The following is a 125,000-nucleotide window of genomic DNA, read 5'->3' on the forward strand; positions in this document are numbered from 1 at the left end:
CGGAATGAGCTTGCGTCAAGATTTTTTTCTTGTAATATACTTGTTACGGAATGAGCTCTTGTCAATTTATTGTTTGGATTTATTAAGTTCCGCAATTCCTGAAAACAACACAGATTCGAGGATACTTGGTGACGCATGGATAAATTATAACTGATGCTCACTCGGTCATTGTCGATTAAATAAACGTACGTCGAATATTATATGAACGAGATAACAAATTATAACTAAACAAATTTAAACTAAATATTTCTTAAACAAATTCGTAAAAATCATGTATATCAATTCATGCTTATGCAAAAAGTGAGGATGACAAAAACTAAGATGATCAGGATGATCGAAAAAACCATGACGATAGGGTTATTACTTTGTTTTATTCACAACCAGTAGACATTGATATTTTTAAGCGAAAGATATCTGTAACGCGACTGGGGAGTGATGATGTTAACAAATATGTCTAGCTCCACTTCAACCTAGGACGTCACCAAATTACTTGGGTCCTGTGCTACCATCAACACATGCGTCGGAATTGCGATCTTAATAGATCAATGAAGAACAACACCAAACTTTTGTATAACAAATTGTATTGTACACCAATATTACAGCAAGTAAGGCAGAAAAAATGGAGAAGTCCCTTTACACATTTTCTTACCCTATATTTATACTAGATAACAGCCTAACATAGTTAGGCTTCTATTAGGAATCCGTTCGGCTCCAAATAATAGGGCTTCTTGCTACCTAACAAGATTAAGCCACCATTAGGTGGGGTGTTGCTAAAACGCGGAACGGAAAACGGAACGGAACGGACAGCGGAAAATATCATATCACCTTTATCGCTTAAAAATGGTATAGACTGGCCAGAAACGATTTACTTTGTATCATTTATTCATATCTCTAATGAATGATTATCAACATGTTGCTGTCTTATTGATATTCATATGAATGTCTATCAAATATAGCATTGTATTCAATTGGCTTTAGTTGAGTACGAAACGGTAAAAATCAAATGTATACGAATTATGAAGTATTAGCATAATTAAACGAGTAAATTAGCTATAAATTTTTACTTATTTTTCTTATATGGTATTGCTGGCATATCAGCATAACGTACGTAGTTAATGAAAGCGTTTCATGTGTTTTATGAGTATTTTTATATTTCAAATATGTTGTATATATACTTACATCAACATTGAATTTACGGTGTTCTATACGATCTTTAATCACACAGACGATAAAGTATCATTGATTTGAAAAAAAAATCCCCGTACGACTGACGACATTTAAAATTAAAAGTACATTAAACACTAAAATACACAGTACTTAGTGATACTAGTATTTTTAGCAATGCAATTTTGTTTACGTTTACATTACGTGGCAGTTGTTCATTCCTGCAGCTATATACATATGATCCGAATAGACAGCCCTAGACTTTGCCAGCTGGTTACATTTTCCGATTATAAATTGGGACTATAGTCTGTCGATCCCAAAATATTCATGCAGCACATCTGGACGATTAAAAAAAAATACACATAGCTGTAAAAGATGCAATTGAAATAGATCAAACGGGAAATATCCGATAAAATTTCACTGACACATCATTTTTTAATAGGAAAAATTCACAGGATCGAAAACAGATTTCTTACGGAGATTTATAATGAAAAATGTTGACATCTTTTCTCTATTTGGAAGTCATTAAGAAGACCTTGCACAATTTTTCAACGTTATCATCTGGGTCTTTTGAAATGCAAAACCCCGTAGACTTCTTAATTTTTAGTCGTGTATTTAAAACAGCTGATGAGCTAAATAGGACGTTTTAGAGAAGGAATAATGAAAGTTTTTCATACTTCTGAAAGAAAATCGCTTGAACCCTGAAGTATATATAAATATCGAGTTATATTCAGCAAAATGAGAATCGAGGATATTTTAGGACAGAATATAGTGTCAATGCATGTAATGTTAATTTTGAGGAAATATTGCAAAAGAACAAACGATTATAAAAATTTTAAAAAACCCTGTATACGCCGATTCACAGCACCATGATATTTAGCAGTCACAAAGTCAAGTCTCTGATCTCTCGGCAGCATTTCCTTCCCAGTTCGTCAGTCAAGTCCATCTGTCTCACTGGATCGCTCATGTTACTCTCTAGCATATTCGATTAATTCACTTTACAAGTAGGTAAAGAAGTTCGCCCAGTCTATTTAATGGGGTTTGATGAATCTTGAAGTCGAAATTTCATGGTTTCGTTTCACTGTTCAAATGTCAGTAGGTGAAATTCTTCTCGCTGTTATAATATATATATATTGTTATCGTTTCAACCACGTCTAAGACGTCTGTCGCTGAACCAGGCTCCTAGCGCTGCACATCTTCAGTTGGATCATGGTCCACGGCCTCGTCCTCCTCGATCATTTCTGCTTCCAACGGCCGCCTCTCCATATTATCACTGGAATCCTCCGAAACTTTTCCATTTACTTTCTCTTCACCACAAATCCCCTCAAATAGGGTGTCATTTCAGGTTCCATCCAGGATATCAAAATCCAATGTTTCCTGCTCATCTTCTGTAACATCAACTTGGACAATGTCTTCCATTCTTCCTTCTTTTTCTGATACTAGCGGACATTGATATTCTCCATGTCCATCATTCTTTTCTCTTGGTATGCCCTAACTTTAGCATTGTTGTTCCAACTTCCTCTGAGTTTTATAATCGAAGTTTTGGCCAATTTCTTTGCATCGTCGTGTTTCTTATCGTGAAATCTTTTGAGATGTGACACTAGATATTCTAATCTAAATGTATATATTCCACAGTTTTCCAAATGGCACTTTCTGACTTTCACGATGTTCTTGTGTCTTTGATTCTCATGTCGTTTCAGGTTCTTCACGCTCGCCAAGATTTTTGCGCAATGTCTACATATTACTGACTCCTGATCGTCCATCCTTAAGTTCTCTATGTATTAATCTTTCAGTTTTTCTGGTTTTTATTGATCCTTCCAAATCTCTATCAATAACGATTGCAGATTTTGTACCCGATCTCAATTCGGCATCCTTACCCGATCGTAATTCGGCGTCCTTACGCGATCGTAATTCGGCGCCCGACTCCGATTCTGTGTCTGACGTAGATCCTGGTTCAGTATCTTCACGTTCTTCTCTATCTTGATTGTCAGTATTTTTAAAAAAAACTCTAAATTTGGTAGTTCTGTTAGCAATTTTTCTCCTAAAATCCTCCATTAAACCAATTAATTTTCTTTTCCCTTTGTATAATCAAATTATCTCCGTGGACAACAACTCCAGGTAAGCTATTATGCTCGATTTTGTAGAGTACCTCACTAATCTTCTTGTTATTACCCAAGGGCCATTCCAATTCCTACATATTTTCTGTTTTCTCCCTGGCGTATCTATTTTCTGGATTCTCCAAACTAATTGACCTATTTCATTGTTGATTAATTGTAATATCTCGAATTATGTTGTGTACCTGTTACCATACTTGTATTTGTTTCATGTGTAGTGTGCATGTGTAGTTCTAGATAAATTCTGGCACGTATCAACATGGTGTCAGCGGTGAAAACTCATCTATACACTCTCGAACACTGGTATATATATATGATTTCTTATGCACAAGTTTGTATTTTTTCTAAAATTCTGCTAAAATCAACACTCCACGTGCGACTATCGTGAAGGTATGGCGCCCCCCTGAGGAGAATGCTGAAGCGCCAGTAATTGTGCTTTGATAAATCGAAACATACGTTTACCGTTTGAATTAAACATTCTCTCTGTTAATGTATCGGAAAACTATGACATGGAAGCGTCAGATTGAAATATACCTCATAGCAAGCGACACAGCGAAATTTCCCGAGGAAATTCAAACTGCAACAATTATCAACTGGTGGTGAGCGACTTCTGAAAATTTATGATCACTTTGAATGGGCACATGGCAAAGATAAGAACCACCCTCAAGATGTTTTTAGAAAGATTGAACAATATTGTAATCCTCGTAAAAACGAAGTGGCTGAATCACATAAATTTTGGAGAAATCACTTATGATCTACATAAAATCTAAACAGTAAAATATGTTAAAGTGTATTTTGTTCTGTGCAGGGAGGTTGGTTTTAGAAATATGAGGAGAGTCCATTCATAAAAGTATGAATTTAAAGGCATAGCTTCTTGCTGCATTTTAGATGTTGATATGCAATGTTTCTTTAATCAGATTGAAGGCTTACAATCAGAGAAAAAATGGTCAAGATGATGTTCAGGCACAATTGATGAAAGAGCTGACTTCATTCGAAGCACACCTTTTAATGACTCCGGAATTTGTTGAGATACGAGGAAAGGTTTGTAAATGATAATTATCTCCATTAGAAAATGCACTTAAAAATAATATTTTCGTATTTTGTCTATCCCGATAAAAATAGAATATAAATACCAAAAAGAAGCCTACGTACAGCGATGACATCAACCATGTTTGTTGCAATTCTTTTGGCTACTCAGTGTAGAACAATAAGTCAATGATTTAAGTCCATGAGTTTCTATTTTAGGTTGGAAGATGTGTTCCAGTTATTTTACCTCTGGAAACGCGCCAGGCTTTATATATAAGTTTTATTGCAAGCAAGATAGTCCGAAAGGCATGTTCCATTCCAGTTGAATCTCCATACCTTTTTGGTAGCAAAAGTAAGTGCAGAGTTTGTATGTTTATAGATCAGTTATACATAAAATGGGGGATTCAGATAATTCATAGCTTGACTGCCTGTGAACAGTAAATTATGCTATCCTCTCCACTGAATTCAATAATTCGTGAAATAATCCTTTACCTTATTAGAATAAATTAATTGCAGCAAATTGTCTTCAATTTAATTCAAAACTGCATGTTTTGCAGTTATTTAATAGGAGTAGCAAACTATTAGCTGCCAAAAGATTTCCAGAAACTTTTTATTTTTGCAGTTTTCTGTCGGTACTGGTAAATATCTAGCTAACAAATTTTAAGTTGCCATAAGACGACCAAAAACAGTTCTTATCCTTTTCATACAATAGCAGAAACAAACATAGCCAAAGGTTTGCCAGATTCTTGACAATTTCATGCTGGCTGGACAGTATTAAATTGAAAGATTTAAATATTATAAATAGGTTACCAGTTATACAATTTTTGGCAATAAGCTAAAAAATAATCTTAAATGGCTAGATGTATTTTATTTCTCCATTGATTTTTATTGCAGCTGGAGGTGTATTTAGGGGGTATGATGCCATATCAATTGTTGCTCAAGAGGCTGGGCTGTCAAGTCCAAGCCTTATTCGTACAAGTAATATGAGGAAATATATGGCCACCATGGTTCAGGTAAAAATCAATATCCTTTCCATACTCTTTAATCTGTGGTTGGTTTGACAAATTGTTGTTTTATAAATGGTCAAATATATTGAAAACAGTTCACTTTCTCACTGGTAAACCATAATTATATTTCTTTGTTGCTTATGTCAAGATGCATCAAGATCATTCACACCCCTTAATCATATATTTTCTTTTTTCTCATGCCATTGCAAGGGTAGATTTGCAATGCACGCTAGTAAACTGTATTACCATGTTATGTTTTACACTACAAGTACATACTTTTATGAACAGGCTCTTGATACCAGTGAAGCTGAGAGGAGTTGGATCATACAACACCTAGGGCATAGTATGGATGTGCATTTACACCATTACAGACAAACATCTGATGTACTAGAAAGAACAGAAGTAGCAAAGATTTTGTTGATTGAAGATTTTGGAATAGTGCCCCATTATGTGGGAAGAAAACTTTCCGATATTCAGTTGGATGGTAAGTTATTTTGATTTTGATGTTGATGTCATAGCATGCACCAGACAGAACGCGTCAGATGTAATTATAGCTACAAATTGGAAAGTCATTTTTAGTCTTAATTAGACAATACACAAATTTTTAAGGGTGTTTTGATTAGTTCTTTTGCAAAGCAAGTCCAATCCTACCTTCACACACTTTGACTTGGTGTACATTCCTAAACGAAATAGATTTCATTTGGCTGCATACTTTTCTGCACCTCATTTTAGCTAGCATTATACTTTTCCATTTTCAAAGATTTTGAAATTAAGAGAAATACAAAATTTAGTTAATTTCAGCTGTTACTACCTTTTTACAAACAATATTTTTATGATGATCCAAATGAATATAAGACACTATTGGATCAAATTGGGATGTACTGTATCATTCTTGTGTAACGGAATGTTACGTAGATTTACGTACAAGATTTACACTTGCACAAATCTTGAATTTTCAAAACATTTTCAGATATCATTTTAACTGGTGAAAGTACATCTGATGTGGGTTCTCAAGAAAAGCCAGTATTTGAACAGCAGCAAGACGATGACAGCGTTATTCCAGAGTTAAATGTGAATCCCATGAATAGTGATGATGAAGATGGATGTAAGTTTAGATAAACTATATACATGTATACGATTCATTATACGCAGCATGGATATCATTATATGGATCATGGTATACAAGTAATAATAAATGTGTGCTCAGGAAATTAAAACAAAGGAGAAATCACTTATGATGTATGGAAATACGAAGTAAAAATGCTGATGAAGGATTCTGGTTATACTAGAGAACAGAAAGACTTTGCTATAAGAAGATCCTTAACTGGACCTGCAATAAGGATGATAATGTAACAGGGATTAGATAAGTCACTATTGGAGATACTGGCTCCGGGATCATGAAACTCCTAAATTTTAGTGCAATTTTGTCTTAGATCTAAGATTAAGACTTAGTTAAGATTGCTTACGTAAGTGGATCATAAAACAATCCAAGATAAAACTTAGATAAGATTTGTCTTAGCTTAGACCTCATAGCAAGTCCCGCGATTTTTCGACCGAATTGTTAGAAGTGGAACTCTTCTTCGTTCGAAGATTCCTATCGTCTGCATCGTAAACATTATAATAATCATGATCATGGATAGCATTAGCGATAATGATAAAGCAAAACGACAGCGGAAGATGAACTGGGACCCAAAGGAGGAGGTGTCCAAGCGGGAACAGTTGTTGTTCGGGAAGCTGGACGGGCCAGGAAGAACCACGACCGAGAAGGCATACGATTTATTGAATATGTAAGATTTGTTTCCTTCTCATCATGCCTATCGCAATATGTTGGATAATCACAACATTATAAAATCATACTAATAAGATGCTTCAAGCAAATATTAGTATAGTTTTAACTGGATAACATGACAGTTATACAGACGTGTTTACACACTTTCACAAGGGGAAATAACTTCAAAAGCAAGTCAACAAATGGAAAAGCCTAGACTATAGATAGAAATACATATATCGCTTTTTTACCTGACCAAACTCAAATAATTTCACAACTCGTCAATTTTCATGCCATTCATATAAAGATATATGCATAAGTATATAGTTGTAACACTTCAATCAGAAGATTTGCAACCCCAAACGATATTTTTTCAAGGATTTTAAAATTAAGATTTATAAAGTAAACTTTTCTTTTCAACAGACTTTGCCATAATTTTTAATTCAGATATTATAGTTTCTCATCATTGTGTTAAATCATTTAAGATTTGTTTATAATTTGACATGTATATTTTTTATACATACATAAAGACTGTAAATTAATTGATGAAACCGAATGTGAATAAAGAATGAATAAATTAGGGCCCCTTATTTTGGGATATGGATTGATATGATTTGCATAAATATATTTTCTTCATAAAATTGCAGTAAAATATTGTGTATAATTTTTAGATAAATTAATTGCTCTTTTTTCTTAGCGGAAATGTCAATTCTCAAAGAACAGAAATTAAAAAAAGTACAGAACATCAAGCAGAAAGATAAAATACTAGTATATCTTGCTAAATTTAATTGAAAGTTTTATTTAAATTATTTATACAGTATATAGCTTACAAAAAATAATGATTAATTTATATCAAATAATCAAAACATAACTTAGGTAGGTTTATTTTATATTGTTTTAAAAAACTAAATTGCATCAACGTTGATGAACTTAATTGCAGCAAATGAAAAAAAGAAGCGCCATTTTGCATCCAAGAAGCCCTACTCTCCCAACCTAAGTGAACAACTTTTGTTGGATAACTTGAAGGCAGATCAAGTTTATGCTCTTCCATGTGGAATAGACACTGCAAGTGGTAAATATATATAATTGATTATACATGCATTAGATTCATAACTATGTTTAATTTGTTAATACACCAATCAAGAATCCTTAGGATTCCTTTGTTTCTTTTGTTAACAAATCATTCTGTCACATTCAAGCCATTCAGATAACAACTTAAACCGTTCATTTTTGTATTTTTCTTTCAAAATGTTTTGTTTTATAATTTCTGCTCTTCTAATCGGACACATATCAGCGGTATGTGATTTTTGTCAGCCTAGTGCTTTAGGTTCGCTTTGCAGTGGTGAAATTGTTTGTCCGACACAGACTCAAGTTGTAACTGTACAGTGTTATATGAAACAAAGTTTTTCCAGTGAACCCATCGGACAGTTATTAATTCAGGGTTCATGTGCTTCCATTGAAAATTATGTACATTTTTGTTTGGAGAATAACATTCGGGAAATTGTGATGCTGGACACAGATTCACCCGTCCTACACTGTTCAGGTAATCTTTTGTTAACAAATCATTCTGTCACATGCGCGGATCAAGGATTTTTTTTTCCGGGGGGGGGGGGGGGGGTGGGTGGGTCCAAATGATAATTGTGTTTGCCAGGGGGGTGGGGGCGAGGCATATTTGCGATAAATTTACTATGTGATTTTAATAATTTTTCAATTTCCATTTCTTTTTATGGGGTGGGGATTGCCTCATATAAATCCATCCTCTCTATCTATCTTTTCTACCTTTCTCTTAACATTAGAAGTACCGTCTTGTTGGAAAACTCCGCCTCCTGTCAGTTTTACATACTTTAAACCAATCGCTACCTTGTAAAATAACACTGATGACAAAGAAAAAAAAAGAAAGCCTAGACACTTCATAGGTGGGCTGGCATAGAAGACGGCAGATATTCAAATGCTGAAATTTTGCATTTAAAACTTTTCCCGAACTTTTTTTCGGGCCTCTCGTGCGTTACCCTTAAGTCAATGACATTCGGAACACGGGAAGAGTTATCGTTCTTGGCATAGATGTCGCTGTGCAGCTAACTTCCGTAGCTTCTACTTGGAACGTTTCAAAATATCGTGGTCGCGAGTGACAAATGTTTATTAATTGGATAGATTACGGTTCAGCGTGCTAATTTATTTAAGTTTTCAGATAGAAGGATATGTGTGGAAGTGAGAAAAATAGATGACACCAAAGGTATAGCGATTTTTGATATAGTAATCGTTTGAATTTCCCAGGTGGTACCTCAATGTAAACAAACGGGAGTTGCTTACCTTCTCTCTTTATATATATAGGGGAAACGAGTGTGATTATAAAATGCTACCAAGTCGTGATATTTCTTTTATTTTTCGCCTGGAGACATATATAAGGGGTTGTTAATGATAATTAATAAAAGAAATTAAAAAAAAAATTTTGAAAAAAAAATATAAAAAAAAGGGGGGGGGGGGGGTAGTGCACGGTCCAGTCCACAAGCACCTGTGGTGCGAATGTAAAACTTGTTGAGTTGTGAAGTCAGTTTGGATGATAATAGAAAGAAGAAATTGGGCGTTCTTCCGTCCATCTGAAGTTGACACCCAATGTTGTGATACCTTTAATAAGATAGGCGCCTAGCGATTGGTTGAGAGGACAGTATTTGTTCATCAGTTTATTAATAAAAATTAGTGCCGCTTGTAAACAATGTGGCCGGTTAGCGTTAGCTAAGAAATGAACAGGCCCGGTCAAACTCTGGTCGCCAGCGGCTATTTGAAGGTGTTGGAATGTCACTGGGTTAACTGAGGCGCATTCTCTATTATTCAAGTGAATCGGGAACTAGAATGAGAGAGTTATTCTTCGTGGATCTTGAACAGGTTGCTGATACATGTAAATATGCAATCACAGATTTTCAATGAAATTTGAGGAAAAAGGATAGACAACAAATAATTTAATTCGTATAAAATCGGGTAATGAATATTTGTGGGTTTTAATGATTGTGTGTTCATCTTATGCTATCCCAGTTGTGGATTAAAACAACAACAAGACACAAACATGCAGCTCAAGCTTTCTTTTTTTACATTCGACAGACAGGACATGGTGAAATTTCTAATCTAAGAATTAAGAGTTGTCGGTATTAAGCCGTTAAAAAAAATTGTTTAACATTTTTAAATCTGTTTTCAAGTTGAACTGACAGAAAATATAGGTTTTTAAATACGTTTCTTCCTTCTTTCGATTTGGTTCGTCTTAGGAATTGAAAGTAGGAATCTCTTTCTGCACTGAGGGTCACAGAATGACATTGGAGACTCAGAAGCCGTTAACTTGATATCTTTGTTAAAAATTCGTCTTTGATCTTTGGAGCATTGCTGCAGAAGAGGGTAAGAATGAAGTAACGCATTTTTAATTCGTTAAAAAACGGTCCAATTACGCGTAAGCTGGAAGTAGGCGAAAGGATAGAGGAAATATGTCCCTTGAATAAGATTATTGAAAGGTTTCTGCGCTTACCGTAGTTAAGGGTCAAAAGGACAATGTCACTCTTTCAGCGGATATGACTGCTTCGTAAGCCCAGGAGTCTCTCCGGCAAGACAGCGTTCACTATTTCTAAATGACCTATCTAAAGTTCCATAATATAAAAAAAGCTCATAAAAGCACCTGAATTTCTATAAATAAGCATTTTTATAACTTATTAATATACCCCCTCTATATAAAATATTCTTTTCATTTATAGAAATTCAGAGGCCTGTAGTTTTAGATTTCAGATTAAGTGTCAGAGCTTAAAAGAACGGCAACTTTCATAATTTGCCCGGATACGATCTGATATTTAAAAGCAGCTAAAACCGACATCTTGCAAGGTATGCATTTTGTGCACGTGATAACATTATTTAATTACCAATTAGTAATCCAAAATAGAAATACATTTTGGTCGCCAGGAACTCAATGTTTTCTACCAAACGAATCTCTGAATTCGAAGTGGTATAGAATAGTTCTTTTTTCATCTCGATTAAGGCCTTCTCAAAGAACTCTCGCCTCGGACCCCCGAGATCCTGGGCCAGTTCTCCAAGGAAGGTTACCTCCAATGGGAACCTCAAATTCTTTTGGTGGCATAATTCCTCAATCGAATATCGGAGACAAGACTTCCTAAACACATATAAATGGGAGGTGTCCCCCTCTATCGGCTCATCTTCCCACTGGACGTCTGAAGGTCGTCCAGCAAGAAACACTCTTGTGTATTGATTAAGTACCGCCACAGGCTCCTTTGTATTACCCTTACAAATTATATTATACAAATATATTTACATTTATTACTGTATTTGCCTATGATAATACTGTGTATCGATTTTGTACTATAGAGTCCAATAAATTCAAACGACGTATAGTTTGGGCACAAGCGGGGTTTGCTTTTTTATATTCAAATATTTGATCGTACAATTGCTGAAAAATGATATATAAATATAAGTAATAAGGAATCATTCGTTGAATAATCTGAGGTATTATTTCGGGCGGGATGTGATGAAATCTATCATAGAGACCGTCGGGCTATATTGAATTTGAACACGCCCCGACCGAAATTATCGCCTCATATTACTCAATGAATGATTCTTTATTTCTTAAATAAAATATAAATTTCATTATAGTAGTTATGCGCTAACAGGATGTCTATGAGTTGAGAGAGAGAGAGACTTACAATTTTCCCAAGGCCATTTTAACCAATTTTTCTGCATTCTCATCTGATTTTTGTGATTAAATTTTTCCATCTGTTGTCAGTTGCAATTGTTCTTCATTGCTGTCGTTTGAATTGCCTCTGAATAAAATGCATGTAGTTAGAGTGAAACCCATTGTGACTCTTACGTGTTTTTGACCGTCTCATTGCATTTTAATAAATAATTGGGTCTATCTTTTTCCAGTTCCTCCACAGCGATTTCAATGATGTTGTTGTTCCCTGATAACAGAGGTTGAAGTCTGTCATCAGGGTTCAGGAATTTGTCGGCGTTTATGAGAATCGGCATTTTGTTCCCTTGCCTAAATGGTGATTCATGTAGATAATCTATCAAGTTCTATAAGACATAACATCGAAACGTTTAATTTAAAATAATGCAGTGAGGGTGCATTGATAATCTTTGGTGCTTTCTATTTACATAACTAACCTGGAAACCTTTTTTTAATTAAGATTACTAAAACAAAGATCTCTCCATATGAACTGGAATAATTGATCACTTTCAGATGAATATTGAGTGTTTCAAATTCTTACAATATACGTAAAGTTGACTAATTACAGTAGGTGTCGTCCCTAGACTTGAGCACTTTGTATTCCAGCCACCGTCTGTGTTTTTTACAGCAAGTACGCTCTGCTATCATTGTATAATCATCTTTAAAATATTTTATTTTAAACTAGTTTTAGAAATACCTGGACACGAGATTCAAACGGAAAGAAGTGTCTGATTATGTGAACGGGAATGTTACAGGTGTTTACAATGACTCATCATGAGTCACGCGCTTCAAGGGGACCCCTTCTAGCAGGTGCGGGTATTGCGCAATGTCCTCCCCAGAGGCAATATAATATAGCACTTTTCTTCAGCTGAATGAGCATTGATTTCTATGATGTATGGATAATTTTGAATATGTTGCCATATTACTTACTCTAAACTTTCTTTGCCTTGCCCTTGAACTTTTTGTCTCAATTTAGCATTGACGATTTTTGTCAAAAAGACGCCCACGTGACCCTAAAAAGTCACCTGACCGTCAAATTTAGACATGGTCAAGTAAAGGTGACCCATATCTTTACAAAAACATACAAAACAGTGTTGAACTATTCATTATGCAGAAATGAATAGACAAAAGCAAAACGACCTCCTTTTACTGCTGTTTAAAAGCAAAATGTTGCCTTAACCGTCTTGCGTTTGATCAAATTCACAGTACACTGGAAGATGAGAATTGTTTATTTAGAGCAGTGTCCCATGCAATTAGCGATTCGGAAGAAAATCACCAGATTCTCAGAATGAAAACCATCAAACATGCTCAGAAAAATTCTGAAAAGTTTATAGTCATTTTAAGAGAGGGTTACAGCTCAGTTAACGAGTATATAAAGAACACGAAAATGGACAAAATTGGTACATGGACAACAGAATTTGAAATTTTGGCCCTGTCCCATCTCCTGTCTTGCGATATTTAAACTCACATTAACGAAAATTCTCAATGGCTAAAATTTTCCGGTTATGTTATCGGTCAAGACAAGTCACTTATTACAGGGACTATTTTGTTACAGCACCAGCACGAAAGACATTTACAAAAAACTAGCTGTTATAAATAGATAATTATAAATAATAGGGCATAGTTTATTAGACTATATCTTGTTAATTTTTTTTTTAATCGTCAAAGACAAACACCTCGGCGAACGGGTATACACAGGGTGCTCGGCCAACGGGTATACACAGGGTGTTACGCAACTTCGAATCTTACAGGATTGCGTAATCGCACGGGCACTATACACGGCCGTCTGGGATGTCGCGCATCCCCCCTTTTGAAGTTACCCACAGGCTGTTTCGCCGAGAGTCCCCTTCTCTTTGAAGTGATGCCGTTTGCGGCGACAGACTGTCTAGCTATCTAGAAGTACCCGGATTCTGACCACGCACGTGCAGCCCTGGTTACTTCTATTCTAGCTTCAGACAGAGAAAGATGCAAGTGGTTTTTGTTTTAGTTTTTAGTTGTAGTTTAGCTCAGCCATGTAGGCGAGGAGAAGATGTTGTTACGTGTTTTAGATTTGTTAGGAGGGAGTTTGAAGGCACTAGGATTATGAAAATTGCCGATGTGAATGCCCCACGACTAGATCTGACAGAGTTTGAAGATTTGGAACAACTACAGATAGTCAAGTCCAGGCTGTCCTGCAACGCCATAGAGAGAAATCAAGGGACGATAGTCATTCTTGGCTCTAAAGAATGCTCACATGTAAGTTATAATTATGCCTACATGTTCACGTAGATAGTCAGTTAAAAATAAAAAAAAGTGTTTGTTAACATTCATATTTACTTTATTTATTTTAGGATGTAACTACCGAAGAAACAACGAGCACTCTGACCAGCACGCTGACCAGCCTGACGAGAGACGTCTTATCGAACGGCACATGTAAATAAAAAATTTTTTTTAGTACGCGTCTAGGAGACTTTGACAACGATGGCTGAAAAATTATGATTTTTTTCCCCATTTAAAAACGAGATAGATACTTTGAATGTAAATGATACAATATTCAGAATGTATTATTTTAACTTTTAGATGTTAAGCTGATTGTCCTATACGGAGTGATTTCCGCCATTTTTATTTTGACGGCCGTGATTTGTATTGCCCTTGCGCTATGGAGGAAATGTAGGGGGCGCACCCACGCCATAGCCGATGCCGAATCCCTCGTGTACTTCGATATGAGTGACTTTAAAGTCGAATAAATTGTATATATTTTTTTTATAGTGGTGACTATTTTGATTTGCATTCTGGAATGGATTTTCCGGGAGGAAGAGGTAATCCAACGGGAGGAAGCAGCAATTCAGCCACGGCAAGTGCAGATTCCCCCGCCACCAGTCCCCCGTAGATCCAACCGTACCAGGAGACACCCCCGAATCGCTTATCGTATTGACTTGTGAATAAAGCGGACTGTGTGTGATGTAAATAAAAGTATGTTGTTATTGTTGTTTGAACTACATTGATATACTTTGAATTAAATTGTTATAACTGATTATCATCGTCTTTCTTTTCCTACTGGTACAAAGTTGAATCAGGTGTTACTAAAAGTTCATTACATAACCAAGATCATTGAGGCACCATGAGTACGATGCATAAGAGCAGTCGTCGATATGTTGGAACTAGTTGATAAGAGAAAAAAAAATGTTGAGTAATTAGTCTTACGTATCAAGTATCATGAAGTATTCAAACCTGTCAGCGAGGAACAATAAGTTAACAAAATGTCTGAATTTCAGACCAAAATGTTGTTGATATGTTGAAACATGTTTATGACCGAATCATGTTAGAATTATTCTTACGTAAAAAGTTTCACGAGGTAATCAAACAAGATCAATGAGGAACAATAAGAGCAAACGAAATATTATATCAGAGTTAACAAAATGTCTAAATTACATGCTGAAATGAGGGGCGATGGAAATGAGTTTGAACACGACTTTATCTCTTAATAAAATAAAAGGTTGCGAAATTTTTATGTAAATAATGAAGTAAGATATAGGTATATATAAAGTCGACTATTTCATCAAAAATACTGACATTCTGTATTCAACACAGCCATGGCCGTAACTCTGTTCAGCTGCGAATTGGGAGAAGGGTGAGTTTTGAGCATTATAAAAGACGAGGCGGAGTATTTTAAAGATCTCCGGATTGTTGAAAACGACGATCAGCCGTCCAGGAAAGGCCAGCGCCTAACACCGAGCCGTTGGAAGAACCTAATCAACAACATTGAAGACATAGAAAAAGGAAGTAGAGAGTATGAAAAATAAAGAGGACGTCGACTACCGACTTCACTTGGGAGGTAACATATTTGTTTCAATTAAAACACCGTACTGGTGCTTGAACCTCTGGGTTGTAGGGATAGTGCTGATTAAATAGAAATATGGCGGACAGTGCCTATTTACGAGCAATGTTCCGCTTTAAGATATTGTGAAAGCATTTTGAAAGGGTTCAAGGGGAGGGAGTTTTATCAATTAATAGAGTTATCTTCCCTTCTTCATATTTAGTAACTAATCATTCAATATAAATCAAATGTAAATAAGGTGACATACTATTTATCGAAATAAACAAAAAATCAAGTGAAATTTATCAAAAATTTCTTTCCCTAAATTGTTAACACCTCTATTCAATAAATCAAAACTTATCACAGTTTACAATTTGAATTATTTTCATGCGCGGATCTAGAGGGGGGGGGGGGGGGTCGGGGGGGTCCCGCCCCCCCCCCCCCCCCCGGAAAATGAAATTTATTAAATTTACACAGTAAAATTATCGCGAAAATATGCCTCGGACCCCCCCTGGCAAACACAATTATCCTTCGGACCCTCCCCTGGAAAAATTTTCTGGATCCGCGATGAGCTATCCATCCTAGTGAAGGATCATTTATGGAAGATGGAGGGACACCTCATGCAAACAATATTCCCATTGGGTGAATTTTCACCCAACATGATGCTGAAAGCTATCATCAGAGGAAGGAATATTGTTGAGATGTAAGTTGTAAAAATTCAAAAAACTCAATTAAGTCATCTTTCAGTATTACAATTGTTGAAATACACATAAGTTCTGACAGTTTTAAAAGACTACTAATCCAAAATACTATCTATCACAGTATTTTTATTAACCCACCTTTGTAAAAAGTCACTTACAGTAAACCAAGCTTATAATCAATGCTTAAAAATAAGTAATTATCAATAGGGTAAAGTAAATTATCCATATATTTAAGCAAATTTTGAGGTCCTTGGTACTTTGATATAAACATCTTCTACAGTATTTTATATGCTTTTTATAGATATATCGAACTTGATACACTGGTAATCTAATGAAAATCTTTACAACTCTTTGCTTGATTGACATCAAAATTTATACATAACTCCTACAAAGTAAAAATCCCTTCTTTGTTTAGAGGTCACATATCTTAATGTGTTAATGAATTGAATTTGTATTAACATAGGAGTGTCATTTACTTTAGATATTGAAAACATTTTGCTTGATGTAGATCAAACTTGATAAAACAGTAACTCGTATAAAGTACTTGTTCCTGATCTTAAGGACAAGGTCATGTTTAAACCATTTTTATGCCCTCGCCCTATGCCTATCAGCCCTTTCTGTAATTCTGTCATTCCATCATTCACTTTCTGATCATTACCTCAACAACCCTTGGGCACATTCAACTCAAATTTAATATATTGCGGTGTCATATTAACATACAGGTTGTGTTCTAATATCGTTCTGGTCCGATGATTTTTCACAGAGTTATGCTTCTTAAACTTGAAATTTAGAAATTCACATTCTGATCATTATCTCAACAACAGTTGCACTCATTCAACTCAAATTTAATGTATGGATGACAGATGTGTCGCAGAAATATACAGATTGAGTTCAAATTTAGTTTCGGGCCGATGGTTTTTGACAGAGTTATGTCCTTGAACTTTCAAAAGAATGAGAAAAAAATGACCATTTTTCACTTCCCACTCATTTTAAAGGATATTTCATATGTGGGTTTTTTTCACTAAAAAATACAGGTTGCGTTCAAATTTTTCCAATCCAATGATTTTTGACACCTATACCTTGAACATTGAAAAAAAAGGGAAATTCTTTGTTTCCACTTTAACATTTGAAGGGGTGCTTATATAAAACTGATAATTCATATGTAAGTCATTTTCTAGAAAATACAGTTCAACTTTGAATGTGGTTCCGGTTCAATGACTTGACAGAGTTATGCGTCTTGAACTTTGAAAAAAATGACAAACTCTCGGTTTCCGCTCTCTACCTTTTGAAGGAATGCATATCTAAAGCGGATATTTCATATGGGGGTTATTTAATAGAAAATACAGGTTGAGTTTGAAATCGGTTCTAGTCTGATATGCCTCTTGAACTTAAGAAAATTAAGTAATTCTCAGGGATACTAACTTCTTTTAGAATCAAACAAATAGTTCCATTTAAAGTTTTGGCTGCTTGCGGGGGCATTTGTGGCGTTACAACACATCTAGTTTCAACATACAAATTATTGTCAACTCACTCTTTTAAGAATCCTTTGCTTCATTCCCATTTAAGGTGATGTATGGGAAGTCTATAATTAAAAGTACATTTTAACTCCTTATTTAAAAGGTTACAACATCATTATACTTGTACATTTATTTATAAAAAAAACATACTTAAGATAAATTCTAATTGTCTACTTCTTTTCCTTCTATTGATAGATCATCAATTGAACTTGCTGAAGAGGAATAAATTGTCATGACGGATTAAAAGTTTGCTCTCCTCAAGACATACTTTGACGGACTATGGTCAAGATTTTTTTATTTTTTTTTCTAATTTCTAGTTTTCATTTCAACTACGAAATGTTCAGCTACCATTACACTTTTCAAAGAAGACTGGTTCTTTCATTTTGATTTTGAAATTTTTAAGTAAGCACTAAAATCTTTGGTCAATTTTTTGTGAAATACAAATTGCCTTTGCCCTTTCTCTGTTAAGGCTAGAATACCTAATGTTCAGCTACCATCAATCATAATTTTAGATATTTTGTGAATTTCTTGGTTGTTTTTTTTTTGTGAAATACAAATTCCTGTTGCCTTTGTTAAGGCTAGAATAACTAATGTTCAGCTACCATTAAGCTTTTCAAAGAAAACAGGTTCTTCGTTTGAATTTGCTCTCCAGAAGACATAATTTGATGGACTATGGTCAAGATGTTTTTTTGTTTTCTTATTTCTTGTTATAATTTTAATTTTGAAATGTTTAAGTAAGCAGTGCTTAAAATCATATTTTCAGATATTTTGTGAATTTTTTGTGAAATACAAATTGCCTTTGACTTTTTTGTGGAATACAAATTGCCTTTGCCTTTACTCTGTCAAGGCTAGAATTAATAACTAATGTTCAACTACCATTAATCATATTATTAGATATTTTGTGAATTTCTTGCGGGGTTTTGTGAAATATGAATTCTTGTTAAGGCTAGAATAACTAATGTTCAGCTACCATTTAACTTTTGAAAGAAAACTGGTTCTTCATTCGGGTTTGCTCTCCTGAAGACATAATTTGATGGACTATGGTCAAAATGTTTTTTTTTGTTTTTCAATTTCTTGTTTTCATTTCAATTTCGAAATGTTTAAGTAAGCAGTGCTTAAAATCATATCTTAGATATTTTGTGAATTTTTTGTGAAATACAAATTGCCTTTGACTTTTTTGTGGAATACAAATTGCCTTTGCCTTTACTCTGTTAAGGCTAGAATAACTAATGTTCAGCTACCATTAATCATATTTACAGATATTTTGTGAATTTCTGGGGGGGGGGGGGGGGTTGTGAAATACAAATTCTTGTAGACTTTACTTTGTTAAGGCTAGAATAACTAATGTTTACCTACCATTAAACATTTAAAAGAAAACTGGTTCTTTGTTCGGATTTGGTCTCCTGAAGACATAATTTGATGGACTATGGTCAAGATGGTTTTTTTGTTTTCTAATTTCTTGTTTTCATTTCAATTTCGAAATGTTTAAGTAAGCAGTGCTTAAAATCATATTTTCAGATATTTTGTGAATTTTTTGTGAAATACAAATTGCCTGTGGCTTTTTTGTGAAATACAAATTGCCTTTGGCTTTTTTGTGAAATACAAATTGCCTTTGCCTTTACTCTGTTTAGGCTACAATAATTAATGTTCAGCTACCATTAATCTTAATTTTAGATATTTTGTGAATTTCTGGGGTTTTTTTGTGAAATACAAATTCCCGTTGCCTTTACTTTGTTAAGGCTAGAATAACTAATGTTCAGCTGCCATCAAACTTTTGAAAGAAAAACTGGTTCTTTGTTCGATTTGTTGGAGTCTGTAAAAATCAAATTTGTACTGTACTACACAAAACAGTGCAAAATGGAATGCTTCACACATTTTTACCTATCCTGGCCGGAAGGAAACAAAAACATTAATTTTCAACTTTTTTGTTTTGAAAATTGTTTATTATTCAATAGAGACGCTTTAATTACTTTGTTTTAAAATCGATGCACGCATTCTCGAGATTTTTGGGCTCCAAAGTACTGAAGCGAGAGACCGCGTAGCTCAGTCGTTAGAGTGGTTGACTTGTGTCCAGGCGACCGGGGTTCACTATCCGAGTGCCGAATGTTATTTTTTCTTTAATTCTGTTTTGATTTAATACGATTTCATCTTTGAAATCATGAACTTTAAATATTTATGGTTTTAATTTTATCAGAAATTTCAATAAAAGCGCCTTTTGTCCAGCAAAATGATAGTATCTCCAGGCGTTTTCTTTACATTTTGTCAAAGTTCATTTTCAGTCGTCCATTTCCTGTCCCGCAACAAAAAGCTTGTCGCATCGAGATCTCTAAAACGATAAAGACTTGAACATCCAGACTTTATAGTATGATAGACCGTGTTTAAACTATTTTGTTTTGTTCGTCGTAACTTCCGGTCGTCACCGGAAGCTCTTCAAAAATAATTTTTTAAGCATTAAATATTCTTTACATAGAATTGAAATATATATAAATATTTACATATGTCATCTATCCGATGTTAAATAAACAACAACACACTTCTTCCGGTGAGATATCTCAATTATCTCGGGTAGCTTTATAAAACCAAATTTTTGTACCCTAGATATCTTAGAAACTGTAAGTGATCAAGACACGAAACTTACATGGATGATAGACATTTGATTGAACATGTGTTTAAACGGTTTCATTTTGTCGACCATCGCTTCCGGTACACACCGGAAGAGTTCAAACAAATTATAAGCTGTTTATCAGTTTAACTGTATTCCTTTGATAATTTCAGTTAGCTCTATAAACAATCATGTACGATGGGCAAGTATACAATCAATATTAAATTCAATTTTCATTGAGCACTTCCGTTTGTCCGTTTCCTATCCCGAGACAAAAAAACCTTATTTTGCCGAGATCTCAAAAACGGTAACGACTTGAACAACCAAACTTTCTGAAAGACCTATGTATGTAATGTGGCTAGTGAATAAATGTACATTAGGTGTCCAAAAATTATGTATTCATTTATAGTTTCGGCATAATGAGTATAGATTAAAATGATTTGAAAAAATGAATTGTTTAATGATTGTCTTCTTACTAATCGAAAGTCAACACTAAAAAATCATTTTTATTATAGGTGGTGTACTTTTTCCTTTTTGTGTATGTCTACAGATACAAGTCTTTTGTCTGTCTTAGATTAAGAAAAACCTCCGAAGTTAAACACGAAAATATACACAGGACCGAGTGACTGGGACAAGGTGTGAAAACTGACCACCTGTGGGGGATTAAACAGATGTAAATACCGATCGGCGAAATACAATGTTAAAACAAAATGACTGATTTTCACTTTTAATAAAAAAAAATTCATTACGGCAGGGTCCATGGGGGTTATAATTATTTAAAATCTTAAGTTTATAATTATTTACAAAGAACTACATACATGATTAATTAATCTCTCTCTCCTTCTCTCTCTCACACACACACACACACACACACACACACACACACACACACACACACAATACAAATGTAGTTTATAGCAACCTGGTGCATTCTTCTCTATGTACTTAATGTTAATACTATAAACATCATTATAAAAATCAATATCAAGTACCTAGGATGAGTAATAATCCCCTGTTGACCGGTTGCACCCGATGTGTATTTAAAAGTGCCAAAGATGGAACTTTCAAATTTTCAGCGATTTACGATTGTATCTTTAAAACGATCGATTTTCTGTTTTAATTTTATGAAAATTATTAATCACAATGATAGCGCTATTTGTCCAGTATAAATATACATGTACTGTGGTTTCATTAATATTCAAGGGTATCAATGTTTGTGGTTAAAGTGAAAATCACAGTTTCAAGGATACGTAAATTCGTGGCCAATGACACTATCAATACAAACAGTTAGTAGAAATTGCACTTCAGTGAATATTTATTTTCATGGATAAACTTAACAACGAAATCCACGAAAATTGGTATTCAACGAATATTGATGAAACCACAGTATGTCTATTTAAACTTTTTGATCGTCACTTCCGGTCCCGAGATATATGTATCAAAGATTTCATGTTTTTGTTTGATCACGAATTTTTTCAAAAAATTTCAATTAGAAAGTTAAAAATTTCACTGATGATTATTACTCTTTATCCGCAGTGCCCTTCACACTCCGAAAGTCCATCGTAACTTCCGGTCGTCATTGAAAGAAACAAAATTCAATTTTTTTTCACCTTTTCTTGTTTTAAAATATTTTTTCAGTCATGTTACCATACAGACCCTATAATGAATGGAGAATATGTATTTTTGTTCTAAAATCTATCCACGTTAGAGTGTAACACTTTTGTCCGGACGACCCAGGTTCAATCTCCGAGTGCCGACTCTTTTTTTTTCCCTTAATTTTGTTTCGATTGAAAATATGATCTCTAAAATTGTGGATTTTACTAATTTCCGTTTGAATTTTATCATAAATCACAGTAATAGCGCCCTGTTGTAGAATTAAGATATGTCTGTTGAAATCTTTAGAGAGGCTTACTAGAATTTTAGAAGGTGTTGAGAAATAAAAGAATCTATCTCGACGGCCTTTTTAAGGTCCATTCAAACGGAAGACCTCTCGTTGCTCGCAACGAGATTGCATCTAGTTTATTATTATTATTAGTTTAAACAAGATATGTTTGTGAAATACTTATGCCCCCCCCCCCCCCCCTGAAAACATCCAGAAAGAAAATGAACTGCAAATATTTGGAATTTTGTGAAGTCCAAGGGGCTTAACTCTTTCAAAAATTGCTCTATCAACTCATACCAAAACCAAACTTGACCTAGATATTATTTAGATAAACCTAGATCTTCCAAATTTCATATCAACATGTGCAAGAAAACAAATTAAAGCTCATTACTAAACTTAGTGGAAAAGCGTAAATTCCAAAGGACATTTAAAACTAATGTCTCTGTACGTCAATAAATTCCCGCGGGGAGCGAAGATATCTTTAAGCGAATCTGCGTTAAAAAAAACTATTTTTTGTTATTTTTTATAATTACTGTTTTTCACATTAAACGTAATGTTAAATTCATTTAAATCTTGTGCTTTTTACTTGCACATTTCACCAGCCACTTGGTCATTCACTGGTTGAAACTGAAACACAGTGTTTGTCGCACCACAGTATCCGTCTACCGGATATGCCCCCACACGCTTTTCGCGACCGGTGTTCATTTTGTGTTGTATCTGGACACCCAACGCATGCGCAACCCAATTAAACCAGTTATATTGGGCCATATATTCCTCTCTCACAACCGGGCGAAAATTGTTTTCCTGAAGCCGTCTCACAAACGCACCGGTAGACATTTCCTGGTCTAAAGCCACAGGTAGAGTGCATTGGCGTCATATCAAACAACGTTTTCTTTGCTTTAGCATGTCGGTGAAAAATTATGGAGGGTCCGCCAATAATGTTGTTTTTACACTATAAAACAAGTCCTTGTCCTCTTCTCCAAACAAGGAAAACGAAGTTCCGGTTCTCGCGCTTGCGTTGAACAACGTGTGCCGTGCAATTCCCGGCACGACATGGCTGATTTAAAGGTGTCGATTTTTTACTGAAAATAGAAGTTTTGTAATTTTGTCGCTGCAGAGACGAACGGTTAGACATCTAAATTATGATACCATATTAAAAAGTCTCGCAGACAGGTAATTTTCTCTCGCTCCCAGACGTCCTTACAGAAGTCGTATTCCTCTTCAGTAATGTGTTACAAAGAGCTATAAAATGCTTTGTGCGGTGGAAGAGCGCCTTCCTCTAATCGTGAAAAGTCGTCCATATATTCATAAGGGAAAAAGTCCTTTGCTTCCGGTATCCCGTATGCTTTAAGAAATTGACTGTTAGACGCACAAGGAGCTAGCAAATTGGTGATATCCATAAATCGTAATGAATCATTGCTAGGTACTGTAGACGTATTTTTTTCCACGGGGTCATCATTCCGCGGAATCACAATATCAATTTAATCCGCGGGTAAAAATTTACGCAGATTCCTTGAATGAAAAAAAAATCATTTGAATAATTATTATAGAATTTAGTTCTGAGCGATTTTCAAATTGTAAGAACTGTTCACACTGTGAACAGTAATTATTGGTTGTGCACTGGTTGGTAGTCATTAGTTAGCCGTCAAGATGTTACGACGCTGGCTAAAATCGTCTTGTGAAACACCACATGATGAATATTTACCAATTTATGGGTTCACATGTCCTTTAAATTATGAGTTGATCAGTTTTTGTCCCCCGCCGCAACGCGGTACGGGGACATAGAAATGCCGGGCGTCCGTCCATGCGTCTGTGCGTCCGTGTGTCCATGCGTCCGTGTGTCCGTCCGTCACACTTTTTTGTAAGCGCTCTCATGCCTACAAATTTTGACAGATTTTCATTAAATTTATACCAAATGTTTATACCACTAATACTTTGGTCAAGTTCGAAAATCAGCATTGGTCGATACTTTTTGTTGGAGTTATAGGACTTTGATCACAATAATGACTCTGTTTTATCCAAAAATTGACCTTGTAAGCGCTCTCATACCTACAAATTTTGACGGATTTTCATAAAATTTATACCAAATGTTTATACTACTATTACCTTGGTCAAGTTCGAAAATCAGCATTGGTTGATACTTTGTTTTGGAGTTATGGAACTTTGTGACGGATTTATCACTTTTTTGTAAGCGCTCTCATGCCTACAAATTTTGACGGATTTTCATTAAATTTATACCAAATGTTTATACCACTATTATCTTGGTCAAGTTCGAAAATTAGCATTGATCGATACTTTTTGTTGGAGTTATGGGACTTTGTGACCTTGTAAGCGCTCTCATGCCTACAAATTTTGACGGATTTTTATTAAATTTATACCAAATGTTTATACCGCTAATACTTTGGTCAAGTTCTTTTAGATTGTAGTATTTTGGATATATTTGCGACAGGAAAAATAGAAAAACAAATGGGTGGTTGGGGTAAAAAAATGTTCCTCCCAACCTCCCCACACATTTAATTCTGGAACAGCCCTGAATGTTTGAAAATATTCCAATATACAGTATACTAGTATACTGCTTGACCGGCGGGGGACCCTGGAATTCTATTCTTGTATCAATTAAAAGTCAGAGCACAAAGGGATCTAAAAATTGCAGTAAAAACACGGGTCTTAGTTTGTAGTAAAAGGGGAAGACTACACCCATAAAGTGCATGAAATTTTTTTTACATGCATTTGTATCCAACAGAAGGTAATGAAACCGACAGTAAGAAAATAAAAAGTGTATTGCTTTATTTTCTGTAATTTTTTTAAAAATTTTGTTGGTTCTCCAGAAAACCTCAAATTTAGAAAATACATATAAATTTTCTGCTGAATATTTTTTATGAATATAAAACGGAATTGTGTTCTTATATAATAAAGAAAAAAATCATAAATAAAGTTTGTAAATTTTTTATTTAAATCCAGAAAATGTGAAACTGAGACATTTGAAAATAAATTTTAAGGAAACTGCTGCATGAAATTCCACAAAAATCTAAAAATACAAAGAACATACTTAAATGTTTATGAATCACACAAAAAATTGAATCAAATTGAATTTTTTAAAGAAAATATCAAATTATTACAAAAAATCTGGAAAAAAACATCCTATTAAAGAGTTATCTTTCTTAATTTTTACCTTGTCCCAAACACATTGGTACCTAATTGAGTACACATTTTCAAACACAAAATTGTTATAAAGAAAACAGTGAATTTTAATAAATAAATGTGTAATATCTAATAATGCATGAAAAGGAAACAAAGAGACACATTTAATTGAAGTAAGAGTGTTCTGGTGATCAAACTATATGCAAAATGGAATATATGTAAAGATATTTAATTTGCTATTATTATAAGAAAAATTAATATATTTATTTAATTATAGTGGAAATTAAGCTCATTTGAAGCAGATGCATTAAACAGAAAAATTAGTTATCTGTAATTAAAAATATGCAGCACATTTATGACAAATACACAAACCAGAAATTAAACACACAAAGCATGATAAATGAAGCACATTTAGGACAAACACACAAAGCAATTAAGTAAGTAGAAACCAGAAATAGCGGACACCACAAAAAGCAGAAAGAGTTGAAGATCAATCACATAAATATTACAAAAAAACATTTTAAAAAATACATTTACCTTTTTCATCTCACAATACAAACCTTCCAGACCTTTCAATTAATACTTACATTACCTGTCATGCTTCAACTTATTATTCATCTGTTCTAATAGATATTAAAATGCAATTAAGATTATAAAAAAACAATAAAAAAAACTGGAGCAACTCTGATGGTGTTGTAAGAATAAAAACAATGTAAAATAAGTTAATAGTATATAAAAAACATAACAAAATTCCTGTGAAAACAAAAACAACTCATTTTGAAAAATGATTGATGATCTTTAAAAAACAGATTTTGTTTTGGTAACTCTTACAACACCATCAGAATTGGTCTCACTAAGTATATTTTCAATACCCTCCGGTCCTCCTCTTTCATAGGCAATTTTCAGATGTTCATATGATAGACCAGATTGTGCTATTTTTTTTAACATGTAATTGGAAACAGAGTTTGATAGAGGTTGCAAATACACTATGTTATCATTTGTCTTTGATTTATATTGAATAGAAGATAATACAAAATCTACACTAAAACTGTGCTTTAACAAAACATCACAACTTATGTTCAAATGTAAAACTAATGACTTTAAAGCCTTAACATCCTCAAGAGCTAAGTGGGCATCAAATGACTTTGACATACAGTCCTTAACTAAGGCTTCCAGTTTGTAACATTTCCTACCTGGAATAGCTTCTTTAAAAACAAACAAACTGTCAACAAATCCTTCAAATGGCAAAGAGCATGGAATTTTAATACAATTTTTCAATAAAAAAATTAAGTCAAATGCTCGTCCATTATGACAAACCAGTAATGGCTTTTGAAACTGTTTTAGCCACTCGGCTAATTCCTCCATACACTTCTCCACTGAACTCTATTGTGGACAAACATCTCCCCATTGTTAACATACATCCCAGTTACAGCAGTTGCACCTGGTGTAATTGCTAAGTTGGGAAAAACATACCTGTTGAAAATTTCTTCTCCAGCAACACAGGCCAACTGGGTAATGTCACAAGAAGTGCCTAACATGTAAAAATTGAAAGAAATAAAACTATGTTTTACATACAATGATTTCCTTTTTAAGGTCTTCCGTTTCCAACGGAAGACCTTATAGTGATTGTAATGTTTCTTATTAAGGTCTTCCGTTTCCAACGGAAGACCTTATAGTGATTGTAATGTTTCTTTTTATTATTATTATTATTATTATTATTTTTTTCCCCGATTTTCTCAGAGATGACTGGATAGATTTTCTTGAAATTTTCAGGAATAATAGAGAATGATAAAGTGTAGGAATGATTTTTTCATTTTTTTAAAAATCATTTCCGGTCGTCCGTTTCCTGTCCCGCAATGAAAAAGCTTGTCACCTCGAGACCTCAAATATGGTAAAGACTTGATCAACCAATTTTTGTAGGATGATAGACCTGTGTATGTAGATGTGTTTAAACACTTTTGTTTTGTTCGTCGTAACTTCCTGTCGTCACTGGAAGCACTTCAAAAATAGTTATTATACGCATTAAATTCATTTTCCGTAAATTAAATAAATAAGTATAATTCTATACATAACTTATCTTTGCAATGTTAAATCAACAAAAAAATTCTACTTCCGGTGAGATATCTCAATCATCTCAGGAAGCCTTTTTAAAACACATTTTGTACCCGCGAGATCTCAGAAACTATAAGTGATCAAGACACGGAACTTTCGTGGATGATAGACATTTGATTGATGATGTGTTTAACTGGTTTCATTTTGTCTTCCGTCACTTCCGGTCCACACCGGAAGAGTTCAAACAAATCGAGCTGTTTATCAGTTTAACTGTGTTTCTTTGACATTTTTAGCTAGATAAATGAAATATAACGTACAAAAGGCAAGTATACAAGAAACGTTTAATACAATTTACATTGAGCACTTCCGCATGTCCGTTTCCTGTCCCGAGACAAAAAACCTTATTTCGACGAGATCTCAAAAACGGTGACGACTTGAACAACCAAACTTTGTGGGATGATAGACCTATGTATGAACATGTGTTAACACTGTTTTGTTTTGTTCGGCGTAACTTCCGGTCGTCACCGGAAGCACTTCAAAAATTTTGTTTTCTTCATATTTTATTCATTTTACATAAAATGAAAATATCAGTATATAATCTTACATATGTCATCTATATAATGTTAAATTAGCAAATAAATTTTACTTCCGGTGAGATATCTCAAATATGTCTGTGTAGCTTTCCATTTTACACATTTGATTTCCGTGAGATTTTTGTCACTGTAAGTGATTGAGATTATTCACAATATTTATCATATCCACTTTTTTTTCTATGTGAGAGAAGCAATGTCTTACAGTTAAATTGATACATGTATATCAAAACGGAAGACCTTTTTGTTGCTTTTGCAACAAGTGTCTAGTTATTATTATTAAGGTCTTCCGTTTCCAACGGAAGACCTTATAGTGATTGTTAGGTTTTTTCTTTCTTTCTTATTATTATTATTTTTTTCCCCTTTTTGTATCGTAAATATCTCAGAGATGTCTGAATAGATATTCCTAAAATTTTTAGTGATGGTTGAAATTAAAAAGATCTAGAAGTCTTTGATTTGAGTTTTGCTAAATTCACTTCCGTTCGTCCGTTTCCTGCCCCGCGACGAAAAGCTTGTCACCTCCAGATCTAAAAAATGGTAAAGACTTGAACATCCAAACTTTGTGGGAGAATAGACCTATAGATGTAGATGTGTTTAAACTATTTTGTTTTGTTCGTCGTAACTTCCGGTCGTCACCGGAAATCTTCGAAAAATATTTTTTTTGCGTATTTAAATTCTTTTCCATAAAATAAATATATACATATAAATCTATGCAAATTTTATCTATGCGATGTCACATCAACAAAAAAATTTTACTTCCGGTGAGATATCTCAATTATCTCAGGTAGCTTTTTTTAAACACATTTTGTACCCGCGAGATCTTATAAACTATAAGTGATCAAGACACGAAACTTTTCTGGATGATAGATATTTGATTGAAGATATGTTTAACCGGTTTCATTTTGTCTTCCGTCACTTCCGGTCCACATCGGAAAAGTTCAAACAAATCGAGCTATTCATCGGTTTAACTTTTTTTCTTTGATATTTTGAGTAAGATATATAAAAAAAATGTACAAAAGGCAAGTATACAAGAAATATTTAATGCAATTTACATTGAACACTTCCGTTTGTCCGTTTCCTGTCCCGAGACAAATAACCTTATTTCGACAAGATCACAAAAAAAGTAAGGACTAGAACAGCTAAACTTTGTGGGATGAAAGACCTATGTATGTACATGTGTTAACACTATTTTGTTTTATCCGGCGTAACTTCCGGTCGTCACAGGAAGTACACCTTATTTTGATTTTTTTTAAAAATATGTTGGTTATTTAGCATTGAAGTAACATTTTAGCAATAAAAACACAAAAGGTCATCTACACATGGTAAAAAAACAAAAAATAAGTTCTACTTCCGGTGAGACATCTCAAATATCTCAGGTAGCCTTCTTTTTAAAAAACAAACTACCCACAAGATCTCAGAGACTGTAAGAGATCAAGACACAAAACTTGCATGGATAATGGACAATTGAATGAACATGTGTTTAGCAGGTTCCATTTGGTCGTATGTCACTTCCGGTTCTCACTCAAAGTGTTCTTAAAGTGTTCTTAATAAAAGGGTTTTTTTTAACTTTAGAATTTTTTTAACATTATACTCACTGTGATGAACAATAACGTATCATAGGTAATGTACTGAAATACGTATTTTCAGTTTCTTAATCACTTCCGTTCGTTCGTTTCCGGTCCCTAGACAAAAACCTTTTCTCAACGATATATTATAACTAACAAAATCTTGAACATCCAAACTTTGAGGAAAGACAAAACAATGTATGAAGATATGTTTACTATGTTCTGTATGATCCGGCGTAACTTCCGGTCGTCACAGAAAGTACTCAAAAATGACGTTTTGTCTTTTTGCTTTGTTTATTTCTTGGGAATTCCTTTACAGTATAAATTATATCCATTTTCTGTTTTCAAGAATATTGAAATGGATCTTTTGTACAGATTAATACATGAGGAACGGAAGACCTTTTTGTTGCTATAGCAACAAGAGTCTAGTTATTATTATTTTTTTTTTTCCTTTTTTTGTCCACAAGATTTCTCAGAGATGGCTGGATGGATTTTCTTGCAATTTTCAGGACTAACAGAAAATTATAATATCTCCAGGCGTTTTTTTCATTTTGTCAAAATCTACTTCCTGTCGTCCGTTTCCTGTCCCGCGACAAAAAGCTATGGACAATGAGATCTCAGAAACGATAAAGACTTAAACCTCCAAACTTTGAGGGATGATAGACCTATAGTTGTAGATGTGTTTAAACTATTTTGTTTTGTCCGTCGTAACTTCCGGTCGTCACCGGAAGCACTTCAAAAATTATGTTTTTACGCATTTAATATATTTTACGGAGAATTGAAATATAAGTATAAATGCTTACAAATTGCATCTTTCTGATGTTAACTCAACATAAAAATTCTACTTCCGGTGAGATATCTCAAATATCTCATGTAGCCTTTTTTAAAACAAAAGTTTGAACCCCGATATCTCAGAAACTGTAAGTGATCAAGACACGAAACTTACAGGGATGATAGACATTTGATAGAAGATGTGTTTAACCGTTTTTATTTTGTCGACCGTCACTTCCGGTCCACACAGGAAGAGTTCAAACAAATCAAGTTTTTTAAAAGTTTAACCAGATTTCTAAGAGATGGCTGGATGGATTTTCTTGAAATTTTTAGGACTGATAAAGAACGAAAACATCTCCAGGAGATTTTCTCATTTTTTCAAAATTTTACTTCCTGTCGTCCGTTTCCTGTCCCGCGACAAAAAGCTATGGACAATGAGATCTCAGAAACGATAAAGACTTAAACCTCCAAACTTTGAGGGATGATAGACCTATAGTTGTAGATGTGTTTAAACTATTTTGTTTTGTTCGTCGTAACTTCCGGTCGTCACCGGAAGCACTTCAAAAATTATGTTTTTACGCATTTAATATATTTTACGGAGAATTGAAATATAAGTATAAATGCTTACATATGTCATCTTTCCGATGTTAACTAAACATAAAAAATCTACTTCCGGTGAGATATCTCAATATCTCATGTAGCCATTTATACAAACAAATGTTTGAACCTCGAGATCTCATAAACTGTAAGTGATCAAGACACGAAACTGACATGGATGATAGACACTTGATAGAAGATGTGTTTAACCGTTTTAATTCTGTGAACCGTCACTTCCGGTCCACAAAGGAAGAGTTCAAACAAATCAAGTTTTTTAAAAGTTTAACTAGATTTTTCAGAGATGGCTGGATAGATTTTCTTATTATTTTTAGGACTGATAGAGAACGATAATATCTCTAGGCGTTTATTTCATTTTTTTTTCAAAATTCACATCATGTCGTCCGTTTGCTGTCTCGCGGCAAAAAGCTATGGCCAATGAGATCTCAGAAACGATAAAGACTTGAACCTCCAAACTTTGAGGGATAATAGACCTATAGTTGTAGATGTGTTTAAATTATTTTGTTGTGTTCGTCGTAACTTCCGGTCGTCACCGGAAGCACCTCACAAATTATTTTATTTTTCTTTCTTTATTCATTTTACATGTACATGGAAAGAATATATGAGTATACACTCTCAGATATGTCATCTGTATAATGTTAAATTAGCAAATAAATTTAACTTCCGCTGAGATATCTCAAATATCTCTAATTAGCTTTCCTTTTTACAAATTTGATGCCCGCGAGATTTTAGTCTATGTAAGTGATTGAGACATAAAGCTTTAATATATGATAGACATTTGATTGAAGATGTGTTTAACGGGTTATATTTTGTCAACCATCAGTTCCGATTACCACTGGAAGGATTCAAACAAATCAGGTTTTTAACAAGTTTGAATGACTTTATGGGGCGTTTCATCTAGTCTGATAAACAGTGATACACGCTAAGCAAATGTACAAGAAATATCAGCTTTTGTGCTTGTAAATCACTTCCGTTCGTCCACTTCCGGTCCCAAGGCAATAAATAGACAACCAAAACTTCGTTGAATTATAAGGGAGTTTCAGCTTTATGCTTAAAATAAATAAGAGAAAGAATAATGAGCTTGAATAAGATTTTTACTGGTATATTTAACCTATGTAAACAAAAAAAAGGCACGAGCCTTGTTTACGTGACAAAGAATTATACCCTGTATCTTGCCTATAATTCTTCTACTGATTCTCAAATTCCATTTGATCATTAAAAATGTATTCTTAAAGCATTGTAAATAATAAAAACAGAAATTGAATATAACCAAAATCGTGACCATGCCCCTCGGTTTTTATCTGACCGTTTACTTAGCTTGGTAAACTGTATAGTACACTAGGTATATGAATGAACAAGAGATACAAACTTTTATTTTCAATGAGCAGTTCCGGTTCCTCGCGCTCTCCTGACTGATATATCTCAACTCTGCTTGCAGGGCATAAAGAAAACAAAAACAAATCAAGAATAAATAAATAACCAATTTTATTCAGCAATACACAATTTATTGATTATATGACATTATTGTTAAAAAATAAATTGGGCAATTCTGTATGAAAAAAAATCCAACATTAGGTTTTACATACGTTTAGAGGTAGAAATTCTTAAAACATAAAAAATAAATGAAACCAATGAAAAAAATATCATGCTGACATTGTTAATCTAACAACTGAATATGTCGTGAAGTTTTTCAAAAAATAAACTTGCATATTTTGAAATTTTATACCTTTTCTTATAGTGTTATATGATTATTTCAAAGAGATGGGTTACGTGTTTTAATGGGCCTGGTAAGTGACACTGTCTTTATCAATGAACAATGTCCACAGACGTGGACAAGCAATCATTATGGACAAAAATGCAATTTCATGGGTGATCTCATTTTAAAAAGATTCAATGTCCAAGACGGTGACGGTATAGTCATTGTAAATTGTGTGTAAGAGTGATTCAAAATGTTCTTGCACATTTGTGTCCCATGAATAGAGAATTCCACAACAATACACATCAACTAACAAAGTAATCAGTGATGGAGTTTGTTTTCCTTCCTGTGAGTTTTCCAAGTGACAAATGATAACTTGTCAATGAATATCTCTTTCATATTTTCCCTTTCATCAATTTCAATTATATTTCTTTCATGGGCATGTATATTTTGATTTAAATCCTGAAAATGTGATAGATGCAATAACTTGGGACAAACTATGGATGATGTTTAAATATAACATATGCAAGGCATAATGTTTCATATACAGTAATCTACAGTATTTTGAACCATTGCATGAATTTATACACATAAATTGTCAATGAAGAATACTACTACATGTACATGTACAATGACAATGTTATAGATTATTAAATTCAAATATCACAAAATGTTAGGCACTTCTCTTGTTCAAGTAAATAATTTTTTTCTACATATTCTAACATTTCATAATATAATTAAACAAAGCAATAAGAGAAGGGATAAACACAATTTCCTTAAAATATCATAATGATAATGATCCAATAGTATGTTATTTCTTCAATTTCATCAATAAGAAAATGTGGACACATATCTAGTTATATCTTTTCTTCAAATCACATCTTATAAAATCACATCACATTATTTTGTCTCAATAAGAGGGAATAACAAGCTAACTGTAGATGCAATGACGTACAAGGAATATTGTGTCCTATTTCACACACAATTAAGGTAGGGAGAGAAGTATCAGGAAAATAAATGAAATACAAGAGGCCCGTGGGCTACATCGCACACCTGAGCAACATTAAGCATGATAAAATCAGCTTAATAGAGTCAATACATGTGGACAATGTGGGTATATTACATGTAGATCCTGTATAAGTAAAAGTCTGTCTCCCAATATTCTTGTGATCCAGTCCCTGATGATTTTAGAGTCATAGCATGTTGAGCATTGCAGTTCTCATAAAGATCCTAAACAATTGTTTATCAACGGGATATAAACCTACAACACACTCTGAACCTCTTGTAAGGCCCAAGAATTGTCCAGGGGCTAACAATTTTGAAGAATCAGCAATATATGTCAAAATGCTTGCATACATGCAAACCATACACGATAACATTTCAGTTTTTGTGAATAAATGTTTTCCTTTGTACAACTAGATCCCCAATGCAGCCCCACCCTCCTCCTCAAAATTTGATTTTAACAAATTTAAATCCACACTATCTGAAGTTGCTTTTGCTTAAGTTACCGCTTTTCTAGGCAAATGGTGTTTTTTTTGGAAGATTTTAAGATTTTTTGTTATATATTCATACGTAAAAATTTGCCCTCCCCAAATGGTTTTTTTTAGAAGATACTTCCACACAAGTTTCAACTTTCCTGGGCAAATGGTCCTTGAGAAAATGATTTTTAAAGAATTACTCTATATATTCCTATGTAAAATTCGACCCCCCCCCCCACCATTGTGACCCCACCAACCTCCAGGGGTCATGATTTTCACAACCTTAAATCTACACTACCTGAAAATGCTTCCACAAAAGCTTCAGCTTTCCTGGCTAAATGGTTCTTGAAAAGAAGAATTTTAAATTTAATCTATATATTCATATGTAAAATTCGACCCCGCCCCCATTCTGGCCCCACCCTACCCCCGGTGGTCATGATTTTCACAACTTTGAATCTTTACTACCTAAGGATGCTTCCACGCAAGTTTCAGCTTTGTGGACAAATGGTTCTTAAGAAGATTTTTAAAGATTTAATCTATATGTTCCTATGTAAAGTTCGACCCCGCCCCCATTGTGGCCCCACCCTACACCCGGTGGTCATGATTTTTAGAACTTTGAATCTTCACTACCTGAGAATGCTTCCACAAAAGATTCAGCTTTCCTGGCCAAATGTTTCTTGAAAAGAAGATTTTAAAAGATTTATGAAAAATTATCAATAATACCTAATTATCTCCCCTTGTAAAAGGGTGTGATCCTTAATTTTCACAACTTTGAATTCCCTTTGCCTAAGGGTGCATTGTGCCAAGTTTGGTTGAAATTTGCCGAGCAGTTTTTGAGAATATGTTGAAAATGTGTAAAGTTAACAGACAGACAGACGGACGAACGACAGACAAAATGTGATCAGAATAGCTCCCTTGAGCTTTCAGCTCAGGTGAGCTAAAAATTATTCAAATGTGTCTTTGGTTAAAGTTGGAGGGAGCATAATGCCCCTCTCCTACTGCACTCTGCACATATCTTCACAAAACCACCATATTCTTTGTAATTCTTGGTCCATTAAGTGGTACTATCTGCAGTTAATTACTGATTACTGAAAAAAAGGAAATAAGCATTAATTTTATTCTTCACAAGAAATTGAGCATTTATTCAAATAATTGAAGAGGTTGACTTTAGTTTTCATTCCACATGTTTTTGCACATTCTAGTAAACTACAATGTTATTATACCTTTCATGAATATTTTTTTCAACATGATTTTTAAAATTGATAACAATAAACAAAATACAGATAATACAGTAGAATTTAGTATTTCTTTTAAAAATGCGAGTTAGTAAATGATGTTAATTATGACATATTAGTATTTGAGAAAAATTGCTATAAAATAATTTTTTAATTAACTTTGAAGTGTGTAAAATTACGATTTCCTATACATATTTATAGGTAAATATACCTGTATTTTGAAATGGTCTCCAAAAAAAAAATTCAGTTATTCGAGAAAAGTTTCTACGTAATGCTTTAATGAAAATTTTGTGAATGACCTAAAGATGGTGTTAATTACATATGGTTGAAAAATAAAGAGTTTTGCTATTTTAGTTTTCATGCAGAAAAAAACCCAAAACGCCCTCCTTAAATGAACCATTACATATTTACTAATTTTCAAAAAACTTCAGATTAGGTAAAAGCATATGCATCAGTTAAGCATATGTTGTCTTTGAAATGAGACAGGCGAACACTGAGTGTACAATTCCTATAGCTTTAGATAAATAAACATAGGTAATCATAGATTACTAAGCTCACCGAGACGGAGCATCACCCTTATGAGACATCACCTACATAAGACCACCTTTATCATTTTATATGAAAATCATACTTTATGATCTTGGATATTCATGGATTCTGTTTTGATATTGTATTGAATGACACTGAAACATATTTGATACATTATATGATATTATATCATATAATACAATATAATTTGATTCCAACATTGTATCTTATCAAATGATACAATATCATGTGATAAAGTAAAATATTATAAAATACATTATTATATTATACATATTGTATCATATGACACAATAATATATATTACAAAATCATATAATACAATTTCATGTGATATGATAATATATCATAAAAACCAATATCATATCATACAATATCGTATGATACAATATTATATAATATTACAATATCATATAATACAATTTCATGTGATATAATTCTATATTACTGAAACCAATATCATATTATACAATATTGTATGATACAATATAATAGAATATACAATATTGTAACATAGGATACAATATAATATTTTGCAATATCTTATGTAATTGTATCATGTGATAAAATAATAAATTAAAAATACAATATAATATTATACAATATTGTATCATAATATACAATACTATACATAACAATATCATGATACAATATCATAAAATAAAAAAAATGATACAATATCATATCGTATCGTATAACTTTTATAATATAACATATGATATCATATTGTATCATATCAAACAATATTGTTTCATATCATACAAAACTTTATCATAGAAATCATGTTATATCATTTATCAACAAACACATCTATCTATCGTGCTGGTTTGAGTGAGGTAGGAGATTTCTTTAGCATCCTTGATAATGGAGATCAGGCTCTGCATCTGAAGCAACCTCTGCATTTAATTTATAATAAAGTTAAATCAACTATGCAAGCTATCATCTATAAAACATGTGACCTGTTCCAAAAAACTAAACCTCATCCAGCATCCGAAACCTATGGCTCAGATTCAGCATTCAAGCCCATCAGGTGCATTGGTATCATAAGACGCATCATCCATGCAAGTTTGGTGAAGTTTGGACCAGTAATAACTAAGATATCATCATCAGAGGGCACTAGCAATTAAAACCTTAACTTCCTCCAGCATCCGCAACCTATGGCTCAGATTCAGCATCTATGCCTGTCAGGTGCATCTGTATCATAAGACACACCATCCATTCAAGTTTGGTGAAGTTAGGACCTGTAATAACTAAGATTTATTTTTTAGCATCCTTGATAATGGAGATCAAGCTCTGCATCTGAAGCTACCTCTGCAATTCATTCATATTACAGTTAAATCAACTATGCAAGTTTGAAATAGTACTATCATCTATTAAACATGTGACCTGTTCCTAAAAACTTAACTTTATCCAGCATCCGAAACCAGACTCAGCATTCAAGCCTGTCAGGTGCATCAGTATCATAAGACACACCATCCATGGAAGTCTGGTGAAGTAAGGACAAGTAATAACTAAGATATCATCATCAGAGGGCACCTATTTCAAAAACTTTATTTAACCAGCTCTTAAAACCTTAACCTCCTCCAGCATCCGAAACCTATTGCTCAGATTCAGCATTCAAGCTTGTCAGGTGCATCAGTATCATAAGACGCACCATCCATACAAGTTTAGTGAAGTTAGGACCAGTAGTAACTAAGATATAATCATCAGAGGGCACCTGCAACAAAAACTTTAACCAGCTCTTAAAACCTTAACCTCTTCCAGCATCCGAAACCTATTGCTCAGATTCAGCATTGAAGCTTGTCAGGTGCATCAGTATCATAAGACGCATCATCCATACAAGTTTGGTGAAGTTAGGACCAGTAGTTACTTAGATATTGCTATCAATGGGCACCCGCAACAAAAACTTTAACCTGGTCCAAAAACCTTAACCTCCTCCAGCATCCGAAACCTATAGCTTAGATTCAGCACTCAAGCCTGTCTGGTGCATCAGTATCATAAGGCACACCATCCATGCAAGTTTGGTGAAGTACGGACCAGCAGTAACTTAGATATTGCTATCAAAGGGCACCTGCAACAAAAACTTTAACCTGGTCCAACAACCTTAAACTCCTCCAGCATCTAAAATTTAGGACCCAGATTAAGCATCCAAGTCTTTCAATTCCATAAGTAGGTCCAGATGCATCATCCATGCAAGTTTGGTGAAGATAGGACAAGTAATAGCTTGGATACAGGACCTGCAACAAAAACTTTAACCAGGTCCGGACGCCGACGCCGACGCCGACGCCGACGCCGACGCCGACGCCGAGGGTATAGCATAAGCTCTCCTTGACTTCGTCTCGGTGAGCTAAAAATCATAATAAATTTCTGAATTTAGTATTCAGAGTAAAATTTTCATTTGTAAATTTATGACATTATGCCAAACAAAATATTTCCAAAGAAAATTTTTCTATTTAGGATGATGTTCACTCAAATTGAAAAAAAAAATCCACTGATGTTATGAAAAACCATCTATCGTATGGTATAGACTTTTGATTGTACCCATGTTTGATCCAATTTTAGAAACAAACAATTGAATGATGATAGTACAAAAACATTTATAGTATTAAACATCTTATATTGACCTTATTCTGTTGGCATAAAGTTTATATGAGGTCAATGATCAAAATTTTGAGATATAGTGGTGTTTTTTTGTTTTAAAGCATTTTTCAATATTTTAACAGTTCGAGCCATACAATTATTGGAATGAATAAGTGAGATAAATCCAACAGAAAATAACCAAAATTATGTGGATTAAAATATAAAATCATAACTTTTAATATTAAAGCACTGCCGACAATGATTTAGCGGAAAACAAAATATGCAAAATTTAGTCTGAATTTCCTGTGTTTTGCTAAGCATTTTTTGTTTGAGGCTAATTTCATAATGTTGTAAATATATCGAATGTTATATCAATAATAATTCATTTCATAGATACGTTTTAAGTTTAGACCAATTTTCACTCATGACAATGAACTTTATAACAATTTGAGAACTCAAATCCTGAATAAACAACATCCTTAACAAATTATTTTATTAATTAAAAAATATATAGCATGGTATTCTTGGCCTTTGAACTCTAGTAATAAAGATCCTGGTTGAATATCATATTTTTTAATGCTACGCAGTAAATACTATAACCACTATGCAAACACAACTACTGATGAATAATGACATTTGAATCATGGTTTTCTTATAAAACACTAGTAATTGGATTAAAGTACTTCTTGAAAAGATACAAGTTTTTTGTGCATCATTTTTTGATTAACCACAAAGTGTATATTTTTATGCTAGCTTTTGGTAATATGGAGCAACAATTTACTCATGTGGAAGTATTCTGTTTTGAGTAAATGGTCCTTTTTGTCCACATTGGTGTATGAATGGTATTTCAACAGCAAATTATTTTATTCTACTGTTTTACAATTTTTGCAAATTTATATAAAAGAAAATATTTTTATCATGGAGATTATTTGCTGCACTATAGGTATATAATTGGCTCATTTCGTTCGCCCACATTCTTAGTTTCTTTTTTTTATTGACAACTGAAGAAGGATTTCTTTAGAGTATTAACCTCAGATTTCTTTACTAAAATATTGAAATACTGAATGCATTTAAGAAGATGTATATATATGTTGTACTACAGATATGTAATACATACAGAGAAAACAACCTTTCCAACCTTTCCAATTAAATGACTAATCTTCTACATATTGCAAATACAGTTTCTTAACACTCCAGCAATTTGAAATGTAAACCAATTACTATCTAAAATTTTGTGGCATTATTACCTTCAAATTGTAGATATTTTTCAGCTCTTCACTTATGTACATTTCAGGTACTTTAAGTACATTTCACGCACTGTCAGGATTTCTGTAGGCATTGAATGTTGATGCGATTCTAGCCATGTCTCAGTAAAGATCTGTCAAAACAAAAATGTAAAAGATATATATATATATATAAGTGATACATAACCATCGTAAACACATAATCCAATTATCACGAATTCAGCACTGCACTCTTCTACTTGAAAAATCACTTTACACAGATAATAAATAAGTTATCTTAACAACGTAAGGTCATATTTCACTATAGGAATTAAGTATGAAAAATTCTTTCAAATTGAAAAGGCAACATATTTTTTAATATTAAAGAAGAGCTTATCTTGTGAAAACTATGATTACCAAATAAAGAATGTAACTAATAATATATCAATTAAATTCAGTTTTCATCAGACTCAACTGAAAATAATCCTTGTTTAAAATAGTGTGAACTCAAAATCAATCTGAATCTTTTTTATTTAGTTCTCACATGAATTTCAATAGCTTCATGATAACTGAAATAAAATGACACTTTGTGTACACAGGTTTTTAGAGGGTCAGTTACGTATACATGATCTAATATTGTTCCACCCTCTGTTGTGTAAAAATGCACCATTTGCATAAATCCCACTGATTCTAAAAAACTCTGTATGGGTCCTTGCATTCTGGCATCTTCATTCATGTCACCTATAATAATCAAGTTCAAATAACGTCTCTTATAAAAATCCACCACTTTTTGTAACCTGTCAAGAAAATTGTTTACAGGTAGCAAACTTGGCCGGTAGAGTGTAAGGATTGCAATGTCCTCCTGGTGTATTTCTACAGTTATTCCCTCTATGTTCTTGTATTCCAAAGCATTGATCAAGATTCTCTCCGTTGTTTTCTTTTTGTACACTCCAACCCCACCACCTTTTGCTTTCCTCAGTCTTGTCATCAGATCTTCACTATCATCATAACACTGGTTTCGTACAACATGGTGGAATTCAAAGCCTGAAATTTCAATATCTTGAACATCCTCCTCTTCTTTCAACCATGTTTCTGTTAAACAAACAAAATCAGCTTTCATTAATCTGTTGTCAAAATTTATCTCCTGAAAGTGTCCTCTCAAACTCTGAACATTGAACAAAAGAATTGTTTTGTAATTTCCGCATTTTCTTACATTGCATATCCAGTCTTCATCTAAAATGTATTTCTCCATACTATTAAGAGCTAATTTCACATCTAAATCAGCATATATTTTTCTCTGCAAGACACTTTCATCATCGGTCTCAATGAACAGACCATCTTTTGAAGTTACACGACTGATTGCTACATATGCTTGCCCAGGAGAAAAAGTGTGATCTAAATTGACAACAACACTCTTGGTAGTCATACCTTGGACTTTATGTGCTGTACATGCCCATGAGAGTTTCAGTGGAAATTGATGTCTAACAACATTCTTTACATTTTTCTCATTTATCTCTTCTTCCACTCTTTTAATTGGGACCACATTCCCATTGGGTGTCATCTTCCCCTGGATTTTACCAACACTTGCACTATCAAAGATGACTTCAACTACATCTACTGTATTTACAGGCTGTTTGCTTTTAAACACAAAATTTGAAATATATCCCATTGCACCATTTACTAGTCCATCCTCAACACTAACATTTCGCGTAAGCATTACTCTTGCATTTACGGCTAAAAGTAAAAAAGCAGAGAGGCCATCAGCGCGGGTACTAGTCAACGGTTTATCACGTAAAATTAATTTTCCTGTTGTCTTGTCTTTCTGATGATCATCCGCTTGCACTTCTATTAACTGTTCACAGTTACTATGTAACATTTTGAGATTGTATTCATTTGCTTCTTTGTTTGTAGAATAAACATGTAGAACATCATCTGGTCCTTCTCTAATGCATTCCTGAAGTGTTGCCAAAGCTTCCTCTGAAATAAGTTCTTCAGACGTTCTAATGCGTAATGAATTCAAAACTGTTGCAAATGCTTTATCCTCTCTTTGCCGCATAATTTCATCCAACTCTACAATTTTAAAAAAATCCAGCCAGTAATCTATTGGATATGAACCATTTTCTTTATACAACCTCTCATCTTTTCGTTGTTTCACTGGAGGAAGTTGATAAAAATCTCCGACTGCTATCACAGATACACCACCAAAGGGTTTTTTTTACATTTTTTGATTTGGACAAGTCGTTCATGAATGTAAAACAGTAGTCTTTTGTACACCATGGAAACCTCATCGATGACTAAAATCTGCAAATACTCTAATCTTGTTCTTATTCCACATAAACTTTGTTCCTTTAAGGGTTGATATGGAATTGGTAAAGCTTTTGTTAAAGAAAAAACATGATGAATGGTATTTCCTCCAATATTAAATGCAGCTGTTCCTGTAAAAGCTGTCAGAATCACAGATATTGCATTTGGAGAAGGCAAAGTTTTTTCAAAGAGACGAGATGCTTCATAGTGTATTGTCTTTATCAGATGGCTTTTTCCTGTCCCTGCTCCTCCAGTTATAAAAATGTGCATAGGCTCTACATTCTCTCCAGACATTTTCTTAATACACCACTCATGAACAGCATAAAATATCTGCTTTTGTCTCTCATTCGAACTGCGCAATAAGGGAAGCATCTCTTTTCTAGTGTTCTGAGTTTCTCTCAGATGATAAATAATGTCGCCGGAACCACTACTTTCCACTTCATGTGTGATTTCTAATTCTGTAGTCTCCTGTTCTTTTGATTTTTCGTTCAAACATTCTCTTCGATTTAATTCTGATTCTGGACATAAATTTGCCCATGCATCTTCTGGTTCACCGAGCAATTCTAAAGCATCCTGTGCATTTTCAATATCATCCTCATTTTTTGAGAAGTAATTATGATTGCTATCCACAATGCTTTTGACTCTTTCTAAATCTTTGTTTGAATTCACTTTGACATATCCATGCTCATAAAAACTCTGGTACAGTTCAAATCCAGGTGGTTTCAACTGATTCAGATTCCAGTATGGAAGAAAAAGTTGTAGGCGACACTGATAAAATTTTTCAGGTGCATTGTCACGACTAAATCTTGGGTATCGAATAACAGCGGGTTTCCCTCTGCTTCTCTTTTGAATGTAACCCTTTCCATTTCTCAATTCATATACACCTTCTTTTTTGCCCTTTGGAATCTCAGATTTACTAAGTACTCTGTATTCTGAACAGAATTCAGCAAGACACATTTTTTGGAAAACACTTAACTGAGGTCGATTTTCATACCTTTCCACAATATTTGTCATCCATAAACTATTTTCTTCATCATCATCACCATCATTATCATTGTCCACAATCACATCATTTTCACCAATTTTGACTTTCTTGTCTTTTGTTATTTGTCGAAGAGGCTTACTCAGTCGAGTTGGATTTTCTCCTACAGGAATGAAGTTGACTTTCCTTGAACTCTCCTTCATTTTAAGATTGCACACCCTGTAAACTGCTTCCTGTGCACTAACTTCTCTGTGATTAAGATAAGCTGATCCTACTCTCTTGATGGTGTCGTGTGCACTCAAATTTCCCTCGGCTGCTTCTATTTTAGTTTGCTTTAGTAACATTCCCATTTCCCTTTCAGATTTTGAAATATATGATATAATATAAACTATGCAGCTGAAAGGGTCCAATACATACTGTATGTCCATGTTTGCATCCCAGCTTTTGAGTAGGCATGGATTGTATTGATTTGTCCACATTTCTATTGGATTTCGTTTCAAAATACAGGTGGTTTTAGAGGCCAATATTCTATGTGCTTTTTCATATAAATCCTGTGATAGATATATGTTTCTGAATATTTCCTCTGTTGTTCTACATATGTTAGCATCATTAGTTATTTCATTCCACACCTTCAACAAAATCTCCTTTGCCTGCGGACAACTTAATTCATTACCTGAATCATCCTCCAAATTTTGTTCCAGTTGTCTTGAAATGAATGTACGCTCAGATGGTGGTCTTGGAAAATTGAACCTACACTCTGTTCCTTTTTTTCTACATGATTTTGAGTGACTTTTGCTATGTTGTTGCACATCCAGCACAGTTTGTCTAAGTTCTTGCTCAGTGTCTTCTGATGGTAGAGCACATGTGATATGCCTATCAATAAATTGACAAATACTCTCCTCACTGTCTTCATCTAATTTGGGGGCATTCTCAACCCAGTACAAGCAATGCATATGCGGTGAACCTCTCTGCTGAAACTCAACTCTTACAAAATAATCTAAAATATGTCCAATGGGTTCTGCTGGGGACATTATTACATTTTTCTGGAAAATATGGAACCTATGTTCAAACATCCTTCCAACTGTAACAGGATTGTTTCTCAAAATTTCACTTTTCTCAGTCCAATCTAAATCAGAGGGATTTCTGTTGTCATTCATTTGTAGCATAATTGAGCTCAGTATTTCATTCCACCTGAATTCTGCGGCAGAAAAGGAACAGAACCATGTTGGAATTCCAAGTTGTCGAAGCATAGCAAAAAGATCTTTTTGTGCAGTTGACCAATATGCAGGTGTTCCTCTTATTGGTTGCATAAATCGCAGGGCTTCATCACTCCTGAGCAGTTTTGCAAGTACAACAGGATTTTGTAACATTTCTGTAGTGACTGGTATCCCTCCATCAAGTTTAGACACAGATTTGCGAATTGAAATTTGTGTTTTCTCAATGACCTGATTCAATTCAGATAAGTATTGACAAAAGAAAATGTAATTTGTATCCTTTGCAAACCTATTATCTGCATTCATCAACCTGTTGTTAAAATATCGAGAAAGTGTTATCCTCACATCTCGACTTTCATTCCATGAATATTTTCCAGATGGAAATAAGTGAGGAAACGTCTTCGCTTCATTGCCCTCCTCTTGCAGCATTCTTACTGGATTTTGTCCTTCACCTGGAGCTATATTATAAACATCGTCAAAGTAGTGATCCAAGACTTCTTGTGCAATATCAACAGGTTGTAAACAAGTATCTGTAGCAACTTCTTCAATTTCATTGATCTGTTCTTTAACTATTTCTTCATTGTCAAATACTTCCGGCTGGCTGAACAACGTATTTTGGTCATTATCTTTCTCCCAATTTGTATTGATTTCAACATCATGATACCACTGATTGTTTTCTTTCAGATAATTGAGAGCTATTCTAATGTGACTAGGGTTAACAAACTGATATTCATAATATCCCTTGTAGGACAACTTTCGCTTCAGCTTAACTCGTAACAAAAGATTTTCATTTCCATCCAAAGGCAAACTGCTTGTTTTCTTTATGTTTGATGGCACACATACAACAGGTCCATGTACATTTTGTTGGCCACCTTTTGGAAGCATTGTCACTTTCATGAAAGGTATATGTAGAGCAATAAGATGCTGTTCTAGAGTATTTAAGCTATTAAGCTCTGGTGGAATATCTTCCAAACACATTTTGTTAAAAGCTGCTTCAGCAGGAACATTTCCACTGAGAAGTTTTCTATGGCATGTAAAACAAATCCAGGTGCGTGATTTTGGACAATTCTCAACACATGCAGATGTACAGCTATGAACATATTTCTTATCAATGCACAAATTTGCAACCTGAGCTGCTTTAATACTTTTTTCATACATTTCAAGTGAACATCCTTGTATCTGGTTTTCAAACAGAAGGCGATGACAGCAGCAGCATGTGTATTCCGGTCCATGTCTAATGCTAATTTTGAATGATCTCACCACTTCATCAGTATTTTCAAGCATTTTGTGCAGTGCTTTTCTTTTTTTTTTGCACAGAAGCTTTTTTCTGTATCTTTGTTTCTAGATTGGAATGATATTTAACTTTATTAGCTATTTTAACATTTTGTTTATGCTGTTTATCTGTTTTATATTTCTGTACGCTTCTTTGTTTGACTTCCTCTTTGAATGATTGATCTGTTTTATATTTCTGTGAGCTTTTTTGTTTGACTTCCTCTTTGAATGATTGATCTGTTTTATATTTCTGTGTGCTTCTTTGTTTGACTTCCTCTTTGAATGATTGATCTGTTTTATATTTCTGTGTGCTTCTTTGTTTGACTTCCTCTTTGAATGATTGATCTGTTTTATATTTCTGTGTGCTTCTTTGTTTAACTTCCTCTTTGAATGATTGATCTGTTTTATATTTCTGTCTGCTTCTTTCTTTGACTTCTTCTCTGTGTAGCTGGTTTGTTTCATACTTTTTTTTACTTCTTTCTTTCATCTTTTCTTTGTGAAGCTGGTTTGTTTTATATCGTTGAACACCTATTTGTATTAAATTTTCACGATAGTGTTCATCATCTCTGTATCTTTTCTTTGAATCTACAATGCATTTTCTTTTGAATTCTAAGTCCGTCTTGTACTTCATGTTTTGCTTGTTCAATTTAGTTTCTTTAGCACTAACTTCTGACTTTCGAGTTTTGTATCTTTCATTTTGAAATGAAACAGATTCTCGTTGTTGTCTCTTTCGGTTTCTATCTACAAAATTCCTATTGTTTTCTTTCAAACCTGATAGTTTCTGTGATGTTGTTACTGACACATTTTCTTCCAAAGTAACAGATGTAACAACATTATAATGATTCTGATTCTTATGATCCAAATAAATGCCTCCCAATGATGTCATGTTTTCCTCTGAATCTACCATTAATCCAGAAAAAGTAATCCATTTATTCTCCGAGTATGTGTGAATTTCAATTTTCAGTAAATGGGACAATGCAAGAATCTCTATTTCAGTTGCCCATTTTCCATCCATGCTCATGCCTGACGAGGAAATGTGGTTCTCTATAGAAGTTTGACCTGGCCTTAAGAATGATGTGAAAAGCAAGCGATTTTCCAACAGATGATGACATACTGCTAAACGTATCGTGTGATGATACTCTTGCTTTCCTGTTAAACAGAACGAGATTGCTCTGAAGAAACAATTTCCATCTGGCTCAACTGGTACAGTGGTCATAGGCACTGTTATCTTCTGTCCATACTGATGTTGATTTTCACATTTCTGCATTGAATATGGTATCCTTAAGATTTCACAATGTGTTTTCTTTTGATCATTAGAAAGAGGTAAAAATCTAATCTGATGCTGCTCACTCCCAACAAATTGTACCTCATCAGCATCTTTTAAACCAGTACAACTAATATTGCATTGAATCTCTGCAGATTTGTTCATTTCATGTTCTTCGTCAATGATTTGCAATTGTTTCTTAATACCTTCTTCTAATGAAAACCGTTTCATTGAGCATTGCACTCCAGTTATTTCACATTCAACTGCTTGAGAGTAACCCATTGACATAGCTAGAGACAGGATATGATTGCATGCATCTTGTACTGATTCATACAATACTCGTGTACTTTTACCATTTACACTTTGAAATCCTGCAGATGACCTTGAGTGGGAATCAAATGTAAAAAATCTATGGTGGCATTTCCCAATCAAAAATGTATTTCCGCCAAAACACACAAAACAGCCATCATTGTCATCAAGGGCTATTTGAAGTGCCTCTAATACCTGATAGGCATTGAAGTCATCATAATTCAGTACTACATCTGCCAAGTTAATCAGACTCGGTAAAGACTCGTTTGCTTTAAACTCAAAAATCCTACCAAAGCATTCAAAAAACTGAGGCAATTCATTTACTAAAAGGTATCTGTTAGAAATTGTTGAACTACACTGTAGATAGGAATACATCTCATCTCCTGTTGCCAATATTTTGTTCATATCTCCAGATTGCCATTGCTCACAATTCTTTAATTTATGATATGCCAATGCTGTTAAAGAATTTGCTACACACTGAGTTCCAGCATTTTCACCAAACATTGGATCACCCTGATGAAATGAACCTTGCACAGACAAATTGAAATTTTTTGAATATTTATCATCTTTTATTCTACCAGTAACTTGTGTACTACTAACTTTTCTATCACTATTCACATCGTTTTCATTCATACATGTAATCCCATTTTTTTTTACTTCAAACTTATTTCCTTTTGCGTCATTTGTTTCACCTCTACCAATACATCCAAAATATTCCTCCACAGGTATATCTGTAGCATTTCTGTCACATATTTCTGATTTCACTGAATATATCTTTGATTTCTCTGTATATGTCTTTGATTTTTTTGTATACTTCTTTGGTTCTTCAATATTTTTCTTAGTTTTCTCTATATCGCCTTTGTATTCTTTTGTATTGACTTTGTTTTCCTCTATGTCGTCTTTGTGTTTCTTAAAGTTGCCTTTGTTTTTCTTTATATTGCCTTTGTTTTCTTTTATATTGCCTTTGTTTTTCTTTATATTGCCTTTGTTTTCCGTTATATTGTCTTTGTTATATTCCTCTACGTGCCTTTCATCTTTTTTTAATGCCCTGCTGACCTCTTCCTCCCTGGAAGGTATCAGCTGCGCCTGACCTGCTGAACCTGACATCATCCAGATGTCTGATTCAGGTACTCTCGGTGGAGTACAAACCCACGCTGGGGAGTCAGGGGATGCTACCTTGTCCTTTGGGACAATCAGACGACTTCCCCGAGGAGGTGACAACCTCGGGGCTGAGTGCATTCTCTCACAAGGAGAGGCCTGCACCCTGGCCATGGGTTTTTCCTTAACAGGAGGTAACCCAATCGAACCTTGGCCAGGAGAACCCAAGTCAGCAGGAGACTCTGACCTAATCTCATCTTGAGGGATGTCATCCTGTTTTTGTTGCCTTCTCATTGACTTCCGCTTCTCTCTCTCCTTTCTACCAGTCAATGACTTTCTCTTTGGCATCTTTAATATCAAAAATATTAATAATAATAACAAAAATTCAAACACATTAATAACAGTTAATATGCATTATGGCATAGCTACAACAATTATTTGACAAAATTTAGTGTCCAATTAAGAATTAACACATTCTTAAGTTTTTTACCTAAATAAGTGATTAAAGACCTATGGGATATAAAATCACAAACACAGAATTTCTTATAGTTTCTAACTCCCAGAAAATAACATTGAAATTGTAAAATCTGTGAGGGGTGCCTCTTGCGATTTTTGCAGATATAAATTTCTGGCGTTTAAGGTTGGTCGCAGGTTTAAAATTTTGCTCCCTCTATGCAGGGTATCGGCAATAATGTGCATTACTGTTGTAAAACACAAATGCAAAGTAAAATGTTCAAATATATAGGCTAATCATGTAATCTTTTTACAAAAAAAAAACACTTATCATAAAAATTATTTTTAGTGAAATGAATCATTAGAATAATTTTTTCGTTTCTATTGTAGAGTCAATATTTAAAATTAAAAATATAATTTGCAAAATAAAAACATATGCGCGATCCTCTCATGTTCTGTGCCAGTGGAATTTGGGTACCTTTTATCTATTACTAATAAAACTAGAGGTACTGTGAGCAAGCTCACAATTGATACCCCCCGCTAAGAAAAATCATAACTCATGTATTTTTTCTATTATAGAAAATATTGAATGAATCTATTTCATCATCCATTTTCTATAAATAACAACTGCTCTATTTTTTAAAACTGTTAATGCTTATACGAGTACACAAACCAATTTCTATTCTTTAAATTCCATTTTAGTTCAAGTTAACTGTTAATGCATGAGGACATTTGCATCCTTATGTTAACAAACATGACTCGAATCAAACGAAATTCCACATGTCAAGCAGCCACTTAATATAAACATTTTGAATTATTGGTATACTGAGTCCGATTTTTTTTTAACAATGACCTTGAACTTCCTCAATTGACCTTGGGTCAAGGTCATGACAAACCCTTAGCTTATAAGCAATCTTTGTGTGAACTGAGAACTTCCAATGTTTCTCCATAAGAAAGATAAGGACCGGACAAGAATTTTGCACTTTTTTCTGCTATTGACCTTGACCTTGTCCAAATGAACTTGGGTCAAGGTCATGACACACCCTTAGGTCATAAGCAATCTTTGTGTGAAGTAAGAACTTCCAATGTTTCTCCATTTTGTTTTGTTCGTCGTAACTTCCGGTCGTCACCGGAAGCACTTCAAAAATTATGTTTTTACGCATTTTATTTGTTTAACACTGAAATGATATAAAGGTATAAACGCTTTCATATGTCATCTATCCGATGATTGATAAACAAAAAAAATTACTTCCGGTGAGATATCTCAAATATCTCAGGTAGTCTTTTTAAAACAAATATTATGACAGCGAAGTCTCATAAACTGTAAGTGACCAAGACACAAAACTTACACGGATGATAGACATTTGATAGAAGATGTGTTTAACCGTTTTTATTTTGTCGACCGTCACTTCCGGTCCACACCGGAAGAGTTCAAACAATTCATGTTGTTTAAGAGATTTACTGCTTCTGTTTGACAAAGTAAGACAAATTGATAGTCAATTAAGTCCTGTTGTCTAATGGTTATGAAATACTGAGAGAAGCAATGTCTTACAGTTAAATTGATACATGTATATCAAAACGGAAGACCTTTTTGTTGCTTTTGCAACAAGAGTCTAGTTTAATTCATATTTTTTTATGTTACTTCGTTATTAAAAGAATTTGCAATTCATTCCATATTCAATATTTTTATTTGTCAATTGTAATACAAAGAAAGTTTATTACCCAAGCCAGTGGTCTCTAAATCAAAATAAATAAATGTATTTCCTCCTTCGTCAACTAGTCTTGGTGTTGGTGGTAGAGTTGCATCGGGTATTTCTTCAATAGAGTCTGCTGAGGGGTTAAGATCAACACCTGATTTGTACGTCGCCCCTTCCTTTATTTCAGCTGTTAATACCTGTTTTATACAATGAATAATTTATTTAGTACATCGATATGTGCATGTCTAAGAAAAAATACATTCTGTCCCGAATAAATAATTGTGCTTTTGAAATACATGTAAATTGAAAACACATTATTATGTTTACCTGTTTTGCTGTTGAGGACTTGAGTTCATACCGTCGCTTTTTGTAAGCAATGCTGGACTTCACCTTCTGGTTGTATTTTCTTGTGTTGCTTGCTCGTTCAAGGAAATACTGTGTGTTTTTCCCTGGAGACAATAACATGTTTTCGTAGACCTGCAAAAACAATAATAACATAATTCGGCCTATGTAATATATACTTTTATTTTATGAAAAAAGTTTTAATAATATAAATTACTTGTATATTGATGCAATGAAAATTTAGGCAAAATGCTATTTTATGAATATTCACATACATAAACATAACTGCAAACAAATCAACAAACCTTAGAAAGGGCATCATGACCAATGTTTTTCTGCAACACAGCTGCTGTCACTCTAAAAGCAGTTGACTCAGATCCACCATAAAAACGGTTTTTTGATGCTTTGATGCAACGATGTTGTTAAAACTTGCATTGGCCTGCGTGCTCCCCATGTTCAACAGGCGATCCACATTTTTAAAGAAATATTCAAATACTTTCTGTAGATCTGTCAAAATACCATTTCCTTGAAGATATTTCCCGTACGGCAAATTTTTCGGTTTGTATCCTTCTGGTTGCTTCACAAAGCTACAAAAATACAATACAAAATTTATGGGTTGTCAAAATTTATATATACCATAACAGTCTGACAATATTTAATTTACTGGTATTTATTTTCTTACCCGCACCAGTCTCCACATTTGGAATGGTCCCCTGTCACATGAAATGGAATAGCTCTTAGATTGTTTTCTTAGGATTGCCTGTCCGAGTTGCCTTTAACTGCATACGTAAAACATTTCGTCAGGTGATTTATAGCCTTCGGGCCTAGAGTGGGGTACTTTTTTTCTTTTCTCAATTCAAATAACCTGCTGGTGAAATTCTTCTTTGTATGATTAAAATCACAATGTTTCTCCAGGTTTTCATCAAAAGCAGCTTTCGCTCTAAAAAAACAAATGAATTAAAACTTTTTATAAAAAATTATATGCTAAACACAAATTTTAATAAATTGTTTACAAATGCTTCATACTAAAGTACCTTGAAATGGTTGTTGAATCGTTGTCCATTATTAGCTTTTTTACATGAAATCCTCTTTGTTTGAGGTCCTGTAACATCTATAATGAATAAAACCCATTAAATTAAGGCCTTTAATTTATAAAAAAAAAAAACACCACCTAATACAAACTTACTATATTTTATGCAAACTGATGCAAAAATATTGCACTGTCTACAGTATAAATAATAAACATTTGTGGATTACCTCTATTGCCATATCAGACTCCATAGCTTTTGAAGATTTCTCCCAGTTTTTGCGGCAATCATGATCCTTAGGAACCCTGTCTACAGCTCTGTCACAGAATCTACAAATCCTGCATCTGTATGAGTATGACAGGACTTTTCCAGTGTTAATTCCAATCATACTTCCGTGTCCTTATAATAACAAAATGTAAATCAATATTTTCAAGTATGATAACATTAGCATAAGTATAGATTTAAATTTTTATAGATTATAAATAAAATTACCTGTGTGGCTGGCATAATTTCTACCACTTCCTCGTGTCTGCCAGCCAGCATCAAAGCTTACAGTTTCGACGCTATCAGGACTTGCACACCTGTTATTTAAAGATTTATCACCATTGTTTTTTGTTTTTAAGTATTTCACCAAAAAAAAAAAAATCAAATATTTTACAATATATTTTTATTTACCTACCTGCTCTTTTCTCCCAGAAGTGCTTCACAACAAGACTCATAAGCAACTTCTTCAAATGCAATCCCTGCTTCTCTTTCTCTTCTTCAATGTAGTTTTGGTAACAGATGGCAAATTTAATGCCCCAAGAAGAGAGTTCATTGTGGTTTCTCCAATGCCACAAAAAAGCATAGCTATAAAAATGATTTATCAAAGAAGAAAAAACATAATGTTGTTTTAAACAAAATGTCAAATATGTCTTATAAAAAATTAATTTACCTGCACCTAATTTGGAGTTTACATCCCAAACATTAGGACCATGTCTCGTTCCAGTAGGTATTAATGTAACTTTTTCACAGTGCTCACATTCCATGTGAAGTAAGCTTCCTGTATAAACATTTAAAATCAAAAAAAATTAAATACATGTATTGATTATAAAATCAAATTTCAAAACATTATAAATATTTAATATATATTTGCTATATATCAAAATTACGCGTAAATGTACATTTTTATATGAAAGCTTTACATTTGTCAACATTATTTGTGTATATATTTATATACTACCTAGTCCATATCTGGTGTCTCCAATGCAAGAGGACAACTGTAGAGGTTTTTTGCAATAATGACAACCTCTTTCCAGACCTTAAATTATTATTTCAAGATCAATGATATACGTCCTTGCAAATGATAGAAATTTCCACCTGTATATTAAAAAAATACATAAATACATAAGTATCAATTGTACTGATATATATCAATGTACATGTATTAACTGTTGTGCTTTATACAAAATATGCATTCAAACTCAACCTGTATTTCCTTCGTCTTCATTATCATCATCCTCTGAGATGACATATTCTGTCTCATCATCTTTCTGGTCTGCTTGGACATCATTGCTCGAACCTTTCAAAATATTTTAGCATATATATACAGCATATTAACTCTTTAAATTTAATAACACATTAAAATGTGTTAATTTTTCTTCTATTGTCCCTATACAAATGAATATTATGATAAAAATCTTATGCAAATTTACACATACATGGTTTTACCATACACTTATAAGAGTGGTCATAATGTACAGCATAATCCTCCGGATCCACCGGATCCATCATATCTTCTTTTACACATTTTCCACTGCTATTGCTGCCTATAAATTTTCCATAAAAACATTTATATAATAATCATACATGTAATATGTATATATGTAAATGAAAAATGTTCGTGCATAAAAATAGTTTATAATTTTTTTCTTGGTACAAAACAGTATTCGTTGTATACTAGTACTCGGATTATTAACTAATAGAACAAATAAAAAAAGAACAATTTATATAGCTTGTCTTTATTTATTCATCTATCCAATTATCTTTTAAGAAGGCTACTATCCGCGCCCCTTCAGTCCAGAATAAAATTAGGAATGTGAATTCAATATATAGAGAAGAGATGGTGATTATTTTTATAATTCAAAAATTCCATACTTACATTTATAATCTGCCCCGTATGTATGGTCGTGTACTGCAACTGACATGATGAGTATACAAGCGATCTTCAAACTTCACAACCGGCTTTTCGCAAAAACAGCTGATAATCAATGTAGTTTAAAAGCTTTTGATACGCATATATTTTTATCCCACTGTGTAAGCGTTTACGTAATTTTATACTTTTTTTAAACTCCTCTATTAAAGAGTTCCAAAAATACGGTGTATGGTTATTTTGTTCCATTACAAAACAAGCCAATCCGGAACAAGATGGCGGTTCAACCGGCAGTCAGACATATTGGTTACGGTGTAGACTTCCCCCTTAAACAATTTGGAATAAAAGGTATACAATATCACACACAATAGCCGATTTCCGGGATGCTCTGTTTTACCGTATTGGTTTTTATTTTACGCACCGCGGTCACGTGACGATGCTGATTTGTTAGGCATGTTGTCATAATTGTGGACAATTTGTGTAATGGCTAAACCAAATATTTCCAAGTACTGGTGTGTTGTCCCAGGTTGTACGTCAGACGGACGTAAAAAGCGGAACCTGGAAAAGTATCCTGCTATGGAAGGAGTCGATTTTTTCCCGTTTCCAACCCGCTTAAAGAACAATAAAATTAGAAAGCGGTGGATCTCTCAGGTACATTGTTTTTGCAAAAGCAAGCCATGGTACTTAATTTTTGACGTATATATAAAATTCCAATCAGTTATTTTGCAAATCTTAATCAGAAAATAAAGTCGGTTATTCTAGATTTTAAGAATGTAAACATGACAGACTGTCAATCCGAATTTTCTCCATAAACCATTTATATGAATACAAATATTTTACTGATTTACTAGATTAATAGAGAGAATTTTGAACCAAAAAGACATCACCGGGTGTGTTCTAATCATTTTGTTGATGGAAGACCTACTGAGTGTAACCCAATCCCAACATTGTTTCCAAGAAATAATTTCATGCGCCCTTTGAAGGAGAGACCACAGAATGCTGTAGAAAAAAGAAACATCACTTCTGCTCGACTTGATCAACTTCAGGATGATAATACAACTGAGACTGAACTTTTCAATGCACCACCAGTTGCAGCAGAAGTTATTGTAACTGCAGTTATGGAAGGTAAAATCAAAAATAAATGTCTCGGATCTTTTGATACCCATGTAGTTGACCAGTTGCAGTAAAACTTTACTTATATATATTCTGGAGTGTGACCAGTTCTCGCCGAGGACCATTCTCGCCAGTGCATTGTTACGTCATTTTATCAACACAAAATTATATACGAAAAATGAGGTACCGGTAACAATGCACTGGCAAGAAATGGTACTCGGCAAGAACTGGTCGCGCACCAGTATAGTTGATGTTTTACAATGCACATATAACTCAGGTTTATGGTATTGTATTGTTTGTCTCTTTCTTATTGTTAAAGGTGAAAACACAGTTTCTCATGTTCGATCCAGAAAATTGCCAGGAATAGCAGCAAAGTCCAGTAAGGCTCATTTATAAAATTTTGTAATGATAAATAATAATACTGCAATTATTTAAATTACGAAGGTTTTAAAGTTAAACATAGATGCAAAAGTATATGCAAATCGCTCTTTTCACTAAATTTATATCATTGTAGGTGTTGTGAATCATGATCATTCATACATGTCTGAAGAAAAAAGCTGGGAAAGACCTGAACCTGTTGACATGTCCACACAAACAGATCTCACAGGAGAGGGCATTGAACTCTTGCAGCGGCAAACCAGAGAGATGAAAGCAAAACTATCTGACAAAGAAGCATTGTTGCGAGACTGTTTTTTAGAAAATGTCATCAAGTCCGATGTTTCAGTGAAACATTACACAGGGTTACCCAGTAAACCTATTTTGGATGGATTGTTTTCATCAATAGAAGCAGATAAATGCAAACTCAAATACTGGTCAGGAAAAAAATCTGTCGGTGATATGAAGTATGAAGAGGAAGGTAAAAAACCAGGACCCAAACGGAAGCTCAGTCCCTATGAGGAATTCATTTTAACTCTTGTTAGACTAAGACTTGGAATAGTAGGATTTGTTCTTGCAGATTTATTTGGTGTTTCAAAGACCCGGGTATCCCAAATTTTTACTACCTGGATATCATATATGCACGATGTTTTCAGTCCACTTATTAAATGGCAGTCTAGAGAAAAAAATATCAAATACATGCCAAAATCATTTAAGAAATCGTTCCCTAGGACTTGTGCTATTATAGACTGCACAGAATTTTTTGTTCAGAGGCCAAAAACTCCTACTTGTCAGTCAGCAACCTACAGCTCTTACAAACATCATAACACTTTCAAGTGTTTAGTAAGCATTACCCCTTCAGGTGCATTTAACTATATTTCAGACTTGTGGTCTGGAAATGTATCAGATAGGTATATTACCGAGAATAGTTCCTTTTTAGATAATATAGAGCCATTCGATGAAGTTATGGCTGATCGTGGCTTTAACATTGGGGACCTTTTGACCTTGAGAAGAGCTACTCTAAACATTCCTCCCTTTACTCACAAGTGTCCTTGGGGTAAAGGAAAACGTTTGAATGCTAGCGAAGTAAGGAAAACTAGAAAAATAGCAAATTTAAGAATTCATGTAGAAAGGGCAATACAAAGACTAAAGTGTTTCAAACTACTCTCAAATATTATTCCATTGAAATTAAAACCTATTTGTAATCAAATGCTAAAAGTTGCTGCATTTTTCTGCAATATTGACAAACCTCTTGTGAAAAATTAGATGTATCACCTGTGTATAAAGTGCATAATTATGATGCTTATAACTTATTGTAAGTTTTTGTATTTAGGTATTTGCATGTGCCTGGTCACTACTGGTTATCATGGTATTGATAATTTAGTCACTACTGGTTATCATTGTATTGATAATTTAGTCAAACAGCGATGTTGTTTATGTCTGAACTTGTATTACATTTTTAAATTTACTTTATCTATATTAAAAGCTGAAATTAAATAATGCGCTGTCTGCATGGTCAGTGTGACAACTTGTTTAGAGAGTGGCACATTTTCTATTTCTTTGGAAGAGAAGTTTAAAGTATTGATTTTTCTTGGAAAATTTTAAGAGTATTGTATATTCATGATAAAAAGCTATTAAATTGTCATGCTGATTGGTTTTAATATTTTTCAATGATTTGAATTGTGATAAATTTGAGCATTTTTGTAAAAGTGCACAAGTATTAAAACAAAATTAAATGATAAAACAAAATACAAGTTATTGTGTTTTAATATTTCATTTGTAATTTTTTTTAAGAGCAGGAATTACATATTTGTTGAAGAAGAAATTTGATTTTGATACAATCATTTCAAATAAGGTATTGTCAAAAGAAATTCTGTCGACAGATATTCCTTTCTGTGTGTAAAAGACAAAGTCACACCATTTTCTGTCACACACACCAAGCTGGGTCTGAATTTGGTAATACCAAGATGTGTTTGTTTTCAACTTAACATTGTTGTTGTCGTCCATATAAACAAAATAATTTTTGTCCCTTGTAGCAACTTCATCTGGAGATAAGTCTTTGTGTGTATATGTGCACTTAATCTCTAGAAGTCCATTCCCGCAGCATTTGCATTGCACAAGTCCATCTGGCGAGGCACCCATGTATGGATATTGCTTGGACACATGTAATCCACTTTCAACAATATGGGCTTTTATGTGCTCTTTTTTATAATTTTCCTGGTATAGAAGTCGAGCGATTGCTTCATGCTCTTTTCCATATTTAATTGCAGGAGTTGAAAGGGGCACAGAGCTGGAGTTCATGATTTTTTTTACAATATAATTATCTTCTTTGTTTGAATCTCTAAAGTGACACACAGAAAATGCAAGAGAGGCAGTGATTCTGCCTTCACGATATTTGAATTACTCAGTACAATTTCCTTGACCTTTTGTTAATACTTCAATTTTACTAATTAAATTTATATCGCATTTGCTTTTCAAAAAGGTAAGAAAATCTGTATTAACTTTCTCTCTTATAAATTCACTCATATAGTTTGTCATATTTGGTGGCTGCTCATCCTTTATTTCTTCATCACTGTCATCTGAGGGAGGCTCAAGAACATGAAGCAGTAAAGAATCTGATCCTTTACACAATCTATACAAATGACATTCTACATCTCGCAAGGATTGTTCATGAACTTTAGAAGAGTGGAAAGCTGCAGAAGTAGGTGCAATGCACGGATTATTTTTATTGTATCTAACATCAAGGTCATCAATTTTTGTGGGAACTGACACTTTTCTAGGTATGTCCCATATGCACGGGCGATCTGTTCCTACTTGTGTGTTCCTGTCCATATGGCGAGTGCAAAAATCAGCAAAGGAAAACAGTAAAGCTGTGCAGTGTTTACACGTTCCATCATCCCTAAAAATGATTAAATCTGAATTGTAAAGTGTGTATATTTGCTAATACATCTATACTGATTTACAAAACAATGAAAAGTGCTCCTAGATAAAACATCACAATACATTTGGAAAATATTTACACTATCAAGCATGTAGCAGGACAGGCCCCCTTAAATTGTCATTAGTGCCCCCCCCCCCCCCCACTTTGAAAACAATGAGCAATACATGATACATGTCGCAAATGTAGATCCTGAATGCACAAATCCAGAATATTTTTCTGGGGGGGAGGGGGGTCTGACGGTTATTTGAGTTTGTCGGTTACGGGGGGTGGGGGGGGGGGTCCAAGGCATATTTTTGGTGAGTATATAATGTAATTTTTAAAAAATTTAAAGAAAGAAAAGAATTTTGCAGAGGGGGAAGGGGGGTCTGGACCCCCCCCCCCCCCCCAAGATCCGCGCATGTCTTATAAGTTTCCCACTAATTTTAAAGGCAAATTCAGTGTAAACATTACTAAATGAATACGTGTTGATGAATATTATGTTTTATTTACATAATTTTGTAATGCATTAAACTTTTTATTCAGTACTGAGTGATAAACACTTACGCAACACAAGCACATCCAGCAGAAATTACTTGGCCATCCTTTTTCTGTAATATCCATGTAATATACGGTTTCTCGCTTAAAGTTGTTTCCCTAACACATGTGGCCGAAACGTAATTATAATCTGAGTTTGGAATGTTGTACATCTGCACATTACTAATGTGTCCATCTTTGTACAGTTTATAGCCGTTGTCTTGTCTGTAATTCTTTAATCTGTTATCTGACCAGGCAGAAGATCGCAGCAAATATATCAACACATCGCATATTTCCAGACAAGGAAGTTCTTTAAGATTCTTTGTAAAGCGACTTATAATAGTCGTTATATCTGGGGCGACAATTTCTTCTCCATCAAGACTCCGTATGGTGCGCCGTTTCAAGTTCATGACTTTGTAGTCGTCTTTCGCGACAATGATCGGTAACTGAAGTTCTAGTGCGACTTGAGCCAACCTGACTAACGTGAACTTTCTATATTCATTACAACTGATTCCCCTTTCTCTCAAAAAAATGCGTAATTCTGGGACGGTTTTTGCACCGATGTGATGATGCTGATCTGCCATTTTTTATGCCTAACAAATGATCACGTGACAGCAACTTTTCTACCTCCGCAGTAAAGACGATAAGATCTCGGAAATCGGCTATTGTTTACGCCGTCTGCACCGGATTCCATATAGTCCCGTGAATCCATTAATGGCTTTTTAAAGAAATCTTTCAACCGTGTACTACGCGGGGGTGTTAAGGAAGCATATGGATTCTGAGTTACATGTAATTTCGTGATATCACAAATCTTAGTTATTATGTACATATTCAATTATCAAAGCAACGAAACGTAGACCAAAAGCAAATAAAAATACTGAAGTCAATTTTTTTTTCAGAAATTAGTTTGTATTACGTAGATTTATACATTGATGACGTCATGACTAAAAGTTGAATGTCGTGTGAATTTGATCGGAAAGCATTGTAAACATATTCAAAACATAACTAATCTAAGAACTCTAATAAAATATTGTGGTGTGATTTATTGAGAATGGGACATAAGAATACTAGGATAGATGTTAGTTGCATCAATCATTCGCTAAAAGGTATGTAAATTTGCTTTTATTTCTCGGCCAGGCTTTCCTCTGTCGTTGTTTATGATATAAAAATCCGACTAGAACAACACTTACCCCGCATATATTGAACTTTGAATTTTATATGTATCGTTAGTTTGATCAATGCTTAAAATGAAAAATGCTGCTAGAATCCCATGCTGTGTGTTGTTTTGATGCAACTTGCCGTTTTCCGTACAAACTTTATAAAAGTTGGGAAGGTTTTACGAGAACTGGATGAATAACTATTGAATTAAGAAAAACATTGGATTCTAGCAGCAGTTTTGATTAAACTGAGATGTTTTGCCTTCACTTGGTTTATTTATTTTATTTTGTAAACCGCGGGGTAGTGTTGTTCTATCTCATTTTATGTTAAGGAATATACGTAAGCTATTTATAGTTGTCACGTGATAATGCACCAATGTGGCAGTAATGTACTACCCGATTTTTTTGCACTTACATCTATTTCAAAGGATAATACTAAGTTTTTGATCGTATTCAAAATAGTTATTTAATTTCACGATTTTGAATATAACAGTCAAATTAAGACGCTAAATTGCCCATATGCTTCCTTAACACCCCCGCGTAAGGTAAGACTAGGGATGAGGCGATAGGTTTAAAACTCATTTTTCTGTTTGGTTTAAAAAAACCTATACGCAGCAGTGATCCCCATTAATCTGTCATATCCGTATTTAATGTATACTACCCTGGTATTCATTGACGAATCCATCTGATCTAACGTATGAAGAGATGGTGTCATTGACACATGTTAAAATCTGTTTACACACCAGTAAGCTTCATCATTGAAACATATGACCTTTTTTTTTTACACTCAAAGGTTTCCTTTAAATATTCCTAAATGAAAACAAAACAAGAAAGTTTTTTTTTCAAAATGTTGTGATCTATTTCAAATGTAATAATCACAACACATATCCCTGGTCAACTGAAAAAGAAAATTGAAAAATTTAATCAGAATAATAGTATAGTGAAAGCATCAAATGAAATAAAATCAGAATAATTATTTTAAGCGAAGGTCCTATATGCCCCCCCCCCCCCCAAAAAAAAAAATGAAAAAAATAACCCAACAAAAGTAACTTAGACACTAAATTATAAGTATTAATATTAATGGTTGAGAGTGCTTATTTTGTGAGGACCTGGAGCGCGTGTTTGCGCTAGAAGGGGAGTTGTCCGTTTCCTCCGCGTCGCTTGGTTGCCCACTTCTTTCTTTAGTGGTCATTTCCACCTCTTCGATCTAAAACAATATTCTATCATATATTCTGTGTTTTATAACCATAAATATAACATGTACCATTTCTACTGATATTTACATAATGTATGATCAAGTAAGATATATAACTATCATATGCATTTTAATTAAAGTATCATTTACCTTCAGGCCACCTCCGCTGAGGGCGGGTTGTGGAGAGATCCGAGACCGGGACCCCTCCTCCAGTTGACACTCTTCCTTGGAGCGCGGACGCCTCCGCACTGGCACCCGGCACTAAACATTGTAGTGCCTGAGGAGAGCGCGCAGTGAGCACCCCAAAACCATTACCGCTACAAGGGTGAGCGCCGCCACACCCATGTTATAAGCTTCAGTTACTAAAATAATATCAAATAAAACAATGTTTAGAGAGGGGAAAATGTTGGGTTTTTGTTGTTGTTGTGATTTAATAAAATGATATTGTAAATGCCTTCTTTTTATTTTTTAATTTAAGAGTTAATTTATTATTCAAATGCTATTATTGTTTGACATGACTATTTCTTTAAAAAAAAAAAATCGCTATATATTCTGTATTTTCTAATATTGCCATTTCTCTGAATAATCACCCCCCCCCCCCCTTTTGTTTTTACAAGAATACCTCACACATTTACTTACATGGATATGAACTACCGGATCATGCAACTTCACCTCATGCAATGCAAATGTAGTAATGATAAAAAAAACAGTTTATAAATCATGCACTGTACGAAAAGAAAACATGCAATTTAACAGTATAACGTTTCCTTGTTGTAAAAAGTGTAATCTAAGAAATCGTTGCGAAAATTTTGAAACCAATATATTTCATGGTATTAATACAGAAAAACAAATTCGTCAGAGATAAATTTCTGTATGAAAATTAGTCGCCGGATAAGCCTCCAAGCTGACGTCATCAGACATATGCATTAAGTTTTCTCTAGCTTTCTTTTGATTTTGCTTGATTTTATAAAACCACACGCATGCTGATACAAAAGGAAATAATGTCAACAACCACAAGAAGTAAAGTTTGTCAAATTGTGTACTTTTTTTACGGTATGTGTCGCTGTCTCTTTTTCGATGGATCGTTGTACCTGGCTGGGTGGTATCCGTTACGTCCTCTGTCGACGGAGTATGTTCTACGTGACTATCAGTATTGATGTTGACGGAATGTGATATATTAAAAATGTTAGTAATTAAAGTAGAAATGATGATAGTTTGCGTGTAATGTGCACTGTATGGCCGGAGAATGGTGGGTCGAGTAGACAGTGTACTGCTGTCTGTGGTGAGTGTATGATGTGATGTAGTGATGTCTGATGTCAAAGTATGCGGGGTACTGATATGGATTGTAAGTGTGGAATTAACGTTGGTAAATGGGGTCGCTGTGACAGTTTGAGGGTATGTACGTGTTGAAATGGTGTGTTGTACGGTCGACTGGTCTGAGACATGTTGACTTAAGGAGGGTTGAACAGAGGAAGTATCTGTTAAAAATTGAATATCAAAAAACAAAAATCTATTTCTAGGTGTATCTGCACCCGAGAAAATATTCAACAAATAAAAAATAAAACAAGATCAATAACTTCAATCATGCACATACTTACACATTGCCGGCATCGTCGCGGTGGTTGCGTCGTCTATCGGGAGAAAAAAAAACCATTATTAACAATAGCTAATAACTTTAAAGATATGTGTATTTTCCGCTTCCATTATTTTGATTAAAAAAAAATATTTAAAGATTATTACCAGGGCACACAGGCCGTCCGTTGACAAATCTGCAAGCCATTGCGAATGACAAAAGGTGATGCGATCGGCAAATAATTGTACTTATTCATTGGATAAAAGTGACAGGGGGCGGAGTTTTCTCACGATCGGTGTTTTCTTATGATCGGTCTCACCTTAGAAGTGTGAGCGCAGAGACCCGTGTAAAGGAAATTAAAAAAAATAATTACCTTTGCACCTGTGGTTTTTCTCCGTCGAGTCCAGCGTGACTATGTCTTGGATCTGGGTCTCTTTGCATAAATGAACATACTGTACAATAGATCCGCGATTACCCCGAATTCTTAATTGTACGATCGGGACTAAGGTAGTTATATTTCGAATGAAACATCCTACCTCTACGTATGATGCATAAAGGGGACAAACATCCTCACCCGTGCACGTTGCAAAATTGCCAAAATGAATTTTACACGTATCACATCCCGATGTCCCTCCAAATAGTATACAGACAGAGAAAAGAATCACAAAATGCATTTTAAGGAGATAAAAAAATCTGATCTTTTATGTTGCAGTGTTATTGAATAACTGAAATGCACTAATTCTGAACTTTTAATCATGAAATTAAAGTGTACCCTTTCACGTGATATTTTGATCAGTCATTAACACCCGTTAACAGTGCTGGTAAGGGTGATCCCGAACAAATAAAAAGTGATGATAACCAACTTTTATTGGACTCTGTATACAGACAATCACTGTATTGTGTATATCGTCTGAGCATTATGACATACATTTGTGTCTATCAAAATTTGCTTATTTGGTCATTCAGTACCTGACGAGGATACTGATTACACAAAAAGTCGCTTTTTCGATAATTGTAAGTTTTATGAATTGTTTTAATTTTAACGACAATTGATTTGGTTTGAAATTCCCTGTTAATAATTGTAGGCCAAACCTGGGAGGGTGCGTAAGGGAATTAATGTCACGCGTGATTAATTCTAGTGGCCGTGTTTGACGGTTTTATGTTTGCAAACATATCATTTTTCAAAAAGTAATTTGGACAATTTCTAAGGAGACACGCACCTAACGATCTCTGTCATCTCTTTCTCACGATGAAGTTTTAAGATAGTGATAATATATATCAAATTCCGACGAAATTTGACAGCAGGAGTACCAAGTATAATTACCAAGAAATAAATGAACAAAAATATTAAAATATTTTTCTAAATTTCTTTAAAATTATAATGAGCACGTGAGTTTTCAAAGCTGTATTAAAACCGAAGAAACCGCTCAATAAAATTGAATTTGGAATATATTCACAAGGATTAAAACATGACAATGTAAGTATTTTTTTTTACCTATGATTTTTGCTTCATTTTTTTTATTTCAGAAATAAAATTCCGCACAAGAAAAATAACGATAAAATTATTTATTTCTCTTAAGTAAAAATTTAAGTCGCTGTACTTGCGGGGAAGTGCGTCAAGTAATGAGAAATCTCGCGCAAGCGATTAGCGACTTGGACGACCTGCCATGTCCGTGAGTAATTGATAATAGAAAAAAAAATAACACGATTTAATTTAAAAAGTTAGCTACAAGTGATTCATTTTTTTTTTTGACGCGCCACTTTTATGTAAACAGCTAAATGAAACGAATTGACCTTAAAGCAGTCGGAATCAGTATCTAATGATATAGATTCCAGCTATTTGAAAAAGAGTGAAAAATGTACCGTTCATGCATACACATGTAATATGAAATGCGAGAGAAGAAATATAATCAGTGATTAGAGATTTCATTATTTGACTTCATTATTCTTGTTAACTTGATTTACGGAAAATAACAAGGATATGTTTAAACACAATAATTACAATTAACGTGTACAAGCATTTCAACCAGGAAATCCGTATGCATGGTACTTATTAAAATAGTTAGTAGCAAATACGCCGTTATACAATGTTAGGTCCGAAACACTCTGTATGTATAATGAAATTAGGTATACAAAAATTAAACAAATTGAATAGGGCCATACAATTACAAGATTACCCCAATTCAAGTTATGCACAGTTACAATATCTACAAAATCAATGATTAAAAACGACCTTCTAAGTATTTTTCGACGAAATACGTGACTTGTGCACTGCAAACTTTACTCTATAAATTAGGTTTTTTTTCTTCACGTTATTGCAAGAGCGCCGCGGGAAAAAATAACGTTATACAACGGCAAATGACGTAAGGCTGCTACAACGTCACAGTCAGCGTAAGGGGGAAAAGTTAAAATAACTCGTTTTAAAATTAAGAAAAAAAAATATTGCTTGACTTCATGCATCAATTGTTTATTCTTTATTGTTTATTATGTTACATCAAAAATAGTGCGACTTTTTGAAAATTTATTTCAAGCTCCGTAATCTACCGAGCTCATCCCGTAAAATCCCGAGCTCTCAGGCTCAATTGTACATCGGATACCTTAACAGGAAAAAGATCGAAATCATCTCAATGAGTGATGAGTAAGTTACGTAACAAATTTACATGTTTCATTTAGTTTAAATTTAAATATATATAGATTTTTTTAGTTTCAAATTTATCTCCTTTTTCCCGTAGTTCAACCACGGAGAGTTACTGCCTTCTGAACAGTAGGTATGTATGTCTTTTTTGATCACCATAGAATATCTGTTATATCAAATACTAACTGTATGATATTTATGTCATTTTTAATTGTCATGGTTTTGGATGTTTACGTTATTTATTCATGCTTTTATGTATAACATTATCTAACCAATTTTTCACATTTTCTTTACACTGTGTTTTAATCATTTAATTTTAGTTTCGAGAGACAACTGCTGTGAGTTATTATTTTTTTTATAATAACGATTTCATAAAAAAAAAAAGAAAGAGAAAATTAAAGATAAATTTTTACGTGTATGTAAATTAAGAACTATGAAATACAGTTATTTGTTAACAAATATTTATTCATTATTTCATTAGATAGTCTATTTTTATTCTTTTCTTCTTTCATTTATTTATTAATTCTATATTTAATTATTTTTTATTTGGTTTATATTAATTTTTTTTTTTACATAGGAATGACACTGTATTTGGGTTAGTCTATATTTAAGGTTGAAAATAAGATAGATATAATGGGAATATTATTGTCACAAATATATATATATATATATATATATATATATATATATATATATATATATATATATATATATATATATATATATATATATATAAATGTTAATGAATTAGATAAAAATTTCTCTAACTTAATGATGAGGTTTGTGTACAATAAATTTCAGATCTCTTGAGGGAAATACAAACACGGCCTCGGCCAGCACCTCCACCGCGGCGATGGAGCAAGAGGAGCCCGAGGAGCCCGAGAAATAATTGGAAAAGTAAGTCTATGTTGATGATTGAAAATAAAATGAATGCACTGAAATTAACTTTACAAATGAATATTTTGAATGTAATTAAAAAAAAATTAAATGAAAAAAAATTTTGTCATGAATTTAACAGTATTCTCTTTGATTAAATTTTTTAGATAAAATTAACAAACAAAAAAATTAAATATAACTTCAAAAAAAAAATGTATTTTTTTGTGGTCATGACTTTATCAGTGTTTTGTTTGAATAAATTTCTTAACTTAAATAAACAAACAAATATTTCAAATACATAAATGAAAAAAAACCCAAATAAATCAAATGTATTCTTTTTCCTTTGAATTTAGCAATATTTTGTTTGATTTAATTTCAGATTAACAGAGGCCCCCTTCCCCCCAGACAGGAGGAGCAAATGGACATGTTTTAAAATTAATAAATATTTTTTAAAAGTGTTTGCATTGTTAGTTGTGTATATTGCAATTGAATTGCTTGAAAGAAAAAAAAAACTGGTATCTATAGTTCCAGAAATCTGGAGACTAGGCAATGGATTGATTAATAAAATAAATTCTGCTTTGGGGTGATGACTCATATTTCCAAGCACATTGGGAAAAAAAAGTTTTCAATATATTCAAGAAAGTAACATTTAAGTTTGCGTTTAGGAAAAAAATCATTTTTTCGATATAACTATCTCTTGGACGAAAATGTACAGAAGACAATGTGTACAAAAACCGTTTATCATTGTGTCCGGTATCTCCGATGACGCCCTTGGGTACTTCTGATTTTTTTTCTCATCAAATATAATGATTGATTTATCTCGTTGTTGTTTCCACAAACAATAACTCTATCAAATATTTACAACTTTAATTTTTTTTTAAACTTGTTTCTATTTAAACAAACATTAATTGAGTTTTTAAATTATTAGTTAAAGACTGGGGGGGGGGGGGGGGGGGAAGGGGAGTTTCCATTGGCGTCTTCGGGTATTCCAGATCCCCTATTGTTATTCATAAACGATATTCTATGTAATTGCCTCAATAATTTCTTGAGTGAATTTGTGACGTGGAAAAATACAATGACGATGTTTAATACACATGAGTAGATTATGTATGGTTTTGGAAAAAAAATGTAGAGCCAATGTTTTTTTACACATGATCGCCTTTCACCAATCATTATTGAAAAATCAAGAATAATGAGTTTAAAAAATCATTGTGTTACCGGTACATATCATATCGAGCTTAAACTTTGACTAGTAAAGACGTTATTACCGTAGAAAATTCAAAATGTTTCAATGTGGATATTGTCACTTGATTTTCTCGGATTATCAAACCATGTATCATCACGAAAAAACTCATGAGAAGGAATACTTACCACAAAGGTAGGAACGTATATAATACATATTTTTTAAAATTTAGTAATGCAACAGACACGCAAATTAAATATGTATAGGTATTGTTAGATCAATTTAAATGAAATAATTGCCCCCCCCCCCCCTTTTTCCTCTGGTAAAATCACTGGTTAAAGGGAGACAATCGAACTTTGGACACAAAACATAGGCCGTATTTTCTTTCCTTTGAAATGATCAGTTATATCGCCAAATGAATAAATAATTAATGAAAAATATTAAATAGGATTACGAAAAACTACATATACCGTAGTAATTATTAAGAGAGAGAGAGAGAGAGAGAGAGAGAGAGAGAGAGAGAGAGAGAGAGAGAGAGAGACACCAATTAAAGAAATGTTCTGGTCAGCGGGAGGTAATGCGTAGGATTCGATACACATGACGATTAGACACTTTGTCTTTCCTTCTCTTTGTAATAATTCATCATATCTCAATAAATAAATGAATATATAAAATAATGAATAAAAACGTTTAGTCTATTTAAGATCACGACACAGGTCGATACCCATTTGTAATGTTCAAGATCTTACAAACATCATTACTGTTTACCTGAGAGAGAGAGAGAGAGAGAGAGAGAGAGAGAGAGAGAGAGAGATAGAGAGATTAAGAGATTTGATATTGAACACTTTAAGGAGTGTACTGGTCAACGAAAGGTAATGCGTAGGATTCGATACACATGACGATTAGACATATTGGCTTTCCTTTTCTTTGTAATAATTCAATATATAACAGTAAACAAATAAATATATAAAAATGTGTAGTGTCCCGAAACTATTCTTTCCGGATTTGTTGGTTTTCACTTTACATCTATTGACTGTATTCCGGATGTGATCGATGACATCAGTGCCAACCTCGTGGGTTCCAGATCCCTGCTTATTTTATCGTCTTTAAAGCCACCTATGTAGTGTGTCTTGTGTCTTCTCATTATTACGATGTGTGGCCAATGCATAACACTCGTTTTCTAGTCATATATGATTTTTTGACTGTCATATTGAGTCGATGAGAATTGGGCGCGGTTTTGCCTGTCTTTGTTTTGGTCGTTCATTTTGTTCGCAGCAATTGATTGATTATTGTATCTGCAAACATGCTAGGGATACACTATTTTAATGTCTGTTTATTAACTCATGGAAATGATTCCGATGGAATAAGCTGTTCTTTGAGATGTGTTAAAATTTAAAACCATGGAAACCCACTCTTGTCATATTTTTTGTGTCTGTTTCATATTGAGATTGTTTACATTTTGTATTCTTTGTTTGTAGTTTTTTACCCTCTCCGGAGAATTTCGTTTTCTTTTTATGCAAAATTTGTAATCGAAACATTTCTTAAGATTGACTGCATTATCATGTCTTTCAAAGAATCGGTAACACTGTGTTGCACTACAACGCGAGTTCTTTATGAAATAAAATCTAGAGCAGTGCTTGTTGAACTGTAACGACTAGGACTTTTAAAAAGAACTAAAGCAGTGGTTTTTGCACTGTAACGACTAGGACTTTCCAAATAGACTAGAGTAGTGCTTTTTGCACTGTAACGACAAGGTCTTTTACAAACTAGAACAGTACTTGTTGCGTTGTATCGATTAGGTCTTCAATTCCTAAATTGAAATTTATTTTTAAAAAAATGAAAATATGCAAAAAATACACGTATTTTTTGTCATTGAAAATAGTAAACACATAATCAAAAAAAGAAAATTATTAAATAAATAAAACTTCCTACCAAAATATAATACCAAGTAATTCATATTAAAGATAAAACAAGAATTAAAATTTTTCTAAAATGAAATGGGAGGGGAAAAAATAAATGTTTAGTTCAGTGACAGACTAATTTTTATGTACACTTAGTTCAGGGACAGGCTAATTTTCAGTTCAACTTATCAATTTTTTTTTTACATCCTAGATATTTTATCTAAATATTCATTATACAGCTGATTTAGTTTTATAGATAATCAATAGAAATGTTATGTATGTTTGTTTTTTTTTTTAGATCAGATGTCCAGGAACAAGACCTGTTCACAGATCTGGAAGACATGGACTGGAGCGAGGTGACTCTTGCCGAAGGTGATGACTTGCTAGATGCGGTCCACTTTCATGACATCGCGGAGTCCTCGTTTCATGGAGATCAATCACTTCTAGAAAACTTGGACACCTTCGACTTGACAGAGTTACCAGGACCTTCCTTCGCTCGGGACTCGACAGTGCAAAATGGAGGCGAGAGGGACGATTTCAACATCCGTCTGCTTAAGGAAAAGGCTCTCAAGACAATGGGGGTCAAAGAAGTCTCATACGAACTGACTTTCAACGACCGCCTCTTTGGTGAGCAGAACAAAATGAACGAGGTGTTCGACCTTCTCAGGGAAGCCTTCCAGAAAATGATAGATCGAGTCAAAAGAGACCTTCGTCCTGGAGATATTGTCCGTGTGGCCATTCACAACGAAGGACTTGACCTACCAGTGTTCGTTCCCTTCCGTCCAATGAAAAACATGAATACGGACACCTTGCTGGAAACCTTGACCCACGTTCTTAATAGTAATGAGGATGTGGCTTTTGATTCCTCATGTCGGGTCGATGTAGGAGCTATCCGAGGGGGCAAAGGGCGCAAGATGTCGACTTTGGCTCTTAAGATTGCCAAAAAGCGTTCGATTGTGGCGATCTACAACGACGACAACATCTGTCTTGTTCGGACTACTCTTGTTGCCCTCGCCGGCGCCTGTAAGCTTCATCCAGATGAGTTCCGCAAATGCCAGATGCGACAGCCAACATTCACTGCCGGAGAAATGCTCATTCATTTTGGGGTGTGTCCAATCTGGTATTATAACGATCTACGCGCCAATCATCAGCGGGCACAAGACCTCTTGACGATTCGAGTCTGCGAGGCCCTAGGGATTGTCGCGGACGAACCCTTGAATTATGCCTGCATCCCTCGCCTGGAAGAATTCCTGAATATAAACTTATATGTCATCAGTGCAAGTATGGGGGATAAGTTTTCGTACATCAGCGCCCACCACAATCAAGAACGCAAGAAAGTTTTTCTGTACCACGAAGACATAAACGACAAGGAACACTTTCACGCCATTCCTAACATCACTGGATTTTCCACCAGTTCTTACTTTTGTCAGCACTGTCTCGTGCCATTTAAGAAACCTTACCGTCACCACTGCGTGAATTACTGTGGCGTGTGTCAGTCGTATGACTGCCGCAAGGGTCGAGAACCCTGTCCGAATGTCACCGGACCTGTCGCTCCCAGGCGTGTTACCGAAGACACAAAACACTCACTGACAAGGGGTTCGTTCCTTGTCAGACCGCATACAAGTGTCCCGTTTGTCTGCAGACCTTTCACATCTCCGACAGAATGCCAGAAGATCATCGCTGCGGACATTACACGTGCAAGTCCTGTCATCAGTATATCGAACCCGAACACCTCTGTTACGCCAGAGCTCACGCGGTCTCCCCGCCAGAGCCACGACGATACATCTTTGCCGACATCGAATCCTCCCAGCGAGACGAGATCGTGCAGTGCTAATTTGGGTACGCTCCCTCACCCGACCCTGACTGTGTCCGCTGTCAAGACCGCTCCTGTGCGAGTTGTCGCCTCTGTCAGCACTGTCAGAAATCACACTGCGGGCAAGCCAGACATTCGTTCGTTTTTGCTGTGTGTCAGACCGCATGTTTGGAATGCAAGGAGGAAAATCGATGCTCCGCTTGTTCCAAGATCGATAAGAAGATCAAGAAGTACATTAAACCTCCCTGTACCAACACATGTGGGAGACGCGAACGAGTCTTCGAGACCTTGCACGATCTGGGGATCTGAATGTTCAGTGACACGCACAAGGGGTTTACGGTCTTCTTCCACAACCTTTCTTATGACGGCTGCTTTCTCATTCAATACCTGATTTCGCAGACCATTTGCCCGTCTACAGAGGCAGTAAGATTCAGATGTTCAACGTCAGTAAACTGAACATCAGAGTCTTGAACTCGTTCAATTTTCTGCCCATGGCCCTCGGGAAACTGCTAAAAGCATTTCAGCTCGACTCCCTGAAAAAGGGATACTTTCCTCATTTTTTTACCAGTGTTGCCAAGATGACATACGTGGGGCCTTATCCCCCCGCCGAAACTTACGGACCTGATAGGACAAGTTCATTTTTTCACCAGATCTGAACAATTTCATTTTACCCTCCAAAAAGTAATTATTATGTAAGTAGTTTTTTTTTACATCTGTGCAGATTTTATTTTATTTATTTTGTCTTTATTTAACCTTTTAATTTATTTTTAAATATTCATTTCTTCATTTTTTTTTTAGAAGTAACTTGACAGAAAATAGCAGTCTTTCGGTTCAATTCACAGAAAATAACAGTCTACATCTCACATTCAGGTATGGTGTTTTATTTAAAGCAAATTTAAAAAAAATAATTTACTGTAGAGAAAAAATGGAAAAAAAAACTTTTTTATACAAATCTAGACCATTCTCCTCCAATAAAAGCATAAACATTTTGTCTACCAAATGTTTATCCTTGTTTTAATTTTCACTAATTTTTAAACACAAAATATAAAATCATGTATCATTGTAACTCCCTTCTTTTTTTAAAAAAAAAAAACTTCTTTTAATAAAATTACAGTTATCCCAAGCTCCCCTTAAAATCTACCAAAGAAGTGGGTACTTCTTGTGAAGACGTAGAGCAGATAAGAGATGAGGAAGAAGTAGATGAAGAAGAGAGAAATGAAGAAGAAGAGGAATTATCAGAAGAGCAAGAAGAAATGAAGATTTGCATTGACAATAGTTTATTGAAGATGATTCAAAGACAAGAAGAGTTGAAAGAAGAGAAAGAAGAAATTGAAAGACGCTTAACAGACTTACAGTCGAGATTTGATAACATTGAAGAAGAACTTGAGGATATCATGTATTTAATGGATTAACGGAAATTTTCGCAGTGCATGTATAGTTTGTAGAGTTACCTCTCTTTTCTCATCATTAAGTAGTTTATCATGATTAAAAAAACTTACCTTTTCACTGATGTCTAGATGTGAATTGAAAAAATGCCTTTATCTCATAAAACAATTTTTTTTGCCTTATATACATGTCTGTATTTATCACTTCTAAAAATATTCCATGTAAAAAATACGTATAAGTTCATCACGTTTATGCAATACCATTCACTATTTTGTTTAGACATTATTACAAATGATAGCGAGTATGTCCTATATATAAAGCATATTCTTATAATACTGATGTTATTTTAAGAAAAAAATTGAACATAATTTTACTTTGTTTTTTTATAGAAACATATTATAATACCCGTCATTTTTCTTGCTTCCTACAGTTAATTATCACAAACTTACTGATTAAGCATATGAAAAAACTAACTGTTGGTTGTCAAGAAAAGTCTTTCATTATAAAGTACATTAGGTGGAAAAAAAAACTTTTTACCTACTGTATTCGAATTATACTTCAAAAGAAGCTACTGTTCTTCCTTCTTTTCTTCTTCTCTTCTCTTTTTCTTCTTTCTTCTCGTCTTTTTTTTCTTCTTCTTCTTGTTGGCTAATAATATATTGTCCGTAATCATGATCGAACATATATATTAATTGACTATTGATTTCCCTCAACCGCCCGGTAGGATAGGGATCCATCTCTATTTCCCAATCCCAGTCTTCATGCTCAGGGACTAGAAAAGCAGTATCCTGTCCGTTTACTGCAGAGGAAGACGCTTCGTTTGGTGTTAAGGGCATTTTGAAAAATGATAAAAAATTGTAACTACTCTTTAAAATATACCCTAAACCTTTTTTTAATATACACCCTATTTAATGTTCAAGTGCGCATGCTACATCACCGCATTTTCCGTGTATTTTTTAAATAAAATATCTCTCTCTGTGTACAGCTAAGTATACCTTATTTTCACTGTTTGCTCAAAATAGGTCATCCAAATCCATCTCTTTTTTCTAAATAAAATTCACGTATTGCTTTATACCATCTATTTTACGTTATCGATACTACAGCGCATGCTCTCAAACCATAGAATCATCTTTTGATTTCGTCATAACCTAAAACCTCCTACTTTTTTACGCATGCTCGCTAAATTTGTTTATTCAATCTCTCTTTCTAAAAGCAACCAATGAAAACACGACCTCTATAAATTTACTGTTCTAAAAAGTCCCCCTCTATACGGCCTCAATAGTAACTACGTCATCACCTTTATATTCAATACTCCAATGAGAACACGACCTGTATATTGCTACCTTTACTAAAAATAGTGATGAAAAATCACCTCTATAATACAACCTCTCTAAAACAACCAATCAGAAACGACCTCTATAAATGCACTGTTCTAAAAATACCCTCTAGGAGACCCTAATAATTACGTCATCACCTATACCTCCACCTCTATAAGGGTGTATATGCTGCTAATATCTTAAAGCACTGTGAATTCACTTAATTAAAACGCAGCGCATGTTTCACGTCAATAATAGAAATATTCAATGAAATAATTTACTCACACACAGACATTCAAACAAAATAACACTTGTGTTCCACCTCAACTGCTAAATGTCTGTCAAAATTGTCGAATTTGTGTGATTGGTAGAAGTTCATGCAAGGGGAATAGTTTAAAGGGCAAATGAATGTTTATCTATACTTAAGTTTACTTCAAATGAGACACATCAAACGTTTACCAAGTCCCGGTAAACACAATGAATAAAAAAATTAGAAAAACAAAATCTTGATCTGCAGATATAGGCCTATGTATTTTTTTTTATACGTAAACAAAAATTTTAAACCTTTAAAATAAATCAATAGATTGACAGATAAATAAGATCCTTTTCTTTAACAAAAAAATAAACAATTTCTAAATAGAATAGTGTTAATAATAACAGGGTTTGATTAATAAACAAACTTCAAACAAAATGATCAGCTGTTTATAGTTCCCGGAAGTTCTAAAATTAAAAACCTGGGAATTCCCGCTAATAAGAATGTTAAGTCGTACACAGATTGACTTTGACAACAAAAACGAAAGACAATCAAGGCAAGACAGTTAACGTATAATAGACAAATCGCAGACACAAACACTGATTTTCAGAATGAAAGTACCTGACTCCTGTCGGTCCTGAGGCCTCGGCGCTTTCGAATTTCCTCGCGTATCGAAGGAATCAGCCACGTGGTTTACCGCGCCTCGAGATCTGTGCGTCTTCCCGCCATGGAATCACCAATTGATGAGTGACGTAGATTACCGCGCCTCCAGATCCGTGCGTGTTCCCGCCATCACCAGAAATACTTGACGCAAAGAGAACTCTCACTTTTCCTCCACTATCTATAATATAATAATTTACACAAACACATACACATAATCACCTCTTCTTTGGGTCTATGCAGGGTGTCGTATTTATGGATACCGCTTCTGCCACGGTCCTTGTTATGCAGCTGCTACTCGTTCAGGACTTGATAAGCCGTCCCCCGGGGATTGAAGGAAAATGGAATGGATGTTGTCCCGGTCCGTTGGAAAATTACGTGGGCGCCATTTGTAGCCAGTGGTCAAAAAACGCCAAGCTTGGGTCGTTGTTAAATATTTATTAATACAGAATAAACTGGGACAAACAATCCTAAGACTTAAGTATATTGCTATACAATGTACAGTTCTGACCCGTTCAAGGGCTAGGCGGAGAGTGCCAGTCCGGTATAAGATTTTGGCGGGGAAGTTTGCATGCAGAGTTAGTCATGTGACCCTATTGTCCAGTCTTGTCATTGTCCACGTTACAGATATTAAACTCTCGTACATAATCACTCACTCTAAACACGTATACCAATCAAACACGCTAGCACTGTAATTTAATATACAAATTATATAACTGGTTACATTTAAGGTAATTATCCATACGTCACAAAACAACGTCTGACGTAATTCACGCGTTATTACGTCTTATCCGTGCCCGATCTAATTGAGACCTAACGTTAAAAGGTGTATTTCAAAACAAAGAAATCAAGCTGACATAGAAATTGATTCAAAACAAATTTATAAAAAATCCTGACAACTGCAATCAATTATGCCTACCGGGGTATTAATCAGCGAAATAACATGACTGGGCTGTGTCGATTGCGTACTCGTTTTGAAAATATAGACCGCCTTCTTTTGTCCTGCATAAACATTAATCCATTATAAGGTTAAATTTAATCCAATTCTTTGAACATGAATCCCTGAACGTCCATAAAGATCCAAAATGAAATCCTGACCGAGATCTATATTCCAGTGCATAAGGGAGATAAAAACACAAGGGGAAATAATTTGACCTATATTAAGACATCTTTAACCTATTCGCTTAGCAACAATCATAGCTTTTTTTTCCACGAACAAAATAAATCTTTTCAGAATTGAAATCATGTGCCGAAGAGAAGTTATTTCATTATAAGAAGAGTCTTTAAAACCAGTAAAAAGAAGTTTGAATAGAGGTTTTGTCTTGAAGGCATATATCGGGTAGTTAGCATTATCCACGCATGTGACTGCAATTTCTAGATACCGATCTCGATCCATAATACTTGCCGATATCCAAAGAAACCATATTTTGCGATTTAGATAATACAGATTAATCAACAGTTTGTTTAAATCATCTTTTCTATTTAACAATAATCAAAACATATTTTTTTAGAGTTATGAAATAATAAACATATGCACAGTTTTAATTTTACGGATCTTTTTTGCAAAAAATATATTTTAATGATTTTACCAAAAATATACCAATTGTGATCCTGAAAAGGCCGGTCCCTTGGATAATTTTATTGCCAATTGATTAAGGGTATTAAGGTGTAAATAATATCAAAATTTTAAAGAATTCTGTACGTAATTAAAATTATAAGAGCTTAAATTATCTTTGAAAATTTATTCATTTTATCCAATTTGTATGCAGATTTACCTATTTTTGGATAAATAAGCAAGTGTAACATAAACAATTTTGTTTTGAATTAATAATTTCTTTATTTTACATAGGATACAAGTCAAAAAATGATTTTGTGAAAGTCAGATTTCAGGCTTAGGCTTACATTCTTTATGTATGAGAAAAGCGCCATTTTCCCCGAATCGGTTCTATTTTTAGCAACAGCACTAGCTTTTATAATACCGATGGACCAGCCAACAGGTTAAAATTTGATAAGAACATATCCTCAGATACACGTTTGAAAAATACAAAAACATTCTGTACGCATTTTATTTATCTAGTGGGGTATGGACCTTTACCTTAATTAATTTGTAAGCAAAAAAATATTGAAATTCTATATTAAGGTTATTTAAATGCTCACTCCAGCTCTTTTGAGACACGTGAGTGAACATATCAAATATGAACAACATTCAAATGTATATTTTCAAAAGTTTAAAATATATTCTACGTATTAATATAGAAAAAATAGCTTTGTTATAAATTTATTCTCTTAGAAAAAGTTTTTTGAATTTTTTTTTATAAAAGAAAAAGAAAATATACTGCGGTAGGCTTATGTCACAGGTGCATTGAACTGAATTTAGCTTATTTTAATTCTCTACCGACTTTCTTTGATGGGGTTTGAGAAATATCTTTGCCGCCGTTTGCCTCACAAGCATCAGATTCATCTGCACTGTGATTACATAGATCTTTGGCAAAGCTTTCATCCTCCAAACAATTTGAAAAGAAAGATGTCATAATAGTCTGGGACTTGTTAAAGACAACTTCTATTTTTGTTTTTCCTCTTTCAGTGTTAGTAATTCTTCTTCTAGATAATTTTTTTCAGACTTCACATGTTGATTTTTCTCCCTCAATTTTTCATTCTCAACTTTCAAAACGTTCATCAATTTTTGTACAGATTCTAATTTAATTTGCATTGATTTACAGTTTGCCTTGCATTTTCTATTAACTTTTTATATCATGTTCCCCTTCATTTTTATTGCCTTGGTTTGTGAAGCCCCTCAAGTATCTGAAGCTCAATTGTTTCTAAGTAATTAAGTGACTTCTTGATATCTTCCATTATAACTGTAAAAAAAGAGCTAAAAAGTTAAATGTAAATATAAATTGATATCTGAAAACTTTTCTGGTTTCAGAGGAATAGCAATAAAAATCATTTTGTACACAGAACTTTACAATTACTGTAAACGTATTATATTTGGCCTGTACGATATTTGGCGGAAATTAGTTTTTGAACAGGATGGTGTAGATTTAAATTAGTGTATTCCTGAATGTGACTATATATATATATATATATATATATATATATATATATATATATATATATATATATATATATATATATATATATATATATATAATCAGAGAGCTGGTGAAAAATAATTTAAAAAAAACCACATTAAGTAAAGAAGAGGTTGTGGAAAGACCAAAAAACGAAGAATTTAACAATTATTTTATTGGAAGTGGAACGAAATGACTTTCAAGAAAAGCATGCAGCTACCCGGAAAATTAGTTCCCTTTAAAACTTAAAAAACAGTTTAAAGCTGCTTGATCCAATTTTATAACAAATTTTCTGAATGGTTTTAAAAATGGTTATACTAAGTATTTGTATATTAAAAGATATTGCAGTAGTTTTCCTATATCTATCATAGATTAAGACATTTCGTCGGGACAATGCATCTTATGGTGTTTAGCACATCATTTCTAAGGGTGAAATTGATGGTTTTGTCTCCCCGGAAGTTAGTACACTCAGAAGAGATGGAGCTCTCCGCTGGGTCCCGTAAGACGTAGTTGCCGCCTCTCCGACCTGAGGATGCAAAAAATTTTGCGTATAATAATGTAATGCAATATTATAAGTCTTATAAAGGGAAATCTTTATCCCATTTGCTTCTGTGGCGGTGACAGGCATGTTCAACATGGGTTTATGAACCAATCGCGGAGGGCGTCTTCTGACTCCGAAAGCGAAAAGCTTGTGTCCATAATCTACAATATATATATTAAACAATTTATTATATGAACAAAAATAACACAAGTAATCGGTTTTTTGCTTTTTTTACCTTTCAAGGCAATATTTCAGTTAAACCTGGAGAAGGCTAGTTTTGCTCCTTTCCTTACCAATTGATCTCCTCGGCCAGGTTGATTGTTATAATGTTAATGAGAAGCTGTCTGACTGACGACTTCATATTTTCGCTTCTTATAGTGCTTATTGATTTTACCTTAGTATAAAAGAATTACAGCTATTAATTAAAAGATGCAGGCGCAGGTAATAGGGAGTCAATTCCTAAATCTTATTTTCAAATAATTGTTTAATTCAATCACCATTGTTTATGTCAAAAGCTGTATTTTTGTTTGTAAATATGTTATCAATTTTACAATCTCTGATATATTGGTGATATGCATGCATATTCATCAGCTTGCATAAGCTCATCTTTTGATGTGGGGGGGGGGGGGGGGTAATATCAAGTACTTGAACATCTCTTCCTTTTCCTCAAGGTTTGCAGTTGATATCTTGTCCAGTTTCTTTACAATTGTTAGTAATAATTCCGTATTTAAGTTTACTTTTACCTCTTCTACAGTCGCAAGTCACTTTCTCTCAGCACCTGATCCATTACCGACTGGCAGAACTTGCTCCATATGGTAGTGTCGAATACTGGAATAGTCCTGTAGGGTCAGGGTATGTGTACAAGTTAATGTAGTTGTACTTTATTTAATATATATGAATATTGTATGTAGGAACGACGTAACAATTCAGTTAATGTTCAAAGACAACTTTAAGCTAACAGTTGTTGTAGTCCACTTCAGGTACATGATTATTTGACTGTAAACAATCTTTATTGAAGATGGTTTACTAAAAATCATTCAATGATACAACGGAAATGAAGTTAAAGGCAATTTTGAAAACCTTGGTCAGAGATATAAGATAAGAAGGCATACGAGGAAGACCACGTCATCCTTAAAGCCAGGGCACAAGTGACAGATCTCACAGGTCACTGAGAAGAAAAATATACGTTTTATGGCATAAAAAACCCAATTGACTGGGTCAATTGTCTATCACAAGATCAATGCGAAGGGATTCCATTAATCGGTGTTCAAAATATGTCAACATCCCTAAGTCCTTGCTGAGAAGTATGTTTTTGAGCTAACGGTTGTAAAAACATGGCAGATTCTAGCATGGATGAACGCATTTCCATTCCATTCCATTTCCAAGAAAAAACATTGTAAAAAGTACAGGAAAAAAATACTGAAATATTTGATAGATACATGTATGAAGGCATTGCTTTTTCAATGGTTTATGTCTCTCATTAACAACAATTAGCCCTTTAAAATTGCTATACCCGCTTTAGTGGGTTATGTTGTTTGCACAGTTGTACGTGTTTTATTTTATGTTCATAGGAACATTTCAATTGTCAATCAATTTTTTTGCTAAATATAACTATTTTCAAACATCATGCATAATAACACTTTCAATGCGTTGTTCTAAACTGTTAGCATTGCTGGTGCCGTGAGCGTGGCTCAGTACTCGTGATATCGAAAAATATTAATAAACCGGTTTCATTTTACTTGTTGCATTATTGGAAATATTGGTTTTATTTTACATGCATTTAAAACACCATCTGTTTTTCAATACTAAAGCATGAATAATTTACCTCCTCACATATCATATTAGCATATTCACCTGAACCAGACTGGGAGTATCCGTCAGAACACGAGGCGTGTTGAAAATCAATTTTATGAATAAAGGCACATAATAAACAATGAAATTTTACACTAAAATTAATATGATCAATACCTAGGATAAGAGGATAAAATTTACTTTAAAAAAAAAAGGTACGACAATGTTGTCAATTTCTCTAGTTTATTATGCTATTTTCTTCAACTGACAGTTTAATAATATTTAAGTCTAACAATTTTAATTCCTGGAGGTATTATAGTATATTGTTTAAAATTAAATATAATACGTGTCGACAAACGGGCTTTCGTTTAGACGAGTTCTTATGTTGAAAAAATAGCCTTCTTTGACACTTGAGTTTTTGTCAATATGCATAAGAAAATCTAATTAGGTAGATGAATTATATAGATTTTTAATAGTATTTATTTGCATTTAAGCAAGTTACCGGATGGTTTTACCTGAAAAAACACATTCAAAGAATGCATCCTCGGAATATCTCTTGTGTTTACATGTCTGGTTGATTTCACACGTTGAGTTCGAACAAGCTCCAGTCAGCTCCTAAATGTCAAAAGAGAATCAATCCCTTAAAATCACAGTAAAATTTTAATGATCAAACGTGCAATTTATTAGATATGAAATATGATGGTTGTGGATGAACTCACTTAACGTGTATAATGATATTAACATGTACTGATTGTTTGACTTAGTTAGTACGTTGACGTTTATGGAGCGACGCGTTTCTTTGAACAACGCATGTGGCTATTGTTACGCGCAACATAGCAAAATTTAAATATATTCTAATTGAATCAGTGGTTTAGAAAATGGGCTGTTTAATACACTTTATTGCTAAAACAGATCAGCCGAAGCCCAATACGATAAAATCACAATGTTTGTACCGAATTGGACACTTTTTTTTATCGGCGATAACTCGGGAACTAGCCGAGCACTCGCCGTATTTTTCACTTCTATTCCATTTGATAAAACAGAAATATAAACAGTTATCCTCCACTTTGTAATCATTAAAAGGGTAACTCGTCAATTAATAGTCCTAACTAATGTTAACCTGCAGTACCGATCAGACCCAGCCTATCACCAAATTAAACCTCGACTAAAGCCGGGATTCACTTTTTGTGTTTACTTGGGGTTTTCTCTGGGTCCACTCTATTAATTGGAGTTTACTTTCTGCTCTGTTGGGTCTGATTGGTACTGTACAAATAACACTAAGGTAAAACGTAACATTTTATTACTTTGGTCTTTTTTTTCTCTGTTGCAGTGAAGACGTTTCATAAACATTTAGTTACATTCTATTACACAATTATAATTTACCAACAAAGCTAGAACAAATGAAAACAATCGCAACATATAATTTACCATAACATGTACATGGTGATAACAAACTCAGAAACGTTACAATTGTCTAGTCTTGTGTCGTTTATTTCTGCTTAATTAGGAATGCAAGATATGAAAAAAGAGTAATGTATTTATTTATCACTGTTCCGTTCTATTTTAAAAATATTTTTAAATGCTTTTTTGAAAACCTATACATTGCAATAGTACCCCTACTTAAAGTTGATTTAAATGTTTACACCACTGTTTTTCTTCACTGTATAAAGTTTGAGAATGCTAAGCCTATAAAGCGCATTTACAAAAGCATCGAATTTTTATTAACGATCTCTTTTATCATAGCAGATATAATCATCTTGTGGAATCTTACTAGTTTCTTTTTTAATACAAAAACACTTGAATCAAGCAAAATACTGGTTCTTTTTGGAAAAAAAAAATGAAAAAAATGGGATTGAAAGTTATCAAATGATTTGCAAAAATATATCTTAGCGTGTTTGCCAACCATTTAATGTAAAACATTACGACATTTTTATCATTTCGTAAATAAGGGCAATAACCGTAATTATTTAAAGGAAGGAGCCAAGGGGCTATACATGTAATTTAAAATGACTTAAGATGTCCTACAACATCCATGAGAAAGTTTTTATCTACTACACTTAAGGGGTAATTTTGTTTCAAATCTAAGTTATTTCGAAAATAATAATAAAGGAAAGGCGTGTTTCAATCAGTTTAATAGCTTCGGGCTCGGCATTCGGTAAAATGGGTAGGCAAGACTTGGCCTGGGCAAAACAAAAGATTGGCAGTTATTAATCTGCCAATCTCATTAAACTTTCAGGATATTTGATGGACTAGTATAGTTGTATTCGCTGTAGATATTGCTGCAAATCAATGCGTATTTGGAATTGACGATTGCCGATCTGCCCCGGCATTTATTTTGCCACGGCCCGGGTTTGCATACCCATTTTACCAAGACTCGTATTCCATACTTCTAAAACGAGGTTCTTTGTATAAAGCAGCCATAACATTATACGAAAAAGGGTCGATCTGACTATGATGAATTTGCTTGTGCAACAGTTCGCGTATGAAGGGAAATTTTGAAACATGAAAAATATATTGGTGCCGATTTTGTGAAGTAAATTGAGGCTAAATATTTCAATGCGTTGACAGTTTTCACACATGACGTTGGTGTTAGCTTGTTCTGATTTTCGTTTCGTTTTCATTAATTATGCTTTGTAACCTGGAAACTATCGTCTGTATTTCGTGATTTTTACGTACTGTTTACCTGCGCAAATTAAGCAAAATCTGATGTAGGGGTACTGAAATACAATTCATTATACCCCCCGCAAACAAAGTTTGGGGGGGGGGGGTATATAGGAATCACCTTGTCCGTCCGTCCATCTGTCCGTCTGTCTGTCTGTCTGTCTGTCCGTCTGTCTGTGCAATCGTGTCCGGTCCATATCTTTCTTATAGGGAAATATTGGAAGTTCTTACTTCACACAAAGATTGCTTATGACCTAAAGATGTGTCTTGACCTTGACCCAAGGTCATTCGGGCAAGGTCAAGGTCACTGGCAGAAAAAGTGCAAAATTCGTGTCCGGTCCATATCTTTCTTATGGGGAAACATTGGAAGTTCTTACTTCACACAAAGATTGCTTATGATCTAAGGGTGTGTCATGACCTTGACCCAAGGTCATTTGGGCAAGGTCAATGTCACTGGCAGAAAAAGTGCAAAATTCGTGTCCGGTCCATATCTTTCTTATGGGGAAACATTGGAAGTTCTTACTTCACACAAAGATTGCTTATGACCTAAGGGTGTGTCATGACATTGACCCAAGCTCATTTGGGCAAGGTCAAGGTCACTGGCAGAAAAAATGCAAAATTCGTGTCCGGTCCATATCTTTCTTATGGAGAAACATTGGAAGTTTTTACTTCACACAAAGATTGCTTATGATTAAAGGGTGTGTTATGACCTTGACCCAAGGTCCATTGAGAAAGTTCAAGGTCATTGTTTCAAAAAAGCTAAATTCTGTCTGTGTCATGTTTTGTATTAATGGAAATTTTAGAAGCTAAAAATTAACAGTTTTCAAAAATAAAGCAGTTGTTATTTATAGAAAATGAACAATGAAATAGATCCATCCAATATTTTCTATAATAGCAAAAATACACGCGTTATGATTTTTTTCTTAGCGGGGGGTATCAATTGTGAGCTTGCTCACAGTACCTCTAGTTCTATCGGTAATTCGGCATTATCTTTTGCGTAATGGTAGATTAATGCAATAGGTTTTGTTGAGATGCTCGGTATTTTCTCTAGTTTATTCAGTTTAAATAGAGTTTGATATCGCTGACGGAAATATGTAGGTATATATATGTATATATATGATTCATTTCGAAAAAATAAATTGTGTTCTTTATTTGTTATACATGTAGTGCATGTTTCTTGTGTTTAATTGTTTACAATTTCTATTTACTAACCATATTTGAGTGTTAAGCTTCGAATTATAAGCAAGATACAGAGATCTATGTTTGTACACAGATCTTAAAAGCTAAAGATTAAAAAAGTAAAAAAAATTGTCAATATTTATGACGAAAATTTTCAAAATCTGTTCTTCCAGAAACCAACTTATTGAATTGTAAACTTAACCTTTTTAGCTTACCTGAGGATGGGGCCACAATGGGGGGGGGGGGGGGGGTCGAAGTTTAACAAATGAATATAAAGAGTAAATCTTTAGAAATCTTCTTCTCAGAAACTAATCGGCCAGGAAAGCTGAAACATGTGTGGAAGCATCCTCAGGTAGTGTAGATTCAAAGATGTGAAAGTCATGACCCCTGGGGGTAGGGTGGGGCCACAATGGAGGGTCAAAGTTTAACATATGAATATAAAAAGTAAATCTTTAAAAATCTTCTGCTCAGAAACTAATAGGCCGGGAAAGCTGACACTTGTGTGGATGCATCCTTAGGTAGTGAAGATTCAAATTTGTGAAAATCATGACCCCCGGGGGTAAGGTGGAGCCACAATGGGGGATCGACGTTTTACATAGGAATATATACAGTAGATCTTTAAAAATCTTCTTCTCAGAAACTAATCAGCAAGGAAAGGTTGAACTTGTGTGGAAGCATCCTCAGGTAGTGTAAATTCAAAGTTGTGAAAATCATGACCCCCAGGGGTAGGGTGGGGCCACAATGGGGGATCGAATTTTAACATAGGAATATATACAATAAATCTTTAAAAATCTTATTCTCAGAAACTAATTGGCCGACAAAGCTGGAACTTGTGTGGAAGCATCTTCAGGTAGTTTAAATTCAAAGTTGTGAAAATCATGACCCCCGGGGGTAGGGTGGGGCCACAATGGGGGATCGAAGTTTAACATAGGAATATATACAGTAAATCTTTAAAAATCTTCTTTTCAGAAACTAATTGGCGGGCAAAGCTTGAACTTGTGTGGAAGCATCCTCAGGTAGTGTTAATTCAAAGTTGTGAAAATCATGACCCCCGGGGGTAGGGTGGGGCCACAATGGGGGGGGGGGTCAAAGTTTAACATATGAATATTTAAGGTAAATCTTTAAAAATCTTCTCATAAACTAATCAGCCAGATGATTCTTTATAATTGTTAAGACTTTGGCCCCAGTACAATTCTTTGGCCTCACGAGAAGGTTCAGAGTTTGATGTACGTTTAAATCCCATATATAAACTATTGTTAGGGATCTTTTTTAGAACTGCAATACTCAACATATGATATGACAATAAAATCATCCTGTTAGAAAAGGGACTAATGATTATAAACATAAGAATATCCAGGGGAAAATGTATTTTATTTATACAGGATTTATATGAATTATTGTACATTGTCCAGATAGTTTGTATTATGACTCCATTGAGCGGATTTTATCATACCTATTGTTCTTCAGGTGAGCGATGTGGCCCATGGGCCTCTTGTTTTGCTTTTTTTACCTTTCAAGGCAATATTTAAGTTTAACTTGGAGAAGGCTAGTTTTTCTCCTTTCCTTACCAATTGATCTCCTGGGCCAGGGTGATTGTTATAATGTTAATGAGAAGCTGTCTGACTGACGACTTCATATTTTCTCCTCTAGTATAAAAGAATTACAACTATAAATTTACTCCTTTTAAAAGATGCAGGCGAAAGTAATAGGGAGTCAATTCCTAAATCTTATTTTTAAAAAAATTGCTTAATTCAATCACCATTGTTTATGTCAAAAGCTGTATTTTTTTTAAAATATGTTATCAATTTTACAATCTCCGATATATTGGTGATATACATGCATATTCATCAGCTTGCATAAGCTCATCTTTTGATGTGGGGGGGGGGGGGGGGGGAGTAATATCAAGTACTTGAACATCTCTTCCTTTTCCTCAAGGTTTGCAGTTGATATCTTGTCCAGTTTCTTTACAATTGTTAGTAATAATTCCATATTAAAGTTCACTTTCACCTCTTCTACAGTCGCAAGTCACTTTCTCTCAGCACCTGATCCATTACCGACTGGCAGAACTTGCTCCAAATGGTAGTGTCGAATATTGGAATAGTCCTGTAGGGTCAGGGTATGTGTACAAGTTAATGTAGTTGTACTTTATTTCATATATATGAATATTGTATGTAGGAACAACGTAACAAATCAGTTAATATTCAAAGACAACTTTAAGCTAACAGTTGTTGTAGTCCACTTCAAGTACATGATTACTTAGACTGCTTAGAACGCTATCAAGCAAAGAAAACGAACGGAAAAAGAGTTCCATTTTTATAGAAGATGGTTTACTAAAAATCATTGAATGATACAACGGAAATGAAGTTAAAGGCAATTTTGAAAACCTTGGTCAGAGATATAAGATAAGAAGGCATACGAGGAAGACCATTTCATCCTTAAAGCCAGGGCACAAGTGACAGATCTCACAGGTAACTGAGAAGAAAAATATACGTTTCATGGCATAAAAAAACCCAATTTACTGGGTCAAGTGTTTATCACAAGATCAATGCGAAGGGATTCCATTAATCGGTGTTCAAAATATGTCAACATCCCTAAGTCCTTGCTAAGAAGTATGTTTTTGAGCTAACCGGTTGTAAAAACATGGCAGATTCTAGCATGGATGAACGCATTTCCATTCCATTCCATTTCCATGAAAAAACATTGTAAAAAGTACAGGAAAAAAATACTGAAATATTTGATAGATACATGTATGAAGGCATTGCTTTTTCAATGGTTTATGTCTCTCATTAACAACAATTAGCCCTTTAAAATTGCTATACCCGCTTTAGTGGGTTATGTTGTTTGCACAGTTGTACGTGTTTTATTTTATGTTCATAGGAACATTTCAATTGTCAATCAATTTTTTTGCTAAATATAACTATTTTCAAACATCATGCATAATAACACTTTCAATGCGTTGTTCTAAACTGTTGGCATTGCTGGTGCCGTGAACGTGGCTCAGTACTCGTGATATCGAAAAAAATTAATAAACCGGTTTCATTTTACTTGTTGCATTATTGGAAATCTTGGTTTCATTTTACATGCATTTAAAACACCATCTCTTTTTCAATACTAAAGCATGAATAATTTACCTCCTCACATATCACATTAGCATATTCATCTGAACCAGACTGGGAGTATCCGTCAGAACACGAGGCGTGTTGAAAATCAATCTTATGAATAAAGGCACATAATAAACAATGAAATTTTACACTAAAATTAATATGATCAATACCTAGGATAAGAGGATAAATTTTACTTTTACAAAATGGTACGACAATGTTGTCAATTTCTCTAGTTTATTATGCTATTTTCTTCAACTGACAGTTGGTTGAATAAATATTTAAGTCTAACAATTTTTTTCGAAGAAAAGGAATTAAAACAAGCCTCATAACCCCATTCGTTTCTAATATCTTGTTCCATCTCCTCAGTAAAATGTGTATCTACTAAACATAAGATATTACATTTTTGTTGTCTATAGAATTGAAAAATATCTTTTCTTTTCTTAGCATCATTTAATCCTTGACAATTAACCGAAATGATTTTAATTTCAGCCATTATTAATTACAGGTTTATTAGTATATTTCATTAAGATCTGTAAACACAGACTGGGCAAATATATATGCAAATTATCGGCTCGTAGATCTGCCTTTCCTAGGCGTATATTTTCCAGGATAAGTCTCATTTCAGTAACATGAAAAGAAAGAGAGGGAAAGAAAGAGAGGAAAGAGAAGAGTATGATTAGTTTCTGAGGATATGAGTGCATATTCTATATAGTATTTGGTATTTTTTTTAGCCGAAAAAGAAAAAACACGCCAAAATACCTCGACCATATCACTCAGCGACACTATACCGGACAATTGTAACGAAAAGGAAAATACAGAATATTAGATTGACGATAGTAGACAGAATATTTCCGGCGTACTTAGGTAACACAAAAAGAGATATAAATAAATAATTAATATATTTTAAAAATAAATAGGTAAATAGAATTGCTGAGATGTATGCGAATTACTTGAGAAAATGTTTTAATTCGAACTTTATAAAGAAAAAAAAAATAACACCGGGTAATTATACAAAGAGAAGGGAAATATAAAATGAAAGTTGACGACAATAGACAAAATATTTCCGGCGTACTAAAGGTAGCATAATAAGATAAATAAAAAAGAAAATAAATTAATAAATAATACTAAGGTAGATGAAAAAAATAAATAATTATGAAAATAAATAAATAAATAAAAAAATTAATTGATAAATATATAAATAAATAAATGAAAAAAGGAGTTTAAGGAAACAATGAAAAAACTCTTAAATTTAACGATATTTACAAATTACATATATGTAATAGTTATTCCTTGTCATTGTATTGGTTGGGTTGTATTTTAACCATATGAAATAACAAGTTCACCCATCCAAAGTATTGGCTACCTCACACAAGTGTTCCTCCATGATTCGCCAGCGGTCCGGACCAAGGTGTCTGGGGCCACTCCAGCGCGTAATGACCACACCCACGTTGTTTATTTGATTTGTTTTCATGTATTGTAGAAGGCGTCGGCCGGCACCGTGCTCCCCGTCATCCCAGAAACTTTCATGAGTTTTCCCCGCAGAATCCACAAACCTATAGACCAGAATACGGTGATCCGCCGCCGCAGAATATGGATCAACACACACCTTTCTGTACAGGTCCTGGACCTCTTCCACCGAGCTAACTTTTACACCCGTTGCCAAAATTTCGGAACCCTTAAGTTTAGTAGGCTGCGTTGAATGTGTGGGTAGTTGTAGGGCATCAATCGCGTCTGGTGTTAGCTGCAAGGCATCCGCCGTCTCAATCTTTGGAACAGGATCTCGGTAATATTCCCCGTTGGGTAGGATCAACCGCCCTCGTTCCACCTTTGACTTAATTTTTTGCTCCCGGAGAGAATCTGAGATGGCATATAACCTTTTGCGCTCTTCAAGCACTACAGGTGGGTCTTGGGATGTTATAAAGAATGGTAATTTAACCCTTTGTAGTTTCTTAGCTTTCTGTGCTTGCAGAATCTCGTCTTTCTTGCTTCTGTCTACCAATTTTGCGGTTATTGACACTGGTCTGGAGTTCATCATGCCCTTTACACTGTTCCTGTGAATACGAACAAACGAGACATGCACCCCTAAAACTTCATGAATTAACTGAGGAATGCTTTCTGATAAGTTCTCGCCGGGGGTGTAAGCAAAATTATGAATCAAAATGTTATCTCGCATTGAACGAGAACGTAAATCTGTTACTTCATGAGAGGAGTTGCTATTCTCTTTAATAACAATTTTGATTTCAAAATACATGAGCAAATCAAAGTAGAGAATACAGGGAATTTATTAGCACTTAGTATCTCAATAGAGAATAGAAAGTTAAGCTTAGTATGTTTGTATGGACCTAATGAGGATTCTCCAGAATTTTACCAGAATTTGAGCAATATTGTTAACAAATTACAAAACGATGAGATGATTATTGTCGGAGATTTTAATTTGGTATTAGATACAAGTCAAGATTATTATAATTACTTACATGTTAATAATCCGAAAGCGAGGGAAATGGTCTTAGAGCATATGATGTCTTACAGTTTAGTAGATATATATAGAGAATTTCATCCATATGACAAGAGGTATACTTGGAGAAAACCTACACCTCTGAAACAAGCACGTCTAGACTTTTTTCTTATTTCAGCTTCACTTATAAAAGAAGTTAGAAATAGTGATATCATGATAAGCTATAGATCAGATCATTCTCCTGTTTTTATCTCTTTAAAGTTTAATGATTTTAAACATGGTAGTGGCCTTTGGAAATTTAACAACTCCCTTTTAAAAGATTTAGAGTATGTGCAAAGTATTAACTGTCTTATTAATCAAATTAAAATCCAATATGCAGTTCCAGTGTACAAAAAAGAGTCTATTCTAGATATTCCAGATTCTGAAATCCAATTTACAATTAATGACCAGCTTTTTTTGGAGACACTGTTGATGGAAATTAGATCAAAAACTATCTCATATGCAAGCTATTTATAAAAGCAAAGGACAGAAAAGGAAAAGGGGTTACTAGAAGAGCTTTTAGAATTGGAAAAGGAATATGAAAAACATATAGATAAAATAAATGAAAAGAAAAAAGAATTAGAAAATATAAGAAACTATAAGGTCATGGGTAGTTTGGTGCGTTCACGCTCTAAATGGATAAATGAGGGAGAAAAACCAACTAATTATTTTCTAAATTTAGAAAATCGTCACTATACTAGTAAAATTATTCCAAAGATAATACTAACAGAAAATAATGAACAGATAGAAATAGTTAAACAAGAGGAGATTTTAAATGAACTGGAAAATTTTTATAAAAACTTGTATGCAAATAATTTGATGATAACAGAAAGTACAGATATTTCACTAAGTGACATTCTAAAAGATTATTCTGTCCCTAAATTATCTGACAATGAAAGAAAATCAATTGAAGGATATATAACATATAAGGAAGCTTCTTCGGTTTTAAATAGTATGTCAAACAATAAAAGTCCAGGCAGTGATGGGTTCACAGTTGAATTTTTAAAAATGTTTTGGAATAAATTAGGCTCCTTTGTTGTTAGATCTTTAAATTATGGATTTAAAGTAGGAGAATTATCATCTACTCAGAAACAAGGAATTATAACTTGTATACCCAAGGAGGGAAAGAGTAAATTCTCCCTTGGTAACTGGAGACCTATCTCATTGCTCAATGTTATATACAAAATTGGGTCAGGTTGTATAGCAAGCAGGATAAAAACTGTTCTAAATAAAATTATCAGTAATGACCAAACTGGCTTCATCTCTGGAAGATATATAGGGGAAAATATTAGATTGATTTATGATCTGATGAACTATACAGAAAATAATTATATTCCAGGGGTATTAGTTATGATTGATTTTGAGAAAGCATTTGATTCTGTTGCTTGGGAATTTATACAAAATACACTCAATTATTTTAATTTTGGCCCATTTATCTGTAACTGGATTAAAACTTTTCAATGTAATGTTATGTCCTGTGTGTCCCAGGCAGGCATTTTATCAAACTTTTTTAAACTTGGACGAGGCTGCAGACAAGGTGATCCAATATCGCCTTACATTTTTTTATTATGTGCGGAAATATTGTCAATTAAAATTAAAAATAATGAAGATATTACAGGAATCAAAATTAATAACACCCAATATTTAATATCACAATATGCAGATGATACATCAATAATCCTTGATGGAACTGAGAAATCATTAAGGGCAACCATGAAAGAAATAGATGACTATTATAAATTATCTGGTCTTAAAATAAACCAAGAAAAAACTCAGATTGTGTGGATAGGAAGTAAAAAATATTCTGAAGAAAAAATCTGTTCAGAAATGAATTTTCAATGGACAACTCAATTCAAACTTTTGGGCATATATTATGATGTAGATTTAGATAAAATTGTAAAACTTAATTATGACAAGAAACTTGTTAGGATAAAATCTGTAATCGAACAATGGAGCAAACGACACTTGACTCCAATTGGAAGGATAACACTGGTTAAGTCTCTTTTAATTTCACAATTAAACCACTTATTTATAGCCTTACCAAACCCTCAGAGTAAAACATTAAAAGAATTAAACAATATTCTATTCAATTTTATTTGGAATTCAAAATGTGATAAAATTAAAAGACAAGTATGTACTCAGAAGTATGAACATGGTGGGTTAAGGATGGTTGATATAAATTCCTATATTAAAGGATTAAAGTGGACTTGGATTAGGAGATTAATTAAGGATAATAATTCAAAATGGAAAACACTGCTGGAGAATTCTATTAATTTAGAAAAGCTATTAAATACAGGTTCAGATTATATTATGCAAATGCAAGAATCGTTAAAAAATGATTTTTGGAAGGAAGTTACCATAGCTTTTAAAGAAATCCAAGATAACTTAAATGTAAAATCATGGCAGGATTATTGTTGCCAGCCATTGTGGAACAATAATAAATTTAAGATAGGAAATCAGTCTTTTTTTTATAAATCATGGTATGCTAAAGGAGTTAGATGTGTAATTGACTTGTTTGATGAAAATGAAAACTTTTTAGATTTTGAAATGTTGAAAAGAAAATTTAATATTCAAATGAATTATTTAACATATATGGGAGTAAGACAAGCTGTACTTTCAGATCTAAGGAAATACAACTTCATTAGAAATGAAGTTTTCAAACCTTTTATACCATTTAATATTAAAACCTTTGTATTAACAAAAAAAGGTTCAAAGCCAATGTATGATATATTAAATCAGACAAATGTAACACCAGTGGGAAAAGAAAAATGGAGTAGACATTTTGTTTTTACAGAAAAACAATGGATTTCAATATTTCATTTACCTTTTATTACTACGTCAGACTCTAAATTTCAATGGTTGCAGTACAGAATAAACCATTATATATTAACTACAAACAGTTTTATGTATAAAATTGGTAAAGTGGATACTAATCTATGTACCTTTTGTGAAGATGCTGAGGAAACAATATATCACTTATTATGGGAATGTCCAAGGGTACAACATTTATTAGCAGAATTTGTTAGAGTTTGCAACTCTAAAGGAATTAGAATAGTCCTTGATAATAAAACTTTTATTTTTGGTGTCTTAGATGATGTGAAGTCAAAAGCATTCAATATTGTACTCATATTGATAAAAAAATACATATACAGAAGTAGATGCCAGAAAAACCAATTAACAGTAAATGCCCTTATGAATGATTTAAAACAGTTATATAAAGTATTCCAATTCTGTGCAAAAGAAAGAAGTGAAATGGATAAGTTCAATACAGACTGGGAAATTTGGACCCCTGTGATTAACTCACTCTAAGTGCTCTCTCTCTCTCTCTCTCTCTCTCTCTCTCTCTCTCTTTTCTCCCCCCTCTCTCTCTCTCTCTCTCTCTCTCTCTCTCTCTCTCAATAAAAAAGGTGCTCAATATGTATTTTTTTATCTCTCTTAGTAAACGTTCATTATATATGCATTATTGATGTAATTGTTTTCGTTGCTTTCTTAAACATACTTTGTGTCCTTAAAAATTTCTGATGTATGTACGTGATGTATGTAGAAGCAGTTGGCTTACTAATAAACACTTCATCAAAAAAAAAAAAAAAAAAAAAAGTCTAACAATTTTAATTCCTGGAAGTATTAAAGTATTTTGTTTAAAATTGAAACATAATACGTGTCGACAAACGGGCTTGTATGAATTTCGTTTAGACGAGTTCTTATGTTGAAAAAAAATTAGCTTTCTTTGACACTTGAGTTTTTGTCAATATGCATAAGAAAATCCAATAAGGTAGATGATACATATAGATTTTTAATAGTATTTATTTGCATTAAAGCAAGTTACCGGATGATTTTACCTGACAAAACACATTCAAAGAATTTATCCTCGGAATATCTCTTGTGTTTACATGACTGGTTGATTTCACACGTTGAGTTCGAACAAGCTCCAGCCAGCTCCTTAATGTCAAAGGTGAATCTTTATTATTAAATAAATCCCTTAAAATCACAGTAAAATTTTAATGATCAAACGTGCAATTTATTAGATATGAAATATGATAGTTATAGAGGATATCTATATTGTGTGATTTTATATTTGCTTTATCCAACGAGTTGAAATGGTGTATATATTCGTGAGGCTTGCCGAGCGAATATAATCATTTCAACGAGTTGGATAAAGTATAAAATCACACAATTATAGATGTTCTATCTATCTCATACAATTTGATTTATATTATGAAGCTTTTGAGACAGTCCCTTGTGTGACCCGAATTTTATTTTTTCAAAGATTAAAAACTATGATGCAACGTTGTGTAATGCGGTTATTGTGACCTTGCGCAATACAATTTAGTACGTCATTTCTGAGATAAATCTAACTGTTTTAATGTAAAGTTTCACTGAAATAAACCTTAAATTAATATTTCTAGCTCTATATAATTTTTCTTAGAGCTTATTCACTTGACTAAATGGAAATTCCGATTAGAAGACTTGAATAATCAAGTTTGTTGACATACACAAAGATGCGAATGCTCGTTAGTTTGAATTGACTCGAACGATGAACAGTTGTTGATGTTTAATAAAACAAACACTAGGCTAGCCTTATGATTCGAAATTAAAAATAGTGAATGAGGATGATTACTGGAGGTGGAATAAAAGTCTTATGAAACATTATTTTGGTAAGTTATTGTATATAAACACCAGAGCGCTCTGTTTTCATCGCGTCGTCAGGATGAACTCCTTGATAGTTATCGTAATTTGCAGTTTTATAAACTTCTCAAAGCAAATTGAAAGTTGGAAGTGGGCTAAAGTTATCAAAAATCTTGACAAACAAGAAAAAAGGGTCTTGTGGTTACGGTTATGAATAACTTTGCAAAAATGGGGGGGGGGGGGGGGGGGTACCCCACTCACAATAACCCATCGGTTCCGACGCATGTGCTACGCAGTTATGTGTTTTCCTTCATATTTGTAATTTAAATCTTTGACAAAAAAAAATTAGGGTCTTCCGTTTCCAACGGAAGACCCTCTTGTTATTCTATTGTTTCTTTTTATTATTATTAGGGTCTTCCGTTTCCGGAACGGAAGACCCTTTTGTTTTTCTTCGGTTTCTTTTTATTATTATTATACTTTTTCTTTTTTTTCTGACTCCTTTTTTGCTTCATAACTCAAAAAGTTTTCAACCGATTTCAATGAAATTTCCAGAGATTTTAGCAAGATATCGTCCCTCAAAGATGTTAAAATTTTAAAGACAACGTCACTTCCGTTTTGACGTAACGTCATTTTTTAAATTTTTAAAAAGTCATTTTGTCCGGGACTTTTCTCAAAAACGCTTCAAGATAGAGGCTTGAAATTTTCAATGGTTATGATTTGGTCGATTTACCTCTGTAATGAGGCTATATAATAAATATTCGTCACTTCCGGTCGAAACCGGAAGCGAATCAAATTTTTCGAAAAATTGAATTTTTTGATCAAACAAAAAACGTAAACGTAATTTGTAGAGCTTTTTATGCTGAATCTAAAGCTGAAAAGCGTTTGAAATTTGGAGGATGCATTAAAGAGATATCGGGGTTTAAAAACTGATTTTTCCGGAAATTTTGATGCCGCGTTCTTGGTTTCAAAAATAGTGCAAAATTCACACTGAAAGTAACTTCTACTGTAACAATTCGTACTGATAATAAAACTTTATAAAAAAAAACATCAAATTAGATGCATACTGTAGAGTTTGCAATGCTAAATACAAAACTTAAATTCGTTTTAAAATCGGATACTGCATTGCAGAGATATCGCGGTTTAAATATTGATTTTTCCGGAAATGTTGATTCCTCGTTATTGGTTTAAAAAATAGTGCAAAATTCACACTGAAAGTAACTCCTGCTGAAAAGATTTCGTACAGGTCATAAAACCGAACTCCTTTTTTATATAGTTAATCAGAGTGTTTATTGAAACAATTTCGTTAATTCGGTCGATAATTACGTTGTTAGTTTTTATTAGTCTTAATAGTTTAAATCGAAATAATTATCGTACGATTCATCATGTCAACTCGCCGTGTTTTGACTGCGAACAACAGCTGAGAGCGGTGTGTTAGAAGAATGGCCTGCAAGACGGCGATAGTGGAAATTTCAGCTCAACTAACGTATGACAGATTATAAAGGTATGTTTCAATACAGGATATATCGTATTGACTTTTTCTTTTCAAGGTGTTTGTGCACTTTTAAATCTATTCCGACATTCCTCTGACTCTAACCACAGGGGCTCGTCACGAAGTTTTTCTAACCTCCGCTTTTGACGTGCGTAACAATATGAAAGCGGGCATTTGAGTCAGAGAAATCTCGGGATATTATCTGTCCAATGTATTCTCACGTGTATGTTTTGCACACTGCTCTTTTGAATTTCTATTTATTATTATATAATGTCTTATTTTGTATTGAACAACACGCCACGCACTGTAAAACTGTGCAATTAAAAGGGCTAGGGGTCCAAAGGCACACACGAGTAGAATGTTGTAATTAGAGTGCATGTTTGCATGATGATAACTTTACCCTAAATATTTGAATATAGCAGATCTTTACCATATCACCTCCACTTAATTAATGAATTAAAGAACTCAGACAGGCTTGTGCTTAATTAAATAAATATATTTGACATGGTAAATATTCAGCAGGCACGTAGCATCAGGGGGAGCCGGGGGGGGGGGGGGGGGGCTCCCCCACTTTTTCTCGCAGCAACGAATTTTTTATAATTTACATATGAGAAATTGAATTACCATGGAGTTGGCCCCCCAAAATAGGATTGAAATTGAAGTTATATATTACGCCAGCCCACCCCCCACCCCACACAGATTAGGATTTTGAAGATTTTGGATTTTGGGAAAGTGTTTTTTTTTTTTTTTTTTTTGCTTGTCAAGATTTTTTGGATGAGTCTGGCCCCCCCACTTTCAAAAACGATGCTACGTGCCTGTTCAGTCTAATTAAAATTACAACTTTTGTTTGGCTCGCCGTTATATATGATTATCGCCTGTGAAAGAGCATGTAAAACAGAGTGCAAGATGAAAAGAACTTTAAGTTCAGATTTTAGATTTATGTTCCCTGATATCTATAAAACATTTTTCTCAAGATTTGATTATTTCACAGAACCATTGTAAATTCTTTGAGATTAGTTTATCTTTTATTATTATATATATTGAATTTTATTGATTCATTTTAGGTAAACTTTACATGCAGAACACATCTACATTGTAAACAATTTTTACAGTAAGACTAATGTATGTAATAATTTTTACTACATGTGCCTCAGATCTCTCTCTCTCTCTCCCCCTCTCTCTCTCATGCTTTTAATCTTGGCAAAGCATCACAGAGCAACATCATTTTGTGCATATCTCTATCTAGTAAAAGAAATTAACAATGCTTTAAATTTCAAAATGAGCATGTATTATCGTGCAATCCCTCATTTTTTCATTGTGCAACTAAAATCCAAAGCTTTGTAAAAATATTTATGGAATTTTATACATACTAAACATAATATTGTTTTTAGAACCTGACATTAATAAGAAAAGAGAAAAAAATCCTCGCTAAATTTATTTGCAAAAAAAAACCCCAGTAGAATTCATTTAATAAAAAATGGTATAGCAGAAAATTATACTTTGAGGCTGTTCGGATGAAATACTGTAAGTCGTTTTAATTCCACCGTGTTAAAATTTCATGATTTTTACTAAAGAATCGAATGGATGGTTTTAATTTCACGCTGCTTAAAAATTCAATTGATCAGAATAGAAGCATTTAAATTTCATAATATTTGGTTAAAGTGTTCAAACTAATGCTTCTTAGGAAAATCAAAAAATAGGGGGAGGGTATACATGTAAGGGTATTTCTAAGTGATGTGATGCTTTTGTCATGATAATATCATGTATATTTATGTAGTTTTGAATAAGGTTTCTTATTTAAGGAGGTTGAACAACAGTTGACCTCTATAAGATTAGGTAAAGATGCTTTATTTATGGAGGGCCCTATCAATCTGTATTAAATAGAGGAAAGTGGAAATGCTGGGTTCACTTAAATGGCCATATTTTTCTTAATCCTTAATGGAATTGGCAAAATGAGGGATACTTTTTCTCAGAATAGCATAAGCTTTGTAAGTTTAAGACAAGATGACTTTTCAGAGAATGTTAGCTAGTGTAAGTTTCAAGACTACATGGTATTTTCAGATTTCTCATTTTACTGTAATTTTGAGTGGATTTTGTACTAAAAGTAGTCTATTTTGGGAAAATGGATGATTTTGTTGGTTATATATGTCATTACATGATTTATTAGCTATAATATACAAGGGAAGTAACTCCCTTTTAAATGTGTAGAATGACCACCACTAGAGTAAATTGGCTTAGAAAGTAGGTATTTCCTATCCTGATGACAATTAATAGGCTTAAGTTAATTACCGAGATAAGAATTAATAATGTAAAAGAGTTTTGATCAATTGAATTATTTAAATGATAAATTTGCAGCAATTTTGCTGTCTGATTTCATGAAATAACATTAAGCAACTGACTTATATAACTCAATTTTTTTAAAACAGCATATTTTTCTTTCAAATAAAATTCACATGTAGACAAATGCAGTTATCAAAGTATACAATATGTCAAAAAACTCAAGTTTTTGCTCCTTCCTATCCAAAAGTGATATTTTAGATATATTTACAGAATTCAAAAAGCCACCCCCTCTTTCCAATTGTCTCCATTACCATTGCATGTTGGATATGTAAATGTACATTTGACCTTGAAATAACATCTGCTATAATAATTACTCTCGAAATGATCAAGAAACAACATATTTTTACCCTTTTATTGTATATATGCATCAAAAATGTAGGAAAACATGTAAAATTTGAACATCTAATTATCATGGAATTCTCATCCGTCCCCAGGTACCCGGTTGTGTTTGAATTTCATTTTAATAAAGAGCAGTTATCACACTTGTAGGTCTTACTATTTTAGCAAAGTTAAAAGGAGACTAGAAACCAGAATAAATAAGATATTCACTAAATATGATTACAAGCTTACTGTTTCATGAAAACAAGAAATCACATGTATGGCGGCATGTCTTTTTGTGAAAAAAAATGTTACATTTCATCCATTTATCAAGAAAAGATCAATTTTCAATATCAGTGATGGTTGTTTTCAAATATGTGTGAGAAATGACTCAAGGGAATTGCCACAAGTTTCATAATATTAGGTTAAGGTAACTCCATACTCGTAAAATTCTCTGATGAAAGTTGAAAAACCGAATCGATTTCAACTTAATAGACTTTAATTTCATCAATTGTTAGAAAAAATATACATGTCATCACACTTTTTGAGATGCCTGATAAACATAAACTAAATCATATTTTCGAATCAGAAAACCGTAGTTTTTTGGTTAAAAATAAAAATTTTGTAGGCAGAAATTTGTTTATCTTGTTTAATTTTATTGTCAACTTTATCAGAAAACTTTTAAAATTCATTGTTGGGATAAAAAAAACTATGGCATTTAGACATACAACTGAGAGAAAAGTAAGAAAAAGAGTTATTTCCCCTCTGCATCGATAAAATGTATAAGAAATTGGAAATTTTGCATAAAATTAAGCTGCGAAAATATCTTGAACCTAACAATAATTCTAATTACTTCTGTGTTATCATATTCGCATAAAATAGATAAAACTATCTTGCACAAATTTTAAAGAACTCAAAGTTTTACAAAAAAGTATGACATTACAGAACACTGGATCTACTTTAAAGTGTTCAAACTAATGCTTCTTAGGAAAATCAAAAAATAGGGGGAGGGTATACATGTAAGGGTATTTCTAAGTGATGTGATGCTTTTGTCATGATAATATCATGTATATGTATGTAGTTTTGAATAAGGTTTCTTATTTAGGGAGGTTGAACATCAGTTGACCTCTATAAGATTAGGTAAAGATGCTTTATTTATGGAGAGCCCTATCAATCTGTATTAAATAGAGGAAAGTGGAAATGCTGGGTTCACTTAAATGGCTATATTTTTCTTAATCCTAAATGGAATTGGCAAAATGAGGTATACTTTTTCACAGAAAGCATAAGCTTTGTAAGTTTAAGACAAGATGACTTTTCAGAGAATGTTAGTGTAAGTTAAAGGTAGCAAGGGACAGTTTCGGATAAAGTACCCGTCAATATTTTTGTAAAATTGAGAGTTGCTGTACTTGAAGGCTCATGAGTGTTGCTAAAATTCATGAAATGATTTTTAATGATTATCATTAGTTAGAGGGATGTCTCTTGTTGAAATTGATATTCAATATGTAGGCCCCATGTTAGGTACATGAGATTCAGAAGTAAAATGCGAAATCTGTGGCTATATGACTGTTGTGTTGATTTTTAGACAGTGAAAATGCAAGTTACAGACGGGAAGGTAAATAACACAAAAAGTAGGTTGATGGGACATTATAAACTAAACACCGGTAAGTTTCTGACATGTGATGGTGCAACATGCACATTGTACGGAAGGTCAACCCTTTGCAGGGAATTGGCTGGGGGAGGTCTAAAAAGCTGAAAAAGTAGCAAAATATGGAAGGGTCAATATCTCATAAAAACCAGTATGTAGAAAATTTTACAGGTTTTGACTAGTAATTTTCTTCAGAAATTGTTGATTGGCCTTATAAAGAGTGAATTAAAGGTATTTGTGCTGAATGGGAACTGAGGAAATTCTAGTTACAGGGTTCCGAAGACACACGTCCCCAGGCTACAATGAAATGTATAAAAAAAAAACTGTCCTGTGCCATCTAATGTCATGAATCGGGATATGTCATACTAATTACACTGCATGCATGTTCAGTGTAATTTTTTTTCAGAAATACTATGGATATGTTAATGTAAACACAGCTATTATTAGTACCGGTACATGTATTAACACAGCCTATTGATTTTTTTAATTTCAGCTATTGGTGGCCACATGGTTTTTACCTGTTGATTCTTTTCAGCTCTTGAGGTTAACCTGTCACCTCTACCCACATGCATATTCCTTAATGTGTTCTACAGACTATTTACCAGTAATTCAAATTAAATCGGATAATTCATGAACAGTTACTGTAATGGAACTTTAAGAAAGCATCATGCCTTGATGTAGTTTGTGTTTGATAAGAAATTATAACAAACAAAATTATGGCTGTTTAAAGTAATTTACAATTGTTAGCTGTGAAAATTTGTTTTTCAATAAAACTATGTAATTATGTTTCCTTTATTTTATTTTTAGCTCACCTGAACCAAAGGCTCAAGTGAGCTTTTCTGATCACAATTTGTCGTTGTTGTAAACTTTTCATATTTTCATCTTCTTCCCAAGAAGCACTGGGCAGATTTCAACCAAATTTGGCACTAAGCACCACTAGGTGAAGGGGATTCAATTTTGTTCAAATGAAGGGCCACACCCTCTTTAAAGGGGAGATAATTGAGAATTGTTGAAAATTTGTTGGTATTTTTCAGAAACCTTCTTCTCAAAAACTATTCGGCTGAAATGCTTAAACTTGTGTGGAGGCATCCTCAGGTAGTGTAGATTCAAGTTTGTTCAAATCATGGTCCCCGGGGGTAGGGAGGGGCCACAAGAGGGGGATCAAGTTTTACATAGGAATATATAGAGAAAATCTTTTAAAATCTTCTTCTCAAAAACTATTAGGCCAGAAAAGCTCAAATTAAAGTGGAAGCATTCTCAGGTAGTGTACATTCAAGTTTGTTCAAATCATAGTCCCAGGTGGTATGGTGGGGCCACAATGGGGGAATGGATTTTTACATAGGAATATATAGAGAAAGTCTTTAAAAATCTTTTTCTCAGAAACTAATCAGCCAGGAAAGCTGAAACTTATGTGGAAGCATCCTCAGGTGGTGTAGATACAAAGATGTGAAAATCATGACCCCGGCAGTCTTCGAAATTAAGCGGTAGCCCGATGACCGAGGCTAGTAAAATCAGGATCGGTCTACCAAATATTATTTTCGCGCATGCCTGATGAGCTAGTACGTTGATTCCGGCGGTAATTGAAATTATGATACCATTTTTGAGTCGGCTCGCAAAGCGAGCGAGTCCTTGTTATCATAGCTGTTTCTGCGAATATTTTGCACTACATTATTCATGCGCTAATGAAAATAGTGCATGCATTAACCTCTTTTGTTTGATTGTCAATTTGAAATGCTTTTGAAAAGTTTTTCTTGATGTTTACAAAATAAAACAAATCAAAGTAGTTTTTGTTCAATCGCCGCTCATGAATTCAACAACTTACAGGGGGAAAACCTTGTTCCATATTAAGCATAAAATCTACTTTTAGAAAAACCCAGCTCGCGAAGCAAGAAGACCCTTTCTATCATCGGATCTCTTGGAGTGGATTTTGAGTACAAACGTGAATTCATAATGGGCGATATAATGCAAATAGCTCTTATTTCTTTGTCATTGAAACATACTGGTCCTTTGTCTCTATCCTACGATATTATGCATTGCCAGTCTGGCAGGCATTGCCAGTCTTTCATTGACAACGTGTTGAATCAAAGTACTGAAAGTACGGAGATGAGTTGATAATCAGGAATCAGATATTTATTGACCCATTTCTGCTTTTAACATGCAGAATTTGAAATAATCATGAATTCAGTATAAAAGTTTCTTATTATCACTGGCTACAACATATCAAAGATAAAAAAATCATGAATAGTGAAAGGTAATTTTTTGAATAAAAAGGATAACTAAATATTAATATCATATAATTTAATATGATAAGTCATTTTTTGTCAAGTTGTTTTTATTGTTCTTGATTTGGGCTAATAAAATTTTGTTTGGGCTACCAGATTTTGTAACCTCACTTGCCCTTAAAGTTAAGCGCAAAGACTGCCCCGGTGGTAGGTTTGGGCCACATTGGGTGGGGGGGGGGGGTCAAAGTTTAACATAGGAATATATAGAGTAAATATTTAAAAATCTTCTTCTCTGAAACTAATCAGCCAGATGATTCTTTATAATTGTTAAGACTTTGGCCCCAGGACAGTTCTTTGGCCTCACAAGAAGGTTCAGAGTTTGATGTAGGTTTATATCCCATATATAAACTATTGTTAAGGATCTTTTTGAGAACTGCAATACTCAACATGCGATATGACTATAAAATCAATATAAAATCATCCTTTTAGAAAAGGAACTAATGATCATAAACATAAGAATATTTAGGGGGGGGGGGGAAATGGATTTTATTTAAACAGGATATACATGTATTATTGTACATTTTCCAAATAGTTTGCATTGTGACTCCATTAAGCTGATTGTATCATACCTATTGTCTCAGGTGAGCGATGTGGCCCATTTGCCTCTTGTTTTAGTTTTTCATTGTTTTTCAATATTAAAAATTAAACATATGTAACTTCGGTAATTTTCATGATGAGTACAAAACTAAAAGCCGTTTTTAAATCGGACGATGCATAACAGGTATCGGTGTTTAGAAATTGATTTTTCGGAAATTTTGATTCTGCGTTTTTGGTTTCAAAAATAGCGTAAAGTTCAAACTCATACAAAAAATAATTCGATTTTTGTTAAGTACTTTGACACCTTCGGAATTATTTTTTTGTAAAGTCGTTCTTAGAATCGTTAAGGTTTTTGTTAATTCGTACATAGTATCATTCGTATTTTTTTATCTTTTAGTTTTAGTTGCTCTTGTTTTTGATTTAAACACTCTGCTTCTTGCAGGAACATCAAGCTTTACTCTTTACATTACCGGAAGACCCACTCGTTGCTTTGCAACGAGCTTTGCTCTAGTTATTATTCTTTTTCTTTTCTTCTGACTCCTTTTTTGCTTCATAACTCAAAACGTTTTAAACCGATCTTGATGAAATTTTCAGAGATTTTTGCAAGTTGGCGTCCCTCAAAAATGTTAAAGTTTTAAAGAGAACGTAACCTCCGTTTTGACGTGACGTCATTTTTAAAATTTTCAAAAAGTCATTTTGTCCCGGACTTTTCTCAAAAACGCTTTAAGATAGAAGCTTGAAATTTTCAATGGTTATGATTTGGTCGATTTACCTCTGTAATAAGGCTCGAAATGAAAATCTGTCACTTCCGGTCCAAACCGGAAGTGAAACAAATTTTTCGAAAAAATGAATTTTCTGATCAAATCAAAAATGAATATGTGTTTTGTAGAGCTTATTAAGCTGAATCTAACACTGAAAGCCGTTTTAAAATCGGACGATGCATTACAGAGATATCGGGGTTTAAAAATTGATTTTTCCGGAAATTTTGATTCCGCGTCCTTGGTTTAAAAAATAGCATAATGTTTATCGTAAAGTTAACTCATACCAAAAATAATTGTTAAGTCGTACTTAAACACATTCGGATTTTTTTTGTTAAGTCGTTCTTAAAATCAAAAAGGTTTTTGCTAATTCGCACTTAAAATCATTCGGATTTTGTTAAGTCGTACCAGGAATAATTCGATTTTTTCATCTTTTTCTTTTTATTACTCTTGTTATTGGTTTAAGAGCTCTGCTTCTTACAGGAACTTCCAGCTTTACTTCTGACATTAACGGAAGACCCACTCGTTGCTTTGCAACGAGCTTTGCTCTAGTTATTTTAATTTTTGTAGTAGATATAGTTATGTTGAAAGTACTAGCAAGTCTTCGAAAATAGGTCACTGAAGCGTTGAAGCGAGTCGTTGTGTCAAAAATAGTTCGGACCGAAAGTATTTGATAAAGCATCACCCGTTTGATATAGCAACGGTTTATCACACGGGTAATATACACCACACGTATGAGATAAGATGATATTAACATGTACTGATTGTTTGACATAGTTAGTACGTTGACGTCATGGAGCGACGCGTTTCTTTGAACAACGCATGTGGCTATTGTTACGCGCAACATAGCAAAATTTAGATATATTCTAATTAAATCAGTGGTTTAAAAAATGGACTATTTAATACACTTTATTGCTAAAACAGAGCAGTCGAAGCCCAATACGATAAAATCACAATGTTTGTACCGAATTGGACACTTTTCACTTCTATTCTATTTGATAAAACAGAAATATCCTCCACTTTGTAATCATTAAAAAGGTAACTCATCAATCAATAATTCTAACTAAATGTTAACCTGCAGTACCGATCAGACCCAGCCTATCACCAAATTAAACCTCGACTAAACCCGGGATTCACTTTTTGTGTTTAATTGGGGTTTACTCTGGGTTTACTGTGGGTCCACTCTATCAAACCTGGAGTTAATCTAGAAGGTAAACCCAGTGTTTAATTGGAGTTTACTTACTTTCTGCTATGTTGGGTCTGATCGGTACTGTACAGATAACACTAAGGTAAAACGTAACATTTTATTAATTTGATCTTCTTTTTCTCTGTTGCAGTGAAGACGTTTCATAAACATTAAGTTACATTGTATTACACAATTATAATTTACGAACAAAGCTAGAACAAATGAAAACAATCGCAACATATAATTTACATATTACATGGTGATGAAAAACTCAGAAACGTTTCAATTGTCTAGTCTTGTGTCGTTTATTTCTGTTTAATTAGGAATGCAAGATATGAAAAAAGAGTAATGTATTTATTTATCTCTGTTCCGTTCTATTTTAAAAATATTTTTAAATGCTTTTTTAAAAACCTAACCATACATTGCAATAGTACCCCAACTTAAAGTTGAATTTAATGTTTAATTAAACTGTCTTTCTTCACTATATAAAGTTTGAGAATGCTAAGCCTATAAAGCGCATTTACAAAAGCATCGAATTTTTATTAACGATCTCTTTATCATAGCAGATATAATCATCTTGTGGAATCTTACTAGTTTCTTTTTTTACTACAAAAAAGCACTTGAATCAAGCAAAATACTGCTTCTTCTTTGAAAAAAAAATGATAAAAATGGGATTGAAAGTTATCAAATGATTTGCAAAAATATATCTTAGCGTGTTTGCCAACCATTTTAAGTAAAACACTGTTTAAAACACTTACATTTTTTTGCAGATTTAAGAAAAAAAATTAAAAATACAATCCTGATTTTTAAATTAAAATAGGTAAAGTGATTTATCAGGAAAAAAGTACAAATCACAATAATTGTCCTGAAATTCAAATAATATAAAAAGGATTCGAAAGCATTGTCACAGACCATATAAATAGTAAATAGCCATTTAAAAATGTGCTGCATATATATATCTTGTCTTGTGATAGAGTATAGATAGTTAATATAGAATCTAATACATCTTCCTTTGGCCAGTGTTCCTTTTCACTGTATACCCATCCAGCACTCTCCATGTACCTAGTCTCTGCTGTCGCCTTATTTTCGTAATTGATTTCACAGTAGTTAGCCCCTTTGTAATAGTTGACAGATTTACACCCTGGTGTTGTTATACATTCTATCACATGTAACTGAGTTCTCTGAATGACTGGATCAGTTTCCTGTCTAGTCTGTGTCCTCGCTGAAGTTTAGAGAAGACCGGTTGTAAGCTGCAATAACACGACAAAAGGACGCTAATTAAAAACCAAGGGCTTCGGAAGATTTGGAATAGCAACATTGTACTGTAGAAAGATACAGTTTATTCAACCTTGAACAGTGCGAATGTGCACTTTAGAGTAATACTTTTCAATACCGTTTGGGTTTGTTTTTTATATTGAGTTTGTATTTTAAAGATTTTAAAGATTTGATTGATGGAATAATGTGCAATCAATAAACACTTAAATGTTCATACATTTTAATCGATCTACCTTTGCTAAGGTTAAACATAAAATCTTGAAAAATTATTAATTACCTCATATAATATTCTTCAGTTAATATTACATTTTAATCTCTCTCTCTCTCTCTCTCTCTCTCTCTCATTGTGACGGAGTGATTTTTTATAACGTACATGTACGAAATACTTTGTAATGTATTTATTTTTCAATTCTTTTCAAATACACAAAATATCGACATAATTCTTTGTTATGGTTATGTTCAGTACTTTCTTTCATCATAAGTGTATAAGATGCCCTTCATCTTCTTAAGGCAAAACACATTGTAGTAATTTAAATTTAAATAAAAATGTTTTTTGTGTAATTTAGCTTTCTATCAGTCAGGCATGTGTAACTGGTGTTTCTTTAAAGGTAAAGACCGAAAGTTAGAGTATTAATATCATAAGTGATCATACTTGATGCACGTTTAATACACAGGTCAAAAATTAAAGTTAATTTGTCACGTCTTTTATCAATCTCTCATGAATTTATTGTTACATTTCAACTATTTTAAAACCTTGATTAATACATAAATCGCATTATTATTATTATTCTTAATATGTTAATATTTATTAAGAAGCATTATATTGTTTTATAGAAACAAATTTCACGAAAACCTTTTTTTTTTTTACCTTGAACAACTTGAATTGTGCATTCATAAATAATAATGTAAACTGTACTAGTATGTTTTTTACTGGGTCTTGTAATTCACATTCTGAATTTATTTCCTAATGGGTAATCAATATCCATTGGATTATTAAAATGAATATTTGATAAGTAAATTATGTTCTCCAAAAAATGGAAGAGATACAAGTCCAATAATTTTAATCAATACACATTTGCTTGTAAAAGTAAGGCTCTTGAAGGACAATAATTTACCTATAATTAAATACTCTGCAGTTATTTTCCCATTACATATTTATTTGTATATCTATATAAAGAAAATCACTTCATTATATGTAGAACTTAGTGATGTAACATCATAATTTGTTTAAGAAGTTCAACAAGGTACATGTTAAGGTATTTAACATCAGCTTCTTGATTTCTTGTTATTTTAGTGATGTCAACTGATTTGTATGCGGCACTTGCTATATCACAGCTCATGAACTTGACACGAGGGAAATAATATATATATATATATATATATATATATATATATATATATATATATATATATATATATATATATATATAAATAAATATATATAAATATATATCATAACGTGCATGTATCACACTTGACCTCGTCAAAGTTATGTAAAACCTGGCATTTGAATTTCATGAAAACAGTACATGTGAATGCGAAAAAGCAGTAGAAATCTTTAAACAATTACTCTTTGAAGTCCTCGGTTATTTATGATTTTATTTTGTATGAACGTATCGTAACAGCGCGCTTGGAAGCAAAGCATAGAACGAGTTTTCAATTATAATTCACCAAACGACAAATTAAGGAGGACTGGTGTGCAACAAATTAACCATTATATTTACCTTTATTACCTTTTTAGAAATTACTTATTAAGCAATTAGTATTACATGTACATATTATCAGTACAAGAAACATCATATACTCCAGAATTTGAATGTTGTCGTATATCGATTTACGTATCTTTACAAAAAGAGTTACACAGAACAACAGTGGCCACGGCCGTCACGAAAAATATGCTTTCTTTGTGTTATTTTGTATTGAACATTATTAGCTAAAAAAGTAAAAGGTAGTTTATTGGAATGTGTGCTGTTTAAATAACAGAAGTCACTCATACAAAAGATAATTTGAATGGAAAAAAAGAAAACTAAGAGACTTAGGAATCAAACGTACAAGATTAAACTCAATTATGCTACTCGGTCATGCGTGCAAAAAAAGAGTTGAAGTACTAAGGTGTATTTTATAAAGCAGCAGGCATACAATAGTTAACGACATTTTATATAATTAATACACTAGGTAATTATATCCCCATGTTATTTATGTCTTCCGCAATTGTTACAGATGAAATGTCAATTTAATATCGTGCGCTGTTGTAGTTAACATAATGCAAATTGCTATTTAGAATAACGTCGGTTTATTAATTGTTTAAGTAAGACCACTTATGTTATTTATTCATTACAACTTTTTTTTCAACTCTCATCTGCAGCAGTAACATTCTCGTTGCTTCACAACGACTTTAGCTCTACTTTTGTCAAAATTATCGTGATCACTTTATATACAATGTATAAATTTTTCACCAATTTTGTAGTTACACAAACCAAAATCAATTTCCGACAATTTAATCAAGCCAAACCTAATCAGGATGGTTTAAATATGATGCGTCCTCTCAGATCTGATCTGATCTGATACAGAGTCACTTGTATTGTAACATTAGGGGCAGTTAAGTTTAAGGCGTTTATTTTCTTTTCCTTTTTCTTTTTTCAAAAGCTAACAGTTGTTCATGATAAAAAGAATAAAGCTAGGAAGGAACTAATGAGCAATCTTGACTGCTGAATGAGTATAAAGAAGATACTTTACTTTTGAAACATGGTAAACGTCTCACATTTATTATGCCTTAATACTCAAAATAGAACAATTTTACTGACAATTAAATAGTTTAGACAAGAAAATGAGTGTACGATTGAAAATCTTGAAATGGTTCCGATAACAATACTTTTCGATAACTATGATATTATAATTAGTGAACTGTCATAACTGAAATATTTAGAACGATCAAAGTTACATCACAAAAAGTTTTAAAAAACGTGGTCCAATTAAAGCTGAAAAAATAAAACTTTATTCAAATATTGCCTAATAACTTTGTAAGAAGCAAATAATATCAAAACTTTATTTTTGATATCTTAACAGAAAATAAATAATCAGAAAAATCGATGTCAAGTATTTAAAGAAGTGTTATGCTTGTTAATGATAAATATGTAAGCTAGCACCAACGTTGTCTTCAATACGAAGATATATCAATCCTTTGGATGTATTGCCCATATTGTCCATGATATTGTGGATTCGTTTAAATTCATGGGGGCCATTTTTTGTTGATTACTTAAATATTACAGGTTCATGGGGACGACATTTCGTGTATTAACTTATACCAACATAAATAGACATGACTTTGAAACCCTAATCTATTAATTCATGGGAGATGTTAGTGTGGATGAGAGGTACCCATGATTCGACGAAAATTGAGCCACCATAAAATCTAATGATTTCACACTTTTTATGTAGTCTTAATGTCTACTATGTTTGACATCACATCATCCCTATATTCACACATTGTTTGTCACCGGCCCCAGTCATAGGCGTTCCCAATAAAAATAATTTTATCTTTTTTGTCCCTATACTATATTTACGTGGTGGAATGAAACTTTTACACGTCGATTTAGGTGGAAGCGTTTTTATATTACAACGATCTCACTAATAATACTCTGTAGACAATAGAACCGAACTTCAACTGTTCATCTATATTTTACTTCCTCTTATAACTTAACATCCTTTCATCTTTACAAAAAGGTCAAGATGTGAAATAATAACACTGTTGTTTTGAAATAATCAAGGCTGTGATTAGTTCGTCAGAAGCAGAAAAAAACCAATACAAATAATTATGCCTCTTTTATTATCACTAGTATCTACAAGCTAACTCGTGAATAGATAGGAAACAGCTTAACGATGTCAAACCGAAAAAAGCCCGTCTGTATAAGTTTTAACAGTGCCAAAATATTATATTGAGATCTATTTTAAATTCATACTTAAAATTTGAGAAGAAACATCATACTAAGGATGTATAGGGAAAAAATCATCATTAAATGAAAAAGAAGTTGTTTTACTTATTACCTGTATGCAAAGATTTATAATATTAAGTGGTATTGTTTTCTTGCTTTGATATTAGTCCTGTATGAAACCGAATTTACATAAGCAATAAAAGCGAATAAATGGACCATCGATTTTGTATAATAAATTTTTAAAACATATTGATATGAATAGGGCAAATGTTTACTGATTGGTTAATCCTTACGAATGATTGTTTGAACTGTTGTATTAATTCTAAGTTAATGTTAAATACCTTATCAATGTATGAGTAGCCATTAAGTAAATGTAGATGACGAGGACCTAAAATGAAATTCTTGGCAGTGATTTTATGTATTCATTGTTTAACATTGATATATTCTTCCGGACAATATTTACTTTCTTCTTCGTACTTCATTAAACAAGGGCATGTTTCCGAAACCACTGATCTGGGCGTTTTCGCGGTTCACAAACTCGAAATTCCGTCTATTGTAGAGTGTGCATTGCAGTGTGGAATGAAATTACTTTGTAATGCTTTTGACCTTTGTACCTTTGACGGTTATTACACGTGTCGATTCCGCAGTGGACACGCAAACCTTTCAAATACCACTACACGATGTGAACTTTTCGAAAATACAACTGTAAGTACAGCTTTTTACGAACTTTAAACCTTGTAACATTTTTTTAAAAATATAAAATGAGCAGGCAGAATCCTGCTTCAAAATTTGACCAAATAATTTTCTTTCAGGGTAAAGTAACTAAATAAATAATTTTTGGTCATTTAAGAATATTCATTGACAAATGATTTTTAATACCTTACTCATAAGTTTTAAAGGGGAAAACAAACTGGTTATGTTTGATATCCTTGCCAAACCTTGTTCGAAAGGGGGAAGGAGTGACAGAAAAAATGGAAATGATATCTCTTTTAAGTTTCTTTATATCTTAAACGTCAATGTTACCAAATACAGTATGTTATATTTTAAAGATTATAACGGGTGATAAATTATAAATTAAATAAACCTAAATCTTACCAAATGGGGATAAATAAGTGTCTTTCTTTACCTCTGGATATAAAACATATCATATTATTGTGTTTAACGTAAGCGTACATTTGCACGAAAAAATCAAGTGTATTCAATTTATTGGCATCACAACCGCCATTGAAATGTAATCCATAGTAAAAAAAAAAATGTATGCTCTGTATAAAGAATTTTTCGTTCTAATTTTTTAAAAATGGAAAACTATACTAAGTTTAAAATTTTGGTCAAAAATAATTTTTTTCGATTTTAACGTTTACAATACTCCGGTAATGCATTTTTAATAGGCAATCAAAATTTGAGTGTCATTTGTTGAGTTATAAGCGAGATACAGAGCTTAAAATATTCTTCCCTATACATAGCTTTGTACATTTTGAAGTTGAAGTAAATATTCCAGTTTTAGTCCTGAAATGAATGTGTTAATTTTTAGGAACCATTATTTATGCTTAAAATGAATGAGAAGATACAGAATCAGCTTGAAAAATATTTTTTACTGGACACGAGCCTTGTTTAGCTGATGAAGAATAGTGAGCCCTGTATCTTGCTTTAAACTTATCGACTGGCACCCAAATTCCATTTGATCGTTAGAAAGGCATTCCTAAAGCATTGTATATAATAAAAACATAAAAATAAAATTTGACCAAAATTGTGACCATGCCCTTTAAAGGGGCATGGCCACGATTTCGGTCAAATTTTATTTTTCTGTTTTTATTATTTACAATGCTTTTTGAAAGCATTTCTAATGATTAAATGAATCTTGAGAGTTAGTCGTAGAGATATGAGCAAGATACAGGGCTCACAATTCTTTGTCATGTAAACAAGGCTCGTGTCCTGTTTTTGTTTACATGGGTTCAATATACCAGTAAAAAATCTTTTTCAAACTGATTTGTATATCTTCTTATTCATTTAAAGCATAAATAGAAATTTCCTAACGCTTAACACATTATTTTAGTATAAAACTGGAATTTACACTTCAACATTCAAAATGTAAACAAAAGAGCTTTGTTTACATAGCAAAGAATTCTAAGCGCTGTATCTCACTTATAACACGACGACTGACACTCAAATTTTGGTCAACCAATACAAATGACTTACTAAAGCATTGTGAACATTAAGAACGGATAAAAAAAAAATTGACCAAAATCGTGCCCATGCCCCTTTAACATACACTCCTGAATTTTCACTGAATTATTCGAGGGAAATCTATTAATAGAGTTCAATCGCACTTTCCTGGGCCTCGGAAAATGACCTCTTATGCATATCGAAAGCATTTATGTGACTACTTCTATTCTTTTTAAAAATATTTTTATTTTAATATAAATTTCATGGCAATGTATCGTATGTTGGTGTCTGAACTACAACTAAACTCAGTGATTTAAACTTATCACGAACACTGCAAAGCGGAGCATCCCCTCGCGAAATGAAATATTGTGGGGAGGGGGATACATTATTTAGGATAACTTATTGATGTAATTAAAGAGACCATATATATTTACACTGTATTGTATCCATGGAAGGGGAGATGGTCATTAACGTAATTGTACAAATTCTCCCATTACTAGTGAAAACACATAACAAATGTTTTCAATTCTTCAACTATTGGAAGATACTCCATTTTGTATAATGATAAATATTCTAACATTTGTCAATGTCATTACATTGGAGGCGTTTTCTGAGCTCTGTCGGAGAGTGTTCGACTAATTCGATTCATAAATAAGTCGTTCAAATTCAATACGTGATGTTGACGCACACACAAAAAAAATACCTTTACATGGACTGTTCCTAATATATTTTTTAAAATTTTCACAGCTACATTGTTTTAGCTTGTGGTATAAATACAAAGGTCTATGTCATTATTTATGATTAAATTAATATAAATGACTCCCGCACCTGAGCGTCAAGGACATCTAATGGATGTGTATACTTCTCACAATTGTGGATTATTGCAGCTAAGATGATTTATTATAAAGATATCCATAGTTGTTTTTCTGTCTTTTACAGTTGACTCAATTGTATTCTTGTTGAATTTTACTCGACTGATTTTTATTTCACTTTTTACTTATTTTACGCCTTTTTAAAAATTGTCATTTACGAATAAATTTATTTGATTTGTGTTACATTGTTTCTTGTCTAAGTTACATTAGTATAGTTAAGCCACTGAGCTCCATTTCACTTGTTAATAGCTTCTGCTTAATGTATATCCCTTAATATGGTCACCATATCATCCATTTTTAATATTCTATTTGTCATGAACTCATTCGTTCATATTGTTATGTTCCTCTGTAAATTATTATGTTTTTTTCTTATTTGTAGAACAAAAACTGCCACAATGGAGCACTCTTTGGAGCTCAAGGACCGTGTGAGATCAGTAAGTTGATGTCACAAGGTAACGGCATCATAATAAAACTATGTGTCTGTATTCTTTATGGCGAAGTATAGAAGATATATCTTAGCTCAATAAAAACTACGTGGCTGTATTTTATGTGGTTAAGATATATCTTTACTCAATGATAAACTTTATTATACCTCAATATGATTATTCTATATAACGCGACATCTGATTAGTTCTGGACAATCACGTGACCAGGCGACAAATCGTAGTGTCTCCCGGGGAATAAATATCATGTCTCACCTTTTCGAAAATCTCGGGGGGTTTTCATCCCAAAAGTATGAAAAAGCCAATATGAGCATACAATGTTAACAAATATGATAAAATCAAAAATATTTAAACATTTATTTAAATTCTCTTTACGCTACAAAAAAAAATTTACTATTTTTGATTTGAATCTATAAAAACAAAGATAGAAAATCAGAAAAACAAAAACAAAAATCACAACATTTTTGTCGAAAAACTATCAAAAATCGACGTATGTTGTATAATCATTTGTTGTTCGGTATAATAAAACTGTTTTTGCATGATGGTGAGGAAAATATGAAGATTTATTCCCCCAGAAAAATTATATTTCCCTCGGGCATAGCCCTCGGGAAATCTTATTTTTCTTGGGGGAATAAAGCTTCATATTTTCCTCACCATCATGCAATAAATGTATATTGTGTCTGTATTTTTTATGATTAAAACTTATCTCAAATCATTACTAAACTGTCGTGTTTCCGACGACTTAATGGTTTTGAGGTTTTAGGTGTACTTATAGCTAATAGTTCACCTCTCTCTAATTTAGATATACCGCTTTTATTGAAACAATCTCGTGTTGATCAATTCAAAATCCTTTGAAAGTGAAAGGATATTTTTCATTTATTGTACAAAAATAACTTGTCTGGAAAAAAATCCAGTTACAGTCTAAGAACATCATATTCTGTGTGTTGACAAGCCAAAGGTGTGAGATGTTACCCTGGTTCAGGCATTTTATTTTTTGTTTATATGCAAATGGCTTATTTTTTTTATTTACCAGCCATACTTTTTTCAGGGTTTCTTTTTCTTTAAAACGAGACAAAACGGTTACAATAAATCTCCCTCTTTTTTTTTTTTACCTTTTATACATTTCAAGATACTGATGAGTGCCAGAATGACCCATGTCTTAACGGAGCTACATGTACGAACACACCCGGCTCATTCAATTGTACATGTGACGCCGGATGGACCGGGATAATTTGTAATGAAGGTAAAAGACAATGAAATGCGTAAATTTTTATGTTTTTTTTTCATCAAATGCAAAATAAGCTTGTTTATAGATGTGGAGGTTGTCAATGTTAAAATGTCCCTCCCGTTAAAATAAGCATAATTTCTCAAATCCAACTTAAAACCAAATTCTCTTTTGCAAAAATTGTAATATTTTAAAGCTGACATGAATTCATAAAAGCATTCGGGCGCCATATTAGTTTCGATCGCTCCTCTACTGCCATCGGGGTTTATATACCGGTTGAGAAAGATACGGTCGGCTGCTTTCCGATCGAGGCATTCAGGTTGCACGGACTTCTAAATACGCGGACTACGCATTGTAGTAAAATGTTTGTGATTAAGAATAAAGGAAACAACAATCAATTAAATACAAGTTTAATTTATTCTTTAAAAGACCTCCCGTAGAATTAGTACTTTTTGCACAGAATGCGCTTCCTTACTTCGAACGTCGTTCATACAGAGTGCATAACGTCTGCGTCCTTTTGAAAACCCCGGCGTCACTACATCCAACACAATAGCTAAATGATAGTTAATCCATAAAAGTAAAACGTAACATCGTTCCATCGGTTTCTATAAAAAGGCCCCGTTTCTAAAATCCATGCGATTTTTGACATTGCTCGATCTGCTACAGTGGTTTGCGCATAGTATAACAGTTACTACACAGGAGAACGGTTTACAATTATGGAGGGTTTTTTAAGTATCAATGCCTTGGTTTCAGTCTGTTTTGTTTCGTCTTTCATTAGATATACCTTGCCAGTTTAGTGGTTGTCATATTATTTTTGTTCAACACGCGTTTCTACACGTCTTTTCGTCCAAGGTAACGTGTTCCGGTGTATGAAATACCTGAAAGCGGTTAAACGTAAATAGAGCTCCCGGCCTTATATAGGGGGTGTTCAATGATAAGCAGAAAATCCATAACTAATATTGCGGTTATCGGAGTTAAAGGGAAATAATGCGTATTTACGAATTCATGTCAGCTTTAAGAACGAGGACTATTACATGGATTTTTATGTATTGATGTTGCTGTGTTGGTTTTTTTTATTGTTTTTCTAGTGTATGTTATGGCTGAGATAAACAGCTAAAAATCATAATTAACCTTCAGATATCAATGAATGTCTGGACAATCCTTGTCACAACGGGGGAACATGCAGTAACAACGCTGGATCTTTCACGTGTACATGCGCAGGTGGATTCACAGGAGCACTCTGTAATGAAGGTAAATGTATATTTCTCTTCCTCTTTCTGTCATAAAAATGTCTTGCTCTTCTGTTTCTGTCTTTCTTTCCGACCCTCTTAATTAAAGTTGATGTTAATTAACTCTTTGATTGTTATTTCTGTGTATTAGCCTTCCTCTCTCATATTTGTCATTATCTCTCTAAATCGATACTTATCTATACAGTTACTTGTACTAATAAACACTGTCATATTATTTCAACTTTATTTTTTCTATTTGAGTAAAGAAATAAACTGTTCATTAGAGCTTTCTTTTGTTGGATTTAGTATCATTATTAGATCAATACAGGGATGTGTGAAGTTAACATTCTTTGTAAAGAAGAAGTCAGATCTAATTTTTAAAAGGTTTACAAATTCATAAGCTTCATTTGATGTTGACGTATTTGAAATTACACCTAATTTTCCAACATTCAAAAAAAAGGAACTGTTATAAAGTACATCAGGTATTTTCAATTTTAGGTCACTTAAGGTCGGTAGCGGGTTTAAAATTTTGCGCCCTCTGCGCAGGGTTTTGCGCATTACTGTCGTAAAACGCAAATGTAAAGTAAAATGTTCAAATATACAGGTTATCATGTAACGTTTTTATGTAAAAAAAAAAATAATTTTGCGCCCTCTGCGCAGGGTTTTGCGCATTACTGTCGTAAAACGCAAATGTAAAGTAAAATGTTCAAATATACAGGTTATCATGTAACGTTTTTATGTAAAAAAAAAAAATGACTTTCAAAAAATTATATTTAGTAAAAAGAATCGTTAGAATTATGTCAGAAGTAATTTAATCATCTCGCCGCTTCTTCAAAATCGACGTTATTGTCGTCGGAATCAACGTCTTACGATGACGTCAGTTGATACTCTGACGTAACAATTGACAAAAATAAACGTCGTGCACTTTCTATTGCAGCGTCAATAATTAAAATCAAAACTATAATTTGCAAAATAAAAACATATACGCGATCCACGCGATCCTTCTACGTTCTGTGTGAGTGGAAAGGTATTTTTCTTCTACTACAAAAAAAATTGAATTTGATTCGAAAACATTATTTTATACATTTCTATATGTAAAATGACTGGCACGGCACGTTTATAGGATCAAACTATGAGGGCGGATAGCATAAAAACCATCCGGTCAATTTCGTTTTAATTTGGCAAAAAGTTTACTTATACGTTAACCTTTCATCGCTGAAAATTAAAAGAAAATCGTATGTTTGTAATTATCTAAATATAAAATTGAAAACGAAAACCCTCATTTTCCTATATAATCCTATATAGAATGTCGGTGATGAATCGGACATACGACCAAAATTTGAGCGCGGCAAACAGATAAACTATCCGGTCAATTTACTTTATATTTTGCACATAGTGTTCTCATAAGTTGGCATTTCACTGTAAAAAGAAATTAAAGGAAATCGTATGTTTGAAACATTTTCCCCCGAGACTCCTTAAGGCACTCTGATTACTTATTAGAATTAGTATTTCACCGTCGTCGTCCGTGTTAATGCGACGCTCTTCGTGCGTTAACATTTGCCCATTTATAACTTCGTAATAAAAATTACTTTGGCCGTTACATGATGCATCATAAATTGTAAATTTTATGAATCTTTGCTACGATTGCCTATGGACAAGACCAAATTTGCTAAATTTGACCATTTTTTATAATATTTTACTTTTTTTCCTGCGTATCTAGGAAAATCTACGTGAAATAATACATTCATGTCTCTACCATAATTGTAAATTTCATGTGTTCAAATTTACGGGTTTCACTTCTAGGTCAATGCAAAAATGCTGGTTTAGGATCGTTGCATATAATGTTTAAAAAATCTTCTTTTCACGTGCAGACACTGAGTAGAAACTGACTGTATATCAAGAAAGACTACAAAGCTTTTAACATAATTTTTAACATTTTATGACCTCTGGGTATAGGGTTAATAATCCAAGTCAGGGTAAAATGGTGATATAGTATGATTTTATACATAAATGTATTAAATATTCAAAAAATCGTTTTTTTCTTCTTCTGCAGACACTTAGTAGAAACTGACTGCATATTAAAGGGGCATGGTCACGAATTTTTTTCCCCTGATTTTAAAGTTTACAATGCTTCAGTAAGGCATGTTTTATAGACAACCAAAATTTAAGTGTCATTCTTTGAGTTATAAGCAAGTTACAGGGCTTACAATTCTTTGCTATGACCACACAGCTTTTGTTTACAATTTGAATGTTGAAGTGGAAACTCCAATTTTAGACCGAAAATAAATGTAGTAAACGTTAAGATCTGTTTATTTATGCTTAAAATATATAAGATGATGGAAAAATCAGCTTGACCGGTATATTGAACTAATGTAAACAAAAACAGGGCACGAGCCTTGTATACATGACAAAGAATTGTGAGCCCTGTATCTTGCTTACATCATCACTATTGACTCTCCAATTTTATTTGGTCTTTGGAAATGCATTCCTAAAGCATTGTAAATAATAAAAACAGAAAAATAGAATTTCACCAAAATCGTGACTCTGCCCCATTAAGAAAGACTATACAGCAATCAAGCCAATTATAAATTTCATGACCCCCGGATAGAGATTTTAATTCCGGGACAGGACAAACATGAAGATAGTGTTAATGTAAACAATGCTTATTTTTTTAAAATAACGTTTGCTGACCCTAGGTAGAAATCTACTTTATAATTATAAATACCATAAAGCCCTTAAATGAAACTGTCAAATGGTTCTGATGCCAAAATAATTATTAATAGAATGTTATATAATGTTTAAAAATAATCATTTTTATTTCTTCTGTCACTACACTGTTGATGGATCCTTAGCCACAATATCTTTTCATCTAATTTTTTTTTAATTTTTCCTTCACACTTTATAAATAAAATTGAATTAAGATATATAATATGTTTTACGGTGCTACCGTTCTGGTGAGCGCAGCAGCAAGAATTACACATACCTTGCATCATTGTCAACTTATAGTTTTATTTAGGTATCAACGAACGTCAAAGAATTTTTGAAAAGAGTATTGCTCTACAATAAGTATGCCAACCATTAGGCACATATCATCATAGGGGGTTAAGCCCCCCCCCCCCCCCACTTTTTCTCGCAGGAAATATAATTATTCCTAAAAAGGTTGAAATATGGAGAAGTTGGAGTCATAGGCATACTAGCCCCCCCCCCCTCCCCCCACGGATTAGGATTTTCAAGATTTTGGGAATTAGGTTTTTTTTTTTCAATATTACTGAGGATTAGTCAGCCCCCCCCCCCCCCCCCCCCCCCCAGTTTCAATTTGCTTCCGACGCATTTTAATGGTTATGATACATACAGCGCAACCCCCTACCCAGAGAGAGAGAGAGAGAGAGAGAGAGAGAGAGAGAGAGAGAGAGAGAGAGTGAGCGGTACCTGTTTGTAGGTGTGTAGTTTCCCACTTTTAAATTTAATGGTCTGACTATATGCAATATCTACATAATTTTTTTTACATGTTTATTTTTTCATTTTATTCCTTTTTATTTAGTTCAAAATCTCTTATTGTTTATTTCCTCCCGACTCATATTCTTACCTGCCTACTGTTCATGCATGCACAATTAGCTTTAAAATGGATCGATATGACAGTAAAGTATGGCTCTTGCTAGTATATATATATAAAATCTCTATATTAAAAAAAGATTAAAAACAGATCATAATTAATGTCAATGAGGCAGTCTATACTGAAATAGCCAGTACACTCATTACAGATGTTTGATCCCCCTCTAAATTTATCGCGGGAAATAGAGCACGAGTGCACTGTGACGTCATACATGACTTTGTTCGACTTTGTTTACGTTTATCGACTCAATACGAAGGTATGGAAGCATGTAACAAATCTTTTGAGTCTCGCCAAAGCATATGCGGTACTCAAAACGTGTCTTCAAACTTTAAGTCACCGTAAATTTCGAGTTAAAAGTCGGCCATTTTTGGCATAGCACCACGGGTGAAAACATTAGAGAGCATTATGGGACGTAGACAAAAAATTTTGTTTGATGAACTGTAGGTATAGCTCGTTCTTTTTCCCGCGCACACTGGTTCTTAGAGCTCGCTTCGCTCGCTATAAATGGTACATGAGCATTTTACAAAATTATTGCAATTTTCTCAATGGATATAATGCGATCAAATAAAAATATAAAGACATTGCACATAAATGCGGCGGCGGCTCGGATCCCTTTATCTATTTGTAGTGGATCTCCGTGGAACAACTGCCAATCATTTCGTTGAATAACTGATCGTATTATTAACACTAGAAGACTAACAAAGTCAGTCTATATAAAAGGCAGATTTATGGTACAAATAAAAAAAATCTTGATAATTAAGGGTTTTCAAACATGGATAAAATCAAAGACCGTTACAGTCCCTGAAACCTTCTACTTTCCCACTTGAACGGTGGATGAACGGTGAGCGCATTCTGAGAGAACGGTGGGCACTAATAACGGTGAACGATGAACGCACACGGAGAAAAGAAATACTAGTAGCTAATAAACTATGTGTACAATGCTGCTACATGTATCTTGAAAGTTGACAAAACAATCCTATCATATCCTATATCCTGTATCGTACATCTTATCCAGCAAACAAGTAATTGCTTTCCGAAAAGCTTGCTTGACAAAATTATTCAGTGGAGGAATGTATGGATCAATGAGGCTATCTTTAAAGAAATGAATTTTAATTTTCGCTGCTGATCATAAATTCATAAACGGGACGTTTAATATTTAAAAAGAAATTTTAAGTCTTTTTCTTCAATCTAGTATATGTACATGACTTGAAATTCAATAATTCTATATTATTTTAGGAATGTACATGCGTATATCATTCAAATAATTGCAAGTAAGCATGAAAGCGGAAGATTAAACAATCAAATTTTAAATTGATTTTGTGTTATATTAAGAAATATTAAGGAAATAGGAAGGATAATTTTCAATCGAAAAATCTTGACAAGCTATTAAACAAGAGGCCTATGGGGCCACATCGCTCACCTGAGCAACAATTGGCGTTCAAAAGATATTGTGCCATATGACCCCTCCGTAGAATAACAAAAAAAAAAATATTGTAAAGCATTCGAATTTTACACTAATTTTTGCTTACACGTAATCTTTGACATTGTACCTTTACGGAATACTATTTTTACTCAGAATAGAAAAATAAATCCTACGGAAGATATAAAACTAAACATTTGGCAGAGGTATACTGTTAACTTCCAATTCCCCACATTTTTGTTCTGCCCCCCCCCCCCCCCCCCACCTCCTTCCGCACTTTATAAAGCGATCAAATTATAAGAGAGCATATATGTACATTTTCTTTCTCAACACCTACTAGTCATTTTTTAAAATAAAATATTATAGTTATTGTATTTTATTAAAAACATTCAAAAATTTAATTTGTCTTCTGAATTATGATTAAATAATAAATGTCATATTTCCGTGAGCGATATGAAACTCTATTTAAATTGAATAAACTCGAGAAAATGCTGAGCATCTCTACAAAACACATTGCATTAATCTACCATTACGCATAAGATCATGCCAAATTACCGATAAAATAAATCGTATTTTAGTACTTTGTTAATACATCAGATTTTGCTTAATTTGCGCAGGTAAACAGTTAACTGTCTGATTTACCGAAGTCTCTGTTTAATTGATACGTAAAAATTACAAATTGCAGGCGATAATTCCCAGGTTACAATGCATAAGTAATGAAAACAAAACGAAAATCAAAACAGGCTAACATGACCGCCATATGTAAAAACTGTCAACCCATTGAAATATTTAACCTCAATTTACTTCACAAAATCGGCACCAATGTTACTTGCATGTTTCAAAGACTCCCTTCGTACGCGAACTGTTGCGCAACGAACAAATTCATCATTGTCAGATCGACCCGTTTATCATATGTCATGGCTGCTTTAAACAAAGAACCTCGTTTTAGAAGTATGGAATACGAGTTTTGGTAAAATGGGTAGGCAAACCCAAGCCGGGGCAAAATAAAAGCCGGGGCAAATCGGCAATCGTCAATTTCAAAATACGCATTGTTTTGCAGCAATATTTACAGCGAATACAAATATACTGGTCCGTAACATGTCCTGAAAATTTTAATGAGATTGGCAGATTAATTACTGCCGATCTTTTGTTTTTGCCCCGGCCCGGTTTTGCCTCGCCCTTTTATATTATTTTCGTAATAACTCAGATTTTAAACAGAATTAACCAATAATTTTTGCAATTTATATTTTTTCTTTCCATAAAGATCATTTATGCAAAATTACATTGAATTTGACTTAGTAGTTCTTGAGTAGAAGGTTTTTAAAAATTCAACCCCTATTTCTACAGTTTCGAGGTTTTCTCCGCTTTGAATAAATATCGGTCTTTCATTTTGTAATCATACCCGCACTTTCTAAAGAACGGAGCGGAGCGCTAGTGAACGCACGGTGAGCGCACTATAAACGCACAAAAAATTTGGAAAGTAGAACGTAATCAACAACACAGAAGGCATTTCATTGTTTAAACACAAATCTTGTCAACACATGAATTTAATTTCTTGGAATTACTTGAGACTAATTTGACCCTCACTTTGACCTCTACGGAGATTATTCGCTCGATAAATTATTTAAATCATTTGATCTAGAACTTCAAACTATATATCAATAATGTTTAATTGTTTCCTTAATTAACACTTATGCATGAGTTTTTTTTATAGTACACATGTATTTAAACTGAACACATTTTATTGGGAGTTGATTTTAATCAACTCTCCTATGCAGTAACAAAGACAAACCGAAAGTGAAAAAGTGTTTGGAACTCAGCACAAATCATTGCTGCTGACAAGACTTAGTTCTTGAAAATAATTGATAAATTCGATTTCATGTATGCTAAAGCATTGTTTTTTAAGGAAACTTATTTATAAATACCTTGAAAAAAGTCAGATTTTAAATGGTACGAACAATTTAAATAATTTGTGTAGTCGTATGTATTCCTACGCCAGAGTTCTATATACGACGCTCGGCTGTCTCCGTAGATCCTTGTCGGAGATTTACGGTTTCAGCCGAGAGTTTCGTTGAACGAGACCAGAGTTCAATATTGCTTGGATCCATACAATTTTCGAGAAATATTTCTATAACTGATACATAGTTTGATTGAATTAATTTTATCTTTAAATATTATTCAACATTATTCATATGGGGGGTTTTCAACATTCTTGTCGAAAAAGTCCAAAAATTCATATTATAAAAATGGGCGTAATTCAAATTAGAAACTACATGCAAAATAACATATCATTGATTTTAAAATGAATAAACATGGACAAAATCAACTCCCGACAGTTCTTCAGTACTTTGATTATAACCCGGGCTTTGTTTAAAAAAATATGGAGGGTAATCGTGTTCAAAAATCCAGACATGTAAACTAGTAAATCCGAATATGCAATAATATTTATGATCATGTAACCTATAAAACTCGGGCATAAAAACATGTAAGATTTGACTCGGTTCCTTCGTATGATGCACATTTCGCAGCTTTATTGTTTTCATTTGTTTATTAAACCTTCAACTCTGCACACATTTAATCCGTAGTTTCTGCATTTGAAACTTCATTCTCGGCAATAGCACATCAGACCTGATACAAGTTGACAAATGTAAAGTTTACAAGTTTGTCGAATTTTGACATGACCTTACATGGCAATTGCCTTGCTGCAAAGGCATGCCGTAATCGCCAGAATGGACGAAAAATAAACATGATATCCAACTAAACTGTTGCACTAATTTATTAATGAACAACACTTTTTCTATTGAAAATACCAGCATTATTGTTAGAAAATATTTAAGGTATAATTAAAACTGAACCAAACAAGAAGAGCTAGGTTCATGTATATAAAATTCGTTTCTGATGTGACAATGCGCTGATTTCTGTAATATAATTATCATGGTATTGTACGATAAGGGTTAAAAAGAAATCTCTATTATCTTTTTTTCTAAAAAATTTGACATGTCAACTTAAATATTATATTTTTGCTGTTTTAAGGTCAATACGAGGATTTAGCTATCCGAGAAGTACAAAATTCACTGAGCCGGAGTACAATATTTAACGAGCCCGAGTACTGAACTTCTCGGGAAGCTAAATCATGGTATTGATCGAAAAAACGGCAATTATCATTTTTTTTATATAATTCATCGACGAATTAATACAGACATATATTAATGGATTGTTATCAAGCAAAGTTTTAGTTGAAAGCCATTGCCGAACAAATTGAGAAATGCGATGTTTCATTGGACTATCTTTTTTCAGTCCAATGAAAAGAAAATCAAATGTTTTATTGACCTCCTAGGTTACGTGCAGGTGAATTAACTTTCTGTTTTTTTTCGAGATAGTTAGATATGAGCCAATCAGAAAGCTAGGAATTAATCAATTATATAACAAAAGTTAATGTGTAATCTTTTCTAGAAATGAGACGGAATAAGAGGTTTCATAACGGGGTGAATTTTTTTTTTATCGGCATGGGGTTCGGAGACTGCCGTGAGGTCCCACGTAGCTCGATTGCTTCTATTGTGTTCGAAGAATTTTTAAAGAGAATTTTTAACCGGTTTTCCGGTGATAAAAACAGGGAAAATGGCGGGCGGGGGAGTGGCTGCCATAAAGGTACCCTTATTGTATCGGTTACTCCTCGCACAGGATAACTCCTCGTACAGGATAACTCGTCGTACAGGATAACTCCTCGTACAGGATAACTCCTCGTACAGGATAACTCCTCGTACAGGATAACTCCTTGTACAGGATAACTCCTCGTACAGTTTTTTTTAGACGGAAGCTGATTAACAGCCCCCGTATATTGTGATTGGCTTGCCCGTGACGTCAAATAATGAGGATTCCTTAAGCACCATCTAGCGGTGGACAAAATAATGAATAATTATAAGATTCGATGAATAAACATGGTGTACTTCTTTGTCTCTGTCGTATATCGTTCGCATATTATCAATTAATCTCCCGCGGAGACGTATCTCTCTTTACACCCCCCCCCCCCCCCCCCCCG

General features: G+C 33.5%; 8 protein-coding genes, 1 long non-coding RNA gene and 3 pseudogenes across 12 annotated transcripts; 6 read left to right on the forward strand and 6 right to left on the reverse strand.

The window, feature by feature from the left end:
• The first annotated feature begins 3,992 nt into the window (after positions 1-3,992).
• On the forward strand, positions 3,993-5,864 carry LOC128169516 (uncharacterized). The gene is made up of 4 exons (XM_052835643.1): positions 3,993-4,319; positions 4,524-4,656; positions 5,199-5,317; positions 5,600-5,864. The coding sequence occupies exons 1-4, from the start codon at positions 4,167-4,169 to the stop codon at positions 5,807-5,809; spliced, it is 615 nt and encodes a 204-aa protein (XP_052691603.1). The 5' UTR covers positions 3,993-4,166; the 3' UTR covers positions 5,810-5,864.
• Positions 5,865-10,967: 5,103 nt separating this feature from the next.
• LOC128169513 (uncharacterized) lies at positions 10,968-12,839 on the reverse strand (annotated as a pseudogene).
• A 919-nt stretch (positions 12,840-13,758) lies between these two features.
• LOC128169511 (uncharacterized) lies at positions 13,759-14,800 on the forward strand. The gene is made up of 3 exons (XM_052835638.1): positions 13,759-14,028; positions 14,124-14,205; positions 14,353-14,800. Exons 1-3 carry the CDS (start codon positions 13,759-13,761, stop codon positions 14,517-14,519), a joined length of 519 nt encoding a protein of 172 aa, XP_052691598.1. The 3' UTR covers positions 14,520-14,800.
• Positions 14,801-30,144: 15,344 nt separating this feature from the next.
• LOC128169518 (uncharacterized) lies at positions 30,145-42,034 on the reverse strand. Its single transcript, XM_052835644.1, has 2 exons — positions 39,808-42,034; positions 30,145-35,287 (listed from the first exon to the last, which is right to left on the reverse strand). The coding sequence occupies exon 1, from the start codon at positions 41,837-41,839 to the stop codon at positions 40,313-40,315; it is 1,527 nt and encodes a 508-aa protein (XP_052691604.1). The 5' UTR covers positions 41,840-42,034; the 3' UTR covers positions 30,145-35,287; positions 39,808-40,312.
• A 9,129-nt stretch (positions 42,035-51,163) lies between these two features.
• LOC128169512 (uncharacterized) lies at positions 51,164-52,330 on the reverse strand. Its single transcript, XM_052835640.1, has 5 exons — positions 52,239-52,330; positions 51,976-52,145; positions 51,753-51,829; positions 51,401-51,658; positions 51,164-51,305 (listed from the first exon to the last, which is right to left on the reverse strand). The coding sequence occupies exons 2-4, from the start codon at positions 52,132-52,134 to the stop codon at positions 51,469-51,471; spliced, it is 426 nt and encodes a 141-aa protein (XP_052691600.1). The 5' UTR covers positions 52,135-52,145; positions 52,239-52,330; the 3' UTR covers positions 51,164-51,305; positions 51,401-51,468.
• A 1,950-nt stretch (positions 52,331-54,280) lies between these two features.
• Positions 54,281-57,123, forward strand: LOC128169520 (THAP domain-containing protein 11-like). 3 transcript variants are annotated; one of them, XM_052835646.1, is made up of 4 exons: positions 54,315-54,528; positions 54,729-55,002; positions 55,310-55,369; positions 55,505-57,123. In XM_052835646.1, exons 1-4 carry the CDS (start codon positions 54,361-54,363, stop codon positions 56,629-56,631), a joined length of 1,629 nt encoding a protein of 542 aa, XP_052691606.1. In that variant the 5' UTR covers positions 54,315-54,360; the 3' UTR covers positions 56,632-57,123. The 3 variants fall into 3 exon arrangements, with proteins under 3 accessions (XP_052691608.1, XP_052691606.1, XP_052691607.1); XM_052835648.1 differs by lacking the exon at positions 55,505-57,123 and having other exon boundaries at positions 54,281-54,528; positions 55,310-55,386; XM_052835647.1 differs by lacking the exon at positions 54,315-54,528 and having other exon boundaries at positions 54,556-55,002.
• Positions 57,124-57,357: 234 nt separating this feature from the next.
• Positions 57,358-59,468, reverse strand: LOC128169521 (uncharacterized). The gene is made up of 2 exons (XM_052835649.1): positions 58,850-59,468; positions 57,358-58,264 (listed from the first exon to the last, which is right to left on the reverse strand). Exons 1-2 carry the CDS (start codon positions 59,401-59,403, stop codon positions 57,766-57,768), a joined length of 1,053 nt encoding a protein of 350 aa, XP_052691609.1. The 5' UTR covers positions 59,404-59,468; the 3' UTR covers positions 57,358-57,765.
• Positions 59,469-61,053: 1,585 nt separating this feature from the next.
• Positions 61,054-61,516, reverse strand: LOC128169517 (uncharacterized; annotated as a pseudogene).
• Positions 61,517-63,663: 2,147 nt separating this feature from the next.
• On the forward strand, positions 63,664-66,831 carry LOC128169522 (uncharacterized). Of its 2 annotated transcripts, none has more exons than XR_008241552.1 (5): positions 63,664-63,758; positions 65,477-65,512; positions 65,700-65,717; positions 66,181-66,276; positions 66,635-66,831. It is a non-coding gene; the product is annotated as an uncharacterized LOC128169522 (long non-coding RNA). The 2 variants fall into 2 exon arrangements; XR_008241551.1 differs by lacking the exon at positions 63,664-63,758 and adding an exon at positions 64,609-65,382.
• Positions 66,832-68,489: 1,658 nt separating this feature from the next.
• On the forward strand, positions 68,490-72,020 carry LOC128169519 (uncharacterized; annotated as a pseudogene).
• Positions 72,021-88,436: 16,416 nt separating this feature from the next.
• Positions 88,437-89,365, reverse strand: LOC128169514 (uncharacterized). Its single transcript, XM_052835641.1, has one exon. The coding sequence runs from the start codon at positions 89,363-89,365 to the stop codon at positions 88,454-88,456; it is 912 nt and encodes a 303-aa protein (XP_052691601.1). The 3' UTR covers positions 88,437-88,453.
• A 20,930-nt stretch (positions 89,366-110,295) lies between these two features.
• Positions 110,296-115,950, forward strand: LOC128169515 (fibropellin-1-like; the record flags this gene model as incomplete). The annotated part of the gene is made up of 4 exons (XM_052835642.1): positions 110,296-110,701; positions 113,411-113,483; positions 114,604-114,717; positions 115,837-115,950. Coding segments are annotated over exons 1-4 (613 nt in total), but the record flags the coding sequence as incomplete, so codon positions are not given.
• Between the last annotated feature and the right edge of the window lie 9,050 nt (positions 115,951-125,000).

Source organism: Crassostrea angulata, unplaced genomic scaffold (genome assembly GCF_025612915.1).
Source record: "Crassostrea angulata isolate pt1a10 unplaced genomic scaffold, ASM2561291v2 HiC_scaffold_145, whole genome shotgun sequence".
Taxonomy (NCBI): Eukaryota; Metazoa; Mollusca; class Bivalvia; order Ostreida; family Ostreidae; genus Magallana; species Magallana angulata.

What these genes read in the sequence shown, in the direction of transcription:
- LOC128169518 (XM_052835644.1), bottom strand. Translation starts at nt 41,839, where the DNA reads ATGCGGCAAAGAGAGGATAAAGCATTTGCAACAGTTTTGAATTCATTA.
- LOC128169511 (XM_052835638.1), top strand. Translation starts at nt 13,759, where the DNA reads ATGCAAGTGGTTTTTGTTTTAGTTTTTAGTTGTAGTTTAGCTCAGCCA. An exon ending in GCTCTAAAGAATGCTCACAT is followed by an intron (nt 14,029 to 14,123) that starts GTAAGTTATAAT and finishes TATTTATTTTAG; the next exon opens with GATGTAACTACCGAAGAAAC. An exon ending in CGTCTTATCGAACGGCACAT is followed by an intron (nt 14,206 to 14,352) that starts GTAAATAAAAAA and finishes TTTAACTTTTAG; the next exon opens with ATGTTAAGCTGATTGTCCTA.
- LOC128169520 (XM_052835646.1), top strand. Translation starts at nt 54,361, where the DNA reads ATGGCTAAACCAAATATTTCCAAGTACTGGTGTGTTGTCCCAGGTTGT. An exon ending in GAAAGCGGTGGATCTCTCAG is followed by an intron (nt 54,529 to 54,728) that starts GTACATTGTTTT and finishes CTGATTTACTAG; the next exon opens with ATTAATAGAGAGAATTTTGA. An exon ending in TGTAACTGCAGTTATGGAAG is followed by an intron (nt 55,003 to 55,309) that starts GTAAAATCAAAA and finishes TTATTGTTAAAG; the next exon opens with GTGAAAACACAGTTTCTCAT.
- LOC128169521 (XM_052835649.1), bottom strand. Translation starts at nt 59,403, where the DNA reads ATGGCAGATCAGCATCATCACATCGGTGCAAAAACCGTCCCAGAATTA. An exon ending in GCTGGATGTGCTTGTGTTGC is followed by an intron (nt 58,265 to 58,849) that starts GTAAGTGTTTAT and finishes AATCATTTTTAG; the next exon opens with GGATGATGGAACGTGTAAAC.
- LOC128169516 (XM_052835643.1), top strand. Translation starts at nt 4,167, where the DNA reads ATGTTGATATGCAATGTTTCTTTAATCAGATTGAAGGCTTACAATCAG. An exon ending in TTGTTGAGATACGAGGAAAG is followed by an intron (nt 4,320 to 4,523) that starts GTTTGTAAATGA and finishes TTTCTATTTTAG; the next exon opens with GTTGGAAGATGTGTTCCAGT. An exon ending in ATACCTTTTTGGTAGCAAAA is followed by an intron (nt 4,657 to 5,198) that starts GTAAGTGCAGAG and finishes TTTTTATTGCAG; the next exon opens with CTGGAGGTGTATTTAGGGGG.
- LOC128169512 (XM_052835640.1), bottom strand. Translation starts at nt 52,134, where the DNA reads ATGATTGGAATTAACACTGGAAAAGTCCTGTCATACTCATACAGATGC. An exon ending in AGTCTGATATGGCAATAGAG is followed by an intron (nt 51,830 to 51,975) that starts GTAATCCACAAA and finishes TATTCATTATAG; the next exon opens with ATGTTACAGGACCTCAAACA. An exon ending in GATTCAACAACCATTTCAAG is followed by an intron (nt 51,659 to 51,752) that starts GTACTTTAGTAT and finishes TTGTTTTTTTAG; the next exon opens with AGCGAAAGCTGCTTTTGATG.
- LOC128169514 (XM_052835641.1), bottom strand. Translation starts at nt 89,365, where the DNA reads ATGTATTTTGAAATCAAAATTGTTATTAAAGAGAATAGCAACTCCTCT.